Consider the following 144179-nt stretch of genomic DNA (forward strand, 5'->3'; position numbering starts at 1 on the left):
GGATTGAGTCCTCAGAACTTCAAAAGCAAGTATAGATATAAATAAAAGAGAATAAGAACATAAAACAATACAACTAATGAAATGAAGAGGAGTTGGCATAAAATAGCAGTCAGCAAGCAGGTGAGAGGTGAGATCTTAAGGAAATGCTTAGATGAAACAGAACAACATAGTCTGTTATAGATATATAAGGAACATAGCAAGAAACATGTTGTGTATGCCCATATTGAGGACACCAGAGGAGAGCTAAGGGTCTTAGACCTCATAGACTGTTGCTTATTTTATCATATATATAGGGCAAGGGGTGTCTCTTACTGGCCTGAAGCTCACTAGGAGAGTAGTCAGTGAGTTTCAAGGGCGTTCTATTCTCTCTCTCTCTCTCTCTCTCTCTCTCTCTCTCTCTCTCTCTCTCTCTCTCTCTGTCTCTCTCTGTCTCTCTGTCTCTCTCTCTTCAGCACTGGAATTACAAGTGTGCACCACCATATTTAATGTTCTTTAGCTTGGGTTCTAGTAATTAAAGTTGGGTTCTTCTGCTTGTATACCAAGCACTTTACCAACTGAGCTATCTCCCAAACCCTGTGACTGTTAATGAATGTTAAATAGTGAAGTCAGTATGAGGAAGTAATTTTAAACTCTAGCCATAAGATTTTTACTACACGAATCTTTATTCTGCAATATCAAATCTACATGATACTATATCTTGAAGTTCTACACTTCGGTCACCTGAACAACTTTAAAAATTTCCTACCATGGAAGTGCAGGCCTGTAATGCCAGGACTCAGGAGATGGTGACAGAAAGGTTAGAGTTCAAGGCTAGCCTCGGTTTCATAGCAAATGTGAGAGTAGTTTGAGCTTTATGAGATCCTGTCTCCAAATAAACAAAAATGAATTTATTAACATCTCTAACAATCATTTAACATCTCTGATTAGATGTTTCCCTAGAGTGATGGGATTATAATCTGAATGTGATAAAATCTCTGACCTAGAATCTTATCTCCAACAGCAGGAACAAAATTCAATCTAGAATGTATTGTATTTCACACACTGAAAAGGAAAAGATTCTTTTGTCAGTTTGTGTCACTGGAAAAATCAGAGTCCCTCTTAGGATTCTTAGTCATAATAATTTAAAAACTAGAGTCAGAAAAACAAACAAACAAACAAACAACAACAACAAAAACAACTCCAGGACAATTTTATTAGTGATTAAAAAAAAAAAAACCCTAGGGCAGACAAGCTGTAAATCATTTGTGAGGCTGCTTGAAGGAGGAAGACGGAGATAAGGGACACAGAGAAGGAGTGAAAACCATGCTATTCAGACATAACTACATGATGGGGAAGGAGGCAGCTAAGGGCTGGGGAGGAGGGTTTCAGAGAAAGTGACACTAACAATCTGTAAATGACCACTAGTGATTCCAACTTCCTTAGACAATCCAACATTCTCAACAACTTAACTCAGTTTAAGAGGAGCAGGATTTGGAGAGAAAGAAGGACCACGGTCCAGCTAGCCTTGAACATGCTAAGGTCTCTACTGATAACATAGGCTAGTTTGTGGCAGGATGTCTGAGTTAGGAAAGTTTAGTGGGCAAGGTACGAAACATTCAATTAGCTTTTTATTTACTGTTATTAACTGTGTGTCCTTCCCCTAACTGGAGAAGGACATCAATGAGTTGAAATGCATGTATACTTTTAGAAGAAAAAAAATAGTAATAATAAATATGGTGCCACTGACAAAAGATTGGTCACTTTCCCTTTTTCCTTCTGTTTTACCTTTCTTTGGTTCTTTTTTATTTTTTTATTTAATTCTTTTATATATTTACACCCCAAATATTGCCCCCTCCTATTCCCCTTCTCAGAGTTCTTTACCCCATTCCCTTCCCAAGGTTCTTTACCCCATTCCCTTTGCCTCTGAGAGGCTGCTACCCCCACCCCCCAAGCATTTCCCATCCCTGGGGCATCAAATTTCTACAGGATTAGGGATACCTCTCCCACTGAGGCCAGAAAGGCAGTCCTCTGCTACATAAGTACCAGGGGTCTGGGACCAGCTGATATGCTCTTTGGTTGGTGGCTTAATCTCTGGAAGCCCCCAGGTGTCCAGGTTAATTGAGACTTCCTACTGCATTGCCATTCCCATTCACTTTCTTCAGTCTTTCCCCTTACTGTTCCATAGAGGTCCCTGACCTCAGTCCAAATGGTTGGGTATAAGTATCTACATCTGTTTCGGTCAGCTGCTTGTAGAGCTTCTCAGATGACAGCCATGCTAGGTGCCTGTCTGCATGCACAGTATAGCATCAGGATTTAGTGCCCCCTCCACCCTCCATGGGATGGATCCTAGGTTGAGCCAGTCACTGGACCACCTTCCCTTCAGTCTCTGCTCCATTTTTGTCCCTGCATTTTTTTTAGGCAGGAACAATTTTAGGTCAAAAATTATGAAGGTGGTTTAGTGATACCATCCTTCCATTGAGAACCCTCTCTATCTACTAGATGTGGTCTCTTCAGGTTCTATCTCCCACTGTTGGGCATGTAAGCTAAGGCCACCCCCATTGAATTCTGAGAGCCTCCCATGGTCACTTTTCTTATGAGAACAATAAAGACTTCTGCTGCAGTGGTAATCTGGCTATCTTTTTCTAGTAAGCTTACATCTTAGAACAAACAATTTGGGCTTTGGTGAAGAATTTGGGGTTTCATCACAAGTGATCCCACTGCCTTCTAGGTCTGTTGTCTTTTCCTCAACAGGGAAACCTGACTGAACCACTGGAAGACCCCTGAGAGGCCTTTTTCTGTTTTATGTCTCTTTTATTACTTTAGGATCCTGATTTGGTGACATATAACCACAGTTCGTAATGTAGACCCAAGAAGGTTCTTCAGGATTCTTGAGTCAAAGTAATGTGATAATAATGAATGTAGATTGGTCAAAGAGTCTACACTCTGCACTAACTTAGAACTCAAGAATAGAAAACGCATGCTTTCCAAGTGCAGATAATTTGAGGATTAATAATTTAGAGTATTTTTGACCAGAGATTTGGTTCCGAATGGACAGGCCATTACTAAGTGAGGATCAATGTGTTAAAAGGTGAGAGTATTTATTGCATTGCTAATGCTGATAACAAACAAGGTGAGTGAATGATACTTCTTCTGTTTGTAAGATTGACAAGTAAGAAATATCCCACATTATATCAAGAAAGAACCATATTGCAAGAGCTATTTATAGCTGTTTAATAAATGTGGCCTTTTCCTCCAATTTAATTGATAACACTATTAGTTTAACAGTCACACAGGGGTATGGTGGTGTAGGACTACAATCTCAGCACTCACGAGGTGGGGTCGGAAGTACCACAAGTTCAAGGCCAAGCTTCTACTACATAAAGAGTTCAGTATCAGCTTGTGCTAAATCCTGGAAGCCCTTTTCAAAAAAATAAAATGAATAAAATAAAGAGGATGAAAGAGAAAGACAGAGACATGGTTGGAGGAGGGAGAGAGGAATGGGGGAAAGGAAGGGGGAGAGGAAGATAAATATGACTAGATGTCAATAAGAATGGCTTGTTGCTGCATGCATGCTCAGAAAATAATACCTATGTTTTAACTTAGGTACTTAAATACTTGAAGCAATGGGATTCTGGCTTGAAGACTTTTCTGATAATACTTCCTTCCTTTATTAGTGCAAAGACTGGTGTCACATGTACATTTTTCCCTAAGAAAGTTAGAATCCATTCATAAGCAACATTTTTCTAGATAAGCAATATTGTTCCCATTTACATATGATAAACCAACAAACACTGATATTTGATATCATCAGAGCAAGAAGAAAAAACCCTGAGTTTTATTTAGAGTGTGTCACACAGATACAAGGAAGATATGTAGCTTTCTTTGATGTGCTCACATGAAATGCCTGTAGTCAAACGGCTATTTTTAAGCTTGAGAAGAAACTCAGGACAAAAGGAACATTTTAAATATAAAAGGGAATCCAGGAAGATCACAAAGAAGTAAAATCACTATTACAAAGTTCAAAGCCACATTGTTCTTCAAATATCAAGACGCTGACTTAAATATCATTGGTGACCCCTATTCAAGGGAGACTTTCTAGGGTTTAAGGAAGTGATGGACACATAGCCACTCTTTGGCCCCTTTGAGAAACTGCTTGGTTTGGGAACACTATTATGTTTTACTTTCTTGCAACCAAGTCTCCTGTCGTGTCAGACTTTTGAACTCAGAAAGGAGATCTTAACTGCAAGATAATGGATAGGCTGGGACAGGCATCAAGTCAGCTGACCAACAAAGACAGGGAGAGGACTCTGAAGTGTCAGTCCTCTGTCTGAGCAGCAGACAATCCCTGTCAGCTTTAGAGACCAAGGCTCAGCCCCAGTATGGATGGGAGCCAGAACGTTGCTTTAATTTTGAGAGGAAGTCAGGGTGCTTCTTGTATCAAGGACAGACCTGTAAGCTCTCCGTAAGATTGTATGGGCAGATCTTAATGAAGACTTGCCCAGAGAAGGGATAGACAACCTCTAAATGGACATGGAGGGCAACTTGTGTGACAGTCTTGTTCTGCCAAGCATTCAGTTGGTTGGCAGACATTTCAGAAAATAACATGTATGTGCAATATTCAAATGTGGAAACCGCCACTCGGAGAGAAGCAATCTGACCTGTGTTGGGATGTTGGCCTACACTTCCTTCCAATCAATGCTTTTTGAATTCTGTTTTTTTAGTACTCCGGTATAGTGTGTGTGTGTGTGTGTGTGTGTGTGTGTGTGTGTGTGTGTGTGCGTGTGTGTCTTTCTTTTCCCCCACAACTGATGTGTTCAGCCAAGTCATTTATTAGGAATATAAAAATAATAGGATTGCTTTTATGGGGTTTCAAGAATATCTATTACAAGACTTTCATTTAATAAATAAGAAATCAAAAGAGGCACTAGTTCAGCTGGGATTCCTAGTCATCTTTAGACACTTTGTTGTTACAGACGTCAATATCACATCCCTAGAAGTCACAGAGAATGTATATTTCTGTGCCAAAAAAGATCAATTTGTATATTTGAAAAATAGTTTGACTTCTACGTTTCTCTTAAATCATTTAAAATTATTATTATTGAAGCAAGATTTAAAAATATAAAAAAATGTATTTAATGTACATAATGAATTTTACTTTCAATGTTACAGTTGAAACCTGGAACTTCATATATATTACCCAAATGGGTCCTCCTAAGACATATTCCCATCCACTACCTTCCTCCTCCTCTTCTTCCTCCTTCCTCTTCCTCCTCTTCTTCACTTCTTTTATTATTATTGTTTTTCTTTCTGTGTAACCCTGATCATCATGAAACTTCTTCAGATTCCCGTTTTGAGTTCCTGCCCTGGCTTCCTTTATGGTGGACTGTGGTCCACTGTGATCTGTGGTAGCAATTCATAAGACAAATCCTTTCCTCCTCAAGTTGCTTTTACAAAATTTGTTTGCTTAAACTTATTTACCTCTGTCAGTGTTTTGACTGCATGCTATTACGTCTACCACCTGCATGCTTAGTGCCCTCAGGCATTGGATTCCCTGGAAACTGCCTTGTGGGTTAGAGGAGGAACCAAACAGCTAGCCCCAGCTAAAGCAACCCCTACCTTCCCAAGCGCACCAAGCTGCTTTTGGTTATGGACTTCATTCCATCAACAGATAGTAAACTAGAAGAGGCTGGTATATTTGGGAGGTAGACATTCAGAAATACGCCATCTATTGATTAACTCATTCACCCGACAATATTCAGAAAATTATGTCTGTCCCTAAGAACGTTAGAGCGCTGAAGAGTTTATCAGTGGGTAGAGGGTGTCCAACTTTAACAGAGAACACAGAGCTGAGAAAAACACCCCTTACGAAGCAAATAGTGTGGATCTCTCTAGTGTTCTCATGGTGTTCAGAACTAGACCTAGAAAAAAAAAATCTAAGAATATGTACACTGCAACATAGATGCATCTGTCTTTACTCACACTCTCTTCGTTGTCAAAAACAAAATATATAGAGCCATGAATTGTGTTTCCTGGTTTGTTTTCTTTGCTATTTCTTTTAGAAGTAAGTCACAAAGGCAAGAGCAAATACAGACATGCCCAGCCAGTGAGAAATTCATGGGTGGCACATCAAAGTCAGTACGGAAGTACGGGAGATGATGGAAACAGGAGAAACAGAAATCGAAGAAATGCGGAAGGGCTAAACTGAGAGCCTATGTCCCAACACAAGGAATGTGAGCTCCTTTCAACAGCACTTCTTGCTGGCAATTTCCTCCCCAAACTACATCTTTTCTGTTGGAAGACAATAGAATTTGCCATATGGGAGTTCCGGCCCAGAGTTACCAGACTCTTCAAATTTTGCAGGCATACAGGTATGGATTATTGGGGATAATTTGTATTTTAAATGTTTTTGTGAATTCCCCATGAAAGTCAATGTGTAGGTCAAACAAAATGTATCTGATTAGCACATTGAGAATTTCTCCTTAAACTCTTCGAAGGAGTTAGCCCAGGGTTCAGATCCCTGCACCCTAGCTTAAGCTCACAGGGTCCAAGACTTGTGAACGCATCTAGGAACCTGAATTTTTTAATGACTTTATTATGTAATTTCATTTGAGAACCAGGAAAATCACATACTGGGGGGAGGGGAAAGGTGCATAATTACATTTGAATTTCAAAGCATTAAACTTCATTAAATCCACTGCTTTATTGATGGGATTATATTACATGTAGAGCTTTTCTTCTAACATGTACTACTGTGGCTTTTGTGGAATTTTTCAAGTCAGGATTATTGGCTCCAAGTTTACGGTTTAATAGATAGTTCATAGTTTAAGGACCAGGGGATAATGAGCACTTACCTTTAAAATGTTTCACAAAGTACCAGTTTAACACACACACTACATGTGACTTCCTTTGCTTTATCATCTGATTTCTGGGTATTAGAAACTATTTTCTGACTTCATGGTTGACAGATTTTCAGTAGGTGACAGTGGCAGTGGGTGCAAAAGGAGGATGTCTTCTCCTGCATCTTTCTGTGACAGTCTTAATCCTTACCCCAATTCCCACATCCCTTGTCAAGGACATCCTGAGGTTATCAGTTATCTTTGAGCACGCAGAGGAGACACCATGTTTTTCCTTCTGTGATTTTTCACATTGCCTACTATCCTATAGAATGGTGTGTGCTATCCTGATCTATTTGACGTAGACCCATGTAAAAACAAGGTCATTAATAATTCACTTATATAGTATTTTGGTAAAATTGTTTACAAAAACTGCTAGTTTGCTTAATAAAATTTGAGAAAATTTCTTTTGACTTTAATCATATCTGTAATTTTATTTTACTTACTTTTTTCTACTTTAGAGGTCTCTGTCTCTCTGTCTCTCTGTGTGTGTATGTGAGTGTGTGTGTGTGAGTGTGTTTGTGTGAGTGCGTGTGTGTGAGTGTGAGTGTGTGTGTATGTGTGTGAGTATGTGTGTGAGTGTGTGTGTGCGTGTGTGTGTGTATACGTGTGTTTCTATGTATTTGACTGGGACATGCTGCATAGACTAGGCTAGTCTCAAACTTACAGCAATTCTCCTGTCTCCACTTCCTAAGTTCTGAAATTAAGACTTGGGTGCCTTGCCAACTTTCTTCTTTTTGGTATTTTAATTTATGTGCAATTTTATTGGAATACAAGTCTTATTTAGACGTAAAAATATTTTTCAATTAATTATTTTATTTATTTATATTCCAAATGTTGCCCCTCTTCCTGGTCCCCCCCTTTCAGAGTTCTTCAGCTCATTCCCCCCTCTCATTCTACCTCTGAGAGGGTCCTCCCCCTCCCCTTTCTCCCAGTATTCCCTTTCCTTGGGGCATCACGTTTTGCCTGTTGTATTAACCATTTTTATAAAGCAGTACCATGATAGTTTGTATTTTTTTTCTCAAACCACTTTTAGAAATCCAATTACTTAACATGCATTTTCAATGCCATAAGTCAACTGCAGACAAACCACTAATGTATATTATTTTACTTCATAAACTAGTAGTGGAGGGACTATAAAGCTTTAAATAGTTTTATATGCAGGTTTAGAAACTTTCCAAACTTTAAAAGCAAAAACAGGGACTGGTGTGTGTGAGTGTGTGTGTGTGTGTGTGTGTGTGTGTGTGTGTGTCCCCGTGTTGTTCTCTTAAGACTCTAGGCTCTTATTTCAAAACCCAGATGGGATTTCAAAATACAAGTAAATAAATGTCAAAGCCTCTTGGCCTCTGCGCTGCCATTCTATGTCTGAAATCTTGCCAAAATGAAATTTTCCATTCAAGAAGGACTGGAATGTACTAAACTGATTTAAAACTGCGTTTTCAAAAAGTGGTGGAAACTTTGTGCAACTTCTGAGCACCTCTTCTTGCTCACGCAGCCACAGTGGACATCTCCATGGACTATAACACAACTGAAAATCAAATTCTCAACCCTTTCCTTACCTTCTGCTACTGAATTTATTGTTCCTTTCCTCAGTGCCAAGTGTCGACCATAATTATGCTAGAAGCTAGTATTTCACGAAGGAGCCAGGAGTAGAACAAGGAAGGGAGAAAATATCTCACCAACTGTGAAGGCAGAGAAAGAGAAAGTAGCAGAGAGAAGGGGCATGGCTCAAATGTCACAAGACACACACTTCCACTCAACATTTTAGTCTGCTCAGAAGAGTTGTAGAGAATGGCTGCTTAGTCACATAAGAACTGGACTTTCGATTACTGTGGGAGTGAAATAGTTAACAGGTAGAGTCCATCTAAAGAACTGCAGAGGAGAAATATGGAGAGTCTGCAGTATGATAGATCATCCTAAGAGGCCAGCCTTGGGATGATTATTAGCATTCTAAGCTCCACCCCCACAGATAACCTGGCAATAGCCAGGTATGCCTGACAGTATAAAAGGGGCTCTTTGCCAGCTCCTTACTCTCTTGCTCTTGCTCTCTTGCTCTTCCCCTCTTCCCCTTTGTCCCTTCTCCCCATTCCCCCCCCTTCTCTCCACTCATGGCCTGCCTCTACTCTCTCTCTCTCTCTCTCTCTCTCTCTCTCTCTCTCTCTCTCTCTCTCTCTCTCTCTCTCTCTCTCTCCTCTCTCTTTCTCTCTGTCTTTCCTACTACCCTCTTAACTCCCTCCACATGCCCTGAATAAATTCTATTCTATACTATACAGTCGTGTAGCTGGTCCCTCAGGGGGAAGGGATGCCTCAGCAGGGACCCACTGAAGCACCCTCTTTCCCCAGACCTCCATAGACCATAATCCGCCCCCCCATCCTTTTAAAATACAACATTGATGCTGAAACCCAGAATAGAACCAGGGACCCGGGACATAGCCTCGTTACAGTTTTATAAACACATCAATGATACATTTAGGGAGCTAAAAACTCGCAATCTGTGAAAACGTGCACTAAAAGAAGCCGGAGAGAAAATGACACTGGGATAAATAAAAGTAGAAATGAGAGCTATAGAACATTATAGAACTATAGAACGCTGAATAGTTTCTACACCGGGAGACGGCTTGCACCTTTAAACAGTCACGTGCTGAAGAGCAAAAGAAAGTTACTAGTCCTTTTTAAGCTTTCTTTCCACTCTCAGTTCCCTCCTTTTCAGGATTTTCTCTTAGAGCACCCCTGGAATTATACAGTGTGAATGTTCCTTTAGCCTAGACTTACTTCCTCTCACTTTATTGCTCTTCGACAGAAAGGTACTTCCCCTCCTCTACCTTCATTGGTACCAAGTGTGCATAGGGAAGAGATGAAAGGAACACACACTGGCGCGCGTGCGCCCGCAAAACAACAACAACAACAAAAACTTTTGTGGTTTGGGGAACTTGGGCCTTTGTGGTATCTTTTTTTCCTTGTTCCGCCACGCCTCCAACCACGTGACCCAGAAAGATTGGGATTTTGTGAATGGAGTCGAAAGGTGGAGGGGGGGGAGGGCAACGCCCCCTGCTCGAAGACAGCCAATCCGCTGGCGGAGCGCTGCGGGGTCAGCCATAAACAACAATGGACTGGAAATTCACGGTTCCTCATTGGCTTCAGGGACAGGCTCTCGGGGCCTTTCGAGAAGCTCCGCCCCCTCCCGGTTGCTCTGGATACCTGTCCCGCTCTGGCCTCAGAGAAAGGCTTTGGAAACTGTTGCTGCCTTGTCCCGGGTTTGCAGATTGCCGGGGTACCCACCACTATTGTCCCCTGTTCCGGTTGCACCCCCCACAAAGTCTCGTAGCGCTCGAACGCATCCCTCCCCCGGGCTCTGACACTGTCCCCTCTCAAAGTGGATGCGCGCGGTGCACTGACTAGTCTCTGGGCAAGCATTGTGTGTACCCTGGAAGACTATAATTTTCCCATGATGAAGCGCAGAGTGGCTTTGTCATAAACCACGCTCTTTCTCCGCGGGTCTGGAGTGCCAGGCGCGCACGCTCCCATTTTGATGTTTCCACCATGTTCCATTTAAGGAAAGAAACTTTCAAATAGAAATTGAGAACTGCAGCACAATGTTCAACGGGGCTAAACAGCTGCTGGAAAAGTCCTTTAGTCCCCAGTCCTGGTCACCGCCAGGGTCTAAAGTGACTTTCAGAACTGTGAAGCCCCCGCCCCGCCCCTCTCTGGCCTCCAACCCTTGGTAGGACAGCGGCTGCAAAGGGGACACATCAGAACTAAGCCCTGTGGGCAGGCAGCTTCAGGGACATTCTCGCTCCCAAACGTCCCATCATTGTCCTTGTAACCCGAGCCCTCCCTGCTCTCCCCTCCACTTCTGGTTGGAAGAAGTGAAATCCTCAAGTACAGTAAGTGACACCCTCCGCCTCTCTGTATACATAACAAAAGCTCCGGAAACGGCGGGGACAGGGGTGGGGGGGGGAGGGGGCGGGAGGGGGGCATCTGAATTACCAAGTCCTCCCCCACCCCTCTGTGGCCCACTGGAGGTTTATTTCCTCTCAGCACTCTCCCGGGTGAATCTGATTTTTATACTTTCCTCGCCCACACTGCTACGTACTCCTCCGGATCCTCTCTTCCAGCGCCACCTCTCCCGTGAAGCAGCTTCTCTCCCTTGCTTTCATTACAATGTTTTCATGTGGAACTGACGAAAGGAGATCGTTTTTGTTGAAGATGTATTAAAAAAAAAATCTTATAAGCCCTATTACAGTGGTGATTAGTGTTGAAAAAAATGAAAAAAAAAATAGCTTGGACCGAAAGCTGCTGGGGAGGAAGGCTGGAGCGCGTGGTGGGTGGACTCCTGGTCAGAAGTAGAGAAAGGAGATTGTGGACATTTAATGTGTACCCGAACCTCTACGACAGTGCTTTAAGGACATCGGCCTAATAATAATGGATCAAACAACGATAGGAATGAGAGCTGGTTGACTCGGTACACTAGGTTTCAGAATCCCTCCGGTCTTAACCAAAACATAGGAAGGAAGTGGGTTTCCTCGGTGGCTTTTCTTGGGTGCGGACCCTAAGACTTCTCCCAGAGTGGTCGCATAGGAATAGGGGCGCGGGAGACTCTAGGGAAGGGGCCGAAAGCTGCCTGATTGACAGCCCGAAATCTGATCTTGTGAAAGAGACGTGGAGCCAATGGGAGGCAGCGATCCATCAGTTTGGATTGGAGGCCCCTGGAGGAGAAGTAGAGGAAAAACCACCGAATTCAGCTCTGTCAGAGGCGCTTTCGGCTTCCAAGGGGAAGTGCTGGGCAATAATTAATGTTTTTATTAAATTTGGAGGGAATTTTTTGCAGCCGTTCGCCTAGCGTGGCCTTCAGGTGGGTATTTCCAACAACTTTTTATGTCTCTCCAGATAATTGCATGGCTGTGGGTTGCAAAAACTATTCTTATGAAAGAGGTATCTCCGTCTCTTTAGTCCCGTTAGGTGAAAAGCAAGTCTCGTTGATCGCCATTGCTAGTTTTGCACACGTTTGCGAATCAGAGCTGCCTGGGGCACACTGACCGAGCAGGGAACATCCAGGGTGTAAATAAATACCTCGTCTCTTGTTAGGATATTTGATAGGACCGAAAGTATGTAAATCGTGAACTCTCTTGGCTCTCTTTGGATCCAGGTGAAGAAGGCGGCGTAGGGGAGGGTTATTTTTGTGAATGGGGCTGTCGAGGGTAATTAGCTATGCAAATGCAAGAGCTTCATTCATGATTTTTTAAAGCCTAAAAGCCATCTTGTTCCCCTCTAGGTTGATAGAAGTCCAGATCCCGAGGAAATCTGCAGCTAAATGCTCAAAATATAAAACACTGAGCTAATATTTGAGAAGAGGAGCAGAATGGATGGATTTTATGACCAGCAAGTGCCTTACGTGGTCACCAACGTGAGTGATCAGTTCGAAAGTTGCTGTTTATAAACTTGACTCGGACGGGGGTGGGGAGAGCGAGAGATGCGAAGGGAGGGGGCAGGGGGTTGGGACTGCAGACACTTTATCTGCTTTGTTGCCACTGTAGGGCGACTCTGCTTCTAGAAGCCCTATCTACAAAATGAGCTTACCTTTGAGTGATTCGGATAAGGCACAGTTTTGTTTTAAGACCCCTTCTTCTGGTTAATGTGTCCACGATGAGTGCAAGAGGAGACGGAGGGCAGCAGCAGCTGCACTCAAAGTTTGTGGCTGGGTTTATCTGCCACATTGAAAAGAACGAAGTTGAGACAAATGCTGACAATTTTTTGTTTACATGGGGTGTCTTGGGCGTTTTCTTCCCCCTTCTCATTTTCTCACTTTCCCCAGTTTTCCTTTGACTTCTTTTACTGCGGGTGGGGGGTGCTGTCTGAGAGAATGGAATTCACTGTTTTAATCTGGAGTTGATTCAGTTAAAAAAAAAAACATTAAGTGTTTTAGCTTAATGTTTTGATGCTGAGATTACGTGTAACTAGGATGAGGATAAACAGGAGTGTTATGACATGCTCTGGGAAGCAACTCTCCCTCGCTGTTAAACTCTCAGCTTGAGACTTTACTGTCAAAGTCAGACAATACATATTGGAGTTCTCCTATAAACTTTTTCTTTTCCACTCAGAGAGAGGATCCAGTAGGCTTAAGTTATGTATGCATGATTTGTTTTTTTTTTTTTAATGTGTGACATCTGAGATTTATATTCTTTTAAAGGATTTTATCTTTCCCTTTGTAGAGTCAGCGTGGGAGAAACTGTACCGAGAAACCAACAAATGTCAGGAAAAGAAAATTCATTAACAGAGATCTGGCTCATGATTCAGAAGGTGAGGTTTGATTCTGAGCTGAACGCCTCTTTTTTTTTTTTTGCTTACACTCTCTACCTTTCAAGTCAGGGGCACATCTCCATCTCATCTCAAAAATAGTAGACCTTGAAACATGGACTGTCCATGCAGCCACTCACACAGTGAGTTTGCCTTGGAGACTATTTTATGGTCTTGCCACAAAATTAATGAGAAGAAAATGAACGTGCAGCAGTGACCTTCTTATTTTAAATAGTATTCTGTGTTGATTCTTGTCCACTGGGCAGATAATTCCCTATAACTGAGATAACAATTTCAAACTGTAACACCCTGGGATAAAATAAGCAGCTATGCCTACTGCTTCTGCTTTTCTTTCAACATTATTACAAGTTAAACACTATAAGTGGAGTCATATACTATTGTTGAAATTTTATGAGTGAGTTTGATGACTGTATTTTTGAAGTCATAACATTTGTTGATAGGCCTTAACATGTTCACTAGATCAAACTTAAGGCATATTGAATGCTTATTTAGTGAACTAGGCTGTAGGCTCTTCCTATAAACTGTTGGTAGGAGGTCAATATATTATGAATTATTTCAGCCCTGTGGGGCCACTCATTATGGATTGAAAAAACTTAGACTTAATTACTAAAGTTCACATTGAATTTAAATTAAGTGGACTGAATCCTAAAACTTCATAAAATTTTCATTTTCATTAGATACTTCTCTTCCTTTCCCCCCTCCATGGCAGAATATAATTTGGAATTGGTAATAAACCAAGCAGGGCACTAGTGTCTTTGACTTTCGCAGATGTGCTAATGTAGAAAATTTTCTTGAAATGTTTATATTTGGAGTTGTACCCTGTATTAGTGTTGAGCTATTTGGCTGGAAAATGTAACTTGAGAGTTAACTCAAGTCCTGTTCGTATTTGTACATAAAATTAAAAATGTAAAAGTTCTGTCTTTCTAATATTTGCCCCACTTCTATTTTATCAAGAGTTAAATGTACTTAGGAAAGGTTCTGTGCAGAGATCGTCTTAGTGAATTCAGTGTATGTGTTTTTTCTTCTCCTGAGCTCACTTCTTAATTATTTTGAAAAAGAAAAAAAAAAAAGACAAAAGAAGGTAATTTGATTTAGTTGCCTAATACGATATTATTTAGTTGCCTAAAGAAATACCTTAAAGTGTCCCTTAATTGATGTCATAAGTAAGCAGGATTATTAAGATCCTGAGATATGAAACCTATGTTCAGTAGATGTTCCCTAAACTAAAATCATACTGAATGGCATCGTCATAACAAACATTTTCATTTAATGAAGCCTGCAGACTGTCGAGTCTCATGTTTGTGTGTTTGACTTGCTTTTCAGAACTCTTTCAAGATCTGAGTCAGTTACAAGAAACGTGGCTTGCTGAAGGTAAGAGAGGGAGAATTGTCTTTAAGGGGGAAAAGCAACTCTAGAAGGGGGTGGGGGGAGTCCTGAACTTGCTGTCTTAAATGTTCAACCCAATTAATTGAGCTCTAAAAGAGCCACCTCATGTGTCATGCATACATTAGAGCCTCTGATGAGTTTGTCTTTAGGGACTCTGGGGCTCCACTACCCAGTGTCATCACAAATTACCAGGAGAAATTGCTTCCAGCTCACAATCACATCTGCTTTTGGCAAGAACTAATGCACCAAGACTTCAGGTTCTAAGCCTCTGTTCAGATTTTAATTGCAATTGATCAGGTTTATATTATTGTACCTCAAGAGACCTCCAGCCAGAAGCGGCTGGCTTGCTGTTTCCCTTCGAGCCGCGCATGTGATTGTTTGGTGCTCTGCTGAAGGACTTTTCTGATGGCAGAAATTAGTTTCTCTGGGCTCATCAGGACGGGATGCTTCAAGATTTAAGTGCAGGTGTCTTCTTTCCTCCTTGCTCACAGCACAGAACGTTAGGTGTGTATGTCACAGTTAAGAAATCTCTCTCTGGGGTTAAAATACATCTTTTAAGGGGATTTGGAGATTTTTAAAAAAATGTTTCATGTTTTATGATGCATGTAATGCTTGTTGAAGTTTGACTTTTGATGTCTTGTGACTTTTATTAGGGTTTCCTATGGAGACATTTAATAGCATTTTTGGACTTTTTTTTTTTTAGTGTTATGCTGTAACCTATTATATCTTTTATTGTGTGCAACTTTGTTTATAGGGACAGTGAGATGAGGCTTCAGTAAAGCTTGACACATGTTCAGATATGCTTAAGGTGGAAGGTGTTTATCGGTTATTTACTATTTCAAATTTTAATTTTGGATATTTGTGAAATATTATTTTATAAGCTGTGTGTGTGTGTGTGTGTGTGTGTGTGTGTGTGTGTGTGTATGTGTGTGTGTGTTCCTGTGTAGGGGGAATGAGAAAGTTGCAGATATTTAAACATTAGTATGTTTTGTTATTTGCTTACTTACTTTTTGTAGGGACTCTAATTCTGGTATTAGATTTTCAAGATGGTTCAAAGCAAAGGGAGGGTCTCCAAATGGAACCCAGTGCTTCTCTAGCTGCTTTGAGGTAGACTGAGGGGTTTTTATTCAGGATCTTGTACTCAGTTGGTCAAGTTGCTGTTAGCATGTAAACAAGTTTCTTTGTCTTGCTGATAATTCTAGTTCTTCAAAAGGCTTTTACAATCTTAAAGGATTCAGAATCATTTAAGTTAAATAGCTCTTAATTATCCTTTGGTTCGGGGATTGCATTTATATGTTAATGAATGGTAAGTATCAGTGAAAATTTTATTTAACTTTAAGGTCATTTTTTGCTTATCTCTAAATGAAACTTACTGTAATAGATTACTCAGTATTGCCATGTCAACCATCTATTCTGATAGCTTTCTCATAAAAATTCGCAGAGGCTCTTATGTTAACTTTTACTTGGCGTTTTTTGCCAAGTTGAAGGTTATGGGCATTTTGTTTACTCAAGAATTTACTTGCTTAACCAAAATAAGTTACTATACTTACCTAGTTGTTCTGGAAGGTTTACTGGTTCTTAAAGATGTTTGAATTTGGAAAGTGAATCCAAATCTGGTTGGCAGATTTCAGATGTGCATAACAGCTGTTTCTGGAATTTTAAAATGTGGATCTGTGGCAGACTCTTATCATTTTTAGTACATTTTCTTTCTCTTATTTTTTTACTTTCCACTTGATTTATTGTGTCTTATGGCTCAGATAGGAGAGTTGAATAATTTATCTGAGTTTGAGTTTATCATTTAAAACAGTACGGAATATTCTTATCTCTTCATTACCTGCGAATCAACGCTGAAGGCTTATCTTTATATAAAGTAAACCTAGATAAGGACTAATGTGTTTGGAGGAACATGCTTTTACTTAGAAAAGAATTCATACGCTTAATTAAATACAGGAATTAATCTTGAGGGTATTTCTTTATTAAATACCAGGTGTGCTATTTACAAACTGCATTTTAGAATAATATAAACATTCTCAAAATAACTGCATGAATTTATATAGCTATGATGTAAGCAAATTTTATTAATGCAATTTAAAAAATCTAATAGTAAGAAGGGTTTTTATTTTAAATGTTAGTGGACAAGACATTTAGTTTTGGTTCTTTGCAATTAAGTATAATTATCGTGCACATATATTCTAATTTGGCTTATCCTCTGACCTGACCAATATTAGCTAAGAGATTGAAAAAAATTAGCTGGTTAATTTGTCACTAGTTTTGTTCATTTGTTCTTCTGGACAGGAAGAAATTAATGGATTACTAAACCTGCAAAGTCTAAACTGTTACATATTTCTTTTCTTAATGCTCTCTAGCCAAGAAAGTAACCAGGGAATTTTAAGGCATTTTTGATTTTTTAAAAAGAGATCACTGACAATTAACCAAGTTTCTCCCAGGAGTTAGAATTCCTCTAGGAAGCCAACAGGTCCAAAAATGTTTTTAGACATAAGAATCAAGTTTGCTACAGTATGTCATATGATAATCACGCTGAAAACATTTCCCAAAGTTCCTAAATATAAATGATGCTTCTTAGAATTTTTAATATGATTTTTGCTTACAAGGATTTTTATAAATTATACCAAGTAGAACACACTAATTACTTATGAGTAAATGATTGTCTTATTTCCAAAAGGCAGTTGAGATAGAACAGGCAGGACTGTTGGAAGGTATGGATGGAGTTCATATAGTCTTCTCTAAAAATATAATGGCATTTTCCTCTACAACTTTATCTCCATACAGAGATGGAAAACACGTTTATAAAAATTAACTTCCCATTAGAAACACTTTTCCAAGCCATAGTGCTGCAATTTTCAGGCTTGTAACAAATAAACCACACTTCAAAATCATCACATCCTGAAGGAAATTATGAAGCTAATGTTTTCAGTGACCACAATACCAGATAAACGAAGAGGCTATGTGTATTTTCAATGTTATCAGAGCTACTTTATATTGAACTTCACTATGGACAATTCTTTATCGATTCTCAGTCCTTTGAATTGGATTGCTAAGGAAGAGCCTTTGGAATTATTTGCTCCCTTGAAATAACTAGTTCAAATGCCACCCCTGTCATCATTATAGCAACTTTGTGTTCTTAAATTGTTTTGAAAGCTGTAGTAAGTAACATCTAAAACTGTGGGTGGGTAGGGGGAGCAGAACTAGAAACTAAGTCAAGAAAGCATTGCACTTTTCTAAACATATCCAAGCAGTGCTCGCCTAGTAACAGAACTTATAGGAAAGTAATATGTTGCAGTGTATATCTCATGGGAAACAGTTACTTTTGTCTTACTTTGTTGTCGCCTGGGTGTCCTGAGGTCCTCCACTCTGAATGAGCTTGAGAGAAAGTCTCCAGTGGTGATTCACCACCCCAGGGTCAAAGGCTTTCTGTGACACTATGAAGTCAATAGCAGGATGCAGCCACAGTTATACCTTTGGAGTTTTAACACCAAGAACAATGTTCTCCATCAAAGGTCACTATTATCTCATAGGAAGAAAGAGATAGCCTTTTGGTTTTATGAAATCATCAAATACTACTCTTGCTGATGGAGAAATAGAGACATTAATAGGTTTTCCTCAGTTTGCTTCTGATACAGCATTTACACCCAAATTATGTTTTTATGAGAGTTACTGGGAAGGTGAGCTGTTGTTATTCTTTACGTGTGGCCTTCACCACACACAGTGCTCAGGAAACTCGTTTTTTATTGTTCAAATATCCTAGGAAAATAGATGACGGCATGGGCCTTCGATTTGCTCTTCTTTCTTTTTCTTATTTGGCTCAGTATTTAAAACTCTAGTACTTTGTGTGGCTCTATGAAACGGGATCTGATAATTGAGCATTAAGGATGAACATATAGGTACTTGGAACTGGGTTGTAGATGATTCTTGGTATGTGTGTGTGGGTATGCTCGCTCGTGTGTGTGTGTGTGTGTGTGTGTGTGTGTGTGTGTGTGTGTGTGTGTGTACCTGTGTGTGTAGTGTGCTGTAAGGAGTTACAGCTGCTATCATCCTTTGTTTGTTTTTGTTGTTGCACCAGAAAGTTCTGTAAGATGTGAAAGGACTGTAATGACGCTAATTTTTTAGTAATGGTAGAAGGTAGAAAAAATGGAACAAGTGTCCTTTGTGGCTAAATAATGTAAATGTGGCTCATCTACGATCTACTTACAAAGGAAAAAAATATTGTTAAATAGAAAAATTGGACTGAGTGGGTTATAGTGTCCTTTTTCTTTTCTTTAGAAAGTGCTGACCTGTGCTGGCGAAATGTTGCTGAACTTTTCCTATTGAGTTACAAAGACTGTAATATCTTGCATGTTATACCGCAACTTTATTTCTTTGATTTATGTATAACTTTGTAATTAAAAATAATAAAAATAATGATAGAGTCAGACCTCTGTAGCACTGGAGGAAAAAAAGGATCTGGCTGCAAACTGCGGCTGGTTGGCTCTTTGGGCTTCTCTTTTAAGTTTTCAAGTCACTGCAGGTCAGTCTAGTTCGAAAATGAAGCCGTTTTGAGACCTTCCCCTTTTCCTGCTTTGAGTGCACATGCAAAGAGTGTGTCAAGCATTAAAGGCCTCTCTGTCTAGGGAAGTCCCCCTTCCCTTTCTGTTTAAATATGTTTATATTTCTGCACTAATTAATGCTTTTACTTTGCAAGGATTTTAATGTGAAAACCGGATGTGGTCTATAAAACCAGGCTCAGTGAACTCATGATTATTTTGTTCCATGGACTGAAGCCTCATTTTAGGATTAGAAGGGGTACCACAGTGCAAATGTCTATTTTCTTCTTGTTTTACTTAAAAGAAAATGTAAGTTTCTTTAGGTAAATTTGTTTCTAAACTTTGATCCGAATGCTATAAGCCTCAACAATGAGCTCTTACGTTCTTGTGGCACAAATTTTGAATGATAGGCAAGTGGGGGAAAAAAGCCATTCATTTATTTATTTTATTGCTTGTATTATTTTGTTCCAGGGAATCAAACTTAGGGCTTATCACATGCTCATCAAGTGCTCTGTCACTGAGGGACATCCTAGCCCTTTTAGTGGCCCTTCCTCCCCGCCCCTCCCGCCCCCGTTTTCTCCTTCCCACTTCTTGCTCTTCTTTCTCCCTTCTTCTCTCCACTTTTCCTTACTTTCCATTTTTCTCCCTAAGTTTTGTGCATCCATATTTTGGGAACAAGGTGCCCTGTAAACTAGGATGTGTGTAGACATCTCTTTCCTCCTCGCCCTCCCACACGCCTCTCTTTATGCATACGTATGTGGCGTTTATTTTAGCGTGTTTCTCAATGGATCCGTTTGAGAAAAAGCAGTAAACTTGGCGTGTTTACCCTGCAAGTTCAGCTTACTTGCTTCAGTTCTTTGGAAGGGTGTGACATGAAAAGATTGCGGTTGGGCCACATGGTTCATGCTGGACTGTGTTTTTGTGAATGGAGGCAGAAATCCAGTTCTGCCTGCTTGTCTTGAGGAAACGCTGAGGAGATCAGCTGTCTCATTCACGGGCAGAAAGTATGAGTCATACATCTTCCGCCTTGTTTGGCTCCAGGTCATTGTTACAGTGGATAGAACTGGTTTTAATTAAATATTAACCCCTTTAATACTTGACATTTGTTTCTTTTGTAATTTTCCCACTCCTCCCCCGCTTGGCTTTAAAAGAAAACTCAACAGACAGCTAGCTTGTAAGAAGAAGGTTTTTTTATTTGCCTGCAGCTAAATTGGAAAAAAAAAATTTTTTTTAAACGTTCACCATTTCTTAAGCGGCGAATACTATTTTATTTAAACGTTGAAAATCGGCATAGAGCAGAAGCAAGCTGTATGTAAAACTGCTCTTCCCCAAGGCGCTGGTGCTTAAGAACACATATTAAAGTTGAAAAATGGGGCATCAATTCTGTGACATTTTGGTTGCGATTAATACTTTTATGAATTTTTTTTCCCCAGAGTGCTGCTATGTCGCATCAGGCAAAGTATTAGAGAGCAGCTTTAGAGAATAAGGTAGATTAAACCAATAGCCTAGAGTGCGTATAGTGTCCTTCTCAGGAAGAGCTTTGGAGACGAGTCATAACTGGTCTATTAACGTGCAATGAACTGATAGAGGGGCTTCAGCTCTTACCAGTAAAATGGTAATTGTTCACTCTTCATGAAAGTCTTTTATTGGTCTTTGGTACACATTTTCTCCCCTTCTCCAATTTTTGTCTTCTTCCTCTTTCATTACATTGTGCCCAGAAACATTTTCATTCCCCAAAGATGATCACTTCGGGCATAGTTTTGACAGTAATGCAATAAAAAAACATTTGAGATTTTTTTTTTTTTTTGCTTGGCTTCTAATTACTAATTTTTAACTTTGGCTTTGGTATGGCTTGCAGCAATATTTCAGGCAGCTGTAGTTTACTTCTTCATAGAATTCTTGTGAATTAAAGAAAAAAAAATGTAGGATACAAGTGTGGGGATCTGTGTCATATTTTCCTTGCCCAAATCCAACTTGTGTTTTTAGTTAAATTCTTTCCTTCTCCTCCAACTTCAAGTTCGAGGTAGACTTGAGCTTTTGTCTATTTAAATAGGGTGCTGCTTCGCTCAGTCTATTCAGTTTCTTAAGATTAGCTTCTGTGAAAATGTGAGTCATATGTTTTTTGTTAAAATTCTGTAATATGTTCAAGCATAAGTGTGAAGTACTTATTCAGTATGTTAAGGAGTTAGAACAGAAATAGCATTCTTCATCCTTACTCTTTTTACAAATTGTTGGTCTGGAGCTATTTTCTCTGTACTTAGGAGGTATACCTTCTAGATTCCTCTGCCCCTCAAATATTTTCCCTCACCCCACACACACGCCAACACCCAGCACATGCCGCACACCCACTGGAGCCTTTCTTGCTGCTACTCATGTGGTGATGCGCTCTAAGGAGCTGCGACTCCAGCTTATAAAACTAAGGTAAAGTCTTGCAGAGAGGATATCCGTACCAGCATATTAAGTTGCTTATAACTCACTACCTATTTTTAACTATTTATATTATCATTAGATTATTGAAATGATGTTTTATGATTTTATTGCATTTGTCTGCTTTGTGCTACCACACTGGAATGAAGGTTCATTTTAAATATAAAATTATCTTATTATTTTCTATCTGTAGGTACTTAGGCTGAATATTTGATGGGTATACCTAATTCCCTCAAATATCAGATCCCCTAGGACCGGAATTAGAGATGATGTGAGCCAGTATGTGGGGTGCTAGGAATTGAACCTGGGTCCTCTGGAAGAAGAGATAGTGGTCTTCACCATTGAGCCATCTCTCCAGCCCCAAATGTGGGCTTTTTAAAAGCACATTTTCCACCTCAATAGCTATATCTGTTTAGCTCTTTTGGTTGTTTTTGTTTTGTTGCTACTCTGTGTAGATCCTAGATGTCCTAGAACTCACTCTATAGACGAAGATGGCCCCAACCTCAGAAATTGACCAGCCTCTGCCTCTCCAGTGCTGGAACAAAAGTGTGTGCCATCAAACTTGCCCTGTATTTCTTCACATTTCAATTTTGAAGGAAAATTACAAGATGGATTTCATTTACTTGCTATTATTAAATATGTATCAAAGCATTTCCAATTATTTTAGGTGTAAAAGCACATTGTAAAGTACATTTCTTCTATGTGTAACTCATCATTCTGAGCAGGAAGTCAAGTCTACCCCAATGTCCAAACTACGTTGTCAATAGCAAAAATCTAATACAAGCAACCGAGAGGACGCCAGGACACCCACCTTTTCCGACTCAAGCCAGGTGTTTGCCTCTTTGCTTGCTTATTTTTGAGACAAGGTTTCTCTGTGTAGCCCTGACTTTCGTGGAACTGGCTTTGTAAACCAGGCTGGCCTCAAACTCAGAGACCCACCTGTTTCTGTCGGATTGCTAGGGTTAAAGGTACAAGCCACTACCTCCTGCCTCACGTAGTCATGTTTGTTTGAAGTGAAAGCACACGAACAGACAAACAAAATCCCCCCCAAAACAAAAGCAAACGCCTGGTCACAATAATGTCTGAAGAGCATTTGTGAATGTGACTTTTCAGAAAACAGATGTGGTAGAAGATTGGAAAGAAGGAAGGACCTAAGTCCTAAGTATCTGGGATCATGCATAAAGGACTCAATGTATTAGTTTCAAAAATCTCCTTATTATATGGGTGGAGGGTGGTAATTGGCATTTAAAGAAATTAAAGATTTACCCATAGGTGGCAAGTCACGAGTCTTTGAGGTGAAATTTATCCCTCTTGAAAGTTATTAAACAGCATCAAATACTGAATACTGAATGTTGAATAAGAAGAAACACCTGTTTCTTATACCCGATGATCGAGCAGGTACCAGTGATGATGGGAAGTTATTGTTGGGTAATTACTATTTAGTGGTAGGGAATGGTATGTCTTCAATGAAGTTAAGTACTGGTATGAGATAAAGCTGTCAGAGAGGAACTGTGTGATATATACATTTTAATACTAGGCAAGATTGTCCTGGGATAGTCATATTCTTGTCTAAGGTAACGTATACTTTATTAAACAAAATATTTACATTTGCAAAGAATGCTTTAGATAAAGATAGGGAAAAACTATTGAAGTCGTCCTCCTTTTTTCTTCCTATGACATGTAATTATGTCATATGAAATTCTGTTATTGTGTGGATTTTTTTCTTAACTCACTCACTTATCAGCCTGAAACATTTCATTAGAGGGTGATCGTTGCTTTTGTTGCTGTTGTTGTTGATATGTGATTTTTTATACAGAGCCTCACATTGTAGCCTAGGCTGGCTTGGGGCTCACTATGTATCTCATGCTAGCTTCAGAATAGTGGAGAGCCTTAGTCTTCCAAATGTTAGAATTACATGCCTGACTAAGAGTGATTATTTTAATTGGCAATCCCCACACAGAAAAAGTTCATTAAAAAAAAAAAAAGAGTCTGACTGTTATCTGTCTCAATATGACATGATAGGATCAAAACTTACAGTATTGCACAACAGTGGTAAAGTAATACTAGCTAATGTGGTCACATGAAAGTAAATAATAATGATTGTTCTCTACATATTCAGCGAGATACAAAGTAACCCGGTTTCTGTTTTGCGTAGTTTGTTTATACAAAATACATGCATATCTTTGTGTTTGAAAACTCAATAATATCCTACAAGATAGGTTATTTCAATGTCCACAGCAAAGGTCAAGGTGCAGGAATGGACTTGTACTTCAGTTGCCCTGAATGAATTAAGTCCTCTCAACTAGAACTTTTTCTTTAGTAAAATGGGAAGCCATTTGACCTTAAGGCTGATGAAATGGTGAGATCCTTATCCTCAGCACTGACTAATAGCCAGGGAAATATTTTGCCTGGAAGGATGACATTTGTTTTATTGTCTTTTTATTTTTATTATTATGAATACAACTGTGAAAATATATTGCTTTGTTGCGTGCGGCCCCAGTCAATGGTCGTCCTTGCATTCTTGCATTTTTTTAAACTTTACATCTTGCTTTGAGCAAGTTTGGGGCAAATATTTTTAATGATGGTCGTCTGATTTGCAGGAGAAGGGACATACCAAGAGAAATCATTTCTAAAACTGAGGAGGGATTTGTGCGAATTCAAGTGAAGCAGCACATCGCTTACAAAAACCCTTTTAGGTCACTGAGACGGTCCACTTAAGCACCAGCAGTGGGTAGATCGAAACGCCCTTAGCACAACTCCTTCAAAATGCATCCGTCCACGATGTAGAAATCCTGCACCTTGTATTTTCCATCTCTTCAGTTTCTCTCTGGCAGGTGAATTTAAGAGGGACCACATCTGCTTGGACACACTCAAGTTTTCCAGTTCTATGAATGGGCCTTTCTGTTTCCTCCCCTTGTTCTTTTACATAAAATGTTATTGGCAAATAATCATAGGTCCGAGCTCCATCTAGACGGGCCTCGCTTGACACATTTGATTCGATTCCTTATGTCTCAGCAGTTCCCCCTTTTAATTTTTGTTTTTTAAAATTTCTTTTTCTTCTTCAGCTCAGGTACCTGACAATGATGAGCAGTTTGTGCCAGACTATCAGGCCGAAAGTTGTAAGTACAGCATGACTCATGTCTTGTGTTTTCTTTGTCTGTCTTTTTTTTTTTAATCGCTCTTCCCTTGGTCGGTTTCCACTTCCAGTGCCTTTCTCTGCATTGTCCCAGTGTTGTATTGGGATCGCAGTTATGAGGTGTTTTTATTTGTCAGGTTGTGACAACAGCTAGATCCCTGCATGATCTGGGCAAAGTTTCCAGAGGTAGGCAAGGAGAGCAGAATTCTTAAGACGCTGGCTCTGTTCTCAATATTTAGTGCATTTCCTTGGAGAGGAAACAGGGTGTGCTGTGAATGTTTACTCCAATTTTGCCAGTGCGTTCACAAAGAAAAATCTGGGTGCTGATGGGAAGCAGAGTCTCAACCCATGCAAAATTACTTATCCTATAAGTTGTGAAAGGATCTTGGCTTGGACCTCCACTGGCCAATTGCATTACTCTATATTCTTTGATTTAACATTTAGCCTGACGTTTTCAGCTTCCAGGTTGCAAGAGTACATATGGAAGTAGCCTTTGGCTTCTTACAGCATCCCTTTTGTGTTCCTATCCCTGAGCCTTGCTCCAGGGCCTGTCAGAATGCTGGAAGAGTGATTCATAGATACTTGCCCTCCCTTAATTGCAGAGTGAGCATTTTGCCTGCACAAACATAGTTGCCCCAGGGTTTACTGCTGATATTTATACTTTGCAATTCTAGCATTAACCGAGGCTACTGACCCGTGAAGTAAATCCAAAGGAGGAGCATGGTTACTCCTTGTCCCCCAGGGACTTGTTCCAATATTGCTGGGTGGATTCACATTTCCATGGACAGTCTTGGGCCTAGTGTTCTAGAGGCTCTTTTCTCATTGCACATACACTTCTATGCTAGAGCTTGATTGAGAAATTAGTAAGAGACTAAGAGTGACGACAATGAATTAGAACAATCATAATAAACATGTATCATTAAAGTTACTTAAAATTATAAATTATTTCTCAAACTTTTCTTTTCATATTTGACCTGGGTCTTATGGCAGGAAACTAAGCTTGTAGAAAGTGAAACTATCTATGGGTAGAGAACATTATGCCATGTTATGAGAGTTGTATTATGTATTACTTACTTTCAATGCCGTTTAAAATGCTAACTTCCTGTTTTGTGTGTTCAGATTGTTGGTAGTATTAGATGAGTCCATGTCAGCAGCTACAAGAAATCCTTACTAGCCACACCTCATGAAAGTCACATTGTAGACCTTGATCTCCCAAATTCCTATATTAATACAATCACATAACATGTTTGCTCCCAATGTCTGTTATCTTGAACTTCCCCGGTAGAGAGGGTCCTTAGAGGTTTCTTAAGGATAAAAATCAGTTAAGAGGTTAAAGAGGAAAAGGTATAAAAATGTGACTTTCAGGTAGATTGTTTTGTCCTGACAGCCGGTCTGAGGCTGGAGTTCTCCCCATTTTCTCCACATAAGAAATGACTCAGTGAAGCTTCATTCATCTAGCAGATGACAGGTTTCACTTATAGAAAAAAATAATCAATAACTTGATTTTTAAATACATTGTAGTAAAATGTAGACAAAACAAACTCCATTTTAACCAGCTTAAGTGTAGAGTTCAATAACGTTAAGGACATCCTGATTGCTGGACTATCAAGGCAGTTCAGAATTTTCAATTAGCCCCAAACCCCTATACCCATAATGCAACAGCTTCTGACTCCCCAGTCCCTGCAAACATTGCTCTGTCTCCTTTTATTTGTACTGAGATGTACAGTTTGATATCTGGGTACATGTATTTTATATATCTCTCATGAAACATATTCCTGAGATTTCAACCTTAAAAACTAGATACCTTCTGTGGCATCCCTGTCCTCTTCTGGTCCTTCGATCTTTCTCCCAACTCTTCCTTAACACTCCCTGAATTCCGTCTAGTATTTGGGTGTGAGTCTCTGCATCTCTTTCCATTGGTTGCTTGGTGGAGTCTCTCAGGAAACAATCTTGCTCCCTGTCTTGCAAGCATAATGGAGTTTCATTAATAGTGTCAGGGATTGGTTCTTGTCCATCTAACTTGAACCTTGGAAGTTCCCAGAGACTGAATCAGCAACCAAAGAGCAAGCACAGGCCGGATCCAGACCTGCACATATGTAGCAGATGAGCGGTTTGGTTCTCATGAGGATCCCCAAACAACTGGAGCAAGGTTTACTCCTGAGCTTGTTGCTTGCCTGTCTGCCGGGTTGATTCTGGCCCCTAAAGGAACAATCTTGTCTAGCTTCAGTGGAAGAGGATGTGCCCAGTCCCACAGTGACTTGATATGTGCATGGGATGGAGTGGAGATTTAACACCCTGAGAGACACTTCCCATTCTCAAAGGAGAAGATGAAGGATGGGGGGAGGACTTTCTTGAGGTGGTCCTGGGAAGAGAGGAAGGGCTGATATTGGATTATAAAGAGAATAATTTAAAAACATTAATTAAAAAAAGGAAAACAAGAGAGAACAAAAGACCTCTAAAACTCTCAAAAAAACAAAAACAAAAACAAAAACAAAAACAAAACAATAGCTAAATTTACCTACACGAGACCACACTGACTGAATCGTGGGAAGAGAAAGGTCATCTTTCTACCATTTTCTTTCCTGACTTTCTTTTCTGCAAACTCAACTTGTCCTTTGAGTGAATGAATGACATCTCGTTGAGTCATTTCATATCTATATAATTGGTAAGCATTCCAGAAGTGCAGCTGTCAGAATAGAAAACAATGCCTGCAAGTGATTTTTACTGCTTTTCATATTCGACATCTTTATCAGCTTTGGTTCTTGAGTGTTTCATCCCTCACACCTTCCCCCACAGCAAGGTTGGTTTCTCCCTTCCTTTTTCCTCCTTCGATTCCCCTTCACACACCACTCCTTGTCCGTCTGTCTAATAAGCAGATGAAATGTGGCTACGGGGACCAGAATTTTGACTTTCAGTTATATTGGATTACTTCCATTTGAGACTCTTGTGGGTTACTGATAGGCCACACCCACAAGGCCATCATTTTCAACCCAGATCTCCTCTCTGTCCCTGGCTCTTCAACCTCTCCTGATACTCCATTAGAGTCCCTATGTAAGTGACAAAATGTGGCATCTGCAGACTCACCCTGTACTTTCTGCTGTGTGTAGGTATAAAGCACAGTTTAGACCAACCGAAGGTCTAAAGGCAGATGACACTAGACAGACCAATTTTTTTCCATATTGACAGTTTTATTTTTATTTATATTTTTGAGATGGGTCTCAGAAGTTTCCATGCTGTCCTCAGATTCACTCTCATGGGTGGTCATGGATAGTCTTGGATGGTCATGGGTAGTCATGGATGGTCATGGATGGTCATGAATGGTCATAGATGGTCATGCATGATTGTGAATGATCATGGATGATCTTGAAGTTCTCATTTTTTCCCCCTACCTCCCAAAGGCTGGGATTATAGGCATGTGCCAGCATACCAGGCTGCAAACAAATGCTTCTTTTTGGTTATGCTTTCCTTCTAAAGGAAGTCATTGCTGTCCAAGCTTAAAAAAATTTTTCCTGATGTAAACTGTACCTTCAGTTATTTGGGAAAACTTGCAGTTACTGTACTGTTCATCTGCCTCTCAGAAGCACCTCACGTTTCCGATCTCCCTTTCATCCCTGTCCCCCCATGTTTCTGTTCCTCAGTCTGCTGCCACCGAGCTTTGGAATAGGTTTTGTGGTTGGTTTTCTTGTCTGTGATCCTTTCTCCTTCCAGCCTGCCCTTTGCATCCACACACAGACTTCTGGCCTTGTTAATTTTCTCCTTGTACCTCTTGCTGGACAAAGTCCTTATGCTTGAGCAGAAAATTGTTCTATAACCCAGACCTTGGCCTTCTTTACAACTCAGTTTTGACTCTGGTGCCTCCAGTACTCCTTCCCCTCCAGATGTCTTTATATCTTGGTCCTTTTCACTTTTCAATTCTCCGAGTATGACGCACTTTTTTTTTCTGCCTCATGTTGCTTTAAATTATTTCACGTTTGTGAGCCTTTGGTGGTCTTAGTTCACACTCAGTTCAGACTACATCCTGTTTGCCTCTCTTGGCTTTCCTCTTGCTGCCTTTGTCCTACAGAGTTAGACTATATCATCACATGTCTCCTATCTATTGTATTAGAGAATTGTAGTTTTGTTTATTTTGTTTCTGTGTATTTTTAAAGAAACCTCATCTCACTGTGCAGCTTTGGGCTGGCCAGGAACTCAGAACGTAGACCTGGCTATCCTTAAACTCAGATCTGTCTACCTCTGCGCTGCTCATGCTGGCATTAAAGGTGTGAACCACCACACCTGGTCCTGAGATTTTCATATTTAACATGCCTGCCATGTTACAGACGAGGCGTTATCTCGATCATCTAGTTTTACTTTAACCAGCAAATAGTGTCAGTTTAATGGGACCTTGAAACTTATAAATGAAACATCTTTGTAAAAGAAACCTATAAACACAAGGTGAATATTAATCTAAAATGGTCTAATAAAACTCAAGGTAAGGCATAGTTTATTTCAAGTCTTAACTGACAAATCAGACTTTCCTGCAGCCGATACTGCCCATCTAATCTCCCTTGCTACTAAGGAGAGAATGAAAGAATGAGAGAAAGAAGAGAGGAGTAGAGTGTTTGGGCTGAGAGTGAAGAGAGGACTTCTTGACTTCTGTATAAAGAAGCGGTCAGATAGCAGGATGGAGAGGTTGGATGGTCTCTGAAGAGCTTTTATAGATGCTTGGTTCTTTTCTGTCTGGAGTTGCTTAGGGGGCAGAAGGAATAGAAGGAAACTGGTCACTCCCCATGTGGCCTATCGTTTCTACCTTTAACCAGGATGAGCGTAGATTATTTGATTTTCTTACATTCCTCCATGAAACAAGATGTTTCTGAATTTGTTTTCAGTCCTTTGATAAAGCAGGGTTAGCCAAATTAAAAGCAAAAACTTTATTCAAGGCTGTAGACACACTGTAGAACACCCATAGGACTAATGCCACATTTAAATACAAATAGAAGGCGAGAGGAGAGAAATTTCAAAAATTTCAACCAGAGATAAAATAACATTTGGGACTTTCGAAAATATTTTCTGAGCATTTCTTATTTTTATTGACAAAATATTTGAATTAGAAATCTGCAACCGGTATTACACCATTGATGGCTAATTTTTTGAGAAATTCTAAATTCTTGAAGCAATTATAGGCATTAAAACAAATAAAAAGCAAATACATTCATTCATTCCAAGAAACAAGTGGTTTGAACACATCATTTGTTTTGTACCAATACATTTTTCTTAACTTAGAATCGTTTTGAAACTACACACTCACTTTAGGTTATACCTTAACTTTAGTGAGAAACTAAGTCTTCAGAAAAAGGACTGAACAGGGCACCTTAAAACATCAATGTGTGGCTAGCAAGATGTTTTGGTGCGTGAAGATACTTGCTGCCTGGTTTCATAACCTAGAATTCCCCAGATACACATAGTGGAAAGAGAGAACTGACTCTCTCTCAAAAGATCTTCCACATGTACTGTTCATTCGGGTACACACACACACAGACACACACACACACAGAGAGAGAGAGAGAGAGAGAGAGAGAGAGAGAGGAAGAGAGAGAGAATCATTTGAAAACTTACTTATCTTTCCAGAGTATGCATAGGTTTGCACAACAACTGAACTTTTTATAAAAACACATGGGAAATTAAATCACTTATATGTTAACGCATATTTTCAACGCAGACATCACAATAGTCTTTTAAATTCTACCCTTCCTTTTGATTATCATGCAGCTACACATTAGTTCTATAGACAGTTTTTCCTCTAGGCTCCACTCATCACTTCAGTCTTTTCTTTGGAGGATTGCAGGATGGTCCGTGTCGTGGTTACATCTCGCCTTCTCCCAGGACACTGCCGCCATCCCAGCTGGACAGACCTTGAAGCTCTGCTCTGCCCTCTTTCTCTCAAAGGGACGGTGGATTGCAAGACAATTATAAGGGTGGCATTGAGGGAATAATCTTGGCTCTGATATGTTTCACTTTATCTGATATATGTAGTAGAGTGCTCGGGGACCACCTACACATCGTCAAGACCAGTGTGTGGGGATCCGATGACTTAAAAGCAATCACTACATAGTGATACCTTCCAGTAATTAAAAGCCACAACAAAGGGATTTTCTCAGGCTTTTTCAAAACAAGTGTTTTGAAATTTAACTGTTCTATCCTGTAAGAGATAGGAGATTCCAGAATGGGGCCTCAGAGTCTCTAAGGAGTTGTTATACGTTTCCCGTGTAGGCCTAGCATGGAGTATAAGGTTAGAAGTTTTGCCTGCCCTGTCATTTGCTAGCCGCCTTTCTCTTTTACAGTGAGCTAATTGTTCCTGCTACATGGAAATTCCTAACAATATTATCTAAATAATGTGTCATCCTTTCGTTACATATGCAGACTAGAGCATTAGAAAATGAAGTCCGTGTAAGATACTTTTAGATGTTTTACTTTGAAATCTTTGCTCTGCTGAAAGTATATTTTCTAGTCCCAAAGCATACCTTATCTTTATTTACTTACGATTTTCCATTTTGAGAATCAGTGATGACTCCAGAATAGAACCATAGACTCCAGCATAGAGTAACTGAACAGTGAACACTCTAGGTTACTTAGAGAGAGGCAAGGCTTTGCTGGCCCCACTCTACTGTGAAGTTTTCTAGCCAGGATTCTGGTTTATTAAAGTGCTATCTGCCTTCAGTGCAGGTGTGTTCTGTGTTTGTCTCTACAGAGACCCTACCTGACACACTTGGAAGAAAGGCCAAAATCTTATTTTGGTCCTTGGTGGTTTCACAGGAAATGTATTTTCTTATCAAGGTAGACAACCCAATGACAAATCTGTAGGCCCAGCATCCAGGTTGTTCTGGATCTCCTCTGTTCTCTGAAGCTGAACTAGGCTAGCTTGGATAATGCTTAGATGGGAAATCCCACCACAAAAACTGCCTTGCAAGGATTTTTTTCTTTTAAGTGATACTGAGATCTACTGTGTCTAAGAGAAGAAATGACACTGAACGCCTACTTTGAGCCTACAGTTAAACTTGGTTTACCCGTGGCATGGAACAGAGCTCACTAGGTTCTTAGGCGTAGTCCATGTTTCTAGCCTGTGACAGCTTTTCCACACTACAGGACAAGAGGAAAGGGTAACATCTAAATGTAAGAGAAATGCACACCTGAATCTAAATGTGGACCTAAAGGGGGAGGGGGGCTGACTATGAGAGAGAACTAGACATCTTGGTGAGTGCCTTTACTCCCAGACCTAGCATTTGGGAGATGAAGGTAGGAAGACCGGAATTCCACAGTCATCTTCTGCCTTGTAGCAAATTCAAAGCCATGCTGGTTTCATCATTCATTATAATGAAGTAAAGAGATTACTAGAAAATGTCTTTAGTCTTGGTTTTAATATATTCTCTAGAATATAACAAACACATTTGATTTTTATCAGTTTCTTGTTGCTAAGGTGGGTAAGTCAGACAGAATTCCAAGATAAAACCTAAAACGCAAATCAAGACACAGCTTCTCAGAGCTCTGAGGTGTGCTTTCTACGGTAGCTAAAGGTTGAACGTGCTTATTAGCGTTGTCTCTCTCTTATATTTTTGGTTGTGAGCCTGGCCTTTAATGGCTGAGCCATCTCTCCAGCCCAGCTTTGTCTTTCTCATTGCACTTCTCCTTTAGTTTGGCCTTGGTGCAGCAGCATGCCTGGGAAACTGACTTCTCAGACCTGTTCAAAGGGAGTGTGGCAACAAGTCCTTTCCACGCCTCCTGGCTATAATTAGCAACAAATTAGTTTAAGAAGAGCTATCGGTGCCATCTTTGGTTGAAGTTCACTCAATATTAAATAAACATGTTCGTATTCAGTGAGCGGAGGACTTCTTAGGGGGAAAACAATCTAGTTGGAGGAGGAAGGTGAGAAACTGTGTGCAGAACCAAATGTTGGAGTCTTTGCTCCAGAGCTTAATTATGTACGTCTTGTATCTGGTCTAGAGTTATTCCCAGTTGTGTGGTGCACATGTCATTTATTAATATTAGAAAAGACTTTCATAAAATCTCTAAGTATCATGAAATCAGATATAAGTTGGAAGCAAGGTAGACTAATGAGTACCTAAACACATTTATGTAATTCTGTGAGCTTGCTCTTTCGTAGGCATCTTTTGTTTTGTTTTGCTTTGCTTTTTTTCCTCTTTCACACTTACTCTAAGAAATGCCTACTTAGACTCACAGCACATAGTTGCTCTAGTCAGTTACTGACTTTTTTACTGAGGTTCGGTGCTGGGTCCCACTAAGTAAGAAGGTGGGCTCGATGCTGTTGCTTTTTAGATCTAAGGACTTAAACTCCGTTAAGTACCATTTGCCTTTGACAACAGCCGGGGATATTATTTGCGATTGACTTAGTTACTCATAAAATATTGTTAATGGCTAGAGGAAAAAATCCTGTTTATAGAACGTCTGGTGAATTTTTAAACAGAAATAAATACTTCGGTGGAATGTTTTTTGTATGCAAGTTTTCAAGTCTTACTTTATTTTATTGAGACCTAGTGTCACTCTGTAGTCCTGGCTGGCCTGATACTTCTTAAGTGGACCAGGGTGTCCTGGAATGCAGAGCTCTACCTCTCTCTGCCTCCCTGCTGGGATCAAAGGTGCTAATAAAGGCTGAGATAAAGGGATTAATGACACTGTGCCTTGCTCAAGTATCATTCAAAAATGGAATGTAACAAAGAATCTGTTATACTGTAGACGCCATGTCAGGTCACTTAAACAATATACGATTCATAGTTGCCTATAGTTATACTTTTCAGTAACATTACAAATGATTCTTCATCCTGTAGAACTGTTTGAATTATGGTGACTTCTTCCTGACCTCTTACCTTACAGGGAGGTTTTGTATTTATATTTTGTCGTTGTTACCCTACTGAGGATTGAGAGTAGGGTCTTGTGCATGCTAGGCAAATGGTCACCCACTGAGCTACCCACCAGAATCTAAACAATATGGAGATGATTACATTCTTACAAATGTAGTCCATAGTCATGGTGCACCATTCTGTTACTTTAAAATATGAAAGATACATTTTCATAGTGAAACAATTTTTACATTCCTTGTTAGACAGAGTCTGATAAAGCCAGTATGGCTTTGAATTTGTCAGCTGAAGATGACCTTGGGATTCTGGTTTTGCTCCCTTCATCTGCCAAATAGGTCTGGGAGTAAAGGCACTCACCAATATGTCCAGTTTAGTTCTCTCTGCAAGATTCGAGATTGCTTTCCTACATGCCACAAGTATCCTACCATCTGAGCTCCTGCCTCACCATCTTGTAAAATTTAGTGTTCCTTGTATTGTGTACATTTACTTGTATTGAGTATACATTTGTAGAATTGTAGTCAGTACAGATGTACAGGAGGATTATAGGACTGCAAGTTTATTTGTTTGGAAAATACGATTTGAGGTTCTGTTCTCTGCCTGGTATGTGGTGAACAACCAGACAAAAGATCTCTGCTACCACAAGATACACTTATTCAGTCCTCCCCGTTCATGTTATATCACACTAGAGGTACTGTCTATGCAGAACAATTATTATCTGCTTATATTTGGATCTATTACTATATGAAGAAAAAATTGGCTAAGTCTTTTTAAAATTTTATTTTTATTTCCACAAAGTACACCTTGCACACAGGTCTAGTCCCAGGGTCTTCCAGCCAGCAACTTAGTGATTTTTAACTCCTTGTCTTACACCAACAACTACCCTGTGGATTTTAAAAGTTTATATACTGTAATTTGTAGTTGCGTTTTTTTTTTTTTTTTTTAATTTGAGTGGGTGTTCTTTTGTTTTGTTCTCAGAGCTGGGGATCAAACTGGGGCCTTGTGCATGCTGCATGATTGGCAAATATGTTACCATTGAACCACCAGCTCTGTATTAATGTTAATTATTGCATTGTACAGAATTCTGTTCTCTACACTTTAAAGCCATAGTGGTTGATTTTCAGAAAGCACTTATTCTTTATTGTCAAGCTCAGTAGCTCCTATCTGTCATTCTGTGGTGATACCCATCCTGGTTTTATTCCTATTTCAATGGGCTTCTAGTGGATGGATCACGTCCCGCTCATCTTTGTCTGAATCATATAGTTTCTTGCTGCATATTGAATTGGTTCAAATGACTAACTGCTTTTTATACACTCATGTACAGGTGGCTTTAATTGCCTGACTTCTAATGCAAATATCTGCTTTATGTTTCTGTTTCATTTTCCTTTGAGAGATTATGGAGACTGCCCATTTGCAACATTAGAACTAGGCCTTAGTTATTACATTAGAGCCCTCTAATAAATATTAATTGATACTCCTATCTGAAGATACATTTCTCGACAATCTCTATTCAGTATGAATACTGAGAAATTCCTTGTTTTATTTAAAGAGGAATTCAGAGAGCACAGCATTTAAATGAGGAAAGTGAATGACATCATGCAGCTCAGCTCTCAGCACCCAGTTGCTTAGGTAATCTTTCTTCGTGGACCTCCAGCCCTTAGACCACTGACAAATATCAAACTATTTCTTCCTTGAGAAGAAAACAAAACAAAGCATACATGGCTACAGCTATGAAAATTGCTCAATGGTAAAGTGACAAGCACAAGTCCTTGAGTTTGATTCCTTGCAAAATACACACACACACACACGCACACACACACACACACACACACACTCACACAAACACACACACACACTCACACACACACACACACACACACCAAGTTATGGTTCAAAAAAGATTGCTCATACTGGGCATCGATACTTTTGAAAATTCTTAGGGTGTGAAGAATTAAAAGAGACTTAGAGAAGACAGGGGGGAATCTTCTAGCAGGTGATAGTCCCAGGAAAAATACCCGAGGAACTCATTTGGCTTAACTTTGTAAACAAGATGGGAAGCTTGGTGTTTGAAAACAGCTGTCATCTGGGAAGGGTGTGCTTAGCTTTCACTGTCTCAGAGATTTTTTTTTCTCTTGTTTATTCAAAATATGGAGGATGTAGACGAAGGCACCCCGTGCTCGCACGCTGCTAATGCAGAACTGTTGGTTTCTGAAGCTTAGGAGATCTGTGTGGGCCATGGAAACAGGAGCCACAGCGCGAGAAGCACTCAAGAGAATGCTAGAGGGCCCAGCCTTGAGATCCCCACACTGTAGAGGCTGAGTCACGAGGAGAACAAGTTCAAAACTAGTCTGGGTTTGATAGCAAGACCTTACTCAGAAGCAAGCCAGGAAGAGAATACCAGCAACTGAGGGAGAGCGGAAGAAAGGAGGGAGAAATCAACAATCATGCTAGCATTCACAAATTCCCGGTTTCTAGTAAATTAGTTTTCACTAGAGCCCAGAGCTTCTATCTGAGATACTACAAATCAATAACACCAGTATTTTACATGTAAAAATGAAATATAAACTAAGACGTCCATAAGACTTCTTGGGGTGTCTCTGATTTTAAAAGATTGTATGTCCTTAGGTATGTGCTGGGGAAATAGAAAATAAAAACTGTGAACCAACACATTTTTCTTCACCAAAATTGTTTATAAAATTGGAATACAATAGTGCACATTTTCTTGTTTAAAAGGTTACTTTTTTATTCTGCTGTCTTAAAACCACAAAAATATAATAGTTGAAAAGATGAATCAGTTTATTGCTTTGTCTAGATCTCATTTTTTTAAAGATCCACTTCAATTATATACACACACGTACGTCTTAGTTTACTTTTGTTTAGAATGTTCCCTTTAGCTATAATCAGGAGCTATAAGACCGTGTAAGGTTCTAGATAAATCTGGACTAGACGCATGCATCCCCTAGACTCCCCTTTCCTCACTGAATTTTTCTATGCTGACGTTTAGTGCTGAGGTGTGAGAGGCAGTTCTTAGAATTTCCTCTAGCTGCAGACTTGGCAGCAAAAGTTCTGTCAAACACTATCAAGGCCTCAGGACTCACAGAAAATGACCTCTTCCTGGAAGATGTATAGATAACAACAATGTCAACCTTTAGCACTGCTCCTTCCCCTTTGAAACTTCATGCTGTGAAGTGAACTTTTATCACTGTTTGAGGTGGTTTTTCTCTGTCCTCATGGACACAACAGCCTGACTATGTTGACTTGATATGACTCTCCAGTCCTTGGCACAGCACAGGGACAGTAGGGTGATTCAGTTGTCTCACCTCTCAATTCACAGCCTGCAGTGAAACCCAAGTGCTCGAAAGACATTGTTCTGTTTTGCTGGATGTTTCTGCCTGCCTTCGACTCCTCCTGCTGTGTCCTCTCCCAGGATAATCAAACCCTGTTTTCCTTTCTGAGAGCTCTACTTGTGTTCACTCTCTTATTGCAGATTAAAGGCTGGTACATTAGAAGGTTATCAGTTAATCAATAAGCTTCAGTCGTGCCATCTTGTGATGAAGATATCCATTGATCAAAGTGGAAATTTAGGCCCTGAGCTTTTAAATGGCGGTTTCTGAAGGTTAAAAGAGTGTTCTTGTGGAATGTACAGGCCTGTCCCAGTATTTCTATCTAAATGGTATGCATGAATTTATATATATGTATTACATGTAGAAACCCATATATAAATGCCTCTATCTGCATGTTACATAAAATTACATTCACATCTCTTTTTTGTTAAATCTTAATCAGCAACTGTTTCCACATGTGTGTGTGTGTGTGTGTGTGTGTGTGTGTGTGTGTGTGTGTGTGTGTGTAGAGCAAAAGGAGAAGAAGAAGGAGGAGGAGGGGAGAGATAAAAGAGAGAAGTCTTCACATACTCACAGAAACACTAATCAGTATTGTAGTATATATCTTCTAAGCCCCTGGTGATTACAAAACTGGAAAATGTGATTTTATTCATATGATTTATATAGTTAAATAAATTATAGTTATGTGAATTGCAATAAGAGTCATCATCTTTATTTTAACCAAATTCAGGATGTCCTTTTAACTGCATTCCTACTGTGGCTTTTGTGTAAAGAGAAACAACTTAATCCAACACCCTTCCACGGTAGCGGGCACTGAGTATGAGGTGCTAGGAATACTGTACTAGCATTTAACACTGATCTTTGGCAGCTCCTTAGCACCTGAGACTTCATGGGTGATCTGCACATTGCATATCTGTTTATTTACCCACATGACCTTGGTAGGTAGGCATACCTGTCAAGACTGTGTCTGACACAGTCTCATGGGCATATCTATGCATGACAGCATCGAGACTCACCCCACACTATTTTCTTTTCTGTACTTTTCAGCAAATTGCTAGATTGGCAGTCACTGAGTCATTATTAATGTTTGTTTAAGCGAGTGGGATATATGAAAGTATTTCGGATACATGCATATATGCATGTATGCACTTAAATGCCCATAAATTGCAGTAAAGGGAATGGAAAACAAAAATGCATTTTCTTATTTATAGGATTCTTCACGAATGAATAAACTAATGTATACACAGAAAGCAAGGGTGGAGTGGACAGCATCCTAAGTTCCTTATTAAGCTATGAAAATCTCTACCCTTGTGCTTTGAATTGGAGAGATGTGGTTAAGTCCTGTGTATACAGAACTTCAGCATCAGGACTCCTGAATGTTTGCTTAACAAAATAATGATACTCCCCAAAGGGAATTTTAAAATTTTAGTTTGGACACTGTTTATCTTTGGGCAATGTATAATTACTCCAAAACATCTGCTAATATTTGCCAAAATTAATCGAGTGGCACCTTTGCTATCCTATTTTATCTGAAACTGCTTTTGAAAGTTCTTTTTCTCTGCTGCCATCAGTAATGATGCTGCAGACGCCATAATCACCATGGTTTTCACCCAGATGTCGGAATACAGCATCCTGACCCTGTACATCTGGGTTCAAATCTCTGCTGTTGACTAGATATGTGGCTTGGTACAAACAACTTAAGATCATTGTGGGTCAGTTTTCTCCTGCATCAAAAGGACTACATGCTAGCGTTGGTAGGGGACTCATGTGTGGAATGAGAATATATCTATCTCTGTTTCTATAACATTGTGTGCGTTTATATAAAATCTATACATATTTGGTGCATAGAGGATACCAAACTTTAATCCTGTATAAAAATATAGTGTACAAACTGTCTCAGGCTTATTCTTCATATGACTTAAGCGAGCTCGTTGTGATGAGCTTACCAGCTTGTATTATATGCTTTGTTTGTTTGCTTGTCGCCGTACTCATTTGTATGTACAACTCCTAGCCCTTAGTACACACCTACAAATGCTGCAAAATGGTTGCCTGGATAGTGATCCTTTCTGTTGACCACACTAAGTAGCTCAATACGTAGTCACTGTGACATTGAGAAGAAACTCAGAAATATAGTCTCAAACCTATCAACATGCCAATTACAGGAATTCATAAATAATATGTCCAGCTAGAACCATTCTGGTCATTGTAACACAGATCCCAGTTATAAAACCTGCTAACATCTTATGTTTCAGATTATGAATTCTGGTTGATGAAGGACACACTAATTTGTGGGCCTAGTAGTATTGCTTACGTCGTCAGTGTTTTTGTTGATTTTCAAAGTCGATGTATTCATTGAAGGAAAAAAGTGTTGATTTTTCAATTAAGACGCAACCTTTATAATGTAATGCGTACTAATTATAGTGTTCACTCAGCCTGAAGAAAAATTTTTACCAGTTAAATAGTAATAATCAAGATGAAAACTGCATTAGAAGGGTGTTAATTTTATGATCATCTCAATTTAAATAATAAAAAAAGCCACAGGACTTTTGCTGTGCTTTCCCACTGCGACTGTACTCGGTTTTACATGCAGCCTCCTTGAAGCCCATTTAACAATGATGTGGCTCCTGAAACGGATGGCCAAAGATCACCCTGGAAAAACAAATACTTCCCCAGCTGTTAGAGTAACTGCTACAGGACCAGATGTGTTTGACCAAAAGTATTAGCGTAATGGTTCTTAACTGAGACTTAGGGAAGATCAAGCATCACAGGAAAACAATTTAGAACTGAAGCTCCAATGTTGGACTCTGCACGCTGAATATAGTACGGAGTCGATGCTAGTTTTTATGCTAGCCAAACAGAACATCTAGCATTCGAGAACTCTTTAGCATTGACACAGGATCTTGAAACAGCTACGAACTTAGACTGCAACCGACACAGCAGTCCATATCATACACAGTACATAGTCAAACTTAGCTCTGGGCCACCGCTGCCTCAGTTTTCTAAATGAAAGGTCCAAGTAGCTGGGTGAATAGGAAGAGCGAAGGGGTCTGTACTGTGTCAAGAGTTTAGCACCTAGTCTGGGAAAACTCAGCAGCCCGTGGAAGCATGACATATCAGCATCTATTCAACATGAATTATTTTGAAGGCCAGAGAATTTTATAAGGTACATTAACAGCAGTGAAAACTTAGAAAGTAGTGATACCAGTGCTACAGTTGAAAGGAATGTGAGGTGATTGTGTCTAACTCGTGCAGCAGTCAAAGACTTTGTCTTATGATGTCATTCCAGATACACATGGGCACACCATGTCTTCCCTAGGCTGGTGTAGTTCTCGTTAGAGAGCAGTTCCACTCCTCCTGAAAGAGAACAAGAAGTAATAGCAAGTACACTCCAAAGTTATGAAAGACCCTGCTTGTTTCATTTGTGTGGCAATGTTGTCTGCACAGGGTGTACCAAGTGTTCTCTTTATTGTATTCACGGTTGCCAATTGAATAACAACTACTGCGACAACATGGTTTTCTCAAGCACTCAGCATTTGTAAGCCAGTCTTAAGTCATGGTACTTAAGAAGCATAATATATATATATATATATATATATATATATATGCTTTATATATACATATATATGGATTATATATTTAATATATTAAATATATTGTGATGGGAAAAGAGAGAGAGAGAGAGAGAGAGAGAGAGAGAGAGAGAGAGAGAGAGAGAGAGAGATCTTGAGTCTTGCCCTCAGAAGACATTCTGAGAAGCTAAGGAAGCAGGGAAGCATGCTGGGAATATTTAAATAGCAGGAGGGTAGGATAAGTTCAGTGATTGACAGTATCCTGCAAGTCAGGCTCAACTCCCCTCAGCTTTCTTTTTATTTGGTGGGTTTATGTGTATGCACATGTATGAATATGTCATGGTTCATAGATGGGTGCATGTACATGTATGGGTGTGCCAGGGCTCACAGATGTTCAGAGAGTGTTGTGGGAGTCAGTTCTCCCTGCTATGTTGGTTCTAGAGATTGAATTCATTTTTTCCGAACTTGGGAGCAAGCGGATCCATCATGCCAGCCTCCCTTCTATGGCCGCAACCTTGGCAAGTCACTAAATGTTCTTCTGACTGCACTTCTGCATCTTCCAAAGGGGCTGAGGATAGTAAGCATAGAATGGGGATAATTTTGTCCAGAGCATTCATTATTCGCACAACTCCCATAATATTCACAATCAAACTCAAGCACAGATTTATGGTGTGGACCTTGAATTCTCTACTTGGTTGGATTTTTGTTGTTGCTTTTTTTTCCTGTTCAAGATATCAATAGAAATTGGAATGATGGAGAGAGGCCTCACAGAGAAACTAAATCATGCTCCTGAACTACAATGCAGGTTTATAGAAGACTGCAGGAACCTGGAGTTACCTACTCCTTATGTCTGTGATTACCCGTCATTGATATTGCTTGCCCAGGACTCATTGGGTGTTGTATGTTCGTATCTTAAGACATCTGATTTTTCAGTGGAGACTGTCATGTTCTTTTTTTAAATATTTATTTTTATTTTTTATTTTATTTATTTATTTTTTTAGTTTTCGAGACACGGTTTCTCTGCATAACTCTAACTCACCTAGATTTCATTCTCCAGACCAGGCTACCTTCGAACTCAGAGATTCACCTGCCTCTGCCTCCTGAGTGTATCCCACACTGTCAGGCCTTTTTGATTTTTTTTTGGAGGGGGGGAAGAAAATTATGTTATAGAGAAGTTAAGTTTGGGTTCACTATGGCCAGATATAGATTTTCCTCAAGAATATACTCTTAAAAAGAGCAAGACTGCCAAAAGTGAGGTTTCAAAAACAAAGGACTTTGGTCAAGGCGATAAGAAGTGCTAACTTGTGATAGAAGTAGAAATTAGCTCATCCTGGTAGAGAATTTTCAAGATTATTTGTGTTTGCCACTTGTTTCGTTAATGAAGGGAAGGTCTTTGGGGTGGCTGAAGACCAGGTGTTGATGCTGCTGAAAGGCAAGCCTGTTTCTAGTCTTTCAGGGACAATAGACACAGTGTCTGAGTACACAGAGGAGTGTTAGACAATGGGGAGAAGGCAGATGGACATTGGTAGCTTGGAATAAATCAAATTCTAGGAAATAGCAAAAAAGTGTATCAGATGTAGTTGGAATTTATTTAATGAACTGATGAAGCCGGGACGGTCTCAGGATGGAATTAGCTGTCTCGTATTGAGGAGGAAAAAGGAGAGAGACAAAACCAGACAGTTTCTTTCAAGTGCACGTTAGCGTATCAGCACACCTGTACTCAATTAACCACCTTTACAAAATGTCCGTATTAAATAAGGAATCGACTTTGGGAATTTTCTGAACTTTATTTTGAATCTGGTGTGCTAATTTGAAGGTGTGTGCACTGGCTGAAATTCATGCTTGTGTAGAAAGGGAAGAGGAGAATCAGGCTTTATCTGACCTTTCATCCCCTGCAAACCCTCAATTTACAAAGCTCTATTTACTAAAAAGGGGCCAGGAGAGGAAGGCAAAGCAGCCTATTATGTTTGTGATCTGACAATTGTTTTGCAGCTGGTATGCGTGTGCTTTCTTCAGAGCTTATCTTTTCTGTCCTTTTTGTATTTGCACACTTGGAAGCAGAGCAGAGTGCCTTTTTGTTTCCATATTTTTTGAGTTTCTTGAAACTACCAGTTACAACAGGGACTGTGTAGACCCCCACCCCACACCTTGTCTTTACGTGCTAATATAAAATGGTGGATCTGTCAACTGGCTCCAGCATTTCGTGCACCTAATGGGCCACTCACCCCTGGAGTGACACCCAATGATTCCGTGAAGAATGAGATTATGATTCTGGGGGAAAACAAAAAGGGAAATGTAGGGGGGAAATCCATTCTATATCCAATCTCCTACATCATGCTGTGTTGGTGAACAAGAGGGCTACTTGTCATGGGCATTCTCTTTGACCACTAAATTATAGGGAAATAATATTCCTGTATTCATGATCTGTAATAGTCGTTATGGTGTCTAATTTAGTATTTAAGAGTCCCAAGTGGTTAACTCTAAGTTTAAGTAGTCAACATAGCAATAAATATATAATTTTGACAGTTTTAAAGGAGGCAACTAACCACTAGAATACATTTTTGTTTAGATATGCCCCTTAGACCTTATCTAATAACAATCACATCTTAGCATTTAAAAATTCATAAGCTATTAGTAACTAATATTTAACTAAGTGAAATTTTTGAGAAAATAAAATCATATGTACAAGCTGTTTTCCAGTTAGGACCCCTGTACACTGAATCACAAGAAAATCTTGCCTTGTGAAAGGAGTATTACTATGTGTGTTTTGATGATACTACCAAATGGGCCACTCAAGATAGAAGTAAAAATATCTGTAGTAATACCATTGTGTCTGTGGTAGGATTTTCCATTTTTGATAGCTCCTGGACATGATAGCCACCTTGCTATGCTCTATACTCAAAAGTCTGTGTTCATGGTTAACAAGGTCAAAGATACACACACACACACACACACACACACACACACACACACACGCATTGGGTTGTTGACATTTCGCTGTGGAGTTAAATGTAATGGCAGGTGAGCTGCTTCTGGTCTCCTCAGATCTGGCTCAGTTCCTGATAGCTCATATTATATGGAATTATTCTGTCCTGCAGCCTCAAGAGTCTTGTGGTAGTATATCGGAGAAGAAGTAGAAGAAAGCAGGGGAAGAATCCCCTGAACTAGCCTCTGAGAAGTTACATCAATGAAGTATAATAAAAATTGTAAATGTCATTTTCTGTACAGGCTTTGGAAGCATCTCTGATTCTATAAATAGAGCAGGAATTGGCAATATCTCGTAGGTTCTAAGTACATGCAAGTAATGAGTGTTTGGGTCATACTCTAGCTATTCCAACAATTGCATAAGATTATATCAGCTAACTCAAATACTATAACTGTATTAATCACTGTAAGGTACTGAACGTTCATTAGAATTAATGAGCTAAATATCCATGACCAGAGTGCTTCTCAGTAAGTGTTTGTTCTCAAGATTGTGAAGGTGGAGAGAGTACTCTCTCAAACCACTACTGTAAGGTGACCTGGCTCATTTGCGATTGTAAGTCTCAACTGGGTTTCACTTTAAAATGAGAGATACTGTATTCCAGTATCAGTTTCCTTAGAGTCTAATCCGTCCTTTGGCTATGGAAATGGGATCTGTGTATTTGCTGATTGTTTACACTTGGTTCTTCTAAAGTTTGCAAAGTCAGATTCTTATGTAAGCGCCTTACCATGGTGTTTGCTTACTGCTGATCTCTCTGCTGTAGCTAAGCTCATGCGAGTCTCTTGTTTGGTTTCCTTTATCAGTGAGTTTGACTGTTTGCATCCTGTTTTGTTTCTATAGGCTAGACTTGTCAGTACAGACAAACTGATTCTGATGCTGCTCCTGCAGTAGCTGTTACTGTTTATCATTTTTTAAAAAAAATGATAAAATGGGGGAGGGGTCTGATTGGCTGAAGAATGTGCCCCTCTCAATCCTACTCTCTTCTACTGTATCTCATATTTCTCCCTTTATGTGAGACCCCTCTTTAGTTTGTGTGTTTGAGACATGCTCGTGTTGTATAGTCGTGCTAACCACCTCAGACAAGCAGAGTTCTGTTTCAGCTTCCTGAGGGTGTGTGTGTGTGTGTGTGTGTGTGTGTGTGTGTGTGTGTGTGTGTGTAAGAAGGAGAGAGAGAGAGAGAGAGAGAGAAGAGAGAGAGAGACAGAGAGAGAGAGAGAGAGAGAGAGAGAGAGAGAGAGAGAGAGAGAGAGAGAGAGTAGGGAGAGAGAAGCAATGAACACCACCCTACCTACAGCTAGGAATGCTCTTGTTTTTTGTATCACTAAATGAATATTAATCAATTAAACAAATGGCACTTGATATAACTTCTGAAGGTAGCATCAGCATCAAGAATGAATTCAATGTATTTGGGAGACAACATATTTTTACAGCATCATCAAGAAGAATCACTGACACAACTGGAAATGTGGCCAATATAGAGGAATTCAAAAATAAAGGAATGGAATTTTAAAAGATCCAAATTTTGAATTTTACAAAAACATGAGCAAAGAAGATATAATCATTTTTACAATTATTGAACAATGTCCTATTTAAATAGTTTAAGAATAATGCAATGCTAGTGGTTAACTATAGAGAGAATATTATTAATTAGGAATTACTTTTATTCTCTTTATTGGGTATTTTTTATTTATATTTCAAATGTTATCCCCTTTCCTGCTTTCCTTCCCATAAACCCCCTATCCCATCCTCCCTCTCCCTTCTTCTATGAGGGTGTCCCCCATTCAACCACCCACCCCTTGTGGCCTCCCTGCCTTGACATTCCCCAACACTGGGACGGTCCAGCCTTGGCAGGACCAAGGGCTTCTCCTCCCCTTGGTGCCCAACAAGGCCATTCTCTGCTACATATGCAGCTGGAGCCATGGGTCTGTTCATGTGTAGTCTTTGGATAGTGGATTAGTCCCTGGGAGTTCTGGTTGGTTGGTATTGTTGTTCTTATGGGGTTGCAAACCCTTTCTGCTCCTTCAGTTCTTTTCTAACTCCTCCAATGGGGACTCCATCTCAGTTCAATGGTTGGCTGCTAAATGCTCATTTTTGTTGTTGTTTTATTTTGTTTTTTTGTTCTGTCTTGTTTTGTTTTTTTAAAGATTTATTTAATTTTATTTTATGTGTATGAATGTTTTGCCTATATATGTATGTTCGTGTTCCGCACGCAAGTTTGATTTCTGCAAAGACCAAAAGAAGGTGTCAGAGCCCCTGGAATTCGACTTACAGACTGTTGTGAGCACCATGTGGGCGATGAGAATGAAACCCAGGTTCTCTTTCCAAGGGCAGCAGTGCTTTTAACTGCTAAGCCATCCCTGTGTCCTGTTGGTCAGTTCTCAGACTAATAAAGTTCCATGAAAAACCTTACAAGACGGTAAATACTTCACGGTAAAGCAGTTCTATAGGAACTGCAGCAGTGATGGAAACACCACAGAGCATTTTATTTCATTCATTCTTACTGTGCTTCTGTGATTTAGTGTGTGCGCATGTACATGTCTTAGCTCAGATATGGCGGTTAGAGGACAACTTGAGGGAGTCAGTTTTCTCCTTTCCCTACCTGAGTCTTCTTTAGAATTGAAATCATGAGGCTTGGTGGCCGGCACCTTTACAAGGCATTCTGAAGGACTGTCCTTCAGCTTTATTTTAGGATATAAATTATACACATGCTGTGTTAAGTTAGTAGGTTTTTTTTCTTGTTTTTAATAAACCGCACACAGAACGTTACTCTGAGCCAGTATTAACAACTGGAACATGGCCCAGTGACAGAGCGTTTCTGAAGAAGGTGTTACTGTTAGGAAAATTGCCACGTTTCCCTTGTAGTCACTGCACCTTTGTTATTTTGGCAACTTGTGAAGTTGTATTGGTATTTACCGAAAGGTTTTTTGTTTTGTTTTTTTTTTCCCCTGTGGCTCTAGCCAGCTGGCTCTCTTCTTTCCAGGCAAACTTTTCTAGCTCTGGTATTGAGAACGTGTTTTCCCCTTTGATGGTCTACTGTCTTTTTGTACAAGGAACCAACTGACTAATAACGGTTGAATTGGTGTCAATCATGCCCTTCGTAGGGGTCACACAGAAATGTGGCAGGTGTGCCACGGCCCTATGAGGCCTGTTCCATACTCACCCTACACAGTAGTTCGGTGCCACTTGCAGGCTCCCTCACCCATATAGATGAAAAGAAAAATATGTGAAATTACTATTCAAACACAAGGATTCAGTAGGTTACAAGGACCTGTAATTGTGTACCTAGTAATGAATTACGAAGTAACTAAAAGATCATTTTGGGGAGGTACATATGAAAACAGTCAATGTAAACCATCCAAAATAACAGAATAATAAAGAATGCTTAGATTGGCATATATTGTATATTATAGATGATTGGAACATCATTGCAGTAACCTCCTCTCCCCTCTCTGGGTCACATATGCTGTCTCTTACTCCCGGGTTTATTTGAAACATTATCCAAATCATGCTTTTATATGTGAGATGTCATATTGTACTAGTTTTGAAGACTTCAGTTAGCAAATTAACTTAATCAAGAATTTGTTTCACTATTTCGTTTCCTTTAAAATTGGAATATGGTTTGTTTCCCTTCATAGCGATATTGGTTACTTGTTAAACTCTTTTTTGACATGTGTTTATTCATTTTGTGTGTGTGTGTGCGTGCATGTGTGTGTTAGTACATGAGTGTGTGTGTGTGTGTTCGTAGTGTGTGTGCATGTGTTCGTGCATTCGTGTGTGTGTGTGTGTGTGTGTGTGTGCATGTGTTCGTGCATGAGTGTGTGTGTGTGTGCGCACATGTCTCGGGGGCACCCATGCCACTGCATGCATGTGGATGTCAGGCAGACTACATCACATCTCTCCTTCTCTGTGTGAGTCTAGGGAATTGAATCCAGATCCTCAGCTTTGGTGGTAAACCCCACAACCATCATCCTCAGTCTGACTACTTGTTTTGTGTTTTGTTTTGTTTTGTTTGTTTGTTTTTTGGTGAGCAAAACTTACAAATCGTGGAGATGATTGGTTGGTACATAGGAACAGGCCTGCTGGCATTTGGCAGGCTTTCGGAGCAATGATTACGTCAACTTCGTTTTGCATATTCCTATGGCCCATAGTTAATGTAATTACTATGAAATTTTAGGTTAGATTTCCTATGCTAACAAGTTAATTAAAAAGGGAAATTGAAGTTCCATCTATCACTTATCAAAATACAATTTTGGTGCTGTCATCTGCGTTTACCCTTTTCTTTTGTGTGTTATATTTTTTCCATTCTTGCCTTTTTTTTTATTTTTGGAGCATTGAATTATAAAGAACAAATTCATCACATTTTCTAAGGTATTTATTAGCGGTCTACCTGTTTCTACTGAGGAGAAGGTTCATGTTTGCATAGAGGCCAGGTCAGAGCACCCTTGGTGCCTGGATTCTCAGGTCCATGTGTTACAAGATTCCTCAGAATGTCTTCATTCAGAAGAAAGGGTTACCAGGAAGTGTTGGAATTTTCTAGGCTATGCCCGGCTAGGAATAATAACTTCCTTCCTAGTCATTCCCAAATACCTCTTACCTATTATTTGGAAGAAAGCACAGATTTCCATGAAGAGAAGAAATTGCTCTTCGGGGGATTTGCAGGCTTTAAAGACCATATGAAAGCACAGCAGGGCAAATTCAATAGGAGAGCGTTTCTGGGTTCAGAAAGGTCATAGTTAGGACTTCATTTAGTAGGGCTTCTTCGGGAGGTGTGGATTCAGATAAATTTCCTCTTTTGGGAGCCTCATTTCGATTGATTAGATCTGTTTCTAAAATTGCTCCAGCTTGTTCTGTTTTGTTCTTGGCAGTTGGATGTGGAGTGTTGTATGTTTGGGCTCATGGCACAGAATTTGTTTCCAAAAAAAAGTGTCATGCTGCTTTCTCTCCACTGGACCAGTAGGGGTAGGAGGATCTGACTTGAAGCCAGTGTGAAATGCAGACGTGATTCGATTTGGATTGTTCCTGCATTAGACCTTCGTCTCCCTGTTCCTACCCTTTTCCAGATAGAAGGACCAGTTTCCTCCCAGGATACTTTTGCTGCCAATTAGACTGGGAAGGTGAGGATCATTTAGCACCACCAAGTTGAAAAGCCATTATATGAAGTTTGGGCTTGAAATATAAAGGAGTGAATCAACACATGGCACATTCAGCCTCTTAATGATGCTTTTAGAATTAGGAATGTAACTTTCTGGTTTTGATACTGCCTTTTTGTTTTGTTATTATAATGACATCTTTCCCATCTCAACTCGAAAGTAGGTGGTCCATGTAATCAAATTTAAATGAGATTTGAAACACCTTTTAAAACAGCGAGTGCTTTAAAATGTCAGCCATATTGAGTGCACAGCTTTTTAATGTGCATTATGAATACTCCTTGCTTAAATACAGTACTTATACCTGATTTAATTTTTTTCATAATGATTAAGGGTCATCGTGTACATGAGTTACTATTATTTCCATAGTGTAAAAATGCCCAGAGCAGTGTTCAGTGACTATTTCCACAATATGGCCCCAGAAAAACATGAGCCCCAAAGTCTTGTGTCAGAGTTTCATAATTTTTCTCTTACATCTATTTAGCAGTAGTTCTGCTACTTGTCATTGTTGTCTGAGGAAGTCCTTGAGAATATAAACCATTAACATAATATTTATGGTTAGAGCTGCAGAGAGAGACAGAGAGACAGAGAGAGAGAGAGACAGAGAGAGAAACATAGGTGATAGATGGATAGATGATGGATTGATAGGATGGATGGATGGATGGATGGATGGATGGATGGATGGATGGATGGGTAGGTAGGTAGATAGATAGATAGATAGATAGATAGATAGATAGATAGATAGATAGATAGATGCAAGACACATAGCCAGATAGAAAATGTGAGCATGTACACAAGTGTCTACCTGTGGACACATTATGACTATATGTTAGATAAAGGGACAGACACTCACATGCTTAGCAGGTCAATAGGTGAACTGAGCTCAATACAGATACTGCTGGGGAGCAAAAGATAGCATAGAAAATAAGAAAACCCAGGTTTTTGCAAGTAACTAGATATATCTGAACCCAGTTGAAATGTTGGCCACCTTTAAAAGAGAGACCATCAGACTTTTGGAAAAATCATTTTCCATTGAGAAATGCATGGTTTCACTAAGATGCCCTGTTGACAGCAGGCATCGGATGTGCCCCGAGCTGACCTGTTTACTCTTTGGCCTTCCTCTTTTTCTGCAATCAAAGGGTTCTGATGATTTAGCAAACACTGTCTCAGTCTCAAAACTCGGGCTATACATAATATCATCTTGACCTAGAAGAATTCTGAAGTTCAGAACAATGGTTGTTTCTCACAATTACTAAATATCCTTTAAGCAGTGAAAGCATCAATGGGCCCAGTACACAGTGGATCTCTGAACCAGCAATATCTCCTTACACTTTTTGGTTCTTCTTTCTTATAACTATTTTAAGAATCTTATTTAAGAAAGAAATGGATATCATGTTTCTGTGCTATGGTCTGAATTTCTGCCTCAGAGACATTATAGGTGAATATATTTGCAGAGACTGCAAACAATGGAAAATCGTGAAAACTCGAATCAGGGTCCCTGCCCTTAAATGTGTTTCAGTTTGCATTTTGATAGCGGTTTAGAAATGTTATCGCTGGTGTTGTCACAGACATAATTCACATCTTTCTTCAGGCACTGTAAACAAGAGAAATGGTTTAATGGCCCCATAAAGGCACTCTGCTGATAGCTGAGATTAGGCTCTTTAGTAATGGATGTCAGTGTGTGTGTGTGTGTGTGTGTGTGTGTGTGTGTGTCCAAGCGCGCACACGTACACAGTGAGAGTAGGGAGAGTTTGAAGAGGCAAGTGTACTGAGAAAGAATTTCTGAGAGGCTTACATGCAGCTCGAGGATCCCCTGAGCTTCTCTACCTTACAAAGTGTATTTACAGAACTTATGACATTATTGTCCCTATTTGTACATAAGCCTTCCCCTCAGCTTCTGAGATTTAGCTGAGGACTAATTGAGGTCACTGTCATGCATTTATCACCTGAACTTGAAGTGATACTAACTTAAAGGGAGTGTTTCATCTACTGAGTGTTCTCCTAACTACATTTATTTGTATAAAAGACAGAATGCATTTTTCATGGCGTGCTTGTATGTGCTCTTAAATAATCTAATTTATGTATACCATTTATTTTTTCACCTTTTACAGAGGTTTTTTATTTTACCTCCTCCAAAGCACTTCCATAGCCAAGTGTTTTTTTTCTATAAGCACTTCGATGTCTATAATATGATTTGTTTTTGTTTTGACTTTTTTTTTCAGTTATATTTTCTAGACAGGTGTAAAAAATTCTGCATGTTATATGTCATCCCGGTCTAAGTAAGTGCTTTGAAAGTCCTCACGCCTCATAAATCTATAATGTTTTAGAGTCTCCATTTTGTGCCATTTTTCACCAGCTTGTTTGTGTAGCCCCGTGAATTGATTACCCTAAGCCACACAAAGTGTTACCAGATTCCAGTGACCTTTGCTGACTAGGTTATCAGTGCGCATGAGCACACATCACTCGGCCAGCTTCTTCCATGTTTGCTTTCTCCCTTATCAGTGTAGAGCATGATCTGAAACAAGGATGAGCAAGCTGTTCTCTGGAAAGAATCAGATGGTCAATGTTCAGCCTTTGCTGGTCCTCTGTCTCCATCACGACTACTCAAGTCCACTACTGTGGTTCAAAGTAACCCCAGACGGTCCACCAGTGCACTTATAAAAACAAGTAGTAAGTCGTAGGTGTTCACAGCCTGTCCTTTAAGAACTCTTCAAGCATCATATCACAGGTTACCCTAAACGTCATGTTTTGGTTTGGTTTTATTTTATAATAGTTCAGGAGCCCGGTTGCCAGTATGAGGAGGCTACACTCTTGGCTTAGTTCCCTTTAGAAATCACAGATTTGTTCAAAGACCTGTTTCTCTTTTGACAAGATCTAAAAATAAATGTTTCTTCTCCTGGGGTAAATACTTTGTGTTCCTAGAAATTATTACTTTGTTTCACTCTTAGAAGAATTAAAAAGTAAAAAAGAGTGAAAGGTCAGAGCCCAGCCCACTTCCTGCTTCTTTATGTTCTCTGGAGATGTCTAGAAGTAGACTTGTATGCCACTTGTGACGTTTCTGTAATCCCAGGGTAGGACAAGCTCTCGGTGTGGGAGAGCACCATCTTTTTGCTTCAGTGTAATATGAGTAGTGTGAAATTTTAAATATCTTGGTCACAGTAATAAATTGAAGGGAGACAGAATGCCTAGAAGCAAACACAAATGCTCTGGGAAGTTTTTGCATTTAGATACAAGTGCCAAGAATATATTAGTAAGGTCATGCATACAGCTGTGTGTATCGCACACACATGAATTAATCAAGCATAAGGAATAGAGAACAGCCTAAGATCTTTGCTAGAGGAAATATTTTTTAGAAATCTAAATAAAACTATGATTGGACCTATATTTGCACTTGATGGTATGATGTCATCTTGTTCAACACCTGCACTCCATAGTTCCATATTGCCTTCTAGCTCTCAGTATCCATTGTACCATTTAAGGCATAGTAGATACAAATAGGGAAGGAAGGAAAGGTTCAAAAACACCTGGTGTGATTTTACACGGTGTTATAGTGTGTTCTTTAACAAGAAACATTTCAAGTGCAACTGTAAACAGATTTTAATTTTATTGCAACCAAAATCCCAAGATTCACTTAAAAATTTTATTTGTTACCATTTTTAAATTAGGGTGTCTTGTAGCCCAGGCTGGCTTTGAAGACCTGGAACTTCAGATCCATTTGCTTCCACTTCCCATTGCTGGGATTATAAGCATGTAATAATACTAAAATTTTAAATTAGTTACATTGTACTTTATATGTGTATTTTTCCCTCTGTGTATGCCAGTCAACGTTTATGCTTGATGCTTATGAAGGTCAGAAGAGGACATAGGATGCACTAGAACTGGAGCTACGAATAGTCATGAACCACTGTGGAGATGTTGGGAATGGAACCCAGGTCTTCTGTAAGAGCAAATGCTCTTCACCACTGAGCCATCTCTTCAGCCCAGGCTCTAATCCTTAGCCTGCTACAGTGTTGTCTTAGATCTTTACCCAGGCATCCTGCTTAGCTTCTTTTTGTTAGCTTTCCACATCTGTGACTAAATAGCCAATAAAATGAACTGAAAGGTAGAAAGATTAATGTGGCTAATGGCTTCAGAGATTTTAGGTGGCAGGCTATACTTTTTTAATCTGCAGTGCACAGTACGACATATCAGCAGGAACGTCTTATAGCTAGGAAGAAGAAGAGGCACCAGGGCCTTGAAGTCTTCCTCCAACAAGCCAGCTTCCTCCCCCTCCGGCTTACTGCCTAAGGGTTCCCTCTCCTTTCAACCATGCCTCGCATGGAACCAAGACTAACATCGGAACATTCGAGCAATAGTCGTCAACTCCAACCTTGATCACAAAATACTATCAAATCCTGAGTTATTTTCAAATGTGTTTGCAGCTTCTTGTTCAGATTGTAAACTCAGCCTCCCACCCAAGCTCCATCTCTTTGTGGATGAGTGTTTAGTGGATGGCTGTCACAAACATCGTCTGTTCTCAGTGGAAGGTTAAAGATAAGGCTTTATTGTCACGTCTAAGGAAGTATTCTCTCCCTTGAGAATTTAATTCATTCTTTCTACCGCCAAGTTGTTTTATGTTGTGTTTCTGTTCAATCAAAAAATTCATTTTTAACTTAGGATCCTCGCTTGTGGAAACCTAAGGGTGTCTCCGTGCTTTCGTAGTGCTGTGAGCTCAGGGTGTGTCTGTGTTTCTGTGGTATTGTAACTGAATTGTTTCCCGTCTGAAATGTAGGTAGAAGATGAAAGGTTCTTAAAGGAAAACAGTTACTGTATTTCTAAGCACTTAATGAATGCCATAACCCCTTGTAAACTCTCAGGTTAAGAAGTGGTTAAATTTATTTTGAAAGTGCATATTTTTAAGTTCTGATATTTTGGATCTTTTACATTTAACCACTAGACAAACTCAGTCATCATTAGTCAGCCTTAAGATGTGGTTTTAAAGGTCAAGCTTCCATCAAGGCAAAGAATGCAAGGTTCACCTCTTGCCTGTTCTGTCTGCCTCTCCCTAGAAGAGTTGATAGCTGTGTGGTTATAAAAGTTTGCATGGGAGCCCTCAGACCCTGTATGAGGGATGCCTGAGAGGAACTCTAAATTTCATACTTAGATAAATGACCTGAAGTCTATGAAGTCAGGAATAAAGTATCATTTGGAAACATCATTTCTTTGTCAATGAAATGAAGAGGCTAACTCGCTTGATTTAATTCACTTGAAAAAGGAAAGATTCACTTTAATTAAACTACAAACAATGCCGATGCCTGCAGGTCTGTGTTCCAGACCCAGGGAGGACCGCACTGTAAGCGGAATGCTAGCAGCCTCGGCAGCAGGCTGGAGCCGTGTTCAGTGAAAGTAATTTAATTAGTGTTGATCATGACTCCAGATGATGGTGATTTGATAAGGAATAATTTAGTACTTAACAGCCTTTTACATGCACCAGCTCCATGTGGGAAGGTACAGCAAATTGCACGAAATGAATGTGCTGTTTTCTCTTGCGCCGGTGCCAATGATCTGGAAAAACCTCCTATTAGCAGACACGAAGCCTCGAGCCCTGGGATGAAATATACCTAGGCAGCCTCCAGCTCAGCCCTTTCTGGTGGGAGCCTCTATATCTCTCATGCAACGGTGAATAGAAGTTGCCTCCATGAAGGCATAGGTATGATTCCCAGGAGGCGGGCAAGCTTGCTTAAGTGAGGATCATAAATGATAAGTCCCACATTCTTGTGCAGAAAATGGAAGGCTTCAGTTTGGTTCTAAGTTTGATATTTCACCTACAGATATGAAAAAAAAAATAAATAAATGCCGGGTATCTTAGATCGTCCTGTTAGTCTTTGGACTGGGACCAGTAAAGAAAAACCAATTATTGGTCCATAATGTTTCATAGCCGCACAGGCACAGAATGAGGTTGTAAAGAGAATGGAAACCCTCCACGGCTAGGGCTGCGAAGCCTACAAGGTGACGAGCCTTCAACGGTTGGCATCTAAATAGATTTTTTTTTTCAAGTGCTGGGTCTCTTTGAACTCAAGGTGCGCCGGTGCTGCCAAGCCTCACATTGGATTTAGCATTTGTCCGATTATGATAATCACCTAGAAAGTTTTGTAACCTAAAATCATTACTCAGCCAGTTTGGTGACAACATTGACTGGGAATGGAGCATTAGGTAAAGGTGCAATGACAAGGTGCCACGTACTGGGTGGCTTAAAAAGCAGTTACCGCTCACCCTCATCTTCAGTGGCTACAGAGCCGGATGAAGGTTGGTTCTGAGAGGAGAGAGAGGACGCTAGCAGCCATGGAGCTAACAGCTCACCTCAACAGCTTAATTTTACTAAGCCGCCAAACAAAATCACAGGCTAAACGCAGAAGAACATCTTTATGCTCTCAGCTAGCTTTGTTTTGGAAATTTATAGGGCTTAACTGCATAGCTGTGAGAGCATCTGTGTTTTTGGATGCAATGGAAGGTGCTTTATTTCTTGTTATTTCTAAATATTCTTTGCATGCAGATGCCATACTTATTTATCTCCACCAGGGAATATTTAAAACCTTTTTAGCTTTCTTTACATAAGTAAAACTTCCACAAACATTTCTACATATGTCTTTTGGAGAACATATGAACTCCTTTCTCATATATACATACACACACATATAGGAGAATTCGTTTTAGTGTGATCACAAGATCACATTCATGTTGAAGCTTTCAGGTAGTCACAAACTTTTCTGAGATGCTTGAACCAATTTCCATTATTTTATTCAGTATCAGTATTGTCAACCTTTTATTATACTTTGGTTTTCCTAATGGGTGTCTCGTGATAATCTTTTCTTTTTATTGGCAATTTCCTGATGAGCAACAATTTTGATTATGTTTTCACTCATTTTGCTACCCCTGCCCCATCTTGCTATTTAGATATTTTCTTTTAGGAGCCAGTTGTCTGACTAGGTCTTTGGTCCACTTCATTTGGTCATTTGGATTGCTATAGAGCAATTCCTTCTACATTAAATAAGAATTCTTTGTCAGATCTCTCTGTTGCAAGCATCTTGGACCTTGTGCCGCCTTCTTCATTCTTCTAATGTGCCGTTAAAGAGGTAATTTTAATTTTAGTAAACCTTAATTTGTTAAGTGTTTCTTTTGGGGTTAAATTTATTTTGCAAGCTGTTTGTTAATCTTTTTATACCTTTGGTCAAAAAGTCCTAACTATAGAAATATGGCATCTTAGGTCTTAACAAATTTTTATTCATGTAAATTAAATTGGAATTCTCTGTTTTTTATGTTACTTCTTTGAGGGCAAATGGGTTTCTTTGTTTGTCACTACAGCTATCTGTTAGGAAAATAAAAAATTAGGTTTTGATTCAAAGTTCTAGAATTTAAGTACATGCATTTTGCTGTCTATCTTCCAAAGAGCTTGAAAATAATTAAAAAGTTTGGCGAAATGTGCCAATAAATGTGTTGTAGCATACATGTTTGCTATTCTAAGAGTTAGTGAAACCATATACACATCCATGTATCACACATGTATACAGAAGGAGAGAGTTTTCTTAGCTAACACAGTGAATGCTTTTGGGGTTTTCTTTTCTATGTATCAAAATTTTTATCATAGACATTTCATTGTGAAAGAAATCTAAAGAGAATATAGTGAACACTTGGGGGAATCATCAGACTTTGTAAAGTACAGTGAAGCTTATTCATTGGTTTTATGGTCCTAAAGTAAGCACATTCATGTGAGTTTGTGTGTGTTTCCTGCAATGTCCATTTCGTGGCATAACTGACCTTAATTTAAGCACAATGACTCTACATAAATAGTAACTGTGCTTTAAAAATATTTACACATTAAGTTGTATGGAAAAAAGAAAACACTATCTGATATAGGATAATTTTTATTGAGGATTACATGTAGTAAAAAATTTCATGTATCATGTTTTATTTTTATAGTTTAGGTAAATAGATAGGCAGGAATTTTTGTTTCAGTTTAGAAATAGCCACCAACCTCAAAGATGTTGGTTTTTCTAGTCCTCATACTTTCTAGTCCTTGCCTTTGGACCTACACCTGGATTGTCTTCGTCATGCGTCAGGAGATCACTGCTACTAGAGTGGTGCTAATGAATAATGCTTAAAGCTGTACTCCAATCTTGGTTAAACAGGTGCATTTTTTCTGCCTTTGTTTTAATCAATGCGAATATTTATAACAGGTTTTCGAAACTTCTTTTCTGAAAACTGACCTTCTAAGCATTGTGAATATTATCAAAGCAGAAAAAAAAAATCAGACTTGTATTTTGTTAATGCAGAAAAAGCGGGCTGGCTGCAGAGCATAGGAAGTTTCCAGAATCCTTTCAGCCACATAGACTATCAAGTGCTATTTTTCTTATAAGCATAAGTTACTGTGAAATGTTGATGATAATTTAAATAAGAGATGTCAAACAGATTAACCGACTGAATTCTTAGTTGAATTAAATGTTTATGGATATGTTTGTTCTGTTTTTTGTTTTTTATTTTTAGTGGCTTTTCATGGCCTACCACTGAAAATCAAGAAAGAACCCCACAGCCCATGTTCAGAACTCGGGTCTGCTTGCAGTCAAGAGCAGCCCTTTAAATTCAGCTATGGAGAAAAGTGCCTGTACAATGTCAGGTAAGAAGCCTTGTGCTCAGAGACAGCAGCAGCCCTTTCGGAAACAGTGTAGAATGATATTGAAATTGCAAGTCAATTTTTATGGGTTACATCTTTATTACATAATAAGCTAATTAGGTAATGTATTCAGCAGAACTCTAAAGACCCATTTCCCATACAATCACACGCTTTAGAATCATTTTAAAGTAATAATTCTCATCTCAATCATTAGTTGCTCTTTCTACGGCGGTGACGCATCTTGGGTTTGAAAAGGGGGTCTTATTTGGCACCAGCAGCTTTTGAAGGTTCCCATCAGAATGAATGCATTATGGACTTAGATCGTTTGTAGAGAAAAAAAAATACATATAACATTTGGCAAGCAAAAGCAGTACATTAGTTATCTGACAGGCTTTACAGATGATCTATAAGATGCATTCATGGACAATTGCAATAAAACTCTAATTTTATAAGGCCCAGCCAAGGCAATTATCTATTAAAAAGCCAGTTGTTCTTGAGATGATAGTAAAGGGTGGTGCATTCAAAGTGCATTGTTCATTTGCTAGAAAATCTGATAACACATATGTTCATTAAAAACCCTTTGTAGTGAATTGCATGCTTTTACTTTTCATCTTGGCCTCTAATTGCATTAAAAAAAAAAAAGTTGGCTATAGCTGTTGACTATTACTCTTGATTACAGTAGAGACTTAGTTCTTCAAGGGAGGTGGCTTGCGAACTTGCAAAACCGATTGGAAATATGTGCACTGCTTTATAAGGTGTATCAATTCAAGCTCAGTGCATTAGGATCCAGAAGAATCTTGTGTTACTACAAATACATCTCCGTACGCCGTCTTCCACATCTGTTAGATAGAAGAGTCAAGAAAATTAGACTGTGCCATCTCATGGCAACTGACCAATGCTGAGATCTTTTGTTCCTGTTCATTCTTGAAATTTAATGTTTTATGTGTGACTTTCTAAGAGGCTCGCTAGAGCCAGAAATTGTGAGGCAGCTCGTTTGAAACCAAAATGTTATTATAAAACAGATCTTTTATAAAAGTGAACTAGGACAGCATACTGAGTTCATGCTAAATATTAATAGTGCATTTGGTTATTTAGTTTTATTGTTTGCATTTTCTCCTTAAGGTGTGTACAACAACACAGTTATTTTAACATTGGACAACTTCCAGTCATTGAACCAGTTAGATATAAGATACTTTTTGCAATTCAACGCTGATTATTATGGTGACCATAAAAACATTGTTTTATACAATATATCTCAGACCCATAGACTAACAGTTGGGGAGTTGGCCCACAATTTGAAGAATTCTGTAAAAACAAACAAACAAAAAGCACCATCTCTCTCAACCTATATGATGTACACAATTCATTTTGGAGCTTCCATTTCTTTATAAATAGTAAAATTTAATATAACACTTTATGAGGGAAGAAAGTAATATTTTGGGATAATTAGGCATTTGTCTCTTCCTTTCTTTCTTTCTTTCTTTCTTTCTTTCTTTCTTTCTTTCTTTCTTTCTTTCTTCCCTTTTGTTTGTTTGAGACAGGTTTCTTCATGTACCTCTGGTCTTCCTGGAACTCACTATGTAGACCAGGCTGACTTTGAACTCACAGGGACCCACCCACCTGCCTCTGCCTCCAGAGTGCTGAGTTTAAGGGCATGAGCCACCACTGCCCAGCTCTGTTTTACGGGAAAGACTCAAGCTAACCACTTCATAAAAATAGGTTTTCGTTCAAAAACACCAGTAAAGAACATAGGTAAAATCAAATGTAAGAAGTTTGTTTTGTTTTCAGCTTGAGAATTTCACACATATGTATGATACATTTTGATCAAGTCTATTCCCATATTTGCTCCCTTCCTCAGTTCCTCTTTTCTCCTCCACCAATTTCCCTTCCCAGCATTCTCTCTATGAGTACAGATAGCTTTAAAGATGGGGTAGAGTACGTAGCACTTACGCTTGCACTTCAGGAGAGCATATTTGTACTTAGATAGAATTCTGCTGTAGTAATAGAGAAGAAACTTTAGGTTATTATATATTAGGCTAAGCAGAAAAGGTTTCTTTTAAAAGTCCATCACTCTCATTATGCGTATATATATATATATATATATATATTTTTTTTTTTTTTTTGAATTTGGATCTGCCTGGCCAGTATAGGCTGGGGCATGTGATTAAAGTCTTGCACCATTTTAACCAGCTCTTATTAATATTTTTATTTGAAGAGTATATCTAGATACTTTACGCAGACATATACCTTTCTGCTGTTCAGGAAGTAAAATCTGATTTTAGTAAGATATTTTTCTTGATTGAAGACATTAGTTCAATCATATTTCAGAGAGCCATGCATTGGAAAGCAACTCAAAGTCATACTAGAAAACAAATGGCTAACTTTATTTGCATTTGTGATTGTGAGTGGAAGTTAGTCCACCATAATAGCATTTATTTCTTGATATTATTTTTCACTCACAATCAAAGAAAGCTTAAATATATCCGAGACATTTTAATTCGCCTCGTTAATCTTTATTATCAAGGAATTCAAGGCCAAACATCATTTAATATAAAATATCTGGAAAGGCAAGAGCGCTGCCTAGAATTCCACCACAAATAAAGGCAAATCAAATATGGTCTCCCTTACTAAGCTGATATTAGGTCTGGTTTTAAAATGTAACAGAGAGGAAGGATGACACTCAGGTATTTAATGATTTAGGAAGGAGCGGTTCTGAAAAGATGTGTGTTGAGAACAGACGGAGGTGATGGTGAATCGTCAGCATAAGGGGCTCCCCTAACTAAGTTGTCTGCCCACTGAATACGTATGTTAGAAATAGTCATGTCATTACACAGTTTCACATGATATTTTCTATGTAAGAGCATGGGGGCTTTGAAGTTTATAGATTCTAGAATTAAAAATCAAAATCTAAATGAGTTTAGCTTCTTTATCACTCATGTCGAAGATAAGGTTTTGATTTTTCCCTAGGAACAGGGTTCTTTAAAAATTACTCCCATGCAACCTATGTTCTCTTTTGTTCTCTGGGTAGTGCCTATGATCAGAAGCCACAAGTGGGAATGAGGCCCTCCAATCCCCCAACACCATCCAGCACTCCAGTGTCCCCACTACACCATGCATCTCCAAACACAGCTCATACTCCGAAACCTGACCGGGCCTTCCCAGCTCACCTCCCGCCTTCCCAGTCCATACCAGACAGCACCTACCCCATGGACCACAGGTAAGCTCCAGATGCCATTTCAGACAAAACAAACTAAAACCTCCACCAGTTTCAGCTTTCATGAAGGACCTTACCCATAGCTCTTCTGAAGATCTCTAATGTTTTAAGGTAAGCATAATAATTTGGCACATTTGTACAAAAATATTTTCAGCCAAAGGTTGCTCTATCAATAATAAAAATAATTGGTGGAGAAGATAATTTGCAAAGACAATTGTCTTTTTTTAAACATATAAAGTGTTTGCTAAGATAAAATTAAGCTGAACATTTCTCCTCACTTCTCATAAATTGATTCACTTAAACGTTGCAACAGATTGTGCATGCTTATGTGTGCACTAGTTTTGCAAAGTTAGTAGGCTCATTTTACTAGGTGACTTATGAAATTAGGTTCATTACCTTACATCGAATGACTTAGTTCTACACAGTCTTACAGAGTGTATCTTATTTGATTAATCTATTTGCTTTCCTTTTCAATGGCTATTTCACGTCCATAGACCCATGACTATGGACGCTAAGAAAGTGCTTCAGAAAGATAGCTGCCAAGTAAGTGTTACTTAGAAATGAACAAGGAGAATCGGAGGGCGGAGCTGCTGAGAGGCCTGTAACTGGAGATTGTTGACCTGAGAGAGGAAGAAATCCAAGTCTGAATGCAATCCTAGAGGAAGTACTTCTTTAATCCATGAGTTAGAACACAGGTTTACTCTATCTGGCTAATTTCGTCCCTTCTGTTTTGTTCCCCATTACCAGGACTGTCTAGGAAACTCTTTAGCACTAGTCTCCATGGGAGAAAAAGACTTTATCGGAAGTGCGGACTGAGTTGATTACAAAATACTGCCTCATGTGTAACTATCTTTATGATAGCCCTGAATACTAACTGGAAAGACCCATGAGTCACATGCCACTATGTAGTATCTGTAGCCTGCATTAGATGCTTTCAAGAGCAGAAGTAGGAAGGAAATCATTAGGAAATTCAAGCTTAGAGTTTCTATTGTCTTTCTGTTTAAAGTCTGCCTTATATTTTAAAAATTATACAATTAGACTCAATATAAAATTACATTAAGCATTGGACCCCCCCCCCAAATTTCAAAACTTTATCCGTGAACTACAACCATAACTGGTTGAGAGACATCACTGTGAAAATAGCTGACTGCAAGGACTCCTCCCAGGCACCAGAAAAAGCAGGTGTACTGCAGGCAAATCTCGATATAGAAAGAAACACGCTGTACCTCAGTCTCAAAATGAGTTACTCCTTTCTGTAAAGGAATAGGATGAAATATAATTTTCCCATGTGAAACAAAGCCATGTTCTCTCCCTTTGGCTCCTGTCACCTGGTTCTTCTCAGCTTTGGTTCCTCAAAGTCTCCTATTTTCTTTCCCTTCTCACTCCACAGACATGGGGTGTAGTTAGAGTGAAATGCTCTGTGCATCTCCCTGTGTAAACATTTTGTAAATAGGGACGAAAGAGTGCAAGACAGGAGAAAAAGCAGGGACGACAAACCACTGCCGCTGCTTTTGTCCACTTCCAAAGACCGAATTTATCATCACCAAGTGCCCTGCAATTCAAACAAGCACTGGATCGCTGGGGGATCTGTTGTCTGCACCCTGTGCAGGCTGGCTCTCCCCAAGGCTAGGCGACTGCTAAGCAAGTAGCGTGCTTGGTTTTAGATGACCTAACTAGAGGTGCTTTAGCCAGATCCATTTTTGTATCTCAACTTGAAGTCAAAGAGTTGAGACTAAGAACAGCCGGCCCGGAACCACAAGAGGGAAGCTCGGGGTCTTTTCCCACTGCCCCCCAGCTGAGTTTTGAGCATGGTACCAGCTGGCCAATCCCAGGAAAATCTCTGAAGCCTTATGTTTCTGATGAGGATTTCTTAGAGGGCTCTGGCCAACAAATGGCAGTCCCTTGGTTATAAATGGCATCTTTGCTCTGGGAACAGATCCCTTCCCCAGATAGCTCCCTCCAGCCCAGGCACCCCACGTCACTCTGGGAACAGTTTACAGCCAGCTGGCCTGAGTTCTGCTTCCTCTCCTCAGCCTCAGTGCACACCTCAGGACAGCCCTTTGGCACGTCCTCACGAACCCACTGTGCAAGAGACCTGTCTATAATCTTTAGCCGTGTTCCCAATGCACTTATCAGATTCTCCTTACCCACTAGTGAGTGCATTTACCTACTGTCCTCAGCCACCAAACTTTTCCCCTCATTTTTCTCTTTCTCAGTGTCCAGTGGCTCACCAGAATGACACCCAAACCATACATTCTCCCTGGAAACATGTCCCTGATACATACATGGTCTCTCACAAGAACAAGTACGAATCACATTGACTCGTAAAAAGCAAATAGCTTCCCTTCCTTACAATGCTTTTAGGGCAAGCAATATTAGCTTCCTTTTAAGGCTTCAGAAGGGAGCCAGCTTCTTATTTTATCTCCAAGTTACCATTTTCTGATTCACTCCTTGACAGTTCCTAATGATAATTTCTGTTTCTTTTTTTGGCTAATGAAATAAGCAAGAGAAGGGAAATGCATGCAGTGCCAGCCAGCCTCGCCATTTCACAGTATCTGGGTTTCTAAGTTTATTTTGTGCAGGTGTAAGTGGAATTTCCATGCTTTTCGGGGCAGCTGGCATACCTAGAGTTAAGCCCTGGCATGGAGTATGCTTCCGAATCCTAAAGCAATTGCCCTGCCATTCTTTGGCTTTCACCTTATTTTCATTTAACATTACTGAAATTAAATGCTAACCTTCAAAATTAAAGTCTCAGGAACGCTTTTAGTAGGTGGGGGTTGGGGGGTTAATAGGCTAATATTTGCTCATAGATAGGCTTTAGAGGTTATTTTTTTAAGCACTCCTGGGCATTTTTAGAGCACTTTTAAATCTTTAATTAGTCCACATCCTTGTGGTGGGTCAATGATATTATGGATGAGATGCACAGATCAGAACAATTATGGTTTCAGCCAATCTTTACCAAGAAGGAAGGAGCATAGGACTCCGTTGCAGCTCTCTGCCGAGGCCTTAGAACTTCCTCACGCCCTCATTGCCCCGCTTACCCAAACCTGTGTATCTTAGGTGGTCAGCTGCGTGTGCGTTGCTTGTTTTTTAATCAACCCAGCAGTTCGGAGATCTTAGGAGCCAGTATGTCCTGTGCTGTTGTTTGGCAGGACAGAGAAAGTCTTTTTTAAAAAAAAGAGCCTCCATAATGCCAAGATTTATTTCTTACAAGAACACACTGTTAATTTGGACATTGTTGGAGAATTTAAAGGCCTGCTGATTGGCGAAGAGATTCGGTTCTCTTGTACTTCCTGAATCTCTGAGGGTTATGGAAGGCAAGCCAGTAAGTAGGTTTTGTTTGGAGACTCCTTTGTTTGCCTGTTGATTAGTTTGGTGACAGAATTTAAAGAGAGAGAGTGCCATTTGGAGATTGCATTCTGTTTTCCCTGGTTTTTCTTAGGTTTCATTATTTGAGAACCCTTTCTTCCAGAAGTTATGTAAATGATCCAATTAGCTTAAAATTGGTCATTTTAGCTGTTAGAGATCATAATAATTCAAAACCGTTCATTGTGCAGTTACTGGCAGCACACCTTAGTTGTATAATATGCCGAATTGTTTGTAATGGATGGATTAAAAAGGGGAGCGCACGTCATCGTGCGATTTAAAACAAGTCATAGCACTACTGTTCTAAGACAGAGAAATCTGAGGCTCATTAAAGCTGTGCACCTTGGGCCGTTTGGTTTAAACCGTTCACTAGCAGCTAGGAAATGTATCTCACACAAAGACAACTTTGTGTTAACCATTTCATCTGAAACACACTCTCTTCTCCAGATTTCGCCGCCAGCTTTCTGAACCCTGTAATTCTTTCCCTCCTTTGCCAACAATGCCAAGGGAAGGGCGTCCTATGTACCAACGCCAGATGTCTGAGCCAAACATCCCCTTCCCACCACAAGGCTTCAAGCAGGAGTACCACGACCCAGTCTATGAACATACCACCATGGTTGGCGGTGCGGCCAGCCAAAGCTTTCCCCCTCCTTTGATGATCAAACAGGAACCCAGAGACTTTGCATATGATTCAGGTATGCCCGTCTTCTTATGGAATTACATGTAAATCATCTTTTCACCTCCCTGGTTGATTTGATTAGGGTTGTCAGACTGGGTGCCTTCTGACCATTGGTTTGTAAGTGCATATTCTGATTTTGTCCTGTATTGGGGACATTCTACAATTGAGGGGCATGTATTGTCAAAAGACTTTGCCATGAGATGATGATCAAAAATAGTGTCTGAATAGTGTCTGAAATGAAACCAGTTCAAGGACAGTACAATTTATAAATTTGAACTTACTTGAGTAAGAGCTGAAACTTGTAATTTTTTTTTTTCTTGATCCTGTTCTTTTTCCTTTTGTATTCTGCTATGGTAATGTTATTTAGAAACAATGCATGCAAAGTAATGGTCTTTTCTGGTGGGCATTTAGACTTGGTAACTTAAAACAATCATTGGTGTCAAAAGTTCCAGTGGTCCTAAAGTATAAATTCTTACATATTAGAAAGGGAACAGGGAAAATGCAGATTTAAGCTTCCCTCACTGTGTTTGGCTTTGTCTCGGAGAGCTGGAAAATCTACTACATATCATCTGTCAGAGGAAAGAGGTCTTCCTGAGGGTAAAGAAGCTTAAAATTGATTCCAAATGTGACTACCACGTTTCGCCAACATTTAATTTTAAAACTCAAAACTTTGCCTACCTTGTCTCTTTTGAGTTTGTCTGTGAAATTGGGACATACGCTTTTTACACTTCTAGGTATTTTGAAAGATGTGTGAAGTAGAGGGTCGTCTTTCCAAGGAGGGCACCACACACCTGTCAATTTTTATTACTAACATTGTAGCTAGGTCCATGGCTGGTTTTAGATGTGGGGATACTTGAGTGGAGTCCAATTTCCTTCCATCTGGATGCAAGTAAATGGACATCCTTTATGAAAGAACTATTGTAATAACTTCAGAGTTCGGCTTAGGGGACAGAAAGCTGCTTCCAGGTTTTATCGAATAAAACAATTCTGCTTTATTGTGAAGGTCTCTTAGAGTTCAGCGCAGGGGTCCCCGAGACTTGAAGGCTCTCGCTCAGTTGGATCCTCACAGGATAGGAAGGGAAAGGACTAAAGGCATTGGTTACTCTAATGCATGCCTCAAATATCATAAAAACACAGTAATTTCTCAACGGCCCCGAATTTCCTATCCAACTGACCCTCCTAGGGCCTGGGTGGATTCTGCTCAGGCACAGTTGGTTTCTTGAGGGCAGAACATCTGTTTGTGCCTCTAACCTGGTCTAGAGGGAAAAGTCAGAAGCAACGATCCTTATGTTTGTATGTTAGACCTCACTAGGTCTGAGGCAGCCCTGGGCCAAGAGCTAGGGAAACAGGTAAGCTTGTCTCTGTAGAAACATTGGTTCTAACCTATTCTAGGATTAATTTTAAGAGGTTTCCTTAAAAGCTAAATTTGAGCTGGACTTCTATGTTGTTTTCAAAATATGTTCTCAAAGAAGCAAAAAACGAATATTTATTTTGTAGTTGATTTACTGTTTAGAAAAATAACTAAGCTTACTGAGTGAGGTCATGCATCTTGGGAACTTTCTTGAAATTCCTCCTAGTGGTGTGAGTTTAAAGCCTCTTCATGGCTGTCCTTGGATTTCCATAATTGAATAGGTTGAAAGCCAATGTTTGGTTCTACTGTAGGTAGAAACATATTTCAATGTTAATTTCAAATTCCGTTGACTGCTGTTATGCTTATCTCTAGCTGTTGTTAGTTTGCTGCAGTAATGTTTAATTAATTAATAAATAATTTAAAGAAATAACAGATGGAAATTATATAAGCTAGTATAAATAGTCAATCAGTGGGACTTGTATAATATGTTGAAAATTTTCTATTTTGCTGTTGTTAAAAGTATAATAGTAAAGGAGTAACACCGAACCTTTTTGTGATTTTCTAATTCGTTCCACATGTATCTTCTCATGTTTATATTGCAAACACATGTATGTGTAGCATGGAAGTAAGTGTTTATATTTTGTGAACCAAGCAAGAAGAGATTTAAAAATTCTAATGAGGCAAACATTTAAGGGGTGGATTTGGAAGAGTTAACTGCATATCCTATGGGTCAAATATAGTGTGGATGTTAGAGTCAGACAGTATGTGCCTCAAAAGCTCACCTCTTGGCACTAAAGTTTAAGGGAACCATTCAGCATCCTATCTTAAAGGGTAGATGTCTCTTTTCTTTTTTTTTTTTCTTCTTTTCTTTTTTTCAGAGCTGGGGACCGAACCCAGGGCCTTGCGCTTGCTAGGCAAGTGCTCTACCACTGAGCTAAATCCCCAACCCCAGGTGTCTCTTTTCTTCTAAGTGTTCCATGTGTCTTCAACTGGCTTGTAAAATACGACTTAACATTTGAGAGATACTGATTTTTTTGTATGACCTCCCTAATTATATTTTTAAATGACACAATTATATAACACTTCTTAATTCTAATCTCAGTTTTGCCCATAGGATTCAGATATATTTGAATAGTTAGTAAAGGTTGGACTTTTGGATGTGATCTAAAAGGACGAGCTTTGGTATACGATTTCAAAGAGAACCATTCGTTAATAAGTTAGTGTCAAAATTTGTTTGCTGCTATGCAGTTGATCTTTTGTATGTATCACATACAGCAACCAACAAGGATAATCTCTGGAAATTTTGTTTGTCATTAGCTCATTCATCTTCCCTGAGAGCACATTAAATAACCTTTTAGGAACTCTAATGTATTTATCATTGAATCACCACCCTCTCTCTTTTTTTTTTTTTTTTTATTGGTTTTGAACCAGTAGCACATCAGGATGTACTTCATGGGTGATTTTTAAACAATACAAGAAAATGTGTTTTCTACATGAGTTGATCTAGAATCTTTGATTTAAAGTTATCACTTCAGTAGGATTCTGGGATACTTTATTGCTTAATTCAATGTACTATAAATGTTGTGACAATAAGAGATGTCTTCAAAGAGAAAAGACAGCATGATTGTGCTCTAATAAAACCTGACATTAATTATGACATGGGAAATGGTAGGTCTATTAGTTATAATTATAATTACAGGAACGCAATTTTAGCTGCCGAATATTTAAGATAAAAAATTCAAAATATTATGTTATTAGAGTAGAAATCTTTATTCAAGGAAGGAAGGGGGGGGAGTTGGATCAGACAGAGAAGAGAAATGAACTAGATATTCAAGGAGCCAATTTATTAGGCCATACAGTGTGACATAGTTCCATCATGGCACTATGTTGGAAAGTTAATGCAGTATGTCTACTCTGTTGATTTGTTTCTCTTTTAGCCAGATAGTGCTGGGTAGAGCACCAAACAGGGTTTTGTTTGTCTGTTAGTTGCCTTCTAAAATTAAATGTATATAGAGCACTCATTGGACAAGAAACCATATAGAGTCAGGATGTGCAGAATGCTTCATTTGGAATGTATAAAAGAGTACCTCTAGGCAGACTCCCACTTTTATAAGTGTGTTTGTCCATCTTTGTAATTATGTCCCATTGGAATGCCAAGGAGACAGGTAGTATCTTTTCTTTTTGCTTCTGAGACCATCTTTCTATGTAACCACAGCTAGACTGGGTCTCACAGTATTGACCAAGTTAGCCTCGAATTTATATATATATATTATTGCTTATTGCTCAGTTCTTCATTGTATTTGTTCAGAGTAAAGGGAAGTGTTTTACAGATTTTTGCATTTTAAATGAGGTAAATATTTACCTTAATTTGGATGAAGAACTTCTATATAGTTAAAGGCTCTCTCTGAGATCCAGTGGTTAGAAAAGCATCACCTGTTTCAGATTTTAGAGTTTTGCTTCCCTAATTTAGTAAATCATATGGGCCAGTGGTCAAATTTTACTTGAAATTTAGGCGCTCACTGCTTGGAGGTAGCAAATTATAAGACCACAAATCCTGTAAAAGAATAAGTTTTAAGATTAAGTTTACTTCTTTTTCTCTTGCTTTCCTTTTCTAACAAATTTATCTCAAACATCCTTTTTCCCCTTTGAGACAGGGCCTCACTCTGCAACCCAACGTGGTTTGGAATTCACTCTGTGAATTTGATAGATTCATGAATATCTACCTCCCGAATGCTGGGATTAAAGACACGTGTCACCTTGCCTATCTCCTCAAACATTTTTAAGAAATGAGTTTATCAGGGCTGGAGAGATGGCTCAGCTATTGAGAGTCCTCGCTGTTCTTGCAGAGGATGTGAATTTGGTTCCCAGCCCTACACTGCAGTTCACAATTCCCTGTAACTCCAGTCCTAGCAGATTCAAAGTTGTTTTCGGACCTGTGTTGACATCAGATACACATATGGTAAACATACATCCATCTAGGCAAACCCTCATACACATAAAATAAAAACAAATCTTGAAAAAAAAAACATGAGTTTATTAAAGTTTACCAACTGTTTATAAGTGCTTCTAGCAAAGGCTCAATAATTATTAGAAGAAAGATAAACAAATGAATAGCCCACTAGCTATGAGTCCTTTGTATGCAACTTGATTTGTCTGAGCCTCTTATGAGACTTCAGTCTTTCATTTTAATAGCCTGGTATACTGTGCATACAGTCAAACTGGAACAGAAGACTTGAGACTCTGTCAGCTGTGTCCATTTTTACACGAGCAAACGTGTAGAGTCCTGCAGTATCTGAAACAGATGTCAGGAAGCCCTTGGAGGAATAGAATGTCCCTCTTTTGAATCACTAAAAATCCATCCATTCTTAACCTGAGCGACTTCTTTCAAGTTCTGTGACTATGTCTTTATCACCTTAGAAATTTGTAAAGACTTATTTTCTGCCACTAGCTAGTAAAAATATGATGTGTAGGCAGAGAAATGAGAAAATAACTGGCTTGTATCTTTAGTATTCCCTTGGGCCTCGGCTAACACTTTAACAAAGAACTCTGAATCCTATTCAAGTTCAGAAATGGGGCTAGGAGAGGACACTTGTGTCCTGAGTGCTGTTCTGTGTTTTGTTGTATTGGTGGATTGTCATCCTAAGCATTTAGATGGACAGCAATGAAATGAGTCAGAGAACATAGCATGGGCTTCCACCTGCAGGACATAGAACATGGTTTAAAATTGAAGCTTTGCAGACCAAAACATCACTGGGTAAAGCAGTAAGAGCAATGTGGCTATTTGTTTCTTAATAGATGTACAGAGGCCTTTATGTGTTTGGAGATAATTTGTCAGCAACTTAATCCATTGACTAAACTTGTAAAACAGTAAAGAAAAATAATAGAATTAAGGAGGTTAGAACTAGTCCTAGTGTGCCTTCAGAGTATGAATACCCTCATTGTTACTTTGCCCTTTAACAATATCCCAGAACTCTGTCTTCAACGACAGCAAGCCTAATACAAACAACTGGAGAGGAGGAAGAATTTATTTTGGATCAAGTTTTTAGAGATGTCAGTCCGTAGTCCTTGGCAGCGTTGATTCTTGGTGTAGAGTGCATCACTAGAGTGCAATATGTGGGAGACCTGGGCTATTCATGGCCCACAACCACCACAAAGAGATGGGAAGGGGGGGTGGATGGAGACCAGATACAACCTTCAAAGTTTCTTCTCGGGAGAATGAGAGGTAACTGAGATTTCCTCTAGTTCCTAATTTCTACCACCTCCCAAATAGCGCTAACAGTAGGAGACCAAGTCTTTGGTACTGGAGCCCATAGGACAATGTGCGTGCTCCAACTGTAACATATGCATAAACTTACAGAGAGAGACATATATATACTTGTACCATTGGCAATTCGGAAATTTCTTACTGAAGAAACCATTTTTGGTTATTTTAAAAATCAAATCAAAATTGGTATTCTAACTAGAGAGTTCATTGGGCAAAATGGTGGGATGTGTTTTTATGCTTGAGAGCCAATGCATCCTTCCTAATGTATACCTTCTCTCATCAGCTACACTAATATCTCCATTCACTTCCTTGTTGCTAGGGTGGAACAACTAATAAGGGAAGAGACGCAAAATACCTAGAACTTTTTAACTCTTTAAAAAAAATTCGTCATGAATGATGAAATTATACTTTTCAACACATTTAGAAAGAAACATAAGTAAACATGTTTAATATGTTTAACTTATATGGTAGTATGCCTTAATAATAATACAGGGTCATAGCTTGCATGTTTTTGTGTTCATCTTACTGACAAGGAATTGAAGTTCACAGCCACTGCCCAGCATCACAGGAAAAAAAAAAATCTAACCATTTATCTCCACAATTCAAAATTTGAATTATAGCTCCTACTAAATGCATATTGCTCTTGTGCCAGCATGAAGTTAAAGTTAAGAAGGAGATTGTTTGCATTTGAGTACAAGTACTGGACCTAAATTGCAAATCAACTTGTATATATTTTAATATCTGTCTCCAAATAGTTGTTAGACTACATTCCATAAACTGTTTTAATCAAGTTTCAAATGTATTGACTCATGGAGGTTATGCTGTACATTAAATTCTTAAAAATATGAAATAATGTTGGGTCTGGTAGCACAGTACTTGGAGGCAAAGGCAAGCCGAACAGAGTTTGAGGCCAGCCAGGTCTATAAAGGAAGACTTAGGCCATCAGGGTTACAGAGTGAGACCATGCCTTTAAAACAAACAAAATCCATCTTCCCCTAAAGCAGACGTAAAATGGTGTATATTTATTCATTAATACTTTTCCATACATCTTCTTCCCATGAACCTTCTTCGGTTATTTAAATCTTGAGCCTCTAAGGTAAGGCCGCAATGTTGTTCTCTAGCATTTGTTTTGCCCGATGTTAGAGGCTGTTAGTCAAATAATGTTAGAGCTGTTGTAATGCCATAGTAGGAATGGATTCAAAACAGACCGTCCTGCTTTGGACTGCCTCTGCCCTCCCCAGGCATAGCAATGGTTTTCTCGAGAGTCGCTCAGGTGTGAACACAGGGCCTGTTGATCGCACATCTGTTCCTAGGTGGGTTCAAGTAACCAGAAGACAGGCATGCTTCCGTCCCTCCTCCAGATGGCTGGTAAAACACATGTCACACCGTTTAGGTTAGAACTGGGTCTTTCCAATTCCTCCTTGCCATTGCTTAAATTAGATCATTTTCAACATTTCTATTTTTGTTAATTTCCGGTGCAGCTATGATTATGGTTCTATAAACTCTGTCTTTGTTGTTGTTGTTGTTGTTGTTGTTGTTGTTGTTGTTGTTTGTATCTGAGATGTGACACTCCCAAGGCTCAGCTCTGTTCTCTATGAGGCACCAGTACTTAAGGCCACAGGCCTTTCACGGAGTGCTGTAGCTTAGCTTCCCTCTCTCCTAACTTCTCATGTTGTCGCTTAAAAAAATGCAAGTCAGGAAGCACTTGGGAATATTAAAGAAGGTGCTATTGATTATTTGGAAGATGTTAACTTTCTACCTGTGGCACTAGCATCCAAAGATAACCACGGGTTTGTGGACAACTAGGCCGATGTTGTAGGTGCTTAATTTGTGACAGTGGTATTTACCTATTTGATCTCATTATTGTAATAGTTGTCATGGATCAGCCTCACAAGTTGACTTTGCTTTTCATTGTCTACCATGAGTTGTGTGGTTTTTTTCTCATTCGATTCTGGTTAAAGTAGCAACTCTCCCAAACCACGATGCTGGTTTATGCTATCAGTTTTTCTAAGAAATGCTTCAATATACTCTAAATCTACAGTTACTGTAAGTGGCCTTGGCGAGTGATTTGATTTGAGAATTGAGACTACAGTCTGGATTTACTCTTCATGCATTAACACAGGTCAAATGGACAGGGACTGCATTTTAAGTCAGTAATGGAAGGCTGAAGGCTGTCTTAAACCAATCATATCAGTTTTACCCATGACTGATTGATCCCTAGGGGCAGAGCCTTGTAAGCATTTCTTTTGCATGAATGGACTCCATAGAGCCTGGAGTTTCATTCATAAAATGGAGACTGAAAGGAAACACACACACATGCACAAGCACACACAGAGCCTGGCTCTCTGGAATGTCATTTATAAAGAGCTGGAGGGTATAGTGTTCCATCAGCTGCTGCTTTTGCCAGTTGACTGGAAGTAATGATTAATGTTCATTGGTCCTGCTTGTGTGTAACCTGACACCATTTATGGCCTTCCAGAGTTCCTAATGTATGGTGAATGAGAAGACAACATTCTCAAATCAGAAACATAAACAGGAACTGGTGGGTCTGAATTCCATTCAAATATGTCATCTCAGCCCCACTGTGTTTGTCTAACTTGGATTTTACAGGCAGGAAAGGGGGAAGGGAGGAAGAGAGGGATAACATGCTCCTTAGCTGTACTCGTTTGGAAAGGGGAACTGGACAGGGGTGGAGTACACTTTTTTAGTGTGTAATTTATGGTTTCTTTTCAAACATAGCAACTGGGACACTTAGGCTTTATGTTGCTTACCACCAGTGGGTGAAATGAACATATAACTGTTTTTATAAGTAGAGCTGAGATTTGAAATTAAACAAAACAGTTTACAGACCATTGACTATCTTTCTGTGTTTGGTTGAATGTGTTTAGTGACTGTGAACAAAAGAGGCAAAAGATTACCTTCTTTTCAAAACAGAGTGTGTGTGTGTGTGTGTGTGTGTGTGTGTGTGTGTGTGTTTGAGCATGCGCATGCATGCATGTGTACTCCTATGTCCGTGTGTACTCATTGGAGTGTATGTCCTTATAAAAATGTTTTGGAGCTCAAATATTTCCATACTCAAATAAGTTAGCTAAGTTATGAGGAGGAATGGGTTTCATAACTTAAAATATTAAAACTTGTATTGGGTTAAATAAATACTGTTTTCATTGTGTGTATATGTTTCTATTTCATTGTTTTTAGTAGTGCTTGGTACCTTTCTTAGGGACAGGTAATTCAAATGGATAGGAAAATACTCAAAAAGCAAAATAAAGCTGCAAAATCAGCAATCTTCTGGTTGTGATTATTTAATAGGCCGCTACCTTTGGTTTTGACTCCTCCTTGTGTGTGAGCCTTAAGAACTTACTGCTTTATTTATGAGATCTGCTTTTTACTTATGTTCGGGGTTAAATAGTAAAATCACGCAGTTGGCAACTATTTGTATCATTTGGAGCAAGCTTTACAATTTCTTTTGCTTCCCAACTTATTTATTTGCAGGAATGGGGGGGGGGTTTGTAAAGATGAAGTATGGTCATGCTTTAACAGTGCCTAACACAGTCTAGCATAGATTGTCAGACCCGACACTGATGCAGGATATTCAGTGGCATGATTTTATCACAATTTCTATAAAGACTATGAGCCCTTCAACAAGGCGCTATAAACTCATACTCAGGCGAGAGGATTGCATGAAATAGAAGAGATATTCTTCCAAAATCATCATATATGAACCCAGTATGCTCTGGCTGACATAGTTCAAGATAAATTCTGTTACTTGTTCCATTTTTATTGGACGCAAGAAGAACAAATTATCTGAATATGGTAGGAATCCCAGAAAAAATGAAACCAAGAGGAAAAACTACCTCCAAAACTCTTACATCATCCAGCTTCCAATGAGAAATGAATCAGGACCGACTGGGTCCTCAGTATCAAGTCCTTCATTGAAGACTGTTGTCGTGAATCATTGGGTCGGTCAATGGCATTGGTTCTCATATTTACTCTTAACTGCCAGACTATGTGTTAACTGCTGGACTACAACATTATCGAGTCAATACCCAAAATCACAAGAGTGCTCGTGCCTTCTGCCACTTTAACTTTATTTTTGACTACCTTAATAAAATCACAACCCTGTAAAACTTACAACATCCTGGGTTTAGAGTGTTCATAAGCTTTTTAGACCTGCTTACGTTTTGTGGGTGATACTGTCCAAAACTAGCTCAGAAGCTTATGGGAAATATTTGTAGTTTCAGAGGGAAAGTAATATGCTGTCGTGTGCCCCTGTGCTGCCACTGTGTCTCAGAAATATTGAGCTCTCTTCACTGCAATATTCCCTTCTTCATTCCTGGGTTTTGCCAACAGCATGATGGTTAGGAATGTTTGTAGTCCCCTGCCTCCTTTTAGAGAAGAGTCTGTCAGTGTAGGCTTAGTTTATGTGCCTTCATAGTTTGTTGAAATAAAATTATCCCAAGCATGGATGAAGCAATACTGAATTTATCACTTCCCTTTTACAACTTAAGCCACATCCACATCCAGTACTTTCTTTTTTTTTAAGATGCATTTATTTTATTGTATGTTTATGAGTGTTTTACTTTCATGAATGCCTGTGTACCATGTGTGTGCCTTATCCTCAGAGAGGTCAAAAGAGGGTGTTGGAAACACTGAAATTGGAATTAAGGATCATTGTGAGCCACCAAGTGCGTGCTGAGAATCGGACATAGGTTCTCTGCATGAACAAAACGATTGCTAAACCACTGCCATTGAGACACCTCTCCAGCCCTTCCACCACCTCCTCAGACCTCTGTGACTGAGAAACAGCAGCTCCATAAAACTTCACTGTTTTCAACTTGTTTGTCTTCTTTCTCATGTGAGTCTAGACATCCTCCTGCTGGAACTTATTTTAGACTTAATAACTTGCAGATTTCTTCAATATAGAGTACATTATTAGTGAAAAAACATCTTTTTCCTGACTATGTCTTTTAGGAAACTGTGAAACGTCATTTTCTAGGAAACTATGAAATGTAGTTTTCTTTATTAATTATATCAAGTTCTTTCATGCATTGAATGTTAAAGCAGAGTTAAAGGTGACATGAGTGGTTCTGTATTTGCATTTATACCTAGCTTTATGATTCTGTATTCGCATTTATACCTAGCTTCATGAAGTTTGGGTTATTTATGCCCTGGACACCCTATGATGTTTTAACATAATATGTGATATTAATAGAAAATAAGAAGAAACAAGCCCAAACCAGGGAAGTAAGAGTTAAGGAACTGAAGGGAATGAAAACATTAGCAGAATAAAGTTCTCATTGGTGTCATAAGCTGTTAATAGAGCTCATGTCAGGATATTTTTCCCTTTAGTGCTTGGACTTGAACCAAGTCCTCCCTGCATGCTAGGCAAGCACTCTACCATCCTGTATATCCTGCTCTACCTCAGGATTGAATGCGTGTGCTTTCAAGAAATTTGTTGAATAATACTATTAACCAAAGCTTAGCATGATGGTTCATGTTTGTGACCCTCGTCCTGGGCAGGGTCAGTTAACAGGACAGGATGAGATCCTATTTTAAAAGTGAATGAATGGTTTCATGTCGGCCCCTAGTCATATGGCCCCTACAAGGAGTGAAAGCATACAGTCAGGCAATTTTTGCATTCTAATTTAAATGAAATCAAAGACACAGACTTGAGCTACTCCTACTTTAAGGGGATTTGTCTTCTACTGTAAGATATTCAAAAGCTTAATTAAGTTGTGCCTTGATTATTGCTGCAGGAGTCTACGCAGGGGCTTCCAGTGAAGAAGGATGCTTTCCCTACCTCCTTGTTCTGTTTGCTATATGAGATAATCCTGCTTTTACACACTATTTGATAACAAAGCAGTTTCAGCAACCACTAAAAATGCCCTAGACAATTGTGACAAATCTTTCCTGTCTGAGCCTGGTGTACCTTTTGGAAGCTTAGACAAATGATAGCCAAAGGGGAATTTTCATTTTGTACAACTGAGCAGCAAATATGCAAATCAAGAGGAGTGCCTGGCCTATGCCATGTGCAAATTCAGAGCTGTATTTCGTGGTCAAACCTTTGCTAAAGCTGCCTAGATCCATACCTTCCCAGTGCAGCTTCACATTGTTAGTCAAAGATGGAGAAGCAGCTCTTTGCAAAGTTTCTTGCGTATGTACCTTGAGATGGTATCACTTCAAGTATGATAGCTTTAGTAGTGACACTACAGGAAGCCTAGCCCAACAGGGCACTTTGGAGAGGTAGCATTCTTTGTTCTTGACTCTACCCATATGTCCAAGCTTTGAGTTGCTAGCAACACTGCACGGCTTTGAATTTTTACAGCATATTAGATCAGCTTTCCTTGCCACAAGAGCTCATCTGTAACAAATTACAGGCGCTGTGATTTCTGTGAGCTGATTTGGTCAACACTAATACCGTGTTTCAGAACCCTTTGATCCACAACTTTCGACAGCAATAAAAATCCTTTGTCCTAAATTCAATTTATATAATCCAATTTATAGACTGGCTTTCAAACTTCATAGGCCAGTGTTATTTAAGAACAAACAACAAGGGTTAATATGGGGAGGGGAGGTGATTTCAAAGAGAGATCCTGAGTATTTAAAGCGTCTGATGGAAACTCTGGCTTGATCATACATTCATGGTGACTGTACAGTCAATATATTTTAGATACCATAGACTAAGAGATAAAGTTACAGAGACTATTCCAGAGGAACTTCACTAGTAACCAGCGAGTCAACTAGTTCATGAGACCTAAGAATAGGAAATTAAGATACTGAAATATGTATTTATAGCCTAAATTCTTACCGTCTGTATACCTTCTGTATCACTTCATATCAGAGACAGTAAAGAGTTGCTTTCTCTCTCCTTGCCTTACAGTGTAAAGCTCTTCAGGAAAATACAGTACTAATCTGGGCAGCTTTACCAAAGGGACGATATTCTATACAACTTACTTGTATGCTCCTCTTAACAACCCTTTTAAAATTATCAATAGCACTCCCATTTTACAGATAATAAGGTTAAGGAAAGAGCTGTTAACCAACCTACACAAAGCTATATTCCTATGAAATGAGAGAGCTCAGATTTGAACTTGTACCTAGTAGATGACAATGTAATCATTGGCAATCACTGTGCTGGTCGTCCTAAAATTATAACCAGAGGAGGCCAGATAAGACAGTATAAATGTCTTGCCATTCTAGCATGCTGTTTAGGTCAGTCTACAGCTGATTGTTGCTCTTGCATTATACTTTCTTCCACAAGCAAATTGTGAGGCTCTGCACAATGACACCTCCGTCCCTGTCACCCAACGTCTACCTTTGAAGTCACCACTTAGCCAGTTTGGTTCTTAGTTGAGCGTTTAGCAAAAGTTCAAATGTAATGCCAAATCGCACCAGTTGTACTTTTTTTTTTTATTAGATAAGGTAGAAATGAAAGCAGCAGGCAATTTAATTAGCAGTAATTTTTCTGGGCAAGTCATTACTTTGATGAACTTCAGAGCAATGTTTACGGCCCCTAATTAACCATGTTAGTCATTTGATTGAATAATCACTTTGGAAATGTTTCTACAATTTGATTAGAGTCTGACCCACTCTGATAGTCATAAATTAACTGTTATCACTTTAGAATAACATGACTTTAGTTACTCTATGTGAATAAACCTCCTAGCCCTGTCCTTTATTCAAAAAGAAAAAAAAATTCTGGCTTCTCTGGACTATATAAATGGCATTCATTTTAAGGGCAGAGTAGATTTTAAAATGCTAGCCAAGGTCTTGCCTTTAAAAAATTAGTTGTTAATTTTATTTGCTCTCATGTAATAAATGGTAAGAATTGGAAAGGCACAATTTTCTCCATAAATTGCCACTCACGCCCTTGTAAAAATGTAAATCACACGTTGTTCTTTTGAGAACCGTAATGAAGATCCTGGCCTCAGCCTTATTACGTGTCACTGATTTTTAAATAAACTTAACTTTTATTTAACTAGATTTTAGAAATACCTATTTATAACATGTAGATGAAGAGCTACAATTCTCGAAGAACACTACGGTGTAAGAAGAGCAATGAGAAAGCAGCTGCTTTCTAGATGCAGAAGAATTAGACTAACTGCACGTAAGGGGTCTCTCACGTTTGCGTCTGGTTTTCCAGGATTGTGCTGATTTTACACTATGTTAGAACATTCTCTAAGTAGCCTTCAGCCTTGACTTCCCTGTTCCTTGAGTGTCCTCCTGGCCCCTTTCTTCATGCTCTGGGACAGAAAGTGTATCTTTAGCCACACCCATCTGGAATAGACTTCAGCCTCTGTCTTTTTCTCTAGCTGCCTCCAGAGCTGCCAGCTGTTTTTACAGCCGTACCGCAGGTGTGTAGCCGAGTGTTTTTGTGGCATGGTGACATCAGTACAGCAGAAAGGCTCGCCTCGGAGCAGCTGTTGCACCACTGCCTATAGTCATTAACACTGTCCCTTCCAGGCCCAGCTGTTTGGAGGGACCTTTTGCCTGGCAATAGATCAGAATAACATGAAAAATTAATGTGAAGCTTGGTCATTAGTTTGAAGTTGGGGTAAAGTGGCTTGCTAACTATTCGGCCAATTATCAATACTGTCAGGAAGAGAGGCACTTTACCTTCAGAGATTCAGAATTATGTACGACGTAATAAATTACATGAACCACCTTATAGAACAATGTGTGTGTGTGTGTGTGTGTGTGTGTGTGTGTTTTACACTATCTTCATCATGTAAGCTATGATTTATTATGTACTTTTATTGTATGTAAGTATTTAATTTTACTTTTTGGATGCTGGAGATTGTACCTTGGGACTTGTGCATGTTGTGCAAAGGTGCCACTACCGTGCTACCGGCCCAGCCTCTTACTTCCTTGGCCCTCATTGGTTTTCTTATTTTTGTTTCTGAGACAGTCTCTCTGTGTAAAATAGACTGGTCTCAACTTCACAATCTTTCTTCCTCATCCTCTTGAATACTAGGATTATAGGTGGTTATCACCAAATCCATACTTTTTAAAATGTTGTTAGAATTATGGCTTACTGGTAAGATGTTTTAGATTAAAAACATATGGGTTAAAATATTTTTATGGTAAAAATTATTCATATTTTTATTGACATTAGACCAAAAAAATTATCATTTGTCACCAGACCCCCCACCTCAAATTACTGATTTTGAAAACGGAAAATTCTAGATCAAGAGAAAAACCAAGCCATAAAAAAGTTACTGATTACCCATTGTTACCAGGAGTGTGTAGATAAATAGGTCTGAAGAGACAAGGCTTTTAAAATCCATTCGTTAAGAATAGTATATCTTGATTATAGGCAGTGGTAAAGTGAATTTTTTTATTAAATAGTACATTTATGGCATACATTTAGTTTTTTTAATGTTGCTTAAAAATATAGCAAAACATACAGATGATCTAATTGACTTGATATCAAATACTAATACATTCAAGGATAGGATTCAGTTGCAGGACCTGGAAACTTCTGTTTTGAAGAATTAGTTTTAAGGAAAATATTTTCAAATGAAGTACAGAAATAGGGATTAGAGCTGACAACAGACTTCTAAAATATGGGAAGGCCCTTATTTTGGGGGTTGCCATACAGCTATCTCTGGTTTCAGAATGAATCCACCCTCTTCACCAGGTAACTAGAGAGCTATGGTAGATGTTAGGGTCCATCTCTCAACCCTTTATCTTATAGCAATATAGGTAAAGAACGATTTGTCCAAATTTATGTAGCTTATATAATAGTAAGGTCTTGAAGTTTCATCCTTTGTCTCTTGCTCCATATTTATTTCTATTTTCCATGTCAAAAGCATTGAGCATGTTGAGTTCTGAGTCAGCACCTGAGCCAGGTCTACACTTGGCCACTTTGCTTTCTCTTCCAGAATCCTTGCCTTGTAGTGGAGGTGTTTTCTTGGCACAGGCATTATAAAACTAATTATTATGTACTGGCCCTTCATTGGCTTTGAACATGGTCTCTATTCTTAATAAAAATGAAAAGCCAGACATGCTGTTATCTGAGGAAAACAGTTCAAATTATCAAGATAAATTATGAGATTTAATTACCCTGTCTTTTCTTAGTAATCTCGGTCGAGTATTTGTGAAGTCAGCCATGACTGAACCATTTAGCACTGTGCATAGAGAGAATACTGTGAGATACATAAATTCATTCCACTTGCCCTTAAACATGCTGGTGTGACATCCATATGGCATGGCTGAACTTCAGCAAAGTTGAGTTGGCAAAACCATGTTAGTCAGCCTCTGCTATGATACATCCAGCTTGAAGCTCGTGTAGGCCCCGTGGAAAATGTTCTCCACCTTCTGACAGACTTGATCATTGGCACTCTTGATGTTTCTGTTCTATGTACCTTTTACGTACTCTTCTCTACTAACCTGCCTTTCTACAACAAATTGTGTTTGTTCTTTCAGAAGTGCCTAGCTGCCACTCCATTTATATGAGGCAAGAAAGCTTCCTGGCTCATCCAAGCAGAACAGAAGTTAAGTTCTCCATTTTGTAAAGTTGCTTATAAATAACATTAACCTACAACATTATAAATAACATTCCAAATATGGATCCACTCACTCATTCATTGTGTGCTTTGGGGAAATACAGTTATGTTCCTAAAGCGTTATATTTATATATAAAATACTGCTTGTGGAGATAGAGGATGATCGATGGCCAAGTGCTTGGCCAATGGACCCAAGGCTGTGGACTGAGTCCCCAGCTAGGTGACATAAGCACACGCCCAGCTCTGTCATGTGAAGACGAAAGCTAGGGTTTCACATCTTAATAGCTTGTGTTTGGTTGTGAGCATGAGTCTTATCCACACCCATAGCTGTGTTCTGCCAGCAACTTGCAGTCTTTCAACTAGAAGTAGCTCGTTACAGATTACCTACTTACTGCAGTCAACTGATATGCATCTTGGAAAACATTCAGCTATATTCTTACAGGCCTAAGTCACAGTTTGAAGTAGATCGTGGTAGTGTGACTTTGCCTTTCAATGTCCTGAATTTTCTATCCTTTGGAAAAGCAATTGTTAAGAATGGGTTCACGCAAGCTGTGTAGAGACAGAATTTTTATTTCAGGTAACCACAGTAGAACACTCTGCTCTAATAGACTTTGACATCTAAGAGACAAGAAATGATTATCTGGAAATTATATCCTCTGAAGAATTCCTGGAACTGTGTACATGTTTCTTCAGTAAAATTGCCATAGATACTACCTTTTCAGCTAGGATTAGTATTCACGATTTTATATGAATGATATTAATAGACATTTAATTGATAGCAGAAGACAGTGCATCTGAAATCCTTGAGAGGAAACGCTTTGCACCAACGCAGTAGAATTATTCTTGCTGATGTTATTAATATTATAATCCTACCATGGAGAACCTTGAACTGAGAAGCAAGCTATGGTTAAATTGTATGAGCCTTCTCCCTATAAGGGAAGATGACAATTAGGTGAATCCATTATATGTGAGAGAGAAAAGAATTAGGAGAAAACATCAGTATATTTTTACGTTTTCTATGAGGTGAGTTATTTTACAGCTCAAAACAAAACAACAATAACGTCCTCTTTATTACTCTCTTGCCTATTAGTGATGAGATGGAGTTGGGGAGATGGCTCCGTGGGTAGAGTTGTTTGACTTGAAGCCTTGCAAGTTTAATTCAATCCACAAATTCACATGGTGGATGGAGAGAGCCACTAAAGTTGCCCTCCAAGATTCAGGGGCATGATGTGATTGACATGAACACAACACACATGCACACATACATATGTGCAGATGCACACACACACACACACACACACACACACATGCACCCACCCACATGCACGCATGTACACACACGCGAGTGCTCACACATACACATATGCCTATGTGTGGACAGTAAATTAAAAACTATTTTAAAGTGAGAATGTTAGCTTTCCAAGGCATCTCTACAATGAAGGAAATGGTAAACTAAATGTGTTTCAGAGTGCCAGGGACAAGACCAGAAATTTGCTTTGCTGTCCCTTTCTTGAATAATGAAACAAAGGAGAAACCAGAAAATAAAATGATGCATTATTAAGTGTATGTTTGCCAGTGTCCTTGTGAGGTCTCTGCTCAGGTTAGCAATTGTAAATCACTGAAGTTTATATATCACTGTGCTATGGGTATCCCTCTAAACTGAAGTGCATGAAAATTATTCAGTCCTCACACCAACTCTACTACTCTCATCCCCACTTGATAGATGGGAAAATCAAGGCAAAGAACCAAACTAATGTGGTAAATATTAAATGACTAGAAGGTGACAAAGTCCGTTTCAAGACCTATTTTTGTGTCAGTGGCTAAAGAACTTTTGAGCGTAATTTCATATTTCACCATTAAATAAGCATATCCTGTTCTCTTCCCACAGGCTGCATGTTTGAGAAGGGTCCCAGGCAGTTCTATGATGACACCTGTGTCGTCCCGGAGAAGTTCGATGGTGGGTGTCTCTCGGTTTACACTTCGATTTTATGAGCGGAGGCCACTCTTTCCTTTTCTGAAAGCAATTAACATTTGTACTTAGGGGTTTCTATACACACCATTTGTCACGCACTAAGTGCTTGTGCAGTTACTGGACATTCTCGTTCTTCCTCCTCCCCTTCCTCCCCTCTTAGGTTCCACAAGAGTCCTTTTTTGGAAACGGGAGAGAAGACCGGCATTGTTGCTGCGCTCTGTGTAGAGCAGGGCATCTTTCCATTGCCCTGCGGAGCACACGCAGCTTGTTATTTGAGATTTACTGAAAGCTGATCCTGTAATTAACAAAACAGCACAGAGAGCGTGCTACTGTGGATGCACCGATGACTAATGCAGGCCCTTTCTTTTTATTGTTCATGAAAAGATGCATTATGGAGCACAGGGAACAACATAACTGCCCATTGAGTCTACTGATTGCTTGCCCCCACACCCCCACCGAGGAAGATGTACATTACTAATGTAACATTATGTCGTAATTGCTTAAAAGGAAGTTAGGAACGCATTACCTTTTAAATATCTTTTGCTAGTGCAATATAAAGGTCCCCGATATTAGAAAAGAGCGTCAAACTGGATAGAATCTTCGTGTCTTGACAAGTGTGGTGGCAAAAGCCGACATTTGCAAGGATGCTTTGGGGAAAAGTCAACGGTTAATTCATTTAGTGGTTCTTCGGAGTGGTCTCCCTAGTTCCTGCTTTGATTGTCAAACAGGAAATGAGCAGGGGCCCTCTGATTAGCTGATTGCAAAAACTTTGGGGATCTAGGCTGTAATGACTTGGGCGCTCTCAGAGTTTTTAATTGTCATTATTTAAACAGCAAAAGTGCACGCTCAGATTTCTGTTCAATCTCGTAATTAGTTCTTGAGGGCTTAGCTCTAAGCTTCTTGCTGCTCTTGGAGCTTTTGGGAAGGATGGTGAGTTTTAGGAAAATCTATTTCCTTAGTCTTCCTTAAGATGGCTCAATTTATTAAAGGCCATGGAGTTGAAACCCCAAAGGGGATCACATTTTTTTTGTTTGTTTGTTTCCTTCTATAGTATTTACACTTCTGTTTTAGAAGTATGAGTTGTGTTAACTGCTACTAACGGTACACCACCACAATTCTTACAATGTAGCTTTTTCTGTTGACATGAAGCTTACAACTTGCTTCTGGAATGTCCTTTCTTCCTTTCATTTATTGTGGGTTTCACACCTTAAATAATCTTAAATTTAGTATGGTCATACAAGGAGGGAATTATCTTAAAACTGTGTCAAAATAGAATGCTAGGGAGCTGGTTATTCTTGTTCCCTGTCTTTGACTATTACTTAATTATATAGATATATAATACTATTATATATATATATATATATATATATACACATATATGATAGAATACATTTTGCATTGTTTAAGTAGTGGAAAGAAAAGCAATGATTTATCACATATGGCTAATGGAGTAAGTCACATTTATAGGTAGCAACACTCTTGAAATGACATTTAACAAGGTTCCACTGTGTCAGCATGATTATCCACTTGCCTCCATGAAAAAAAAAATTTTAAGTCCTAGAAAGAAAAATCAGAGATAAATAAAACTCATTTTGAACCAACATGAAGATACACTCCTAAATCACCATGTTAAGAACAAAAGGACTTCACCATTTGTTAGTGGCTATTGGCTGAATAATTATGTGTTTGTGTATTGTTTTTTTCCTGGTCATGTAACAAAGTGTATTTCTACTTAACAACTACTAGAAATGTTTAGAAAAACTTGTGATTTACGTTTGTTCTGTAGTTCACACTCGGCATGAATAGAGGTCTTGAATGTATCCTTCCTGAATTGTTTCTTCATGCAAGAAGAGAAATTCCCACACTGACCCTGTGCTGTCTGTAGTCCTCAGCCAGGCAGTCCCCACTGTCGGCCCAAACAGTTCTGAGAAGCATGACTGGAGCTGGAAGGAAATGAGCAGTGGACAGAACAGCAAGGGTTTTTTCTGTTCTGTTTTCCTTTGTTGTGTAGAGCTAAGACAGTTGCAGGGCCAAAGCAGTGTTAACTCCAATACTCATGCTAGGTCCAATACTCATGCTAGGTCCAATACTCATGCTAGGTGCTTTCTTATGCCATGGTAGGTAAGGGCAGCACGTTTTTGTTGTTTGCTTAAAAACATCTATTTAACAGAATGCGCTGTTAATATACTATCTTAAGTTGACCTTTAAAGAAAAGAACCAATAAACAAGATTAAATGAACAAAACGAATGTTAAGTTTTGTTTATCAGGAAGTATTGTTTTATTTATTGCCAAGTGGCGAAGCAGTAGCTCCTGGAGGAAGGGACAGTGATAGAATGCTGCTGCCGCCACTGATTCCAAGAGAGAACTTCCTAATTTATATAAATTACAGGCCACACAGACTTTATGATATTACTAAATTTACCTTGAAATATGCTCACTGAGATTTTCAGTAGTCGGTCATGCGTGGGTCAATAAAGTATTTGCCAATTATAGTCTGTAGAAATTAATTGATACAAATAAAATGCCCCGAGCTTGGAGCTGATTACCTCCCTCCCGGTGTTAGTTAGAGCTGGAGAAATGGTGCTAACCAACAAGCATGGTTGGGTATGATGCCTTGGAAAGACATGAGTGAAGGATAGACAGTTGGACTAGGTTGTTATAAGAAAATGATGGTTATGAATCTACTCCTTACTGGTGTACATTTGCATTAATGACAATACTTGTTGTTATGTCATCTACAAGTTTGTGTAGATTGTTGGTTTGCTTTTAATCACTTGATTATTTGAAATCTGTTTTTAATGGCGCCGTTTACCATCAAAACGAAGTGATTGTGTTTAGCTATTTTCATGATTGATTTGGTGTACATTTTATACAAATGGCATACTAATCGTTCATTCTTTTAAATTTAGGGGATATTAAGCAAGAGCCAGGAATGTACCGGGAAGGTCCCACGTACCAGAGGCGAGGATCGCTTCAGCTCTGGCAGTTTCTGGTAGCTCTTCTGGATGACCCTTCAAATTCTCATTTTATTGCCTGGACTGGACGAGGCATGGAATTTAAACTGATTGAGCCTGAAGAGGTTAGTCTTAGTAGATTTTGAGTAGGAACCCAAAATTTTCTATAATACAAGCAAATTTGATTAATATGTTTAAAAAGTGCTTAAAGCGTTTCAAAACTCTGTAGACTTATTTTAAATCTGAAAGTAGGTCTGAGCAATGTAAAATAATTTCTTCCCCGGCCTTTCTCGTTGAATGCCATAGTCTCGCCCCATTTGCAACAGTATACATCTGTTCAGAGGACTGGTTTTGCAGTAGAGTACTGACTTCACACCAAACTCAGACTAAGCACTCACAAGTGGGAAAACTATTGCTAATTGTTTGGGTGTTTAAATTTTCTAGTATATTTAGAGCTCCATATGACTATAAAGAAACTCCTTTTTTATAGGTGTACTTAAATTATGTAAGGGAGGAACCACAAGATTATGAAGCAGGCAGCGTAGACTAACAATGCCTAAAGGAATAATCGCAGGGCCCTTTACCATGACAGGAATGCATGACTTTTAATAATCGAAGCAAGTCTTGCACTGGGAAAGTTCAATGCGACTTTATGTCAGTTAAACAGGCATTTCCCTCCACCTGCGATTAAAATAAACTGAGCAGAAACAGAACACTTTACGTTTGTCATATTTGTTAGGACAGGAGACATTACGAAATGATGTCAGTAATGTTCGAGCCATTCAGGAAAGACTCCATTCTGTGAGTGACTACGTCTGTTTCACAACCCGTGCTGTTTATGTGTTTGAGTCTGAATTAAAGAATGGAAGATCTGACTAGGTGACCAGTTAGTGCCAAGACATTCTGAGTTTTCTTATTATTTAAACGTGAGAAAGATACACACTCATGTTTGTTTCATGTTTGTTTCGTACAACTGACAGTTCAACAACTCTGCTGTTACAGATGCATAATAAAGTCAATAGCAAGACTCAGTAGTTCAGTCAGTTGACTAGTTTCAAACGGTAACAAGCTCACTAGGAGCTGTGCAATAGGTGCTACACGTGTGCTAGGCTTTTGTTCTATGTCCATCCCCAGGGGCCTGAGAAGACAGCTCAGTAAGTAATGTGCTTCTGCACAAGGAAGCGAACTTCAATTCTGTCCCCAGAAGCCATTCAAAAGGCTAAGTATAGCAGCAAATACCTTTAATCCCAGCCCTCTAGGGGCAGACATAAAAAGATTCTGGGGACACTCTGGCCACCTACTCTAGCTGAATTAGCATGTACCAGGTTTGCTGAGAGATCTTGTCTCAAAAGACAAGGTTGAGACTGAGAACGACACCTATCATCAATTTTAGGTACACACACACACACACACACACACACACACACACACACACACACACACACACACACACACCACAGACCCCACATCCAAAAAAACCCCAAAACTTTAAAATGTTAAATATCCTATTTCTTATTGGTGCCTAGTTCATTCTGAACAATCATGTACAGCAGACAATGACCCTGTTGTTTCTTCTGATTCTTCTTTGGAAAGAACCTATGAATTATTTTAGTCTGTGTGGCCCACAGGTCCTCTCTACTCTCCACTACATGACAGATCTTTCAGTGGGGACCACCACAGTTCATGAGTGATGACTTGGAAGCCATCACACTTTACTACTCACAGGATTTATTTTCTCATGCTTTACCTGTCAGCCTAAAATGATGATGATTGAAATTCCAAATCTGCCATGCTTACCTGCTTGGTGTGCTTGGATACCAATAGCAAGCACAGCTCTTTCAGGTGTCTGAGATAAAGATTTATTATTGCCAAATTAATCAATCATCCTAGGCAACAGTTCCCAAAAACATTCTTTAACACAGCAAGCTCCTGCTGGATTCAATGCCACGGTCTTCTGATGACGCTGGAGCTGAAAATCAGGGAAGTCAGACTCACTGTTCCACAGCTAAGCATCATCTTCCAAAGCACGTTGGCGGGTTGGAAGATGTAGGCCACTAGTGCAGTGCTAGCCTTGAGTTCAAACACCAACACCCAAAATATGTATTCATTACTATAATAAAACAAATACTTAAACCATTAAACTGACTCATTTAATATCATTGGCAGGGAGGGTTCATGCTAAGTCACTAAATCCTGTATGCTTTTCCCTAGAAGCGTAAGCTCCTTTTGAAAGTACAACGTGAGCAAGTCACTGAAAATGTTGTTTTCCTCTTGAGACTCCGTGTTAAGAAATTGTGCCTTCATTCTGAGTGACTGTGTGTCTGGAGTAGTAGCACTTTCGGACATCAAGTGGACTTAGTTTTTGAATGGCCTGGAAGGTGCTAGGCTTCCTGTGAATTTTAGACCTTTTTGTCTACATCATATACACATACTGTTATCTGTTGTTACCTTAAGTTTGTGCCAGTTATGACACAAAATAAGTCTAAGAACAGGCTTTCTTTGTGTACAGACAAATAATTATAGTACTGAGGATCAGTTGGCCTTATAAGAAGCAAACTCTTCAAGTGCGTTCCTTAGGTAACGCGACAGTTATGTCACTCTCTCCAGAGACTTCTAGGGTGCCTTAAAGTTCATTGCCTTTTAGTTTTGAAGAGGACTCTGGTCAAATTCTAGTGAAGACTCATTGGATGTTTGCAGGAATTGCTGCTTAGCAGAACTTTTCACATTTGCCTGTTGTGCAGTTGTGTCTCTGTTGAGTCTACTGATATCCTTTGTAACACATTTGAAAGATTTTACGTAAAAAACAAAAACAAAACTCCTTCCTTCCTTCTTTCCTTCTTTACTTCCTTGTCTTTCCCTCATCTCCCTTCTGTTCCCCATTTCAGGGTCCCACAGCCCCGCATAGTCTAGAACTCATGATCTCCTGCCATAGCTTCAGTCTCCTACTCAGCTTCCAGGTGCTGGAATTAGCATCATATCTCCCCACGACTGGCTGGCTTTTATTTCACATTGCCCCCCGTCCCTGCTCCACTCACTATGCTTAGAGCATTTACTAGAAAGATTGTGGAAAATTAAGATGTATCCGCCACTGTGACTATTGGCTTGTACGGATAGTCTTGCTTTTGCTCAATCGTATCACTTCTCACAGAACAAGTGATCCAAACCCATTATCTGTTTATTTCAAGAACACAGATTACTTAAAGGTAGGGGTGTGTGTGACAGAAAGGTCATTGCTATTGAAGGGAAGACAGGAGCAGAGAGATGATTTTGAGGATTCTTTGTGGATGGGACACAACTTGGAATTTGAGGAAAGCGACAACTCCTACTCTGTTAGGGAATGCACTTATGGCCTTGCTGAGGCTGAGGCCGTGCGCAGTTTTTCCTCAGACAACCAAAGAGTGGGGCTTAATGAGATCTTGATTTGCACTGAAGTGAGAGAAACCCGCTCCTGTCTCTGTATGCCTACATCGGCCCAGTGTGACGGAGAAGTGGAATGGTACCATTGGGAAGAAGAAGTTTCAAAGCTCCATCTTAACCACGTCCAGCGCTCTCCAACAGTCCCATTTGAAACACTTCTGAGACCTTTACTCAGCCACAGTGGACATTCTGCTTTAAAAGAAAAGGACTCATGTACATGGTGACTTTTCCACGTCCACCTTATTTTTAGCATCCAATTAATGTTTCCCAGATGAGCTTAATTTTCCGGTTTGGGGTTGGCTATAGTTTTCACAGAGGCTGCTTTAGGCAAGAACTATTGTTTGGAGTCGAACTTATTAATCGGCACACTGTTTCCTTCGCTGGCACAGTGCCAGCTGGTCACTCTTGGTACAGTTTGAGCAGTCTTTTTTTTTTTTTTTTTTTTTTTCTGTTTCTTTCAGAAATGCAATAAAACACCTTTACAAAGGGATCATTAAGCAGTTACTAATCTGGGATTTTTTTTTTTTTTTTTGTCCGAAAGTTCAGGAAGGAAAAAGACTGCTAGTGTATAGCAGAAGGGAAAAATCTGCCTCATTTTGGTGAATTGCAGTCTGTTCTTTCATGATGCAAACACATTCCCTTATTTCCATTTAATTTCTATCCAAAACAATGGTGACAAAGGATTCTATTGTGACGTCGAAGAGAGAGAACTGTAAGCCTGGTTTAAACCAGGACACGGGAAATTCAGAACACGAAGGCTGTTGCTATTTCTTTATGCCTTGCGTTTGGAGATGTTTTTGTGTGTTTAGAAGCCATATATTTATGAACTCTCCCTCTGCCTATCCCACTCCCCATCCCTATCCCCTGCTTGTGTGTGTGTGTGTGTGTGTGTGTGTGGTGTGTATGTAAGTGTGTAAGCCAGTTTAAGACTCAGCACTAACAACATGATTCTGTTTTGGTGGCAGGTGGCCCGACGTTGGGGCATTCAGAAGAACAGGCCAGCTATGAACTATGACAAACTTAGCCGTTCTCTCCGCTATTATTATGAGAAGGGAATCATGCAAAAGGTGAGGCGATAACACATTAAAGCTCACTGTGATGTTGCCCACTGGTCTGCAAGTCATATTTCAGACAGCACATTATCGTTGCTTTGCTAGGGTCAGGCTCTCCCCCATGTTAACCAATGCTTGCTTGGTTCCTGCTTAGTGTCACGAGCATAATTTCATGGATGGTGGAGATAAATGTAGAGTGGTATCTAGCAAGTTACAACATTTCTGGAAGCTTCCACTTTGCTACACATGGTAACCAGGTTATTTCAGTATTGATACTGGATCTTCATGTCTCTAGAAGCTGTAATTTTATTGTACCTCAGAGTCATACATTTTTGAAATGCTTGTATTTTTTCTTTCTTGTTCTGATTCTTAAAACACGCAGGCATCACTTGTTCTTATTAGAAAAAAAAAAAAAAACCCAACTTTTTTTCTTGCTTGATATCTAGCCTCATTTCATTCCTCACTTGACAGTTTAATATCCTGAACTACTTACTTGAAATAAATGTTTTATCTTATTTGGTTGGTAGAACGAAGTTCAATATATTTTAATTCAAATCAGCTTCTTTTAATATTTAAAAGTTGTTTTGTATAAAATACAAAAACATGGACACAGATAAAATGTACTTAAAATATAACATTTATAAAGGAGGCTATGAATAAATGAATATATAAAGACAAAACATTTGGATATTTGCTATTATTTCCTTCAGCCTTGTGCGGTTTATGGCTTGTATAGCAAAGTTAGATATGAATGCTGCATCAAACAGACTTTTTGGATGCCATTGTGTGGTACAAGGAAGGGAGATTGTTTATCACACCAACATGCAAAACTTGGAGTCTGCATGTAGATGGTAACCAGTCAGGGTCCCTTAGATGGTTAGCATGCTCTTTTCATATAAGCACAGCCTGCTAGTTTAAGACACACTCACGACTTCCATGAGACTTCTTTTTAGAATGTTCTGTCTTTTCCTTCATATCTCTTACTGTACGGACCTTCCTCATGGCTAGGTAAATGGCAGCATAGTTTATTCAGAGGAACTCTAAGCCTCCCTTTTTTACTACCTAAAAATATATAATGGGGAATTAACATTCCAAGTCCGTATGACCATATGTGCTCATTGACTTAAAACCTTAACTATCCATTTGTGCTGTACGTAAAAAGCAATTGAATTAGGAGCCTGAAGAATGAAATAAAAATAACCAAATGGGTTACTGAATTCAAGTGAACCATTTTAAATGGTTATAAATTTCAGTAATTCTGAAATAGAAATAAATGCTGGAAAATGTTTATTGTACTTTGTGGATAAAATATGTGCACATCTAGTTAAACATGTAGCCATACTTAGAAGATTTAAGCAACCCATAAATTACATGCCAACATAGTAATGTTTATAAATATGATTATGCTTGTTTCTTTTGCCTTATCATTTATACTTGATGTTATTTATTTAACTTAATATTCATACACAAATATAATTTGAGCCAAGCATACCCCAGTTCTTTCTTTCTCCTTCAAATTTTTGAAACAATTATTAGGTTCATCTATTTAGTGTGTGTGTGTGTGTGTGTGTGTGTGTGTGTGTGTGTGTGTGTGTACGTCAGATGACACCTTTCAGTGACGTTCCACTCGGTGGGACCCAGGGATCGAACTCAGGTTGTCAGGCTTGGTGGCAAGTGCCTTTACTTGCTAAGTTATCTTGATATTTTAAAATATTAAAACAGAGTTTAAATATCTGTCTGGGCTTGGATAACACATCCACCTCCTGTTTACCTCTGATATGTTCCTCCACGAAAATTCCTTTGTTCATCTCACTGTTGCCTTTAACTTTACCTAATAGTCTACAGTGCTCCTTACACTGTGATTGTATCACTAACCAAGGCAATGGGGTAGAAAATGCAGTAGTAGTACAAAAGTTTTCTTTCTAGAAAACTAGAAGCAAGCAGAGGGCAGAAGTCCCTGGGATATTTTATGATTTCTGTTGCATATTGTACATTTACATTCCTCATGATGAAGTGGTTTTCATTCCTTACGTTGCTCCTAAGTGAAGACAACCCCAACACGTCAAACGTGTCAGACAAAACAGGTGCAGTACCCAAAGCAAACAATTCTTTTTCTGTGGCCTGGAACTAAACTGAGTGGGCTACAAAAGACTCGGAGGCATGCTTAATACAGCACTCATTTTACCTTCATTTCCTGAGACTACTTTGAAAAATAGAGAAGAAAGGCTACAAAACTATGTATCTCTGTATCTCTCAGCTTTTGTCTGAAACTGCCTTGTTTGTACTTTTGCACTCACTTTAGTACTTCACTCTGTGTGTGTGTGTGTGTGTGTGTGTGTGTGTGTGTGTGTGTGTGTGTGTGTGTGTGAGAGAGAGAGAGAGAGAGAGAGAGAGAGAGAGAGAGAGAGAGAGAGAGAGAGAGAGAAAGGTCTAAAGGAGGAGAGTTAACTAGCTCTCTCCACTTGCTTTGAACTGTGCTAGAGTTTTCTATGCATCACACTGGCCTTCCAAGGAGCCCTTCCTGTTTCAATTTCACAAGACAGGGAACTGAAGAGCAGTTTAAGAAACATGTCCAGATTCATAAACATCTCTCGGGGCTGGCTCTTTCAAACCTCTAGAAATTCCGATTATTTGGACTCTAATGTGGTTCCTTTTACTTAAATTCGGGGCAACAAATATTCTGACTCTGAGTGCAGAGCACCAGAGTCCTTGGCAGTCATTCCTCTTCTCCCAAACATGCACAGAGAGTTTATAAACTGTGAACACACTGCTTCCCTGTGTCACAAATCAACCAGCAAGACCTTTTGACACAGAAACAGGAGATAGTGGATCTGTTTCAGCTATGTGAAGTTTCGAGCTACAGAGAGAGAGAGAGAGAGAGAGAGAGAGAGAGAGAGAGAGAGAGAGAGAGAGAGAGAGATCTGTCACACTTCACATAAGGAACTGCCTTTGTTCCCCACAGATCCCCTGAGTCTTGAGTTCCTTAGTGTTGTCTTTTAATGTCAGATCCATCTGTCTCCTTCAATTGTTTATCATGTTCTACAGAGGCATTGCTCTTCAAAACTTAAGTTTGGAGCATGTCTTTGTCTACAAATTGTGCTACATGCCCTTTATTTCAGGCGCTTGACACATTTCCTTTTCTCATTTCCTCCCTTCCCAGTGTGTATTTTAGATTCCTTTCACTTTTTTTTTTTACGCCTCTTACTTCAATTTGACACTTTGCACACATCCTTAAGCTTCATCTAATGTATCTTGCCTTCATTTTAAAAAGTGATATGCTCAGGATAACGTCCTCCTGCTCCATCCCTCATTTAAATAAGGCTATGTATCTTTGGAGTTTTCTTAGACGGAGAATACGCAGTGCACCCTGGGAATCAGCTATCACTACTCTACTCTTACAAATAAAACACATTTTTTTTCCTTTTAAAACTTGCAGGTTGTAGAAATATAATAGTAAGTGGAACATAAACCTTTAAGATAGATTTTTGGAAGCATAGATGTTACCTTTAAAACAAAAACTTCAATGTGAATTGCTTACATTACAACATTGATTTTTCTTCCCTCAATGATAGTGTGAATACACTTTATGTTAAAAATCCAAAAGCAAGCTGCTGATTTTCCTAGCTTTTCGTAGAATTAATTATTACTGTAGGTCAACATTTTGTATTTTGCCGTATTGACCCATGGCTTATTTCACAAAGGACTCGTCTCCCATGAAGATGTGACTACTACTTAGTTACATAGTCTCTCGCCTTCCATCTCTGCTGATGTACTAATCTGTGTTTGTTTCTCTCTCCCTTACTCCTGTGGGGATGGTGACGCTCGGCCTTTCTGTGCTATTCTCAGGTGGCTGGAGAAAGATATGTCTACAAATTTGTGTGTGACCCGGAAGCCCTTTTCTCCATGGCCTTTCCGGATAATCAGCGCCCACTGCTGAAGACGGACATGGAACGTCACATCAACGAAGAGGACACGGTGCCCCTGTCTCACTTTGATGAGAGCATGACCTACATGCCGGAAGGGGGCTGCTGCAACCCCCACCCTTACAACGAAGGATACGTGTACTAACCTAACAGTCAAGCAAGGCACCCCGTGCTTCGCCTCTTTTTTTTTTTCAAGATACAGAGAATCTCCGAATTCTCTTACAATGTTTGTTTTATTTCTGTTGTTTGTATTTTATTTTTTAAATAAGAATACAAAAGGGGGCTTTTCCTGTTGCATTATTCTATGGTCTGCCATGGACTGCGCACTTTATTTGAGGGTGGGTGGGAGTAATCTAGACATTCATTCTTTGTAACAGAAAGACGGTGGGTGAACGGGCAGAGGGAGCTGAGGAATTCCTTTTTACTTAGGCTTGGGATGGGGTCCTACAGGTTTTCTGTATGATGAAGCTATATCATGTTTGTTCGATTTCTTAATAACGTAAGATAATTTTCCCTGGGTATCTACGGTACAGTTGATTTCACGTTGTGTAAATATCTTCTTGGGGACCATTTGCCTTGGGCATTTCCCCATCAGTACTGAGTCTCTGCAGGTGTACAAAAAAAAAAAAAAAATCTACTGTAAATGGCAGTTTCATGTTAGAAATGACTGTTTTTGCACCTCTTGTAAAAAAAAAGAAAAAAGAATATTTAGCAATTGCATTTGTTGTTCTTTCTGTTTCATACTGCTTTACAGATGACTTGTAGAGAATGACCATAAATGTGGGCAATTCTCTCAGAAGTTGAGTAATCCCCATGACTGTAAATGAGGGCCCCAGTTTTGGACTCTGGCTCTAACTGAGTCACAGGCCAGTAGCATTACATGGATCTGGTGTCATCTTGCTGTTTTGGTACTACAAATACTGTCTTTTAAATATGTTGATGCCCATTTCACTTAAATAATGACATGTCATGATCCTTTGGAATCTTCATGTAAGTGTTAAAGCTGGGATCACAATGAAGCAAAAAAAAGAAAAAAGAAAAAAAAATGACCTGTCTCCTTTCACTATCTTCAGTACATAAATACATTATTTAATCAATAAGAATTAACTGTACTAAATCACATATTATGCTGTTCTAGTTACAGCCATCACTCTTTAAGAAAAATATCCACTACACTAAATAGGTACTATAGTAATTTTTAGACATGGTACCCATTGATATGCATTTAAATGTTTCACTGCTGTGTTCTGTTGATAACATATATAAATATTAGATAATGCTAATGCTTCTGCTGCTGTCTTTTCTGTAATATTCTCTTTCATGCTGAATTTACTATGACCATTTATAAGCAATGCAGTTAACTACAGATAGCATTTCAGGACAAAATAGATGACTCAAACCATTTATTGCTTAAAAAATAGCTTACACCACCGCTATGCTCTAAGCAGCTTTTATGCACATTGACAAACGAAGAGTGAGCCTCAGCTTGCTAAAGGAAACTGTGGAAACTTTTGTAACTTTCAGTGAAATGCAACATTGTTTATGGACTGTTAAAGAGTATGAGGAAGTCGCTGTGTGACGTAAGTGCTGGCACTGATGCTGTCCTTCATCTCCTTTGGACACGCCTGTAAATGTGATTGGATTGTACGGAAGAAGATTCAAACATCTGAGATTTCAATGTTTCAGCCTTGTTTCCATTTTGTTTGATTGTTTGTTTGTTTGTTTTATTGTACACTCTAAAACAACAGCATTGAACATGGGTCATGTGGTTTCATTCACTCTGAAAACCATAAGGAAATGGTGTCTTAATACCGCCTCCCCCACCCCCCACCCCAAGTAGCTGCTTACCAGATCCAAGCAAAGAAAATAAATTGTGTTCACTCTGTTACTATTCTGGAAGAACAACTTTCATAAAGAATCTACAGGAAAACGTTACTGCTTAGAATACCCTTAAAGCCCAAGTAAAGGGAGCATTTCAGCAGCACAAGAAGGAACTTGTGAAGATGAGCCCTGAGCATCCTTTAGCCCATGTTCTGCAGATCACAGTTGTTTCTGTAACACAACAGTTCCTTCATTCTCCACACGCACAAATCGACACTATCCACGTGCTCCATAAATATTCTGATTCCTGCAGATCTCTATAAATGATTTCATTGACTGTGCTGCATGTGTTTCCCTTAGCCCTTTACGGGCTGATAAGTATGCCTTAAAAATCAGGACAGCCACCATGATCATGTGGCTACTTACAGCACTTGGAATTAAATGACTTTCTAAGTAACCAGTGAAATATTTATTGGATAGACACCCGAGATATATGATTGAGCTCTTGGTAAAATAGATAAATTCTAAGTGTGTCTTTAAATGTAAATCATATAGAGGAGTCTTTTCTTTGTCTATAGTTCTTCCCCCTTGCCCTTTTAATATTCTTGTTCTAGTCAGTCAGAGAGAAAGATTTGGACTCTAAGTTGTTCTAAAGGATGAAAAGAAGAAAGATGTTAATTTTGATGTATAAGAACAAGTATATTTCTTGTTGCAATAGGCAGTGTTTAAATGGACTATGTAAGTCATCAGCTAGCATTAAGTATTCCTAATAATAAAAATTTCAAAGTATAATATCATATACTTTAGAAAAATGAAAGGTTTTATATTCTGATTTCTTTCTTCTTTTTTCAGATTGACTAAAAAGTTCTAGTCACTGATGTTTGCAAGATTATTGCATTCTGTATTTCAACTGAATTGGATACCAAGCATAGATATTAGTGATGCTATCTTTTTCTTTTCAGATTATAAAAGAAATGTAAAGCTATATCCACTAGTGTGTGCTGTCTCTAGTTGAAGATGTGCATATACCAGAAACGTCATAAAACAAAGAATGTTACCTTCCAAATAAGTTATGAGAAATTATTTTCCTAGGGGTGCTTCAAAATCAAAATCTACATAACTGAGTGTGTAGTATTTCTTCAAGCCACAGAAGCCTTGCTTCCTCTAGATGCTATAACAAACTGCTCAGACTTGAGTAACTATACAAATTTACAATCTTGGAGGTCAGAATTTCAAAGTCAGCCTTAAAGGGCTAAAACCAAGATGCTAGGAACACCACCACCTTTTGAAGGCTCCAGTGAGGCCTTGTTTGTTCCATTTTCTGGGGATGTCAGTATTTCTTCACTCCTACTAACAACATTTCAATTTTGCCTCCCTTTTTTCCCACAGTCACAGATCCTTCTAGATTCCTGCAAGGACACTTGTAATTATTTTAGGGATAATTACAGGTTAATCTTCCCCTCTTGCCATTCACGCTCATGTGCCATTTGTCCCTTTTAACAGAGAAGCATTCATAGGTTCCTGGGTTTATGATATGGCTATGGGGAAGATCTGGGAAAGGTTTCTTATCCTTTATTCAGTTTCCCACACAGCCAAAGACCCCAGAGAGCAAAATGCTAATTGATTAATTCATGGGCAAAAAGTTCTAAGATTAGTACATGTGAAGGAGAATTGTCATTTATCATTCAGATTACCTCCCCTTACTTTGCATAAATACCTTTTAACAAACTCGGCATGAAAATTCTCCTATTCCAGTAAATCATCTGGGTTATCACATCAAACCTTTATATGTTTTAAATATCCTTCCTCTCATAGTTAAACATGTTATGATAGGAAAAATAACCAACCTGTGAAAACTGCAATAGCACCGCTAAAATGATGCTCGTGCCATATTATGTTTTCAAAAAGCATTTACTTCTTTATCATGAGTGAGTTCGTTCTCCATGATTATCAGATCTGCAAGTGATAACTGCTAATTCACTAAGAATAATAAACAGAATATGCTCTTCTTAATTAAAGGAACAATCCTAAAACCTGACTCGATTTCTTTTTATATTGCAGCAAAAAAAAAAAAATATTTCTTGACTGAAATCACAGTTTTTGAACTAGATTATAGACTTCTAAATTGAATCACATTTTCAACCATTCAGCCTTTCCAGATTATATAATGATGAAACATATTGGAAAACAAAAACAGTTGAATGCCAGTTGAGTCCTTAATTTTCTTTCCTTTTCTTTTCTTTTCTTTAAATCTGAAACAAATAAGAGATTTTCCAGTCACAGTTTGGCATGGCGAAGAAACATTAAAAGTGGGGGGAAAAAAAGGGAAGAATCAATTTATAGAAGGCAATTGCAAGAAGCATTTCGTAGAAGCCAAGTTCCTTAAAGATGTTTATGTTGCATTTAATACTAAAGAGATAGGTGCTGCCCGGAAGGGTGGAGAGAGGATGACTGCTTTGTGTTCTTCGGAAAGCTGACCACATTTAGTGACAACTGAACTACTATTTTTAGGACTTTATTTTATTTTCTTAACTGAGACTAACTTAGAACCTTTTAAAAAAATACGGAAAAGTATAGTTAAGAAGGAAAATCTGGCTAGACTAGTGGGTGCCTTTACAGAAATATTGATGGTTTTGGAATATTCAATGAAAATGCATATGTAATAGCTGTGGTTTAAGAATCCATATATAAGGTAGGTTTTCTTTTCACATATAAACTCCAATACACTTACTTAGTTCTATTTGAAAATTATGTTACTATGGGGAAGAATTTCTTTTAAGTTTGCTTGGTTGTATTAAAATTATAATTACAGTTCGAGAAAACATTATGACATTCATGTGGTGATAGCAAATTAAATATGCTCAAAATTTAAGTCTAAAATAAAAGCCCAGAAATTGAAAATATTGGGTTGTCTTGATCACTCAGAATGGTGGCGCATTCAGACCCTGTGAATGGCATCTCAGTGTTGCCAGCCTCTTAATGAGCTACAGTTTGAATAATTTATGACTGAACTGTAATAATTCTGCACTGCAGTCCTTTCTCCTTCCTCTCATTTTCTGAAGGATTCAGATATCATGATACTTAATACATTTTTCCAGTTGTGTTCCAATTTCTTTAGACATATTTCATTAAATCTCAAGAAATGTGTTGAGGAGGAATAAAAGCAGAATTTGGGGACCCAACAAGAGCATGTGGCTTGTCTATACTGCCGCTACTGTGACTCGATTTGTCTTAATGAGCTGACAAACTAGCAAATGTCATTGTGTTTGAGATGTCAGGAGATCACGAGTAGATTCCTAACTTGGGCATAGCTGTGTTCTTGATTTAGCTTCTCGTGATAAGAATTCCTATTGCAATTATGTTTTGCTGAACCTGTGTTTTGGTTGGTTGCTTGGTCTTACCTTTGGAACACTCTTTGTAGAAAAGCTAAGAAGTAAATAAAGCACCATTTAAAACAACAGCATTGACAAATGGAAATGGCCAATGTTCCTTTTGATTCTTTTCCACGGGAGAAAATTCTAGACTAATGTCTGCCAAAGAAATCGAGGTAGAGGCTCTACTCTTCAATAACACATTGCATAATTACCTGAACATGTTAACGCATGTTAATGAGCACACTGCATAGTTATTAGTTGAAAGGAAAATGGGAGTCTTCAGAAAACGACTGAAGGGAATCAGGGTCAGTCACATGATTAAAAAAAAACACAAAAGAAGTGTTATATAAAAATATCTTAATTATTATGCTCAGTTTCTGCTAAGGGAGTAGCAACAGTATCACGTACAGGTTAATATTCCAAATCACTAGTAAAACCATCTCATAGAAATTTGCAAGGATGGTGGGAGTAAGAAAAGATAAGGTGTGTGACTGCACTTTTCAATTTGCAAAATGCCATATTTTATTCAGCAACCAAGTTTGGGCCTGGCACTTGCAAGGCAAGTCTTTTCTGTTACCACTAGGAGACACGTCCCCCCAACACTGCTATTTTATTTGTAATGGACCACAGAAATATTTACTCTGTTCTTAAAAAATAGTTTTCAAACTTAAGTTTAAGCAAAATTTCCCATGCTTTGTTAAAAAATGGCAAAATGCATTTATAGTTAAATTTACCTGCTGAATAACATCTTAACATCCACTGTCAATAATAGTCAAAGTAGTGTAGAACCATTCATTTTCAAAATGTTTTCACTGTTCTTTGTCTATCTAAGTCATTGTTTTAGTCAGGGTTTTACTGCTGTGAAGAGACACCACGACCAAGGCATCTCTCATAAGGACAACATTTAATTGGGGGCTGGCTTACAGGTTCAGAGGTTCAGGCCATTATCTTCATGGTGGGAGCGTGGCAGCATCCAGGCAGGCATGGTGCAGGAGGAGCTGAGAGTTCTACATCTGGACGCTGCTAAGAGAAATTTGACTTCTAGACACCTAGGACACGGGTATTAAAGACCAAGCCAATGGTGATACACCTACTCCAACAAGCCCACACATCCTAATAGTGCCACTCCCTGGGCCAAGCATATACAAACCATCACAGTCATATTTATAAAATATTCCAGGTGGTACTTGCTTATGAATTAGGATGTGAAATATGAAAGCATTGCAAATTTATGCTGTCTCTTAAAATATATGATTGTGGTTCATTTACTAATAGGTTGGCTTGGACATTTTATGATAGTTTGGTGTCTTTATTAAACAATAAAGATGTCTGCATAGGTCAATGATGTTATTAAGGAAAACAAAGTATAGTTAAGTAGTCAGCTCATTGAGTATTTTTAGACTCAGCCTTTAAAATACATAATAACAAACAGTTCTTTCAAACAAGCGACATTAGGGATAGTGAGATGGCTCAGCAGATACAGGCCCCTCCTACCAAGCCAGATTACCTCAGCTCATATGGCAGAATTTACAGGGTTGAAGGGAAGACCTAACTGCTGTACTCTGACCTCCATGCTATGGTATAGCACCTCCACCACCCAACATAGATAGGTAGGTAGGTGGATAGATAGAATTAAATAAAAGTAATTTACATTTTGAAAAGCCACATCAAACGGTAAAATGACTTGCCTTCATCTTTCTCTAGTCTGAATAGGAAGACTGTTATTAAAAACAAATTCTAGAGTATAGGTAAGCTCTCTAAGATTGATATCTAAGTATGATAACATTTTTTAAAGAAACGATTTCAAAGCACACATGTTTGGGCTATCATGTACTTAATCTGAAGTTTGGCCCCTGGGATAAAAATGGGCAAGCTTTCACCACCCTTATGTTTTTCTTTAAACACTAAGGACTTTCTAAACTAAATCATAATGAATGTTACATTTCCCTAACTTTCCATTTGTCTTTTTTAATTCTTTCTAAATCTGTTAGTAAGAAGATAAACTGATTGAAGCACAATATAGTGTGTATTTGGTTCATTAAAGAAAGGAAGTTTCTACAAATGTAAAATTCCCATATCTTTTTTTCTTTCTCTTTAAATATCTTTAAAAATCTTTTTCTGTATTTATTTATTCTTTGAGAATTTCATCCAGTGTATTTTACTCATATTTTTTCTTGTCACCCCCAAACCACCCTCAATCCTCTCACCTAACTTCATATTTTTTCTCTCTCTTTCTCTTTTTTTTTTCGGAGCTGGGGACCAAACCCAGGGCCTTGCGCTTGCTAGGCAAGCGCTTTAACCACTGAGCTAAATCCCCAACCCCATATTCTTTCTCTTTTAAAAACAAAAACAAAAGGCCACTAAAATGACATGACGTCATTTGTGTTGGCCATACTACAGAGTATGGAGCTTGCCCTGGAGCATGGTTAATATACCCAGTGACACTTCATTGAATAAAACCAATGTTCTATCTTCCTGCAGCTATCAATTGCAAATATCTTCTTGGCTGGGGTGGGACTCTGTGCCCACTTCCACTTCATCATGCTGACATTTTTGTCCTTGGAAGTCTTCCTCATCTTGTGCATGCTGTAACAGTCTCTGTGAGTCCATTTGTGCATCCACCCTGCTATGTCTGGATAAGGTTGCTTTCCTGAAGTCACCTATCACCCTTGGCTCTTACAGTCTTTTTGTGTGACTCCCGACTCTACCCTCTGTCTGGATCCCTGAGCCCTGAAGGGAGGGGATATGACAAAGAGCCCCGCAAAGCCTCTGACCTGGAACATCATCTAGTTGTGAGTGGGTCTCCTGTATATCTTTATTTGTAGCTAAGGAAGTAAACAGTACAAATGACCAAAACATTGCTGTTCAAATGAATTTGCATGCTTACCTCTGAAATTCACTATCAATAAAACCATGAAAAACAATCAAATTATAGAAAGGTTCCTTTCCAGAACTTCCTCTGTAGTTCACTACTTCAGTTCTTTGGGATTGTGCACAGAAAGGCTATTGCTTCAATCATACTAGCATGGACTTTAGAGTATTTGTTTCAATTTGTTCTGTGTTGTGAAATTCACGTATTCAACCCTTCAATTTCCCCACATATGAATCTTCTAAGAATTAACATTGAATACTTACATAAAAATCATTTGCATAAATATTTTGTCCAGATGACAAAGTGCCTCCCATATAAGATAGATTTATGGAAAGTTATCCTTTTCCTCAAACTAAATAAAACTAAACAATATAAATCTAATACAGAGATCAGTATAAATTGGAACACATCCTGTAGTGTTAACCGTAGGTGAGACTTTATAATAGAAGTAATTTAGTGGTATCTAGTAATAGAAGAGCAGAATAATTTTATTCAAAAACATTTGTAAGTTTAATAACACCAATTGTTATGACATGAAGCAGTTAGGTAATCACTAACTATAAATGCACACAGTATATAATGTATATGAAGATTTAAGAAACAAAGCAGTGAAAACTTATTCATTAGCTTCTTGACTACATTGATTAAAAGTATTTGCCAAATGCCCACTCTGAGCATGTACACACACTGGAGTTCCTCACTGTGAAATGACAGGGTTGTTGTGTTATTCCATGTTACTGGCGCTAAGCAACAGTAACCAACTGGTGTAGAGGTTGTCAAAGCCCAGGCTCCCTTTCAGAGAGAGGGTGGCTATTTTTGGTACATCACCTAACAACTGGTCTCTTACCCTGAGCCTTACTTACACTGAGGCCCACAAAGAGCCATAGAGATGAGTCACAAGATCCTACAAACAGTGACTGATTTCAGACTTTGATCTCTCTGTCCACTGACCTGACTGATAGCAGGAAACTCAAGTTGGTGTCTGCCTGTGCCCCTACCTTGTGTGGGATACAGTTCTTCTGCCTGAGGCCATCTCAACTTACGCTATTGACCCTGTCTAGCATTAATTGTATCCAGTTTTACTCTCAACATTTGGAAAAATCAACTCTTAACCTGTAGCCAGAGTCAGAATGCCTATCAAAAATATTCCATTTGAGGTTGCCTTGAGGGAAATATTTTACTCTACTGTTCAAGGACAAGCAAACCTGAAAAGAGAATTTTCTAACTCTGATAAAAGTAACTTGTTTCTCTTTTCTTTATTCGGTAGCCAATAACAATTACCATGAATTTAATTTTCTTATAGTCCAAGATATTATACTCTCAGAAAAGGAAGAGTAAAAGGTAGGAATTAGAGAAATAATCGTTTAAGAATGAAGACAGGTCAAGGCACTTAATCATTCATTTCTGGGCTATCTTAATCCCGATTGCCTTGATGAAGACAGTTTATCAGCTCTTGTCCTCATAAGAATGACATTATCTTTAAATTCTGTGTGGAAATCCCTGATGCACCACCATTATGCTGAGAAGACAAAGCAGCCTGAAAGTCCAACTAATTCCTTCAGATTATCCAACATTTGAAAGTCTGTGGCACTGCTGGGCCAGATAAACATGATGTGCAAAGCCATGCTGAGCATTGGTAAACAGTTGAGCTCTGGAGAAAGTGTTACCTCATATACAGGCGGACAGGGGCTTCGTGTTCACCAAGGAGAACCTCCCCATGATGCCATGTTGGCCAGTAAGATACCAGCTGAACCTGTGCTGGTACCATGGCACTGAGTGAGGTTACTGTGTCAGAACAATGGTGTGGGGCCTGAGAACACATCTTTCTTCCAGACTTTAGTCATCACTAGTAAAATCTCCAGGGGCACCACTGAAATTCTGAATGATGTCCAGCTGATAAAACCTGGAGACAACATGGAAGCCAGTGAAGCCACACTGCTGAATATGGTGAACATCTTCCTCTGATCATCTGGCAGGAGTCTGACAACGGTAGCATTTGCTACTGGGAAGTGCTTGACATCACAAAGTAGACTGCAGTTTGGCTTCCTAGAAGGTGTCTGCAGTGTTACCAGTGTTTGAGGACTGGTTTGCCCCTTTTTGCCTTAATGTTACCCTCTATCCCCAATGGATACAAGCATGTCTTGCCTCTGCCTATGGAGACTAAGTATAGGTTCCCACTTGATGGAAAGGTTAAGGTCTTGTTGGTTGATCCATCTGCATGCATGGTTGCTGCCCCTGTGGCTACCTCCATTGTAGCCTCAGCCTAGACCAAAGCCAAAGAAGAGTCAAATGAGCCTGATAAGGATATGGGGTTTGGTCTTCTTGACTAATTGCTTCAAAGAAAGCAGCACAGTCAGCTAAATTTGAGAAACCTGAAAATAAAGTTTACTTCTCTTGTAGGAGATTGAGCATAGGGAAGGAGAAAGAAGAGAAAGATGGAGGAGAAATATGGACGAGGAGAAAGAGGAAGAAGAGGAGGAGGGAGAGGAGGAGGAGGGGGAGGAGGAGAATTCAACCCATACTAAAGTGAATACAAGTTAAGGTGTATGTACTCTGGATATATCCTCCATAAAAATGAGGGCAGATTTTTTTTAAATTCTTTCAGGTAGGAAAAAAAGAGAGCTGACTAGAACAACAGCAAGGAGACAACACAACTTTCAGAAGTAATAATAATTTAGCTTTAAAAACTCTGACTTCAGGAAATAATAAAGTCTACTGAGGATCCTACTGCTGATGTCAGTGAGTATCAACTATCTCTGTACTCCTTAATCACTTAGATCAAGATCTGGAGCCCCAAAAGAAAACCCCTTGATTTGTGCCAACACGCCTTGCCTGCTAAAAAGGAAATTTGTTTTATAGTGCCAGTAAGCCTTTGCCACAACTCTTGAAGGTAAGTGGTATTTTAGGAACTACATGTTGAATGGTTCTTCTTTCTCAAGTCACTAGAAAACAATACTAGAGTCTTATCTTCAGACCAGGAAAACTGGTCCGTATGGAATATCTTTTATGTCTTTCCATTTTCTTTAAGTGTTTTGATTCCGATGCTATATTAAAGCAGGCTAGTGTGACACTTATTTGTAAACGCCATGCTTAGCAAGAAGCACAGTCATTTATCTCAGTGTATAAGAGTCTAGAGAAAGATGAATACTGTCAAGAGCAAAACTATGCACATACAGTTAGTGTATTAGTTTTCCAGGGCTGCATCAACAAAGCACAAACGGTGGCTTAAGCAATAGAAATGCATTCTTTCACAGGTCTAGAGACCAGATGTTCCAGATGAAGGTGTTGGTAGGATTGGTGCCCACTGAGTACTTCAAACTTCTAGGTTCTTTCCTTGACCTCGGAAGGTCATTGTCTCCGTGCATACATTTACATGTTCTCCTATGTATTTCTATCTCTGTCAAATTCCCCATGTTAGAACAATACTAGTTATATAGAAATCTGGGTCCATTCCCATAACCTAAATTTAGCTCCCCTGTGTAAAGAACCAACCTCCAAATAAGGTTACCCTGTGTGATACTGTAATTAGGACTCTAGCATATTTATTTTTAACTACGATAGACTGAAACCTATAATAAGTACTTAAATTGTTCAAGTGAAAGTGAAGAAACCCCTAAGCATGATTAAGCCTTAAATCACAGTACTTTTTTGTGTGATGAGTGTAGAGAAAGGAGCTGTTTAATATGATGAAGACATCCCCTTTATTCTTAAGAAGATGCTTGACTTAAAAATTCATTTTCATACTCTTTGTATCTTTCTACAAATCGTGCCTTTTTTTCTAAGTTATGTTTCAAGGAAATTAACATTAAAGGGGCTAATACACTAAAATCTAATAAGAAAATGTAGAGATTAAAAAAATAGACAATGGAATGATGTAAGAACAAAACAAAGAAAGAAAAGATATAAAAGAAAAAATGTATAGAAGAAAGAATACTGCTCTCTATATTTAGGACCTAGAAGTTAGCTATAAAACACGAACGAAATCATGTTTCCTGAACTCAAATGAGAAGTTCGATGAGAAAATTTGATTTGAACACTATTTATCATTTACGCACCATCAAGCAATAGCCTGCGTGGGTTTACACAGAACAAATCACGCCAAACAAACCTGATTGCTTTTTTTTCTTCATTGAATTACAAGATTAGTAGATGAATGCAATGTGGGAGATGTAATACATTTGAAGTTCAGAAAAACATTTGATACAGCATTTCATGAACTCTGAATTGCATTCAAATAGTCAGGAATATTAACACCAGTGTTCAGGATGGATATTAAATAAAGGATTTCGGGGAGGGCGGGGAACGCAATAATGGACTGATATGGCAGCCAGCGAACATATCATTATAAGGTGCTACAATGTGTTACAGTGATCACAGGATTTATTCAGCACATATTAACATTCACACAGCTTCCATGGGCTTGATAAAAAGAAGTGGAATAAAAGGCCAAGAATGCACCCCAGGACTTCAGACAATATATACAATCAATCCAGGTTTAGGGAACGAAGAAAATAGATCTGGCCTCCTGGATTTTTGCTGCTTTTGAAAGCAGTCATTTACATCACTGCATCATTTCAGTTCCTATGTGCTTTAAAAATCTGCTATGGGGGGCATTGATTTAGACGTTCTGTATCTCAGAATAAACCATTTCTTTAAGTTACTTGACTGACCTGGCGTTATATAAAGGTCTACATAAAAGACCACACAAACTGTCATGTTTTCCTGACTCTACAGTGGTCAACATTGGTCAGGATTCTTGATTCCACTGCAGCAGGTGAGGACTTCATATTCGATAAAGATCTTTAGGTGCAAGTTAAATAGGAGAGGGAATTAAATAGATAGAAGTGAGTAGAAGTATTCCAGTGAAATTCAGTTCGTTCTAAATGAAAAGAGGATGCCGAAAGCACAAGGCCAGTAACATCACAGCAGTGCCTCGGCACAAGTGGGAAATGCAGGCATTAAATATGAAGCGCAGAAATAAGTAGGAAGGAGAGAAGTGTGTGGCATCATTTCTGGAATGTAAGGAGGTGACAGCAAACAGAAATTTACTTATGAGTTTATGGCATCAGGTATCACCCAAGAGAGGCAACCTGATGTTTGATCTAGTACATGAGGTTCAAGATAATTCATCAGCTGCTGAGTATATTACTAAAATGACTTCTAGAGGATATTATTTATGCTGTCTAGAAACACCACTTTTTAGAATAACTAAGAGGTACAGAGGGAAATCAGAGCACACAGGGATGGTTATGAAGTGCCAGACTGTCATATGAGAGATCAAAATGCATACAATATTATGAGACAGAGGATAGGAAGTCACCCTATAGATGGATAATATCTGCTGCCGTAAGTAGCAAAAGAAATGGATGCTTTCTAAGGAGAAGGCAAGCACACGGTGTATGAATACACCTTTTTACACATTAATAACAATTAAAATCTTAGTTGGAGAAACCATATATCTGAATCAATCTGAAGAAATAGCTTGAGAACATGCCATAGAATATAAAAATGTAATCAATTTATGGGTACAACTTTGGCAAGAAAATGAACAAATTCTTTATAAATTGATAGTATAAGTAATATATTTAGATGAAAAATTAAAATTCCAGCATATATTCTTCATAAATTCACAATGAACATAACTGTTGAATTTTTTTTTCACTGTTTCTTGCAAGCTAGTTTCTCCTAACCGATTCCTGGCTATTTGGACTGAATGAATTCTTCTAAGCAGAACCCTCTGTAGAGGCAGACGCTATCAGTGGACACTGGCTACTAGAAGCCAATAGATCTCACTGTAACAGCCAAGTTCTGAATGCATGCGTACATATATGTACACAAGCATGCACACATTTGTCAGCGTCTCTACAGTCATTCCCCACAGAAAAGCTTAAAAGCTCCCACACTGTCGCCACTTGAAGGCCACAGTTAAGGTTTTCCTACTCAAATCCATAGCCCACACTTCCTTTATTTGTGGATTTATAGGTCTCCAATGTCACAAGAGTCTTCCATCATTCAAGGTATACCAATTATGCTGTATGGTTTCAAATTTTAATCTTTTTCTGCTGTCTTTAAATTGTTCATCCTGGGTCAGTTTCAAACTTTTGTCTTTCTGATAGTACATTCTAGAGTCAGAACAGGTGGTCGTCGTACGGTAAAGCAACCTTTATACCTGCCTTAGTTAGGGTTTCTATTACTGTGATAAAACTGTGTGTCTATTACCACAGACAAAAACAACGTGAGGAGGAAATTTTTTTTTCACTTAAACTTCCACATCACAGTCCATTTTCAAAATAAAGTCATGACTGTAACTCAAGCGGTCCAGGATCTCAGAGTCAGGAACAGATGCAGAGGCCATGGAGAAGTGATGCTTTCTGGCTTACTCTTCACGGCTTGCTTAGCTTGACTTCCTGTAACACCCAGGACCACCAGCTCCTAAGTGGCACTGCCTCCAGGTAAGCTGAACCCTCCCATGCCAATCAGGAAAACACACAGAGACTTGTTTATAGGCCAGTTAGACAGAGGCATTTTCTCAGTGGAGGTGCCCCCTTCCAAAGCAATTCTGGGTTTTGCCAAGTTGACATAAAACTAGCCTGCTCATCACCTCTGACAATGACAGCTTCAAGAGTTTGCTTGGCACTTCTGTTCCTAGTGACGTCGCATAAAGATATCCAATGAGGAAGGATAGGTAATAATTTTTCATGAAGAGGTATTAAAATGTATAAGTTGTCTACTTTTGCTTTTTACTATACTTTTTAATTTCAAGGAAAATAGCATTATTCATTAAAAATTTTGTTCTAGTGGAGATGAAGCCTTTAAATTAGATCAGGGTCATTACAGTGATTTTTCTATTTCCAAGTGCTCTGTATTTGGCCACGTATAATTGGTGAGTGATAAGAAAGTCAAAGCCACACTAAGCTTTAGAATGTATCCTACTGAGGTATTTACGTGATTATAAAGTATCTGTTCCTTCCTTATTTCAACACAACCTATGTGCTCTGCCCACAAGGATAAAAGACTCCAGGTGTGATGGTCTGCGGTTCTTACCCCACCATTCAAGTGCAGAGGTGGGATCGGAGCTCTATAGTAAGATACTGGTTACAAACTAGTGAAAAAGTAAAAACAAAACAAAGATGAAGACACATAGAAAATTCTCAGGCTGGGTAGAGCAGGGAAGACGCAGAGGGCACTGATTATAATTCATTGTGGGAAACTTTGTATTATAAATATCTAATAAGTATTTGAGTACAGTTATGTGAGCAGTTAATCTTTCTAAAATGGGAATATGGAGACATCTTTATAGAAGAGCTGATATATGACCTGGTTGTTTAAATTTGATAGACAATTTTGGGAGGATAAGAGAAATAGAAAGGAAAAATCCAGAATTGCTATGCTCTTCTAGAAAGTACTCTCAATCTTTTTATTCAGTCCACCCACTTCTAATAACAACAAAAAACTAGAGTCTGCTAAGTATGTTCAAGCTCCCAAAACGATGCCATTACCACCCCACCTCACGACTTAACGGCCAGGGCTGATTCTTTGCCTAAGAGGATCACTTAAGGACAATCCCGCAGTTACTCATTATCTAAAAGACAAACACTGTAGCCCCTAAATGATTCCCTGTGGCAAACTTTAGATGAAGGAAGAGCACAACTGAATCAGGGATGGGCCTGAAAGCCAGCCTGCTACCAGGAACGAGAAACAGAGATAATTTCCTTGGTTATCCAAATGCCCAGTGTGTCTAAATTATTTTTGAAATTTTTAGCATAGTTGATTCTTCACATATCTGGTGAAGTTTTCTCACAACTCAGTTTAAAGGGAAAAATGTTTAATTGGAAACATTTGATGCCTAATTTTTCTTTAGAATGGATAACTGTCAGCAAAGTAATTTCTTTCATTTGAATTCATCAATGAAATGAAAGACCAAAATGCATGCCTTGTGGATTGTACATTGCAATAGCAAGATGGAATACACGTAACAAGATAGTTATGTCAGACAGTGTTGTGTGTGAAGATACAAGTCAGCAAGTGGTTTGGAGAGTAAAGTGTGTTATGTGTATTAGTAAGACTTCAGTGATAACAGAGATGGTAACAGTCGAAGAACTAATTAAAGCCATTGAGTATAGGCAGAAGGATGGAAGTTCTCCCACACACAGAAGCAGTCAATGGGGAGATACTAAGGGGGTAAGTGCCTGCACTATTCAGAGACAATAAGGAGGCTAGTGTAACTATAATAGTGTTGGTGAAAGACTTAGGTTGGAACCAACTGGAAGAACATAGTTAACTGACAATGGAGATGCTTTTTAGAAAGGGCAGGACTTTTATTTCCAGCTAATTCAGTGGGAGATATCCAGTGAAGGTAAAAGACCCCCACACAGACAGTTTGTCATTTGCAAGTTGTCCATTTTGGGCCCTAGGATAATGGAGGTAGGCAGATTAATTCTAAACAAATTATCTGTCAAACCTTAAATAGGGTGTGATTATATTACACATATTATACAAGAGACTGCAATGACTACTACCTTATATAGAGATTTTAATCGTGATACCTGTTCACGAGATATGGACTGTGCATGTCAACATGTATTTCACCCCACCAGAGACAGTGCTTTGCTTACTGGAGTTAGGACATAATAACAGAATCACTACTACTGGTTACTTTTATTTCTTCCAGATCCGTCTTCCAAAGAGTAACATCGTCTTTCTACACAGCAAGACATTCCCACAGTACCCCTAGGCCAGTACATATTCTAGAATAATATTGCCACTTCTTTCTCTGTGTACAGAGTCATACCATTTGATCCCTTTCCTCTTTCTTCACTATTGAATAATGATTCCATGTTCAGGCCTGAATTCAGCAGATTCGGATCAGAGTCTGCTTCTACCATTCAGCTTATAAATGGACTTGAATTCCTTTCTTTCTTCTGAATGCCAGTTTTTTTTTTTCAATTTGTAAAAAAAAAAAATGAATGTTTGCTAATTTTGCAAAGAAAAGATGAAAATTAATACAGAAAAACACTACACAAAGGGATTATCAGCTTTTCTTCTGGGCCTCAAGGTATCAATGAATGATACCTACTGCTGTCACTAATTTCACTCAGATTACTGCCTTATCTACTAAAATTGGTTAATTCCAAGGTTGAAGCACCAAACAACCAAAAGACTGGATTGCACACTTAAGAGTTTATCGGATGCTTCATAGCTGACTTAGTGATACTGTACTGAACTCCCACTGTCTCGAGGCTGTCTGACTCCATGCTGGTGCTGGGACACATGACAAAGCAAAGACCTTCTTAGCAGTGTTCAGAGAAAGCCTGGTTGTAAGCAGCATCAGTAGCAATTCTGTAAAGCCCTTATCTCCACCAAATTCATTCTTTGAAGTTTTCCTTTCAGTTTTCTTGGTATCCATATACATCCCAGACCCAGTGCTTTGTAAAAGCCATAGTATTTAGTTCTTACACTCCAAATAGAAATCCAAGTGCCATGGGTATCTATGAAGAATCATGAAGTCTTCGTGATAGTATGTAAGACAATTTAGTGTGTGCATGCCCTGACACATGTGTGAAAGTCAGAGAATAACTTTATTAGCATCTCTTTCCACCTTTATGTCATTTCCAGACATCAAAATGCGGTCTCCAGGCACATGGGATGAGCTCCTTTACACACTGAGGTGTCTCAAAGGCCATTCAATCCTCATTAAGATAATTAGCATGTGAGAAAAATAATCTACAAAAATACTGTTGAGTTGATTTTGTGTTGGCCATCTACTGCTGAGTATGGGGCCTATCCAGAAGTGTGGTTGGTACTCCATTGGAGACAACTAAATTTTCCTTTGCAGGCAATGCCAATTGGAGATGTCTTCTTAGTTAAGGGTTGGAGGGAGCTCTTATCACTTTGCTCTTTCAGGGATGGGACCCCATCAGGTTTGAGCTTGTACAGTCACCGTGCATGCTGCCATAGTCTCCGTGAGTTCATATGTGCCTCAATATGGCTGCTTGGAAGACATTAATCCCTTGGTGTCCTTTATCTCCTCTGGCTCTTTCAATCATTCCTCTTCCTCTTCCACAGACTTCCCTGAGCCTGGAGGGGAGTGTGATGAAGACACCTCATTCAGAACCGGAAGTTCCAGTCTCTTTCTCTGCACATGATCTAATTGGCTGTCTGTGTTAGTTCCCATCTACTGTAGGAAGAAGATTCTCTATAATGGCTGAGGACGTCACCAATCAATGGGTATAGCACAATGTTGTTAGGAGTCATTTCATTGCTATGTTCCTCTAGCAGAACATGTTGCTTTGTTTGGGCATTTTAAAAATTTTATTTATTCATTCATTTATTTATTTTCACACTGGTCTTTTAGGGGTGTGTGTGTGTGTGTGTGTGTGTTGGTTTTTCTTTTCCTTTTTTAAAAGTCTGGGATTTTGTCATTGTTTGTTTGCCTGTTTGTTTATTTTCGAAAGAGAGAGAGAGAGAAAGGTCATGGAGTTGGGAAGGAAGCAAGAAGGTAGAAGGGTGTGCTCTACATGAATAGTAGAAAGGGTTACTAACTAGGCTGTCAAATGCTAACAGGCTCTTCATGATGGTTTTCTTTTTTCATTCAGTAGGTAAAATACCTCTTTCTTGGAGACTCTGGCCATCTTACACATATTCACAGGTCACTTGAAAAAAAATTCTGAATGCGAATTCCTCCAGTTCATATTAGCAATGTACATCACACATTTATGGAGAAAAAGGGAAGATAAGAATCTTCACATAAAATAAACTACTTTTGTGTCTAGACGATCACTTATTGGACCTGTTCCAGATTATTGCTCCAGGTGAAAAGTTTTGAAGGTATACAGGTATATAGCGAATAACTATATCAAAACTGAGTTTCTCTGTCAGAAAAAAAAAATTCCTATGTTTAAAACACCATCTTGCTAACCATTCCGTAGTTTAATACAGCATACTTTGATATATCAAATCCTTCTAGAAATTTCATCTCTCTTTGGTCTCAATTGTTTTTCTTCTTTACTTATTCATTTATTTTGTGTATATGTGTATAGGGAACTCAGGTTTAATAACAAACGTGCTTAAGCTTTTCAGCCGTGTTCGCGATTGCTGTCTAGGAGCAGATAGTTATGGTAGGTATATTTTTAACCTTCCAGATTGAATTCATACTGTGTTGGTCACTAAAAGAAGAGGAACAGACGTTCAGAAAGCCATTGTTTAACTTCAACTTCATGTAAAAGTTAAGGCTATGAGTTTGCTGTATAGAGGCCAACAAAAAATTAAACCGCCTTGGGAATAAAAAGAAATTCAGTTACTGATATAATTTTCTCACTGGAGAACTGTATTCTGTTGTCCTTCTTTTGTGAAATAGGCACTTTTGAAAACATGGATTATTTGGTAGCAATATCCGTAGTTTGGAGCAAGTGTGGTTTGGATAGAATCCAAATGTCTCTGCTATTTTGCTCTCTAGCTGTTTGCTATATATCAAAAACTGTCAATTGTATTCCAATAGGGAATATAATTTGACTGTCAAATATTTATTCACATTTCATTCTGTGCCAAATTGTGGCAAAAAAGTGGGGTCTCTGTGCTTGATTGGCTTTTTCGTTTTTGCAACCTATATCCTTGAGTCCTCCTGGGATAAGAAAATCCTTCAACACAGGACTTGGAGAGTGGCAGTTTAGCATTAGCTGAGCATGCATATTTGTCTTGGGATGAACTCTGGGAAACTCAGTGCTGACTGACCCTTTGTATTCTCTCTCCATGATTTGGAAACACATTCTCCAGCCAGGTGTTCTCCCAAACAAAGGCTCCAGAATAGGCTATCAGTCATTTTTAAACAAGTATTTATACATTTTCATATCTGTGCTGTATGCTGTACTAAAAGCTCAAACTATGGGTGGATAAATGAAGTTTCTTGCTCTTAGAGTTTATAAAAACAACATAAGAAGATACATCTTAGCTGTCTTATTACATAAATGAAAGACTATTGGTTACTTATGATCAATGAAAGGTAAAAGTTTGACTGAATAACACTGCATTGGCAGTTACTGGTGGGGAGAGGGGGCTATGAACTGGTCACTGAGTCACAAATCAAACTTCACTGCCAGAGAGAGAGAGAGAGAGATAGAGAGAGAGAGAGAGAGAGAGAGAGAGAGAGAGAGAGAGAGAGAGAAAGAGAGAGAGACAGAGAAAAGTTAAAACTATGAAAGTCTAAAAATGAAAACAGGGTTCTTTGCTAAGTCCAAGGAAAATGACTGAGGTCATCTGGGCTAAGTTGGTGCACCTAGATATAAAGTTCTGAAAGGAGAAAAGTATGGGGGAAGCATTCTGTGCACTGCAATAAAAGTTCAGGTAATAGTGGTGTCTTTGAAAAGCATGCCAAGGAAGTCTCTGGTTCCTATGAGTACCAGAGCTGGCCAGATGGACAACAGATTTTAATTTTAATGTGAGTCATGGGAGTCTCCAATATGAGTAACAAATGTCACGCTGAATGAAACTTATAAGATTAAAAAGTAGATCTGCTTCCACAGAGAAGAATATAAAACTAAATAGAATTCAGTCACAGTGATGACTGCAGGGCAGTTCTCTGGCTAGCACTGGACTGACTGTGCACTCTGTGTTTTTAACTTACGGTTCCAAAGACTTGCTGTAGAATGGCCTGTGAACGTGTCATCTGGTGATAGGAATAGATCATCTGGGACAACTGGGGCTTTCTTAAGGTCTCCCTACCCTGAAGCAGGCCTTTGACATGCTAACCTAGGAACTGAATTGTAAAGACTCAACATAGGCTGCTTTCTGGGTTCCCTGGCCTGTGTAGATGAGATGCCATTCTTCTTAGACAGCTTTGAAGAATGGCAATACAGTAAATCCCAGGCTCTTGCTGCCCATCTTTAGGAAACTTCTTGTGCAGCCAGTGGGGGCAGGCACTTGGAGTCACTGTACTAGATGAAGCAGTAAACAATGGTTGGGAGACTAGAGTGAAGACCAAGCTGCACATCTGCTACATATGTGTAGGGATCTCGCCAGTGCTTGCTCTTTAGCTGTTGGTTCAGTCTCTGTGAGTCCCGAAAGTCAAGTTTAGATGACTCTGTTGGTCTTTCTGTGGAGTCCTCATCCTCTTTGTGTTCCTTAATACTTCCCCCAACTCTTTCATAAGACTCCCCAAACCTCCATCTAATGTTTAGCTGTGGTCCTCTGCATCGTTTCCATTGGCTACTGGATGGAGCCTCTTAAGGAACCGCTATGTTAGGCTCTTGTTAGCAAGAATAATGGAGAATCAGTAATAGTGCCATTGCCCATTGGATGGTTCTCAATTTGGGCCAGTTATTTGTTGGCCATTCCCCCAGTCTCTGTTCTATCTTTGGCCTTGCACATCTTATAGGCAGAACACATTTTGAGTAGAAGGTTTTGGAGGAGGGCTGCTGTCCGTATTCATACAGTAATCTTTAGGATAACTACCAAAGGCTGGCTAGAATTTATTGTTCAACATTTTGTGTTTAACTGTGGAAAAGTTCTTACTAAATAAGAAATGACACAAGTGTGCAAAATTTCATAGGAGATAAACTTTGGGAGAGCTTTTCCTTCATTATTTGCATTGAGAATCAAAGGCCTAAGACTGGCAAACATTATCTAGTGGGCTAGGAAACACAACTGAAGAAAAGGAATAGAACAAACATGAGAGTTAACATAGTTAAAACCACTGAAAGCTACATTCATCACTGGTCAGCACAAGCTCTCACTGTTCAATGACACAAAAAAACAGAAGCATCCTCAGCCTCAGATGGGAATATATCACACAGCACTTACTAGTTGCCAAAACTCACCCTCCATTAATGTTATCACTATTCAGGATTGGTGTCTTGTTACTAACTGAATTTGTTTATCTACAGCATGTATGTTAATAAAGCTTAAATTAATTATTGAATAAACACAGTAATGTTTGATGGACACAAAATAGGCTACTGGGAGGGTAGACTTGTACATTTCTGTGTGTAGAGGAGCAACAGGCATAAGCTGAGTGATAAGTAAGGGTTTCCTGAGCTCAACAGAGGAAAGGATCTGACCTGCCTGTTACTGCCACCAGTTTCTGAGGTTAAGGGGAAAGCCAGAAAGATTCTTGCATAAAGAACTGTATTGTCTTGGCATTTCAGATCTGGTTTGTCTTGTGAGTTTTTTGGTGCTGTTTCCTGCTTCAAAAGAACTCAGCAATTTTGGATTGTGCACCATAGGGTATATCCAAGCCTTGCTGTCCATGAGAAAACCCAAGCCAAGAATTATCACCTTTATTTCATGAGTAAAATACTGGTTACCAAGCAAATTTAAGAGAGTTGCTCACCAGTAAAAGTTTAGATAAGAGGAAATTAGCTGTACAGACTGCTGAAAGAGTTTACTAGTCTACTAGTCTTCTACACAGCTTGACAAAGACAGGAATTGACTTCTCAGTGCAGCAGAATGGGTGATGATAAAGGCAAAGGAAGGCTGGATCTGTTGATAGGACAGGGGAAGAACTTCGTATAAAAACATACAGTATTATTGAGGGCTAGTAATATGTAAGACGCTATGAGGACTGATTCTGATACCAAAACACAGGAAGCAAAGAGTTTGTGAACTCTGTGGTTTCCATCAAGAATTTTTCTCATTTTTTGCTTTAGAATAATTTTTTTGTTTGAAGGAGAAATCCTAGCTAGATTCAGCTTTTCTTACCTACTCTCCAGAACAAACCCATCTGCCTGCATGGTAATTTGTGTTTGATAGTACTTTTGGGCAATTCAATTTTTCAGGTTATGTAATTGTGATGGCAATTCTTGGTTGTCAACTTGATTACATCTGATATTGAAAGACCCCAGCTTAGCAGCAGTAACGCCATTTTGCAAGGCTGTACTTAAGATGACTGGTTCAGAGAAAGGTTAGAACACTGAGTACACAGCGGCTGCCAAGCAGGATGTGTATGGTTGAAGACATGGCAACAGGACGACTGCGGTTGAGCGCCTGACAATGAGAAAAGCCCCGGGAGAGGTCCCACACCCTGGTGGGGGGCTGAGTCAGCCGTTATGTTTCAGGAAGGTAGCTAGAGAACTTGCCCCCGGGCTAAACCTTTGGGGGGCTGAGTCAGTCGTTATGTTCCAAGAAGGTAGCTAGGAAACTTGCCCCCGGGCTGAACCCTTGCCACATTAGAATCCACCAATTATATCCCTGTAACCATGCATCTGCTTCTGTATGCTTGCTTCTGCTCCCCAGAATCCTATAAAAAGCCCATCCTTGGTTCCGTGGGGCGCGCCAGTCCCCCGAGTGACTGAAGCGCCCACAGGTGTCTGTGCCTGTGTATCCCGACAATAAACCAAATCCTCCTCTTGCTGATTACATCCTGTGGTCTCGGTCTGGTCATTGAGTTGGAGGACCTCCATCCCGAGGGGAAGTTCTCCCTGAGAACTTTTCAATATGAATGACAATCCAGAAACGGAGGGCTTACCTGTGATCCAGATCTTGAGGATGGAAGACAGGTTTCTGACCTGGATCATGACATGGAGATCTTGAGAAATAGTGACCGTGAAAAGCTAAGGCCCAGGTAAGGTAGTATATGTCTTTATCCCAGGAGACTGAGACAAATAGGTCTCTGAGTTCAGGGCCAGCCTGGGACAAAGCAAGTTCCAGATCCAGGTGTGGTGGTATATATCTTTAATCTGAGACACACTTTCTGCTGGAAACCTACATAAAACATTGGAGGAAGGAAGATTCACTCTTCTTTGACTGCTTGTACTTACTTGCCAGCCCATCTGTTGGAACCCACTTCTACAGAAGATCAGCTTAAACAACTAGCCTTGTGGGACTGAGCAACTCCTAGATTCTTGAACTTCCCTTTCAAAGCTGCCCATTGTTGGATTAGATGGATTGCAGGCTATAAGTCATTACAATACATTCCCTTACTATACATAAAGACATTCCATAAGTTCTGTGACTCTAGAGAACCATAACTAAGACAGTAATATTAAATTTGATATGTATTCTGTGATTTAGTATACCAGTTCCCTAGTGTTGGATGTTCTGTTGCTTTTGGTTGTGGGTTTTATTTTTATTCATGTATTTACACTAGTCATAAATCACATTAATAATCGATGTGGATCTGTGCTTGGTTTTGGTTAAATTCATTGAAATGGAAGTGCTGGGTCACACAATGAACTGCTGTGCCCTGATTTCAACTTTTATTGGAGATTAATTACCTAGCAGGAAAGTCCTATCAAGGTCATTTTAGAGTACACAACAAAGCCATCTCCTTGCAAAAAAGGTAACCATGCAAAAACAAGTCAATGAAATCTTTTCGGTTAAGGTGAATGACTGGGAAAGTGCAGGGAGGCTGATTGAATATGAGAGTAACTGACATTTCTGGCTGCAGAAAGGGACAAATGTGTCTGCGCTTAGGAAGAACATTGGTGAAAATCCTGGGACATTGTCTCTTCTCTACATCTAAGGAGGAAAATGTTTTTAAATCTAATGAATATATCCCGTATCCAGAGAACCATGGAATCCAAAAGGACATGCAAACCTAGCAGGTAACTAACTGTTCATATCCAGAGGAAGTGTTTACTCTGGTGTAGCTATAGCAGAAGAAAGAACATCTTTTACTGTATGATCAGCAGTGATGGCCGAGGTACAGAGAAGCGCCCAGACAAGGAAAATGTAGTAAGCAACATGAGCTCAGACTGTTTGACAAAACCATAAAAAGTGCTTAGCCTAGCAAAGAGTTTCTGAAACTTCCCACTTAGGACCCGTTATGCTGGAGAAATTCCTATGTGTCCTTGGGCTCAGAGCTGCATAAAACCGGTATTTGAGTCAAACGTTTACTGACAATGAATCACAATAAAATTTATTTTAAAGCAATTAAAATGTTTTCCATATACATTTTACATTTATTAACATTGAAAGAAAATTTGCATATTAATAAGATAGTATGCTTTTTAGTTGTTAGATAAGGAATTAAATTTTGGCTGGATAGTTTTTAATCCTGCAAGACCTACAGCATCACAAGCATTTATCAGAGTTGACCGATATTTTGATTTTATGATCATCAATGCAAAGAGTGCTGTTGCACATAAATATCTGTTACAAAAGGGCAGAAATGTGTCTAAAGTCGTTTCAGAAATTGTTGAAGTGTTGTGCTGATCCTAGACCAAATTCATGTAATTATTGTATGTGACACACAAATCACTTATTTAATTCACAGTGTTATTTTGTTAAATAATAATATTCTCAAATTGCGTTTTGTCTTAGGGTTTCTTCAGTTGTCATTAAAAAAATAAAAAAGACCAAAAGTCACTTGGGAAAGGTTTATTAAGCTTATACTTCCTCATAACTGTCCATCATTGAAGAAACGACAGAACCTAGAGGTGGAAGTTAATTCAGAGGCCACTGGAAATTCCTGCCTACTGGTTTGTTCCTCATGGCTTGCTCATCTTGCTTTCTTGTAGAACCCAGGACCACTAATCTAGGAGTGGCCACACCCACAATTGCCTTGGTCCTTCCACATCAATCATGAATTAAGAAAATACCCCGTAGCCTTACCTACAGCCCGATCTCATGCAGGCATTCTCTTAAATAAAGTTCCCTCTTCTCTGATGACTCTAGCTTGTGTAAAGATAATTTTAAACTATCCAGCATTCCTTTTAAATATTTATTTTTACACCTTTATACTGAGTTGCTTCCAGCCGTGGTCAGAGAGACTTCTTTTCCCAGGTAGCTCTAGTCAATGCTGAAATGTAAAACATGCTAAAGGGAGTAAGGGATTGAGTGCTCAGCTCTAAGTGAGACATCTAAACCATGGCTCTGGGACTATTGAAAAAGTAAGAGTCAGAAATATAAAAGCCTGAAAATAAGTAGTCAGAACGCTGTGAGATGAACCTTCTGGACAGGATCTGACTATGACATTCATGGACTAAGACCAACTGTGCTGACCTGCACAAAAATGGTGCAAGATCAATCCAATTCTCTTCTATCCCACCCCTGATCCTGCTGTTATTTTTTAAAACAAAATCCCAAACATTCAATTTACCAAATGAAGGAAGATGCAGGAACCAGATGTTGCTGGGATGAAAGCCTTCTACCTCAGAGAGGCAAAGAAAGCACACAGCTGACCTTCCTATTCCACCGATGACCTAGAAAGCATAAGCTCTCCTCTTGTTCCATGTTGTCTTAAATACCCTTTAATTTTAAGATCCTCCTATGTCTTTCCTTGATTTTCTTATGTTCCTTCCCTGTCAACTGATTGCTTGCTTTGCCTCTTGACCTAGGGCTGACTTTTTTTAGCTCTTGGATTAAAGGTGTGTGCTAGGACTGAGCCACACCTTAACTACTTGTTTACAGTGATCACAAAGCTCTTGGATAAAAGGCGTGTGCTAGGCTGGGACATACCACGAGAAGATTTTTCCAGTTCACAGTCTTACAGTTCACAATGGGACTATTGAAAAAAGGAAGAGTCAGAAATATAAAAGCCTGAAAATAAGTAGCCCAGAATGCTGTGAGATGAACTTTCTGGACGGGCTCTGACTATGACATTCATAGATTAAGGCCAGCTGTGCTTACCTGGACAAAAATGGTGCAAGATCAATCCAACTAAAATTCTGGCATAGAAGAAGCTCTTTAGATGGGGTGGGAAGGTAAATTCCCATGATATGCATACCACATAGGGTTTCCCATGTTCCCACGTCAAGTGGATGGCCCAATATCCATACTCATGAATTCATGGGTTATCCAAACAAAGCAAAGCAAAACAAAACAAAACAAACAAACAAAAAAAACAGGACATGAATTAATGACTCAGTTTTATGGAGGAGTGCTTAGGGAGAGAATTGGAGGGGAGACCTGGTGTTGTATTATGTTTTCATGTATATATGTATAAAATTCTTAAACAAAAAACAATATATATGCTAATTTAATGCTGATATCTTCAGAATGGTGATAGGTTTTTGTTTTCTGTTACTAAACTACTACACTTCTGTAAGGTCAGAAATCTTAATACATGGCATAAAAAGCACTGCAATTCATACAACATGGCAGTTACAAATCTGTGCCCTCATGTTCAGGTACAATTCGATGCCTTTGAGTAGCATGGTGCTATGAAGATTTCGAAATGCACATGTGCTCAGAACCACAGCTTCAATAGTTACACGTCACAATCCAACTGAGTGCTGCCCAAACCACCTCACCTTCATTTTATATTTGATGTTTAACTGCTTTTGCTGTGCGTTAAGAAACATTTTTATTTTTGCCGAATTTTTAGTGAATACCACATTCAATTATACAAACCCATGTGTGGTGCCAAATCACAGTTTAAGAAGCTAGGTTATATGTAAGGGCAAAATAGTTCAAGATGAAGGTCAATAAAAAAGATGAAAACCTTACATACCCATAGTTAGGTGATGCCATGGCAGGATAGCTACACTGCCTGATTCTTTTTAGTGAGGGCTTGGTGGAAATCCATTGCAAAGATCTCAATAATTGTAACAGTTCCTTTGAATCCAAGGATCCTGTGGCTTTAAGAAGTTATTGCAGGAATTCATTGATGTTCTAATTACTATGGTGGTTTGTAAAAGAATTGACACCATAGGTTTATATATGTAAATGCTTAAGAAGGGGCACTATCTGAAAAGTTTAGGAGGTATGGCTTTGTTGAAGGAAGTGTGCCACTCGGGGTGGGCTTGGAGATTTTAAAAACCCAAGCCAGGCCTAATGGCATTCTCTTACTGCGACCTGTGGATCCAGATGTAGATCTCTTAAACTCCTTTTCCAGGACAATGGTGCTTCTTAGCATATTGATAATAGACTAAACCTATGAAACTGTAAGTAAGCCCTAATTAAATGCTTTTCTTTGTAAAAACTGTCATGGTGTCTCTTCACAGCAATATAACACTAAGACAGAAATTAGTATCAGAGAGGAGGTACTACTGATAGGCCTGACCATGTTACTTGTTGATGGCATTTTGAAACTTTACATTAGGAAAGCAGTTAAATCCTTTCAGTGGGGCTTAATGGTCCATACTAGTAGAACATAGAGGACAGTGAAGCAGGGAACAATGTAGATTGTGACAGCACAGTTCTGAGGTTTTGGAAAAGAAAACTATTAGTAAATAGTCTAGAGCTCAGATTGTTATATTTTAGTGAAGAATATGACCATTTTTGCCCTTATCTAAAAAATCTGCCAGAGGCTAAACTGAAAAGTTTTGGATTAATGACTTTGGCAGAAGAGCTTCCAAGAGCCCAGTGTTGACTGTGTTACATGGTTATTACCCGTCAATATTTTGAAGATCTATAATGAAAAGGAACAAGCTGAGTTGGTTACACCTGTAAGTCTGAGGAGAAAAGAAGCACTAGGAAGTATAATAAAGCTAAGTACAAGAGTCAAGAAGATAAAAGTTTGAAAGCAAACCTGGTTGTTTTAACTGCTCCGTATTCTAAAAGTTGGATGGCACTTTTAGGCAGTTCTTGCTCAGGGTCTTTGATGTTATGGCAACTGATGGCTGAAGCCAGAGTCATGTCCTAGGTCATTGAAGATATTGGTGTATCAAGGAGAAAACTGTCTTTCTATGCAGGAGAGGGTTCCTCCAATGGTTCAAGAAGATGAGGGCAGAGTGTCTTTCTCTCATGGCTATATCTCAGAAATCACATGACATCACTTTCATTACATTCATTCATATATAGTTTTCTATAACAACAAAGAGAACTTTTACCTCAGTTCTTAGTGTAAAAGAATAGAATGCCCAATAATCCTAAATTACATTTTTAAATCGGCATCACTATTAGCAGAGAGATATTCTGATTTTTTTTTTTTTTTTACCTATTATGTTATAAAATTCTGCTTTGCAACTTCTTTATCAGGTGATCTTCAGCTGGGTTCCAGTCTTTATTTTTCATACATATTATCAGTTGAAATCTGGGATGAGTTCATATACTCTTGATACTCAATACTTGGGTCTGTTATTCTAATTTTTGCTTTGAAAAAAATGTAATTAGTATGCAAAACAATGGCTTTAATTATATCAGTGCAATACATATCCTGCACTTCTCCTAAGTACACTCTTTTTTCTGTCTCCTCTCTCTCTCCCACTGGTCCCTTTCTTTCCCCAAGTTGTTTCCCATCTATTTCAATGTTATATACATATGCATATTTTCTAGATTTTTACATAGGAAAGAAAATATGGTATTTGTCTTTGTTAATCAAGTTCGTCTCATTTTATATGATACACATTAATTAATATAAATTTTTTCTTTTCTTCTATTGGATATTTTCTTGATTTACATTTCATTTTTGTTTTGTTTTATTTTTTAATTTTTTATTAGATATATTTCTTTACTTCCACAATGATCCTTGAGCTTTGTGGGGAAGGGGTATGATATAGAGAGCTCATTTAGGACTGAGTGCTTCTTCTCTTTTTCTCTGCCTTTGGCCAATTTTAGGTCTCTGTACTAATTGATACCTACTGCAAGAAGAAACTTCTTTGATGATGGTTGAACATTTCAGTGATCTATGGGTATAAGAAGATGTCATTTTATTACTATGTCACTTAGCAGAATAATAGTAGTAGATTTTTTCCCCTAGGCCTTACAACCTGCTAGTCTCAGGTTCTTGGCAATAGTGTCAGAAATGGGTTCCAAAACAGGAGACAGTCCTTAAATCCAATAAAAGTACTTGTTACTCTCATAACTTTCATGTGAAAGACCCCCGGAGTGGGGAGACCATCACTCAAGTCTCGGGATGACCTGACCTCTCAAGAACCCACACAAGACCATCCTTGCTGTAATCACATGAGGTTTATCAATAGGAACCAGTGCACTGGGGTTGAGACTCGTATCCCACGCAGGGGCACAAGAATTCTACGACCAGTAGCTAGGAGAAGGGGTATTTAAAGGAAGAAGCCACAACCCAAGGGGGCAGGGATGGTATCATATGAAAAATCACAAGGAGAGGTTTCCTGTCTCTCAAGATTGCTTAACTTTATGGTCCCCTAGTTCCTAGGAGAAGCTTCCTCCTTCTCAAGGTTGTTCTCTAAGATTTTAACCTAACTTTATGGTCAGCTAGTTCCTGGGAGAAGCTTTCTGTTATTTTTACTAGGACGGGAATCGCTTATCTAAGAGCCTTATCTTAAGTCCTTTTATCTAGTTCCTGGGAAAGCAGGCTCAAGAATTGTGACCTTTTACCTACTTACAGGTAGAGAGCAGGGTCTGGAATTTGAGGTATTTAGGGCTTCTTAGGGGTGAGATAGCATTTTTAAACTTCTGACTTCTTAGCTGCATTTTTTTATTCTTTCATATGCAACTATTGTACCATTGGGCATATTGTTTCAAGATACTTGTAGCACTCACAGCCAGTAAGATTGATGTTTTCATTTTATTGCTGTTGTTTTGTTTGTTTCGCTTCAGGTTATACACATTGTACCCTACAGAACCAGTTAGCCAGCAGGGATAAAGCTCATAGGCTACTACCTGATTGATTTCTCCATGTAATTGTGGCTCGAGTATCTGGTGTTAGCGTGTAATGGAAATTTTTTGATATGTATGCTTAAAGTGGTCTAAAGATAAATTTTTCACCCAAAATAAACTAATCACTGAATCAGTCCCTGCAGGTGTCATGGCAGGCAGAGAAACAAAATGCTAAGAGGTAAAAACAGAAACTTCCATGGTTCAGTTTGACTTCCTCAAACTGGATCGGGGTTATAGAAAGTCTGATTCCAGGTAGCTTGCTGTCAGCTTATTTAAAAATAATGGATTTGGGGAAGAAATTTCCAGGCAACAATCATTCTAATTTCAGGTGCACCTTAAAGCTTAAGATGTGACTACATAGAAACTCATTTGTGTGAGGTGGGTTCTATAGCTAAAAGGTCTAGAATCTAGTGTGGTTCCTTGACTGAAATTGCATAAAGGTCATAAAATACATGGATCATCTTCCACTATGAATGGGTTCTATTAACTGAGAGCTAAAGATAAGGTCTAGGGAAGGAAGTCTGAGATAAACATTCTGGGGACTTTGGGTGTGGTCTGCCTCTACAGATAGCCAAAGGCCATGTCTGCTATAGAGATAACTAAAGGTCAACAGGTCTACAAGTGCCACTCCCACCTTTCTGAGTGCAATGCAGGTATTTTTTCTCCTCTATTAAGGAGATACCCCTGAGTGTATATTGAATATACGCTGAGAATATTTCTGGTTTCCCTAGACATCTCTGAGTGTAAAAACCTTTATGTTCCCAGCAAATCACAGCAATTGTTCTTCTATCTTACAGCACAAAGACAGCATTAGGAGGTCACAGCACTAGAAGGTGTTAATTTTAGAGTCTAAAAACCAAGTTTACAGGCAAACATCTCTGGTTCCCATAAGATTTTAAGAGACTTGCTACAGCATTAAATTGATCCAACTTTGTGCTTCAGTTTTTAATTAAGAGGTTTTCATTTGATCAGAACACCTAATAAATCTATTAGGAGGTGCTACTGAGTGACCTGACATGTACTTGTCTTTGGAATCGTGAAGTTAGAAAAATGTGAAGATAAAAGTGTGAGGTTTCAGGTACCCAGATCTCAAAATAAGACCACTTACTTGCGCAAGCAATAATAAGGCAAAAATATACAATACTAAGCAGAACTTATTTAAAAAATACAAATCCGTATGACATTTAAAATAGTTATTAAATTATTTATTTATTCTCCCTCTCTCTCCCTACCCCCTTTGTGTGCATATGTTTGCATATGTGTGTTTACATGTCTGTGCCACAACACATATGTAGGTATCAGAAGACAAATTTCAGGAGTCAGATCTCTTGTACCATATATGTATTCCCTGAAGATTTATATCTCAGTTTTCAATCTCTTATCTATTTCTTCTATTGTGGATAGCTATTTATTCTTTAAGTCTTGTTTTGTTTGCATATAATTAGTAAATTTTGCACTCGTTAACACTTTACACATTCTTTTATTATTTTTACTTTGTAGCATTCCTTGATATGTTAGCATTTCTCCTAGAGATTGTGATACTCTTTTAATCAATAAACACCTAAAATAAATGACAACTTTCATCTTATTCCAGACTACACATCAACCTCAAAACTACATACCAATCCTTAAACACCAGAGCTCTTTGATATTCTTAACATGGTCTGTAACCACTTAATGTTTCACGCTGCGTCTACAGCTTCTGTTGTTCATCTAAGGATCTTCAAACATCATTGCTTCCCTCTCAAAAAGTACATCCATCTAAAGAGACTTGTGCAGTATTCACCTAGAAAACATGTGATCTGCAAGAGTGTCTGAAATAAAAACAAGTAAAGCCCGTGACAATGCAGATCAGTGATCTGGCCATGTCCGTTTTGCACTAATAGCAGCAAGGGCATGGTATAAGGGGCAACAAAGAGTAAATGTTCTTAGAGATCTCTTTTGTATTACAACTCCATACCATTCTGCTAGATTCAAAGTTTGCCGGCACAACCCTAATACTACCTGTCAAATGTACAGGCTGTTATTTGGGGTACATGGAATAAGGATCACATTAGCTTACTTAAGACCAAAACAATCTCCCTAGGGTCAACACTCTGGTCAACTAGTTAAGTTCAAACTCAAGAGGCTGGAAGCTTTAAGCAATAGCTCTTATGGTATGATCAGTAAAGAAAAAAAATACTTCATAAATAATGTGTATATTCAAATACAATGTAAGTTATAAAATATCTTTACTTTTGTTTTACCTATCAATGCACGTAATTTTACACAACAAACCTGAATTATGTAGCCGGCTTTATAAAATCAGGAGCGTTTAGCATTTTGAATACTCAATGTCAGTTCAGTTCATGCATACACATTATAGCTAACTATGTAAAGTTATTGATGATTGTTCAATTTTTTTTGTCTACACTATTCAGCTGTAATATTCCTTTGAGCAAAAAAAGCACTTCATGTTCTCAGCATAAAGTTCTTTGTTACCAAGAGTGTGCCCTGCCCTGGTCTGAACAGCTGGAATTGAGGTTTATTTCAAGATTCATGCCTGCTTCAAAGATTGTTGGCATGCAAGCAAAGCTTTATGAAAATACATAGACATTATAAATGCCACGAAAATGCCATTTTTCTGCTCTTGAAACCTGTGCCAGTAAATGACAGTTCATTATTGATTTGTTGGTACAAAAATACACAAAAAGCACCAAGACCTGTCTGACATCTTAATTCATATATGTCTTACAGCTAGCGAGAAAAATCACAAATAGCATACACTTTTCCTCCATAGCTCTTAACAATAGAGCTGATGGGGTTTCCATTCCTATCTGTCCCTCCATTTTGATTCTTGAACTGCTCTTATGAGTATGCCTCTTAGACCAACTCTAATTCTAACACGGTCTTTGAACTAAAAACAGGTAAAATGATGCTTTTTAAAGCTTATACTCAAATGGGGAAAAATGGTGCTTGTAACAACTAAGTTCTACTGAAGGTAAAGCAGACAGAACTTACAACAAATACATTTTTTATATCTCTTAGTTAATCATAGAGACAAAAATCATCTCCCCTCTGTCCATACCTTTAATCTCACAGGCTTTTCAGAATAGCGTTATCCTATTGTATATTGATTGTGCTGGAGGGCACCTCCATGTGGAGAACAATTGATTTTTCTTTGTTAGCAAAGTGATTTTAATAGTCTTTCTACAAGCTGTCATGTCTCACGCCCCCAGAAGCAAGATGCAGCTTGCTAGAACTTACTGATCAATGTATAACCCACAGAAAAATGTGTCTCTTTGCTGTGAGAAAATACCATCACAGCAGTTACTCAGAACGGGACTTTAACTTGTTTTGATAAATAGGCTGCTTGGGAGTCTCAGGTGGGTAACTGAAGCATTGTTTTAGCCCTGAGCAGGAAATGAGGCATTCTGTAAAATTGTCATGAAGGTAGCATAGGCCTGTGGACGGATTTTTGCCGTTTGATGTTGCTTTAGTCACTTTGTGCCAAATTCCCTCGCAAAAGAAAACAAGCCCAAAGTAAAGGTCACAGATCTGAAGGGTGAATGATGAAAATAATGTTTGTATTGCCCTTGATATTTGAAAATGGCTTTTCTGGTTAGTGGTGTAGCATGCACAAAAGTCAAAAGTAGGATCTGCAGCCTACTGAGGTACAATTGTCTGGTCTCTTAATATTGACCATTGCTTCCTCAGTTTGACAGGAAGTGTCCCTTGGCTTTTTTTTTTTCCTCTTCTTGAATCTGACTCAATTTCCCCCTCTGTGTGGAGACTTTTGTCTGCTGTACAGTCATGCCAAAATCCTAACACACTTCCTGCAAGCCCAGAGCAAGCTTGTGAGTCCTTGCAATGATTTTGTATCTGTCTTAAACAATACGATCACAAGGTTTATAGGGCTGTACATGTGAGCTTGAGCTTGAAAAACGTCCAGCCCAACACTTTAAGCTAGTTTTTGCATGCCATGTGAAGAAATCTATGGAAAAAATGTAATAGCAAAAATAAAGTCATTATGTTATGCCGATAAGTGGCTGGATCAACTTGTAATTCAAGTCTGTCTCCTAACCCACGATACCACAGCATTTATAAGCATGGCCATGGAAGCACTGGCTACAAGTGTTGAGGTAGGTCCCCAACGCATTTCAACTACAGTAGAGACCTGTCATTTCTAGGGTATAGTAGACATTTTCTTTGTTTCAGTAAACATTTTTCAATGCCTACTGCATATCAGACTTGAGGGTAAAATAGAAAATGGAGAAAGCCACAGTCCACTGATTTTAAGAAATTGTCACTGAGGAATATAACGTAAGAAGCTTGTTGGTTGTAAAGGGTTTTTGGCAAATATTTTAATAGCATTCTTGGAAATGTATCAGGGACTAGACAAGGCTGCCTACTCTCTCCACATCTATTCAATATAGTACTTAAAGTTCTAGCCAGCGCAATTAGAAAACAAAAGAAGGTCAAAGGAATACAAATTAAAAAGGAAAAATCAAAATATCACTATTTGCAGGTAATATGATAATATAATTAAGTTACCCCAGAATTTCACCAGAGAACTCCTACACCTGAAAAAAACTTCAGCAAAATGGATAGATATAAAATTAACTCAAATAAATCAGTAGCCTTCCTCTACTCAAAGGATAAAAAGGCTGAGAAAGAAATTAGGGAAATGACACCCTTCACAATTTTCACAAATAATACAAAATATCTTGGTGTGGCTCTAACCAAGAAAGTGAAAGATCTGTATGACAAGAACTTCAAGTCTCTGAAGAAAGAAATCTAAGAAGATATCAGAAGATGGAAAGATATCCCATGCATATGGATTGGCAGGATTAATAAACTAAAAAATGATCATCTTTCCAAAAGCAATCTACAGATTCAATGAAATGCTCATTAAAATTTCAATTCAATTCTTCATAGACTTAGAAAAAGCAATTTGTAAATTCATTTGGAATAACCAAAAACCCAGGATAGCAAAAATTATTCTCAACAATAAAAGAACTTCTGGGGATCACCATCCCTAACCTCAAGCTATATTACAGAGCAATTGTGATAAAAACTGTATGGTATTGGTACAAAGACAGGCAGGTAGATCAATGGAATAGAATTGAAGAACCAGAAATGGACCCATATACCTATGGTCACTTGATCATTGGACAAAGGAGCTAAAACCATCCAACACAAAAAAGCATTTTCAACAAATGGTGCTGGTTCAACTGTCAGTTACCATGTAGAAGAATGCAAATTAATCCAGTCTTGTACAAAGCTCAAGATCAAGGACCACAACTGAAAAGGACCTCAACATAAAACCAGATACACTGAGTCTAATAGAAAAGTGTGGGAAAGCCTCAAATACATAGGCACAGGGGAAAATTTTCCTGAACTGAACATCAATGGCTTATGCTCTAAGATCAAGAATCGACAAATGGGACCTCATAAAATTGCAAAGCTCCTGTAAGGCAAAGGACACTATCAATAGGACAAAATGACAACCAACAGATTGGGCAAAGATTTTTTTTTTAACAATCCCTACATTCAATAGAAGGCTGATATCTAATATATGCAAAGAACTCAAGAAGTTAGATTCCAGAGCTCCAAATAACCCTATTAAAAAAAATGGAGTATAGAACTAAGCAAAGAATTCTCAACTGAGGAGTCTCAAATGTCCCAGAAGCACCTAAAGAGATGTTCAACATCCTTAGTCATCAGGGAAATGCAAATCAAAACACCCCAGAAATTCCACCTCGCACCAGTCAGAATGACTAAGATAAAAAACTCAAGGGATAAAAGAAGCTGGCGAGAGTGTAGAGTAAGATGTGGAAACACTCCTCCATTGTTGATGGGGTTGCAAGCTGGTACAACCACTCTGGAAATCAGTCTGGAGTTTCCTCAGGAAATTGGACATTGTACTACCTGAGGACCCAACTACACCACTCCTGGGCATATACCCAAAAGTTGCTCCAATATGTACCAAAGACACATGCTCCATTATATTCATAGAAGCCTTAGTTCTAATAGCCAGTAGCTAGAAACAAACCAGATGTCCCTCAACAGAGGAATGGATAAAGAAAATATTGTACATTTGCACAATGGAGGACTACTCAGCTATTAAAAACAATGACTGCATAAAATTGCAAGCAAGTGGATGAAACTAGAAAACATCATCTTGAGTGAGGTAACCCAGTCCCAAAAGAACACACATGGTATGTACTCACTGATAAATGAATATTAGATCTAAAGCTTGGAATACCCATGATACAACTCACAGACTATATGAAGTTCAAGAATAAGGAAGACACCAAAATATGGATGCTTCAGTCCTTAGAAGGGGGAACACATTACAGGAGATAGAGGGTGGGAGGGACTTGGGAGGCAAAGAATATGGGAGAGGGAAAGGGGAGCAAGACCAGGTATGGGAGGAGATGGGATGATACACAGAGGGGCAGGAAATTGAGCAGAGGTGTGTATCAATGGGGAATGTAGAACCAGGCACAACTACCAGAAAGTCCCAGATGCCAGGAAAGCAAAAGGCTCCCAGGACCCGAGAGGGATAATATTGGCTGAAATGTCCAACAAAGGGGAGAAAGTACCTGTAGAAACCATATCCAGAGGTTAGGCAAGGCCCTCAGTTGGAGGATGAGGTTACCCACTCATCTCCAAATTTTAACCCAAAAGGCTCCTGTCTAAAAGAAATATGGGGACAAAGTGTGGAGCCGAGACTGAAGAAAAGGACATTCAGAGACTGCTCTACCTGTGGATCCATCCCAGTGTCCAAGCCCAGACACTATTGTGGATGCCAAGAAGTGCTTGCTGACAGGAGCCTGATACAGCTGTCTCTTGAGAGGCTCTTCCAGAGCCTGACAAATACAGATGTGGACGCTGGCCTCTAACCATTGGACTGAGCATGGGAATCCCAATAGAGGAGTTAGGGAAAGGACTGAAGTAGCTGAAGGGGTTTGCAATCATGCAGGAAGAACAACAGTATCAACCAACCAGATACCCCAGAGCTCCCAGGGACTAAACCACCAACCAAAGAGTACACATGGAGTAATCTATGGCTCCAGTCGTATATGTAGCAGAGAATGACCTTGTTGAGCATCAATGGGAAGAAAGGCCCTTGGTCCTGTGAAGGCTTGATGACCAAGTATAGGGGAATGCCAGGGCAGTGTGGTGGGAGTGAGTGGGTGGGTGGGGAGCACCCTCATAGAAGCAGCGGAAGGGGAATGTGATAGGGGGTTTGAGGAAGGGAAACAGGGCAAGGGGATAACATTTGAAATGTAAATAAATAAAATATTTAATAAAAAATAGAAATGTAAAGGTTTTATGATCATAACAGCGGTTCTCTTTCAAATTGGCATATTGATGACAGAACCTCTGAAAGCATGGAATGTGATCTTCTCAGGAAATAAGGGCTTTACACATTGTCAAGGTAAAGCGAGGCTACTAAAGTTGGCCCGAATCTAACATGATTGAACTCATTGAGAAAAGGATGCAAATACAGGAGGCCATAAAAGAACCTGAATGAATGAAACCACATCCATGGAGGTTAATAATAAATTCCTAGGACCTGGAAGGGGAAGAATGGATGGATTCCCCCTCACAGCTCTCAAAATACAATAACCGTTTCGAAAGGACTTCAGAGAATTTGCTAACCTTGATTCCAACTTCTAGCTCCTAAAACTGGGAGATCACGTTCTGCTGTTTTAGCTGTTCCCCTTGTGGTACTTTGGTGCAGCCTTTGTACTGAATTAACACATGACTTTGGACCACAGAGGAAAGAATATCACAAGGAAGCAGCAGGAAACATTCTGATGCTTTATGTTTTTCCTGTAAGTGGCAAAGTGGCATTTTCAGAACTCTGCTTTTGCTGAATTAATCTCATCTTATGGGGAATAGATTGATAAAGGAAAGATACAGTCACCAGGACACACCAGGCAGTGGAACGAAAGAACAGATAGTTGTGAAGAAATGACAAAACTCAATGGTCTTGGGAGATAATGGTGATCCTTGTTTTTGAAGGAGGAAATAAACTCTAGTTCCTTTGCCTGAAGACTCAGTGTCAAGAAACGGGATGGAACAAGCAGGGAAGGGAAAAAACTCTTCACACATTTCTCTCTGGATTTTCACATGCTCAGGTGGGAAGATTGAAAGAAACAAACTGAACACAGAGAATCAGTGGCTTAGGATTTCAGATCAGCAGCGAACGGTGTAGCAATTCAGACAGCTTCCTCTAGGCTTCAGAATTTCAGTATTCTTAGAGAAAGCAAACTGGGACGTATCGATAGTTCCTTTCCTTCTAACTGTGATAAACAGTGTCTTTAGGGAATGTGGTAATACACTTTCATTTTACAACGTTTGATATTTCTTCCACTTCTTGGTGCTTGATGCTGTTTCAATAAAATCAAACCCTGGAGAATTTACCTGCCCAGTGTTGTTCTAACCATCTCCCGTGCTCCTGGAATTGGTATAGGGTCCACAGGCACAGATGATGAAAGTCTAAATGGATGGGTTGCAACCATAGCTGTATGAAGGAAGTGGAACAGGAGTTACAGATAGAAAGGGAAAGCAAAAGGAGAAAATGTTGGAACATTGTGTGACATTTCAGAAAAAGAGAAAGCAGCTTAGTAGAACATAGGAAAAGTCAGCTCAGATGGGCTGGTGGAGGGGGAGAGGCTGAGGGCAGATGCAGCAAGCAGCAAGCAGGTGACAAACAGGTGCACGACGAGGCATACAATCATCTCTCCGTTATGGAAAATTCACACGCAGCCTTTGCTTCTGGCTCTGCTACCAAGGGAGACCGGCCTCCCTGAACAAGGCTATCCGTGCGCATGGCTGCAATTCAGGCCCTGCCGAAAGCTTAGCAGCCACAGATGAGGAAGAGGTGACCAGGCTTAAGGACTGTTTTTTTTTTTTTTTTTTTTTTTTTTTTTTTTTTCTCACAAGACTGAACAAATCATTTGCCACAGCAGCAAAAGGAGGCAAGGGTTTAGCACACTGTGTCCTGCTGGCCCAATATAACTGACTTCTGTTTTTAGAAGTAAGTCTTCTTTGGAACGCCGCCATGCCCATTTGTATACAGATGTCTTCAGCTGTGTTCGCACCACAATGACAAAGTTAAGTTATTTTGACAGAGAACATATGGCCCCCAAGCTGGAAATATTTACTATTTGGCCTTTTACAGAAAAAAAAAAAAGATGTTTGGCCTCTGCTCTAGATACTTTCTAACATAAGCTCTAGAAAATTCTCAGGTCTTGAAATCAGATAAATACATTTTTTTTCATTGCTTTTTCTGTAGCCTTGTGCTTGAGATAGGTCACTCTTCCTTTATCCTACAGTTATCTTTAAATAAGGTAACCAACATTTTCCTTCAAGCAAACACTGTAATCAAGCACCACAGCTCTCACTTTTAACAGTCCACGCTGTTGTGTTGTTTCTGCCCTGCGGCTGCCCAGAGACCACTACGGTGTCTGTCAATTGTGCTCCTGCTTCACTAGATACATTTGTGGCCTTACAGGCTTCCTACAGCACAAAGACTCACTAATGACCCCAGCCACACAGAATGTGCCAGGTGTTGCAGGTTAATGTGAGTGGGGACCAGTAGTGGTGCTTTGGTTCTCAGTTCGGTTGTTCTTTGGTCTTGGCTAAGAGAGCTCCCCGTCTGCTAAACTCAGGAACACTTGTACCGGGGCTGCTATCACCTTATGTAAAAATGCTTTTGACATCCCTTTTGCCCACTCAGTAGAACATGTGCTGTGGGGTAAAGGTTAGTCACTGCCGGTTCCCTCTTCATTTGGGATTTTGGGTGCCTTTCTACCTCAGAGGCTTCTCAACTCTTAATTCTCGGAGTCCTCCTTATTTTCTCAGCCATTGCAAGAAAGTTTTACATTTTAACAAATGACAGAACTTAGATTAAAGTAGAAACTTCTTTCCATGGCCTCATAATCACCCACCCCACCCTCACCCCCCACTTCTCTCTCTTGCTCATTCTCATTCTCTTCCCTGCTCCCAAATTTTGAGGGTTCTCTTTTATCAGTCTTTTTCACAAGTCTCACACATAACATTCACCAAATAGCCCAGACAAGCCTTTAACTTGGGGTAATTCCCTGTCTTAGCCTCCTCAGCGTTGAGACTACAGACCTGAATCACAATGCCTACCTCTGGGATTCCAGGTTCCATTTAGAGGTAGTTTAGATACTTTGCAGTTATTGGTGATTTTTACATATACAAAGGCTATATGCTGGTTATTGAGCAAGCATTTTATCTGACCTTCAAAAATGATTAGGAACTCACCATTACTCAGCATCCTTACTACATGATTTCAAAAAGCAGGGAAGGATGCTCTACTAGTCCTCAGAAGTTCTGTAGTTTGGCCTCTAAAATTAAGTCAATACATTTCTGTTGTTCAAAACTACCTCGGTTGTGGTATTAGATGATGGTATCCTCAGGAAGCCAATAAAGGCTCCATAAATGGAGAAGTTCTAACAAAAAGAAGTATGATTCAATACATAGAAAATTTAGAATGGAATACAAATCCAGATGCAGGCAAGGGACTTTAAGCAATTTACTAACCAAGCATGGTGTTGGATACTCACAGTTCCAGCTATTTTGGAGGCTAAAGGACAGTTAACTATAACTACTCTATTGTTACAGGAGCTTTGTAGTCTTTTGTAGTCCCTCTTGTCTACTTTTACTTTAGCTCAATATAGTTCTTGTGTTCTAAACACTAAGCCTATGTAAATGCAGTTAAGCCATCACTGAAATCCAGATTAGAAGACACAGTGAGACTCTGACTAAAATAAAATGAATTTAAACACAGCTATTAAATCATATATCTGATAACATCCAATTTTAATGGGAGGTTTGTAAGAAAGAAAGATTATAACACAGAGAAAGGTGAGTATACATATCTCATTATTAACAAAGTTTGTATTTGGGAATTTGGTACTGATGACCTGGTATAAGGTAATTTATAGGTAACTATAATAACATGAAATAAGAATTGGATTTCTTCAAAACAACCCTGAGGTTTCACCTCACACCAGTGAGAATGGCGAAGATCAAAAACTCAGGTGACAGCAAATGCTGGCGAGGATGTGGAGAAAGAGGAACACTCCTCCATTGTTAGTGGGATTGCAGACTGGTACAACCATTCTGGAAATCAGTCTGGAGGTTCCTCAGAAAATTGCACATTGAACTACCTGAGGACCCAGCTATACCTCTCTTGGGCATATACCCAAAGGATGCCCCAACATACAACAAAGACACATGCTTCACTATGTTCATAGCAGCCTTATTTATAATAGCCAGAAGCTGGAAAGATCCCAGATGCCCTTCAACAGAGGAATGGATACAGAAAATGTGGTACATCTACACAATGGAATACTACTCAGCTATCAAAAACAATAACTTTATGAAATTCATAGGCAAACGGAGGGAACTGGAAAATATCATCCTGAGTGAGGTAACACAATCACAGAAAAACACACATGGTATGCACTCATTGGTAAGTGGATATTAGCCCAAATGCTTGAATTACCCTAGATGCACAGAACACATGAAACTCAAGAAGGATGACCAAAATGCGAATGCTTCATTCCTTCTTTAAAAGGGGAACAAGAATACCCTTGGGAGGGAAGAGAGAGGCAAAGATTAAAACAGAGACTGAAGGGACACCCATTCAGAGCCTGCCCCACATGTGGCCCATACATATACAGCCACCAAACTAGATAAGATGGATGAAGCAAAGAAGTGCAGGCTGATAGGAACTGGATGTAGATCTCTCCTGAGAGACACAGCCAGAATATAGCAAATGCATAGGCGAATGCCAGCAGCAAACCACTGAACTGAGAACGGGACCCCCGTTGAAGGAATCTTAAAAAGGACTGAAAGAGCTTGAAGAGCCTTGAGACCCCATATGAAAAACAATGCCAACCAACCAGAGCTTCCAGGGACCAAGCCACTACCCAAAGACTATACATGGACTGACCCTGGGCACCAACCTCATAGGTAGCAATGAATAGCCTAGTAAATGCACCAGTGGAAGGGGAAGTCTTTGGTCCTGCCAACAGTGAGCGTGATTGTTGGGGGAAGGACAGTAATGTGGGAAGGATGGAGAGGGGAACACCCATATAGAAGGGAAGTGGGAAGGGTTAGGCGGATGTTGGCCCGGAAACCGGGAATGGGAAAAACAATCGAAAGGAAAAAAAAGAAATACCCAAGTTAATAAAGATATATATATATAAAAGAATTGGATTTCTTTTGGACAGATTCTATCATATAGCCCAGTCTAGCCTTGAAGTCACTATGAAGCCGAGGATGGCTTTGAGCTCATGTTTGTTCCTGCCTCCTTGTTTCAGATACTGGGATTTCAGGTAAACATCATCACATCTACCATGACTAGATTTACAGTCTCAAAGTTAAAATGATAGGCATGTGACACACTACAGGAGTGGTTTACAAAAGGTTGAAAATAAAGCTCAAGCAATAGTTTAGGCCATCAAGTCATAAATTGCTAGATGTAAAGTAGCAAAAATTGCTTTCTATTGAGATAACCTACAATCACTATGTCTGTCAGTTGAACTCTCTCTTTTGCCAATGTTGGAATGAGACATCACAATCACTTGCTCTTCGGTTGCTTAAGCCAATTATTACTGGCTTCCAGATATTTCAAATATAAGAACAGGCACATTCTTAGAGGGAAGTGCTTTTGAAGAACCAGAGAAATACCAGTATCCTCAAAGTCTTGCTACTGTCATTATATTTAATGAGAAGATCATAGATCTACTTAAGGTAATTAGAAGTGTGCGTCTAAGGGTTGTGCATAGACACAGGTGTGAGAATGTATGGGCAGTGCTTAAAGGGGGACACTTTCTTCCTTGTCTTGGCCTTTGGATCAGCTTGGATTTCTTGTCCTCTAATCTTGCCCTTCCAACAAACCTTATTTTTCCTTTAAACAGAGTTTAAAACTCACTTTTTTTAACAAAGAATATTCAAACTGCCTATTTTTGATGCAGAGCTGGAAAAAATCTCACTCTTGATCCAACAAAATATTTTTTAATGCTGCTTCTTACAAAATATGGAATTCTGTGTCATAGCCTAAAGAGTGTGAGTGCCTGGAATAAGATTGCTACTTAAATATCAAGGATCTAACACAGTATCTGACTCCTGAAGCCAAATATTCCATAGACTTAGTGTCTAGAACTCTAGAACCATGGTGGGCTAAAGTAAAATTATCCACGTGGGGCTACATAAGACTCTAAACTTTCTACGCTGTGAATGGAGTCAGAAGCAAGACAGCCCATGAGGAAGAGGAAACAGCTCTTCTGAGTGGGGGGAATGGTGTCTTAGAGTAAGCATAATTCACATTTCCATGATGGGAAGGTTTACTGAACATACTTTAAAATAATACCCACTTGGGTTTCCTTTTGGAAAAAATGCCTATACACTGCATTTGCCCCTTTCTGAATGACAGCTTTAATTCCTTGGAATTTAATTTCTGAAATTCTTTGTAAATTTTGGGTTACTCTATAGACTTAAGCATAGTTGGTAATGATTTTCAGAAGTTTGTCTGTTTGCTTAATAATTAATTCTTTTCATGTATAGTCAGAATAACTTTTATCAACAAATCTGACAACGAATACTTGGAGAGAAAAGAACATTTAGTTACTGTTGGTGGGAGTTCAAATTAATACAGCTATTGTAGAAATCAGCGCATGAAGATTTTTCAAAAAATTAAAAACAGAACCATCATATGACCTAGTTATTTCACACCTGGTTATATGCCAGATAATTACATATCCTACCATAGAAATATTTGTAAAATCCATGTTTACTATTGCTTTATTCACTCTAAGAAATAACCACAATCCACTTAGTTGTCCATCAACAGACCGTTAGCAACCCCTTGGGTAGCTCATAATTGCCCGTAATTACAGCTCTAAGAACCAATGCCCTATTCTTGACTTTGTGCATGTACCACATGCCCAGACATGGACATGTACATATGTACATATGTACACATGTATGTATGCATGGATATGTATATGAGAAAACACATACACTATGACTACACATTTAATAATTTTTAAATTAAAAAAATCAAAGTATTATACCAGTTACCTATGTCTCTCTTGTATCAAGAGGTATAGTGGAGACTTTATAGAAAATATTAGCACACTCATGCTCATTCATAACAAGAGTCACTGCAGCCAATATAAAGTAATATCAAAAGTGTATTCAGACAGTGAATGAGTAGAAAAAAATAGGTGCCAAATGTACGCAGTAGAATATTGCTCAACTGTGAGGAAAATAAAATCTTGAGATAATGATGGTTGCTGAGGACGTGGTGCTCGGTGAAACAAAGTCATCACAGAAGAGCAAATACCACATAATTGCATTTACGTGAGGTATCTACAGTAGTCACGCATTAAGTAAAAGAGTATGTGGTGGTTGCCAGGAGTTGGAGGATGAGGAAATGAAGAGTTGCCCATCAACAGATAAGGCACGGCGGTATCTAAGAGAGTAAGCTTTCAAGGTTGGCTGTACAAGCCTTGTATCTACAAAAATAAAGATACATTGTACATGTAAAAATCTGTTGGCTGAGTAGAATTTTTATTAATATTTCTGACTCCATTAAAGCAATACGATAAAGAGTGAGTAAAAAGACAAAAATGAGGAAAGTATTAGAGAAATGTGAAAAACATGTATCAGTATTATCTCGATGTGATCAAGGGTCCTGCAAGCTGGTCTTTCTCCTATACGTGTTTAAAGAAGGTCTTGTTAAGAAATGAAACCAATGTCAAGTTAACAGGACTTAAATATGAGTTCACTGAGGTGGATACGAAAAACACCAGGAAGCCGTCCATCCATTCAATCCTCTGAGTCCAGAAGGACATTGTGAATTCTGTTGGTTCCTGACATGGACTAAGAGTTCCTTTTTGTGGCTTTTCTTGGCACCATTGCAATCAAACACGGGCCACCATGCACTATGAAGAAGACAATGGCCTTATTTCCTGGTCATTTCCCTGCCTCAAGTGTCTCCTTTTCTTTTGTTTTACACACTGCTTTCCTCTGCCATTCCTCTGTGTTTCACTTTCCCACAGATGGAAACATATTTTCCTCAATCAAGAATGTAATTTTAAAAAGCTTTTTGTTTTGTATGTATGCATCTGTACGTGTGTGTAGATGCATAAGAGTGAGAAAGTGTATAGAGGTCAGTGGACAACCTGCTTGCTGTGGAAGTTAGTCCTCTCCTCCTCCATGTTTGCTCTAAGACTGAACCTATGTTAGTGGGCGTGGCTACAGGCATCTATACCTGGTGAGCTTCTCCTCATTGCTTAACTTACAGTGTAATGAATCCTTCAAACTCATTGGACAAACCATCTACTCCCTCTTTAATCCTCCCTAGAACTCTTTGCATTGCACTTTATCCATTTGTATAGATATAATTCACTAGACATTCCATGAAATCTCATGGGAGTTTTTTTTTATTTTGAATGAATATTTTGGGTGCTTACCACCATCTGCTAACAAAAAGAGCCCACACTGAGAATGTCTGTTTTTTCTTCTAATTTTTTCACTTTAATATTTTTAGGAGCTGCCTGGAAGATTCTTGCAACTACAGTTCCATCAAGGTCACTTCCTTTGCCAGAGTCCTGGTGTCAGTCTCCACTGAGCTCTATCTACCGATCTGGGACATAATAGTTTTTCTTAGCTAAGGGGCAGGTACAAATTTACTATGTCACTATCAGTCTCATGTTCTTGAGCTCAAGAGAGTCACATACAAGGACTGTGGTCTTCTTATGTGTTTTGTAATCTTGTTAGAATGGATTATCTGCTAGTAATCCAACGTCCTCCTTTACCCCTTTATGACCAGGAAAAGTTTACAATTACACATATATTTTAACTGTTTCTGTGCAAAGCCCCAAACCAGAGTTCATCAAGCTGAAATACTTGTGTGAGAATTTTTTTAAAAATTTGTAAATATTTATTTATTTTGTACTTCACATAAGGCACCAGTTCTAGATATATCCTAATCTATACTATTAATGATTTATAAAAACTTTGACTCACTATTAAATATTATAAATGACTACAAAAGCACTTGGATCTGCAGAATATGTTTTTTTCTTCTCTCATACAATATATCCGAACACCAATTTTCCCATTCTCCTACTCTTCCCAGTTCCCTTCCCCACCTCTTCTATCCCACAGATTCACTCGCCCTCCACTTCCCTTTCAGAAAAGAGAGGTATTTAGGGATTTCAACTGGGCACAGCATAACAAGTTGCAGTAAGACTAATCACAAACCGTCACATCAAGGCTAGACAAAGCAACGCAGTAGGATGAAAAGGTTCACAGAAGGCAAAAGAGTCATAGATACACTCATTCTTACTGTTAGACTTCACACAGGAATACCAAGCTATGTATTCATAATGTATAGCAGATGACCCGGTTCAGACCCATGCAGGCTCTGTGATTGCCGCATCGGTCTTTGTAAGCCCAATTACTAAATTGATTCTATCAGCAGTACTCTCCTGCGGTTCTCAACCCCTCTGGCTGCTATAGTCCTTGCTCCCCTTCTTCTGCGAGATTCTACCTATGGGTCACTGCATCTGCTCCCATAAATTGCTGGATGAAGCCTCTTTGATGACGATTGGGCTAGGCACCAATCTAAGAGTATAGCAGAGGAGCATTAGAAACCATTTTATTGCTTCGTTGTTGTTTATTTTGGCCAGTTGTGTTTGGTTCTATCCTAAGTTTCTGTGGTATTCAGTCTCCTTTTCCAGGCCATTTAGGCAGTGTAGGGGATGGGCTCCTTCTTTGGGCATGGGCTCCCTCTTTTGGCATGGGCCTTAAGTTAGACCAGGCACTACTGATTGGCCCCTCCCACAAGTTTTGGATATTACCCCAACACATACTGTTGGCAGGGCATACTGTATTTGAAGATTTTGAGGGCGAATTGGTGTCTCACTCCTCCCACCCCATGCCCACAGCTGCAGATTCCCATTCATTCTCCTGACCCTCTGGGCCTCTCTCCTGTCTCTCCCCACACCTGATTCTGCACCCCACCCCCACCATGGGTAGCATGGACAGTCTTTTGGATATATGCCCAGGAGGGGTATGGCTGGGTCTTGAGATAGACTGATTTTCATTTTTCTCAGGAACCTCCATTGTGATTTCCACAGTGGCTCTACAAGTTTGAACTCCCACCAGCAATGGAGTAGCATTCCCCTTGCTCCACTTTCTTACCAGCAAGAGTTGTCACTTGTGTTATTGATCTTAGCCATTTTGACAGGTATAAGATAAAATCAGAAAATAATTTTGATTTGTATTTCCCTGATGGCTAAGGATATTGAACATTTTAAAATTGTTTCTTAACCATTTAAGTTTCCTCTGTTGAAATTTTTCTATTTAGATCTGCACTCCATTTTTTTTTAAATTGGAAGGTTTAATTTGCTGATGTCTAGTTTTTCAAGTTCTTTATATATTTTGGAGCTTAGTCCTTGGTCAGATGGAAAGTTGTTGAAAACCTTTTCCCATTCTGTAGGTTGTCATTTTGTTCTATTGACAATATCATTTGTCTTTCAGAAGTTTTTATGTTTTATGATGCCTCATTTATTAATTATTGTTCTTAGTGCCCGTTCTAACAGTGTCTTGTTCAGGAACTTTTCTCCTGTGCCAATGCATTCAAGGCTGTTCCCAATTTTTTTCTATCAGGTTCAGTGTATATGGTTGTACATCAGGTCATTAATCCACTTGGCCTTGAGTTTTGTATAGGATGGATATATATATATATATATATATATATATATATATATATATATATATATATATATATATTCTTCTACTTGCAGATTTCCGGTTAAACCAGCACCATTTGTTGGTGATGGTTTTTTTTTCCCCACTGTTTATTTCTGGCTTCTTTATAAAAAAAAAAGGCTATAGGATGGAAATTTATGCCTGTGTAGTCGATTCATTTCCATTAATCAGCAGTCATGTTTTTGTGCTATGATGTTTTTTTAATCACTGTAGCTCTGTAGCACAACTTGAAATCAGGGAGGGTCAAACCTCCAAAAATTCTTTTATTGCTTATGATGGCTTTAGCTCTTCTGGGTATTTATTTTTCTATATGAAATTGAGAATTGTCTTTAGACAGTCTATAAGGAATTATATTGGAATTCTGATGGAGATTGCATTGAATCTGTAGATTGCTTTTGGTAAGGAAGCCATTTTTACTATGTTAACTCTATCAATCCAAGGTCGTGAGAGATCTTTCTATCTTCTGATATCTTCTTCAATTTTTTCTCTTCAAAGACTTGAGGTTTTTTCACCCAGCTCTTCCACTTACTTGGTTATAGTTACACAAAGAGATTGTATATTTTTTGTGGCTATTATGAAGGGTGCTGCTTTCTTGATTTCTTTCTCAATCATTTGGTCAATTGTATATAGGAGGGCTACAGTTTTCTGAGTTAATCTTGTATCCAGCCACTTCACTGAAGTTGTTTATCAGCTGTAGGAGTTCCCTGGTAGAATTTTCATGGTCACTTATGTATCCTATCACCAACAAATAATGATACTTTGAATTCTTCCTTTTGTATTCACTTGATCTACTTCAGTTGTCTTATTCCTCTAACTAGACTTCAAATATTATATTGAATAGGTATGGAGAGAGCAGATAGCCTTGTCTTGTTCTCTATTTTATTGGAATTGCTTTGAGTTTATTTCCATTTAATTTGATGTTGGCTGTTGGCTTCCTGTAAATTGCCTTCATTATATTTAAGTATGTGCCTTGTATCCCTAATATCTCCGAGACTTTTATAATGAAGCAGGGTGTTGGGTTTTGACAAAGGCTTTTCCAGTATCTAATGAAATGGCCATGCGTTTTTGCTTCTATGGTGGATTACACTGACGGATATTTCATTTGTTGAACCATACATGCCTCTCATGGATATAAACTACTTGATCATGGTGGATATCTTTTTGATGTGTTCTTGAATTTAGTTTTTAAGTATCTTTTTGAGTATTTTGCATTGGCATTCATAACTTCATAAGTGGAATTGGTCTGTCATTCTCTTTGTTAAACCTCTGTATGATTTGGGTATCAGGGTTATTGTGACCTCATAAAATGAATTTGGCAATATTCCTTCTGTTTCTATTTTGTGGGCTAGTTTGAAGAACGTTGACATTAACTCTTTGAAAGTTACATTAACTCTTTGAAGGTTTGGTAGAATTTTGTACTAAAACTAGCCATGGGTTTTCTTTGCGGGGGGTGGGGGACTTTTAATGACTGTTGCTATTTCCTTAGGACATATGCTTATAAGTCTATTTAAACATTTTATCCAATCATGATTAAACTTTTGTCAGATGTATCTATCAAAAACCTGGTCCATTTCTTTTTGATTTTCCGATTCTGTGGCATACAGTTTCTTGAAGTACGATCTAATGTTTCACTGGATTTCCTTGGTATCTGCTCTTATGTTCTTTTCATTTCTGATTTTGTTAATTTGGATATTCTCTCTTTGCCTTTAAGTTAACTTTGATAAGGGTTTGTCTATCTTTTTGATTTTTTCAAAGTACCAACTCTTTGTTTCATTGATTCTTTGTGTTGTTTGCTTTATTTCTATTTTATTGATTTTAGCCATGAGTTTGATCATTTTCTGCTGTGTACTCCTCCTGAGTGTGCTTATTTTTTGTTCTAGAACTTTCAGGTATGACATTAATTTGTTAGTTTGTTATTTCTCCAAT

The 144179-nt window shown here is 38.9% G+C and overlaps 1 protein-coding gene across 3 annotated transcripts; it reads left to right on the forward strand.

The window, feature by feature from the left end:
* The first annotated feature begins 11491 nt into the window (after window positions 1-11491).
* On the forward strand, window positions 11492-99195 carry Etv1 (ETS variant transcription factor 1). Of its 3 annotated transcripts, XM_032907664.1 has the most exons (13): window positions 11492-11724; window positions 12145-12276; window positions 13082-13169; window positions 14511-14558; window positions 24607-24660; window positions 57087-57216; window positions 60242-60430; window positions 64241-64488; window positions 80516-80584; window positions 82484-82552; window positions 85478-85647; window positions 89905-90006; window positions 93838-99195. In XM_032907664.1, exons 2-13 carry the CDS (start codon window positions 12232-12234, stop codon window positions 94057-94059), a joined length of 1434 nt encoding a protein of 477 aa, XP_032763555.1. In that variant the 5' UTR covers window positions 11492-11724; window positions 12145-12231; the 3' UTR covers window positions 94060-99195. The 3 variants fall into 3 exon arrangements, with proteins under 3 accessions (XP_032763555.1, XP_032763554.1, XP_032763556.1); XM_032907663.1 differs by lacking the exons at window positions 11492-11724; window positions 12145-12276 and adding an exon at window positions 12405-12599; XM_032907665.1 differs by lacking the exons at window positions 11492-11724; window positions 12145-12276; window positions 13082-13169; window positions 14511-14558 and adding an exon at window positions 14681-15077.
* The last annotated feature ends 44984 nt before the right edge of the window (window positions 99196-144179 follow it).

The sequence above is a fragment of the Rattus rattus genome, chromosome 7 (assembly GCF_011064425.1).
Source record: "Rattus rattus isolate New Zealand chromosome 7, Rrattus_CSIRO_v1, whole genome shotgun sequence".
NCBI classification, from domain to species: domain Eukaryota; kingdom Metazoa; phylum Chordata; class Mammalia; order Rodentia; family Muridae; genus Rattus; species Rattus rattus.

Coding starts and splice junctions, on each gene's coding strand:
- Etv1 (XM_032907663.1), top strand. CDS start 12,516: ATGAGTGCAAGAGGAGACGGAGGGCAGCAGCAGCTGCACTCAAAGTTT. Junction 12,600..13,081: donor GCCACATTGAAAAGAACGAA/GTTGAGACAAAT, acceptor TTCCCTTTGTAG/AGTCAGCGTGGGAGAAACTG. Junction 57,217..60,241: donor AAGTGCCTGTACAATGTCAG/GTAAGAAGCCTT, acceptor TTCTCTGGGTAG/TGCCTATGATCAGAAGCCAC.